Here is a 144,179-nt window from a genome sequence, read left to right on the forward strand (position 1 = left end):
ATATGTAATTTAGGGCTAAATTCTTGTTTATGCTACTCAGCTTCCAAAGTTATCCTGCCTACATGAGATTTTATAGCCAGTAAAACACATGAGTGAGTACACATGAAACAATAAATTTCATCTCCTGTTCCACATTTTTTTTCTTGTAATTAAGCTACACAGAACAATGCAGTTTGATCATTTTTAGTTTGGGACTGGCATTTATGTTTCATCTAGAGTTAATTCAGTCTAACTCAGAACAAAAGCAGCACAGACAAAGGAGAGCCAGATCTCACAAAGAAGTTAATAATTAATAACCACTTTGACGATATTTAACCCATCAGTAAAAATGCAAAAGTTTAAGCACTGTAAGTTTTACTGCAACAAATTGAGTCCCTCATATTTTCACCAGTACAGATGGTGCAGCAATCTTCTCAAGTGTAACACAGTAACTCAACAAGATATCTTACAACACTCCATCATCACCAAATTCATCATTTTTTTCAAAGGTATAATATGCAGTTTGGATTTTTATAGATCTAAGACAAATAGGTTTGCTTAATCCTGTCATCTGAGACAACTCAACTCTAATCAGACCAGGTTTGCTGTATCTTTCTCACACAGGGATACTCTCAAACCCCACAGCAGGCCTGTGGTAGAGTTGGAAAACTAACCTGTCAGCATAATACAAGTCTCTGCTTTACCATTGATAATGTAACTTGGTTCCAGATAATGTTTTCAGCACCAGTTCTGTTACTGTTATTGCTGCCTGCATGTTTCCCATGTGCCAGATCATGTTTCTCACATTTTTTAGTATTATCAGATCACACTGCAATGGAAACAGGTATTATCCACACACTCACATTTAAGTAACTCTGCAGTATATAAACCTCTTGCTTCAGTGAGTGCAGACAGAACCACAGAAACAGTAAAGCAGCAAAAGTACAGATCGAAATACCATTTGTGAAAGCATTTGATTTTGATACTGATGAACACCTCAACAATATTCTTAGATTGTTACATTAAGTATTAAAAAACTGGAGATTTGTTCAGTCCCCTTCTTAAAATTCACTTCTTCAGGACCCCCAATTAATTCATAAACTCCAGGTACTTTGGATCACTCAGTCTTACCCTCTGTTACTTAGTCACATACCAACCTATTGATGACATACAACTTTTATTTTAAAGCAGTTGCCAGGTGAAATATTTACGCTAGGAGCCAGGGCAGAGGAAAGAAGGCAGGAGGAGAAGGAATGAGCTTAAGCAACATTACCAGAAGATGTAAGGATCAGAAGCCTCGAAAGCACTTAAAAATACCTCCCAGCTCTGCAGTATCCAACGTTCATTTAAAAGTGTTAGTTTGAAGCAGTTCTGAAGGCAAAAAAAAAATGACTATGAACAAAGTATAATTAAAAGAGTATCTGCCCAAACTTGCCTGAAACAAAAGTTAAACAATGAATTGTGTTATTTTCATAGATGTTAAATCAAATGCCAAAGATGGTATTTGAAACATTAACAAGACATATCAAGAAAAGTTAGCAAAGCTTTACACAAGCATTTCCATCAGACCACACGACAGATGCTTCAATCCCATTTAACAGCAAGATAGGGATGAAAACACACTTTGTACCTCTTCCTCAAGGGGAGAAAGGGGTAGAAAAAACTAAGATTCTCATTTGGAGATGTTATTTCAACACTGACTTGAAGTTTTACAATGCATGTAATTCCAGATGAGCTAGATTAGCAAAACCATTATATTTAAATGGTCTGCCTTAACCTGGCTCACAGCTCTGTAGGCATCTGGTGCGTGGTCAAACCCAGCCCTCGGGGATGCATTTTGCTTGGAGCCCAAACTGTGGCCTGGCTGAAAGAACTCCAAAAGGTAAATAATGAGATAAAACAATCAGGTTGCACTTGGTCAAAATCTAGCCATGACATTTGCAGTTTGAAGGATATGAAACCAACACCTGGGGTAAGGATTGCTCTGCCATACTTGGATGTACAAAACATGGGAAAGATGAGAAACAAAATTAAGACAAAATTACAGCTGCAATAGAAGAACAGGAGGTTTGGCTCAGAAGATACCATTCTATATATTGCATAAACTTTTTCATGTTCCTACTTCCAACTTCTTAACAAACCTACAAGTTACAAATCTTTTCATCTCTTCAAACAGTTATGCAAAACTTATGGTATAATTAGCTATAGTTTTACAAGCAATCAAAGCTTTTTGTCTTGTAACTGGGGTGGAGCCGTGCCAATTCCCAAATGACGGCTACAATACTCTTACAGCTGCACTGACTAAAAAGAAGGGAAAAATCCCAACACCTATAGAGGACAGGAGAGGTAGTGAGGAAAGCAGAAAAGTTATAGTAAATTAAAAAGTTTTAATCTACTAAGTGCAATGCTTCATCTCGCTGTGCCTGGCAATTCATTTTTAGGGATAATATTTCCAGAAATTAAATGGGTATTCTTCTCTGAGTGACAAAAAGATGAAGACTTTATTATTTAAACAAGTCTTCAACTCTGTAGACAAAGAAACTTACCCCAGCACAGTTCTGTTCCTCAGTTCCACGGCTAAACTAAAAGGTGACAAGAGTGGCTGATCATTCGCTACCGATGCCGACAAGGAAAAACAAGATGTAAAAAAGTTATTTTGACTAAGGACAAACCCAGCACGTGCTTTCTACATTAAGCTACTACTTTAAACCTTATGCCAGAGTTTCCAGAGAACAGCCAAGTGCTGCAAACTTAATCAAAACAAGATGTTTCTGAGCAGTTGAGTATTGCAAGAGATCCTCCAGTGTTCAGCAGCAAGACCACCCAGAAATTTCTTTTAAGATGCAGCCTAACAGCTGGGAAACCAAGCTTCGGCAAGTTAAACCACTTCTTCTCCTGTGTAACATTATCCCTCCCCAGGACTGCTGCAGATAAATACACTCTCATTCACGAATACAGCTGTACACTTAAATTTTGCCTTTTCTGATCTCATTTAGAATCCCAGAGAAGTTTTGGCAAGCATGACTATTAGATACAATTAAAAGCTCAACTGTGATAGTTCTTGGTTAATTGCAAAGAGCACTGTGATTGTGAAGTGTACCTACATTTGTAGAGAGTTCAAGTATTTTTGCATATCTTAATAATGCTCCTTATTTGATAGTAGTTGAAAAGAAGAGATACTGGGGAAAAAAACTCTAGCAAGAATGGATCAAGACCTTTTTATAAATAACCAGAGAAAAATCACTTACAGTAATAGTTATATTTTATTTTTTCTTTTAGTTTCAATGTGCAGTATTTTCAGCATTTTTTTTTTTTAAACTTAAACATACATCTAAAATTATATGCTTTCCTTTTCCTTAGAGTACAATTTCTTTTCAGGTTGGGGCTCCAAGCTTTTGCTCATCATCGCCCTCAAACTAAACACCAGCACAGGGTGCATTACCTTATCCTTGTCAAGTTTATCCAACTTGCTGGTGTGTATACACGGACTGATGGGAATGATAAGCTCACACAAAATGCACATGACAAAAAGCAGCACATGCTTCACAAATGCTCTGCAGCATTTATACCCAGTTACTTGAATACAGCTGAAACTTGATATACAATAGAAGCTCTCCTGGGTATGACTGTGGGAGTCTCAAGATTTTTAATGAATATTTAGGTAGCATGCACAAAGAGTTCACCCAAAATCTTAGTATTAGGTAAAATTAACATAATGAATTACCCCAAAATTTTGCTACATTGCTTACTCTAGTTTTTACAGCAGCTTGTTTTCACTTTAGAATACTTAAACTACCTAAAAACTAGCAAAGTACTTTGCTCTCTTATAACTTTCATCAGCTGTATCCTTATAACCAAATTTGTTTTAAAAGAGCAAAGCACCTACCATTGTCACTTTGTTGATTTCTACCTTTAGTAGAAAGTTTAGTTGGGATTGTACATGGAAAAATTCTGATCTATGCAATGAATATACTCAATCAGTTCCCCATCTTCTCCCACCCTATCCCTTTCAACCACGGGGTAAGATCCCGAATTTAATTAAACTGCTTATTGCTATATTTATTGCTCATTATACCCTCAAATTTCTGTTATTTAGGAAGTATAAATGCTTAGCCCTGACAGCTCCACAAAATCTTAAGACAAACAAGGTCTGCTGCTCTTGGAGAACTGTCTTTGCAGTGTTTTTGACACAACCTCCTATATAGTTAACAGCCACCAAAAAAGAAGAATGGTGAGACAGAATGCTGTTAAGGCAAATCTACTAAATATCAACAAATTACTTTTAACCCAAAAGGTTCCACTTGTTCCCCCCTTCGTTTGATCTGAACCTGTTCACTCATTACTCAGTGCTTTCGGAATGCTGCTGGTGGTTAAGAAACAAGCAATGTCTTGGTGCTGAGAAGGCATTCCTACCAAAGTAAAAGTAACACACAATCATTTAATAGATGCTTTAGGCAAGAACTGACATCTGAGTATACACTTTAGAAAAGATTTAAATAAACTCACATTCAATTTCAACTGGAAAAGAACATAAATAGTAAAGAAAACTTTGAATCCTGCAAATAAAACTGGTTTACAATGGGTTGTAGTTTCCAAGTCCTCACTCTTGCACTCAGTGCAAGGGAGGGGGCACGCTGAAATGAAACACAAATCAAACTTTATTTAATGGGCCAGTGGGTAGCTGGCCCAAAAACTATTTATAACAAGTTGGCTGGTATATGGTGTTCTTAGAGGAGGGCCACGTTATTAATTTAGTAAAGCAAGTTCTTTGACAACTGAATTGTAAATGAGGTTTTAAACATTAATCGGTCTCAAGTATGCTCCCTGTCCTGCCATACCTCTCATCTCCTAAGGCTGCAAAAAAGCCAGTTTCACTGCAAAGCACATTAAAGATGCTGTTTGCTTTGTTTAGCCAGAATACCAAATGTATGTCTTAAGCCCAAACACACTTCCACTCTGCTATCAATGAAAAAATGAACAGCCTGATTTTTCAGAATTAGCTTTCTGTCTACAGCAAGTTAAAACCATTCTGTGAAATAAAATCTCGCATTAAGTCAATCTCAAGGGACAACCAATATATTTATTTCCTTTAAACCCAACATCGGTTTCTCTATGTGGCCACTGTCGTGCCCCCGTCACACACCTCTTGACACTAAGAGCAGAAAGGAGTGATTTTGAATATGATTTCACTCCAAAAGAAATGAGGGTGCAGCAAGCACATCTGGAGAGTGGACAGGGAAGTGTGCTGCAGTGAAATGTCAGAACTGAAGCACTACCAGAGTGTGTTTGCACACTAGGAAGACCCTTAAGCTACATTCCCTTCAGGTCACAGAGAATTGCCTATGAGGAGGTGCCCCTCTTTAGACACTTAGGACACATCACAGGAGGTGTATATACTAAGACAAATCTCCAAGAGAGGTTAAAACAGATGAAGTCATTACTACCAATGAATCTGTGTGAGGTTAGAACTGACTGCATCAGCTCTAGAGCTTGTCTTGAAACAGGTAATGCAAATATTTGCTCTAAGGCTGGCAATGGGCATTTGAGGAAAGGGAGCCTGCCACAACTAATGTTTTTCATCCAGCCATGCTGACTTCAATGTATTTCTTCAGTGGTCGGAAAGATTCTATGGCAAGTCCCAAACTGGTTTGGAAAGTTTCATAAAGGGTCTAGCTCCCTGATCCCAAGGTAAAGTAACCAGCTAGTCTGTGTTAACCATGAGGAGCTTAAAATTATGAAGAATTTAACAGTTTTGTAACACAACATATACTGTTATACGGTGAGATTATGACTAACTTGATGCTTAAAAAATATATTAAAATCTATTTTAAATTTTGGAAAATAGCTTACAAAAATATCTTCACTTAAACTATATATCATACAAAAACTGACTGGTGTGTGGGTTTACAGTACAAAACGATTACTGATGGTTACAAAAGGGAAGCGTGATCTATACTACCCCTTAATGAAAACACAGGGCATTATATCTCACTGCCTGGAATTAGACTTTTATCAGAATTAAGATAATTTCCAATATAACTCAAAAACTTTCAAACAGTATCTATTTTATTAAACCTTTTTCTGAAATCCTGTTCAGTTTCTTTAAAAATCACCACAGTGCTGTGGCCCAAGAAAGAAGAGTAACCCAACTAAGGGTGGAAATAATTGCTCTAGATAGTAAGATCTGTAGAGAGCTAAATACAGCAACATCTACAGTTGTTTCTACTGCCCACACTATCAATTTCCTCTACCAGTTTCTAAAAGGAAGTGACACCAGCGGACAATTCCTTTGTAATCAATTTATGGGCAGAAGCAACAATTTTTGGTCTAGATTGGAATTAGTTTAAATACATGGGTTTAATAAATACAAATATACACATCTGTATACATTAAATGTTGTCACATGTGTATAATTTCAACATATACATTATATACAGAAATACATACAGTACATGCTCCTCCTGACAACACTATCTCATTTTTCCAAGTGTCACCAAAAGGTGTGATAAGGAAATGAAGAGAGATTACATGTAGGATCTGACCGAGAACCAAGGTATCATTTCTCTACAATGAAAGAATGACAACAAATACAACTAAAGACAAATGCTGTGCTAGATTTCCTCATGTAAAGCTTAGGAATCAATGGCATTCCCTGGGTGGTGAGTAAAACCTAAATCTGGCCCTGTGTAGTGTCCTGAAATTCATGGATATTTGTACTGTTTGTGTCTAAAGCATTATGTATACAACAGGTAATAAAAGAGGTTGTGTAATTTAACACTTTAGCCAGTCCCCAAGTAGACCACAGCAGCCTTCTGATTCTTAACTGCCACCAAAAATTTGTTTACATGAGAGTGGTTTGAATCCAGGTGACTCCATGGTCTCAGTTAGGAAAGGTCAAACAGTTGTTGACTACTGGGGAGCTTGCACCATTTTGTCTCTTAAAATGCTGTGCAGCAAATAAGAGCAGTTTCTTAAGTATCTAAAGTTTGATCCAGAGTAACTAGTCCTCTTTTTTACCATTATGTCTCAAAATAAAAGAATTCAAAAGAAGCTATAGTAAAATGGATCACAAGAATGCCTCCTTAGTACAGTTTCTCAAGACAAATTAATCAACATATTCCAGTTTTAAAGCACTTTGAGAAAAAGTGAGATGCAAAACAAGATGTAATCTGTACATTAAGATGGATTTCCAAAAGGAACATGAATTCAAGCAAAGGGAAAAAAAATGAGGACAATACAGATGTCAAGACATTCAGTAGCATGGTTTCTGTTCATCTCCAATTACAGCACAGCTCATGCACGACACATCTTACAATTTTACATACTGTACATAATATAGAAATATTTAAGTTAAAATTTCTTTCACTGATATACCGTACTCAAATTTTAAATCCTGAGAATTAAAAAGAAAAATGTGTGGTTACGTATGTGCACTATATCTCCGATATCACCAACACATACACCACTGGATATCAGAAAGTCCAGAGAGAGAAATCACATGCTGGAGGTGCAAATCATAAAAGCCATTTTCTCTTTTCCTTGTTTGGGAGAGACATTAGGAAACAATTTCTATTCTGTACTACACAACAGTATATACAGGGACATAAAACTATGAAGTTGGCTAATGACTGCAGCAGTAACAGTCTGTCAGTGTCTTACCGGCTGCACCACAGAGGCTTCAGCTGAACACTGGAAGAAGAGGAATACCAGTTACCTTGCACGTGGTACTTGCTCGTATTTACAGCTACTATGTGTGTCTCAGGTTAGTCCCACACACCACTTGAAAAACACTGACATACTTCTTTCCACTCACAGGTGCCTGGTGTCAACAAGAACTACACTAGGCTTCTCAGGTGATTTCCAGTGCTGCAGAGCACGTGTCCGTGCTTGCTGGAAGTAAAACTGACAGGTCCATATTTATCACAAATGCAACCCCAGATATTTTCTTGATCTTGCATTCCCCATAATTCATATTCCAACACTAGTCATGCAGTTCCACTACATATCAGGGTGCTCAACATGCTGTGACCTTGTGCACATTTTGCAAACAACTCAGTAGGCGATGATATGGGGTTCCTGGGGATGCCACCACCTCAAACACCGACTGAAAGGCCCTCCGATCTAATTCTTCATCTATCTGATGTCGGTAGAAGTCTATGGCCACCAAACAGAAGATGTTAACATCCACTTGCTCTGATTTTCCCATTCTGCTGATAATATGTGGAAGACTGAAATATAAGTTAAGGTCATAATATGACAGAGGTTGCTCATCTTTTGGTGTGTAGCGGTTTTAAACACTGTTCTGCAATAACATGGTTTATTTTTGAGTTCACCAACAATGTTCAAGTGCAAAATACTGTCATCTAGCAATTCAACTGCTACTACATAAATCTAATTCCTTCATTAACATCGTGCGATTTCTAATCCCCAGAAATTCATTTCAATCTAGCAGTAGTTTTCTTTATCCATTGGAGCAAACAATGCAATCAGCCACTGCTGAGAGCCAAAGAGCACTGCTGAGATTGAGAGTCATTAGGAAGTTTCAAACATGACAAATGGCCACTTTTTCATCTGGTCACGAAACACAACAGTTATTTTTCTGTTTGTTTGAGAGGCTTGTTTGTTTTTAAATAAACCCAGCACTAATACCCCCTATGTATGCCTTTTGGCTGTTCCAATTTATTTTGGCCAATGCTTACTCTTACTGCAGTGCACAGCCAGGGGGACACTTGCAAAATACAGTTTGTATATAGAGGATAATTTTCTTGAGTTTGAGTTTGCTGACTTTTTTCCTTTTTTTAAAATACATTTTATCTTGCAGAATGAATACAAAGCAAAGCTTTTAAAGGTCACAGCAGTGTTATCTTGGTGAAGTTTTTAAAAAGTCCTTCAAAGTAAGGACTTTCCCAATCATCTTGCATAGTTACAAGGAACAGATCTTAAAGCAGCAGCTTCTCCTAATCTCTTTGGAAGTTCTTTTTTTCCCTTCATACCTGAGGTACAACAGCACAAAGCAATATACACCACTACTAATTGCAGTAAAACTGCCTTTTTTGTGTACTCATCTTTCAAGGCTAGCAATGTGCTTTACAGAATCACTATAATTACCTAGAAATGGCACACTTTCAGTCTTTTTAGGATACATTGCTGAAATCCATTGACTGGTGGAAGCACTGACAAAAAAACAGGAAAGACTCCACATTGCCATTGCCACGGGTGTTCTTTGCGTGAAGTTAGAGAGAGAGAGCATCACCCAGTCACGGACCATTGAGGACTGTCCAGTGCTATGCAGCGTCTGGAATACCTGCAAAATATTGTTTACAAGAATAAAGTCATGGGAAAAAGTTTAGTTTCTCTTTTAAAGGTTCTCTCCAGCTATAAAGCTCTGAGGTTCACAAACCAGATTCTTGGAGACAACTCTTGAGTCTGAAGAATTTGTGAACTCATGACACATGTGCCAAACTGAAGTAATCATAGAGAAGTGCAAGACTTGTCTGGTGCCTGTTTTTACAGATCAAATGTGGAGAACACATGCACTCTCCAGTGATGCATGAGTCCAGTAAGTGCTGAAGAGCAAAACACACAGAAGCCCAGCTGAGCCCACAGGGGTTTCACTGTTGGGTTCACAAGGTCAGATGACCTGGGATGGCTCCCTGAGATCGACAGTCTGATCAGAAATACTAATTTTCTCTTTATTTTCTCATTATCACTGACTGAACTGTATTGCTATGGGCTTTGGCTTCCAGATGAGATGGGGATTCTAGTCCTCCATGTTGTCTGGAAGACAAACCTCACAGACATACAGCTCCATCACTGCAACTGGTTTGTTAGATTTAATTAACAAAATTGGTATTTGCCTCTTAGACTGAATTGTTATTTGAAATCTTCTGAAACATTTAAGAAGAAAAATATATGTATCAATACTACCTTATAAACTACTGTTGCCATGAATTGTGGATATGGCTGTTGATTGGACAGAAATTCTCCAATAACTTTATTCATTACATCTTGTGGGGGAAAAAAATCATCAAGGAACTGTGGAAGGATCCGAGCCACTACTCTAGCTTCGAAAGGAAATCCCTTCCTGATCCTGAAAAATATTAAAAAAGAAAATATTTTATGATTGAATTCCAGTAAGTATCTCATTCCATTCCAGTTTAATTGGCAATAGAAAGAACATTTTACTTTCATCTGTACATAGGCAAGTTCTCAACACTGATGGATCCAAATCTTCATGTAATCTTAGTAACATACTCAAAGAGGTCTATCAAAGCTATCAAAGTTGTTACAGGTATGTCCTTCCCCCTCCACTCCCCACTTTTTTTTTTAAATAGTCACATTTTTTGAAGGTCTGGAATTGCATGAGAGGTGAGACTTAGCAATAGGAATGCTGAAAAATCCAAACAAGAACAAAAAAGGACAGGGAGATCACTACTCCTAGGTATCAGAGAAAAGACCATTTATAAGGAGAATACTAATTTCCACTCATAACATCTTTACATTTTTTATTCAAGGTCAGAATGACCAATACACCAAACAAGAAAAACAAGTTGTGCTGCTCTGGAAAGTGGGGAAAAGATATTCCAACTTACAGCCAATTTTGCTTAAATAACACTGATTGGAAAGTCTTTCTAATAAAGGCTGCATCTGTTGATATGTCAAGATTAAGTTACCATCATGTGATTCTTCCCTGCCAAAGTTAGTTTCTGCTTGTAGTATTCACATTTGTTTTGCTGCCTCTTCAGAGTAATATTTTCAAAGGCACTCAAGCACTGCTCTAGTTCTGTTCTCACAGAGTGCAGAAGTGAAACCCTCATCCAGTTTTTATGGAAAAACCACTGAACACTTGAAAAAATGTAAACCATTACCCACAAACTACTACACAAAATCTAACATGCTATACTCACTTAAGACAGCTTGAGATTGTCAGATCAAAACAGGGGTTTTGAAATGTTTCCTTTAATGAGTTCCATGTGAATACAGAAGTTTTACTGTACCCTTCCACTGCAATTACTTAACAGCCTTGGAAAGAGTAACCCCTGGGTGGGGGAAGGGGAAAAAAGTTTTAAACTCTCAGGTTGGTTTGAAAGATTATTTCCTGTAAACTGGATTTATATCCTTGATTATGTAGAAGACATCCTGAAAAGCTCTTGAGAGTTTGACCTGAAGGGAGCTGAAAATACATTTATGAAGTATTATGGTTTGTTCAACACACAGTATCAGTTAGGACATGTCTGTTTTTCATTTACATTCCTGTACATTTGTGCTGCCTTCAGCAATTCCATCAGTGTTACTGTGTATACTAGGAGGGTAACTGTTAAGCAATAGTAAGTAGAGAAACATCATTAATTAAATATGAGAACTGTCAAATAGAGAAGTGACCACACAGTGATGAACACAATCATTTCCCTCCCAGTGCCCCACTTACATCTTTTATCCTCTTACCTATCAAAAAGGACAGACACTCGTTCCATAGCTACGATCACAGATTCACTGTCAGGAGCACCAGGATTTGCATCTGTGATACGACTGGGGCTGATTTTTTCCTTTCCTAAACCAAAACAATTTGTTACAAGTTCACCATGAATGTTAAAATAAGACCCTTTTTACTCCTGGTAACAACAATAAACCAAAAAAAATTAGCACTGTTAGTAAGGCAGTCTCTCAGCACATGAAACAGTGAATACCTGTGTACATGCAAGTCAGCATTAATCCAAGGGCTGCCATTGCTCTGTGGGGGCTCTGCACATTCACTCTGTCAACGCTCAGTTTAACCAGTGATTCACTATCCAGCCTAGAAAGTTGCTCTGAAAGGAGGAGTCGTTCTAATCCTCTCAGGACACAATGATAAATAATGGATGGTGTTGATTCATCACTTCCAGACACCATGACTCCACACATCTGAAATAAAGCAAAAAGACAACTGCCTGGTTTTGAGGTGTATTTAGGTCATCTTCTAGCACCATACCACTGGAACTAGTATGGCTGGCATCAGGTATTAAGAAGAACTGATGAAGGTAAGCCCAAAAGCATACCTACACCACAGTAATCAAGTGTTAAAAGACTGCTAATTGGTGATCCCAGGTTACATGAAGACTTGTGACTGGAGGCATCACAACATACCTGGATAATTCCTGCAGAGAATTCAGGCCCTACATCAAGTGGGTAATTCTCAATCAAATAGAAAGCAGCTGCACACATTACCAAGATGTGCTGTTGGTTATGGATATTCACACAACTGTAAATAAGCAAAAAACACCAGTGGTCACATCAAAGTCGCCTAGGTCACAAACAGAGACACTATAAACAATTCCTAGAAACACAGTATTTTTGCACATTAAATTGATGCCATTTTTAAAATCCCAAAAAGTATCACCAAGATGTTGTAAGAGAACACAGCTTATCATGGAAATCCAGTGCAATGCAAGAAATTGTCAGGCCACATAATCAGAAGTTATCATTGCCTGACCTGTTTAGGAGAAATAAACTTCATTACTGATCCTGCAAGTCTTACTCCATGAGTGTGCCTTTTGACAGAAAAATGAGGTTTAAGGAACACAATTTACCAAAGAGACAAAAGCCTGAACTATGTTTTCTCACCCTCAAGTATCATTTTGCTCTGTAAATTAAATGCAAAATTGGATGATATTTTCAAAGAAAATACCAAAACCTGCTTGATACAATGGCCTGCTCTAAAATGTACTGACAACTGCAGACAGCCCCTTTCTTCACACAAACATGCAACAGTTTGGAGCCAGGGGGGAAAGGGGGAAAGAGTCTTACTGTGCTACTCCTCTCAAATTGGAGAGCAGATACTCGCTGATAATTGGAATGAGTTGCTTTGCTGTCTCATCAAGCAAGTCACACTCAAGGATATAAAGAATTCCATGCAGAGCTCCAATCCGACTTGGCATATGGGTGCTTCTTAGGGTTGATTCCAGCAGTCGACTTACTGGTTCAGCCACAGCTTTATCCTAATACATCCAACAAGAGTATTCATTAGAAGTCAACACTGGTTCAAAATACTGGCAAGTCCTGTCATTTGGCAATACTTGGAACAAATTAAAGAGCAAAAAATAGGGCATGAACCAGAGCCTGGCTGAAAACTACTTTGAATTGAATGTCACAAGACTAATGCAATCAGATAAGAGATGATTTGCAGATTAGCTAGTAAATTGATGTTACTTTGTGAGTTGTTTCTTGAACACTTCCAGGGATGGTGACTCCACCACTTGCATTCCAATGCTTGACAACCCTTTCAGTGAAGAAATTCTTCCTAACAGCCAAAGCCCAATTTAAACCTCTCCTAGCACAACTTGAGGCCAGTTCCTCTTGTCCTGTCACTAGCAGTCAGGGCAAAGAGGCCGACCCTCAACCTTGCTATAACCTTTCGGGAAGTTGTAGAGAGCAGTCAGGTCTCCCCTGAGCCTCCTTAGGCTCCATCTTTAGGGACATTGTTTAGTGATGGACTTGGCAGTGTTAGCAGTTAGACTCAATGATCTTAAGTGTCTTTTCCAACCTAAATGATTTTACAATTCTATGTTTAGTATTCAAACACCAAGCTGGTATCAGATACTTCACTCCCTGTTATTAAATTACAACAACTTACTGGCATATGCAAAATCTATTCTAAACTGTTAGTTTTGAAAAGTCTTTTTCTTACAATCTAAGTATTTAGTAGAAATTCTTTGCTTCACCTTGTCCCTGTATTCATGAATTATCTAAGATACAGGACACTTTTACAGTGTGTGCTCTCTTGTTGCTCTTTTTAAGTGGATTTTCTACATAACTGAGCACAGGACAAGTAACTCCTGATGGAATTAACTGGGTTTTTTTTACTCCTACTAAGCTGTTCTATTCAGCTGTTTGCTTGTAAGAAGGTGCTATTAGTTCACTGAGTGGGAAATTACAGCCTAGTCAGAATAAGTTGATCTGTAAAACTTTCTGTATGTTTGCCATCACTTTCACAGCCTTCCCTTGAGCAGTCGCTGCTACAATAGCTACTGGAAGCCCTATTCCAAAAGTCTTTCAAAACTTCTCTTATCACTATTACCCAGATAGCTTTGTATTAGTCTCAGAGTTTCTAGAAATGCTAACTTCTTCCAAAAGAATTTGTAATTATTTTCCTAAATAATTCCACTCTGAATTGTCCATTGGAAAATACCTCTGGTCTACACATTTAAAATCAGAATGGTGCAATGTAGGGAAGAGTGAGGGAAAGAAAAGGGATATCTGACTATCTGGCTACATATTCACTAAATGCAGTGTCCCAGCCTCCCATGAGATTACAGCCATTCATCTGCAATACAAATCTAGCAAAAGCTGTTCCACAAGTCCTCAGTTCTGGCCTGAAATGTGACAAATGAGGAGTCCAGGGCAAAGGCAACACTGAACTAAGTGAGACAAACCAAAAAGCACATTAAATTATGCTCAAACCTCAAAAAAATCTCAAGCCAAACCCCCTTTCAGTTTGCAATCTCTGAAAGCCCAGAATAATTATCCTATTACCTCTTACAGCCATGCAGATCAGCTAAGGGGTATTCTTACAGACAAACCACTCTTACCAAGTACACAGACTTTGCAGCAGAAGCTAAGGATGAATTACTCAGACACTCAGGAATTTGCAATAAACTTTCATGAGAATTTCTTACCATTCCCAGAACAGCAGCAGCTTTACAGGTAGCTGGTATCAAATATTGTACAAGAATCTCATCTTCTGATGGATGCACCTTTCTCAACTCTGTCAATGTTGTATACATCATCTCAAACTGATTCCTTTCTGTAAACAAGTCTGATACTGCCAGAAGCTGTACAGAAATTAAAACAGAATATAAAAAAGCTCATTAGCAGACAGCCAAAAATTGACTCTCCCTTCTGTTATAATTGCAAGCAAAAGATTCCTCAATTTATCTATTAAATGTGTAAATATTTATCTAAGTGTCTGAAATAACTATCAACTGTTGTTGTCCAGAATTAATTCCACCATTCATTTTGGACAACAATTACCTCCAAAATCTCCCTTTTTTCCAAAAGGTTTACAAAATCAAATCCGCTAAGTAATTCTGACAAATAAACAAACATTGCCATTTACAATGTACTAAACCACTCCAAAACACTCAATGCATACTTTTTTTGCAAGGATAGTTTCATTTTAAGTCTTTTATAATAGTGAATAATGGCTATCGACACATTACACACCTATGTTCTTTAGTTTTGCTTCTACACTTCAACAGTCAATTTAATTCTCTAATACACTATTGTTTCATCTTCATTTTCTTACAAAGGATTAGGATAACAAAATCTTGTTTTAGCAAACAGTCAAGTAAAATACTGATTATCATTAAGTAATAATAAAGTATTTGTAATGTAGCAGCAGAACATGAAATCCAGGTGCTTATAGAGCTTAAATCAGCATAATGTTGTAGTTGCTCAAATTATATTTCTGTACAGCCCATACAATAGCACTGCAGGAAAATTCAGTGTGTTCCTTATATTAAAAGATGCTGTATGAAAGCTGCTTAGCTCCAAATACTTGGTAACATATACTCAATTATGACTCTGAATAATAATTTGGACTTACTGATCGAACCACTTCACTGATCAAAATAACTGGTGTTCTCTTGCTAGGGTTTGATGGCAATATCCACTGACTGTACAGTTCAAGCAAGAACTGAGAGCAAGAATGTATATCTACACCAGCCCTGTGTTTCCTGCAAGGCACAATAAACAAGTGTTAAAATGGCTATTCTTAGGTCCTGCTAAAATACTTGATTTGAAATAATACAGTTATTTACCAGCACCCAATTTATAAAGCCAGCTTATTGAACTCAACATGAAGAGATAAAAGATTATTAATAAGTCAAAGGAAAGAAAAGACACGAAAAAAATAAGATACCTGGTGTTTATAGGAGAGGTTGGTGGAGAGGAAGGAGCAGGTACGTCATTCTCATCTTCTTCATCCTCACCCCACTCTTCTTCTCTCAGTGGAGTGATATTATTTCCCAACCATATGGAGTGTATAGAGACCTTGCAACATAAACAAGAGAAAAACAAATAACAAAGAAGCACATTTAACACCCCCACAGTCAGACTAGAAAAATCTTAAAGCCTGACACTTTTCCTTTCAATGACAGGCAACACACAGTATTCTGGCTGAGAAGAGACACCCAGTTATGATCTACCTACCCTGTGTCACTCAGAGCTCTTAGTTTCTATTTGACATTAAACAATCCCTCAACTAATTTTTCACAAACTGGCAGAAATATAATAAAAGTCAAGTTCAAAGTTGAGCTTTTAACAAACCTGTCCCAGTTTATAATCCATATCTCCTATTTCTCGTTCAGTATTGATCTGCAGTAAGAGTTTTTCATGGCTGATAAGAGCACCTACAACAAAACACAAGATGAATTCTTTTAGAAGTGCATAACAAAGTAGATGTGAAAATGGCTTCATTTTCTACAAACTGGATTTCAAATAAATTTTCCTAAGAGTATCTTTTCCACTTCTTAAATGTAAAAGAAATTCACTCATCCCTTCCCCTCCCCACACAAGAACTTACCTGTAGTAGCAGGAGAAAGTGATGGAACAGGGTCCCAAGCTTGGTATAAGTGATGAGTAGCAATATTATCTCTCTTGGATACCATTGCTTGGATTTCCTGTTCGACAATTCCCCTGATAACACTTAGCTTCCTCCCAAACCTGAAAGGCCAATAGAAATCAATTGAAGCAGATTTTTCCTTTAACATTTTTGTGCAAGTCTGACTGGCTTACTCTGCAATGTTATGTGCCTGTGCTTTTTTCCATTATCAGGGATGCTAAAACTGAAAAGTGTTGAGAAATACATTCTGCACACTGTTTGCTAGATTTTAATAAGAAATTATCTTTTTCAGATGGTCTTTTAACTCAGCAGGTTCATGATGCTCAGTCCATGTAACTTCTTTGTAAACAGATCCATCTATATATATTCTTGCTTAGAAAATAGAGTATACATATTTTTGCCGCAGCTTGACTAAGCAATTGTAATTATGTGTTAATCACAAATTGTATGCATTTGAAAACAAGTAAAAAACATACCTTGTGTCCAGAGCTTTTAAAGCTTTGTTGCGGGGCTGCTGTTCCAAACAACTAACTGCTGGATTGCCTGCAACAGGTATTGTCATTGCACTCAGCACCAGGGAGGTTATGGCTTGTACTGCAAGAACATTAATTTGGGTCCTCTCTGTATCTTCCTGTAAAATGAACTCACTGTGATTTGAATTGTACAAAAAAACCCCAAAACAACCAACCAACCAAAAAACCCGAAAGCCCTGAATATCAGTTTGTCACCTTTCACTAAATTACCATTAATCAGCCCGACATCTAGTCTTCTTCCCGTCCAGAAATCTATCTGACAGAAACAGTGCACACAAAGCACTGACTGCAGCAGTAACACATCCTTCCATCTCATCAGCCACTCTGCATGCATTCTGTCTTATCCCAACAGCATCGAAACCTCAAGATGTCCATTTTGGAACTTTTCAAGTGTTTAGCTTCTTTCTTTGCAGCTACCCATTAGTTACTTGGTGAAACAAAGCATCAGACTACAAAAGAGACTGTAAAATGGTAACAAATGTTCAACTTAGAAAATCCCTACAACAACCTCCTTTCAGGTAGTTGTGGAGAGCATTAAGGTTCCCCTTCAGCCTCCTCCCAACTAAACACTCCCAGCTCCCTCAGCTGCTCTTCATAAGACATGTGCTCTAGACCTTTCACCAGCTTTGTTGCCCTTCTTTGGACATGAATATTTTGGTATAGAAATTGGTATATAAATACATAAACACATATATTTTGGTACATAAATTGGACATGAATTTTGCTATAAATTCCTTCAGCTCTGATCCCTAAATGCCCTCCACTGAATTTTGAAGGCTTTCCTGAGTTAGAAGCCCAAATATATAATATACAGTCTACAACTGGGAGTGAGACACATCTCCAGGTCAGTTAATTTCTAGTCAAGAATCTTAGAAAAAAAATCTTACCAAAGCAATTCCCCTTGACGCTTGATTATTAGATAGCACAGGTAATTGCAGTAATACATATTAGTCACAGTTAACTAGTATATTTCCTTAAGGCACAGTTCTCTCACACATTGTCTCTCTCAAAGTTTTTAGAGATCCTTTTGTGCCTAAAGCCAAACATCTAATCAAGCAAACTTTGAACTGTGTTGAATGATGTACTAATATAGAGTCAAAACAGCTTTTTTTCCAAACTCTTTACATGCTTGCAGAAGCTTTAAGCCATAAGATGGATGTGTCTGAACTCACAGGGAAATGAAGGGAAGGAAATACAAAACAGAAAAAATGTCTTCGTTTCAGTCGCTTCTTTTCTGCTCTACAGTTTTATTAGTAGAAACATTGTTCTTAGTTTAAGTAAAATTTAATTTAAAAAACTCAGTGAATGACATTACCTCTTGCTGGTTCTCCTCTTGATCCATTACAATAGGCTGAGTTACGAGCACACCAAGCAAAGTAGCCCAAGTCTCTTCAAACTGAGTACGGCTGATCCATCCTATGGAAACACCCAGAGACAGCCATTTATGTCAGTACAAATGTAAGCATGAAACAGCATTAAAAAAATGGGACATCATTTCCATAGATTTAGTTTCATACCATTTCCTACTGGATTTGGCATTTTTGTAATGGGACAGGCTCCCCAGGGAAGTGGTGAAAGCACCAAGCCTGACAGAGTTCAAGAAGCTTTTGGACAATGCTCTCAGGCACATGGTGGGATTCCTGGGGATGGTCCTGTGCAGGGATAACAGTTGGACTCGATGATCCTTGTGGGTCTCTTCCAACTCAGCATATTCTGTGATTCTGTGTAATCACTAGAGCTGAGATTTAAACTGTTCTACTTTTGAAAGCGATGAAGTCCTTAGAAGGGAGTTCTGCACGTTACGATTACTATTTAAAAGGTCCTGTTCAGTAATAGACACCTGTTCAGCTTATAGACATTTAAATATTACTTTGATTGTCCAATTGTCAAAGCAGTGAGATATATCAGGTTTTCACAATACAAAAAATAATCCAGAAACTTGGCCAATTCTCACAGAAAGTAAAGTCAAGGAGAAACCCATAACAATCCAAGGAATCTTCATGCCCCAAAAGTAAAATGACCAAGTTGCCTAGAAATAGTCCATTAAAATTAAAGCACTTTTTAAAGTTTTCCCAATCAGATTTTTACCTATAAAAGACTGCAGAGGGTTCCTGAATAATACTTTGCAGTTTATAGCAATGATATCTATACACAATCAAAAATGAGAATGGTATCTTAGACATTACAGTGATCAAAGTGCTACACCACAAATCAGTAAAATATTAACCCATAGATTGGGGGGAGGGATGAATAGATGGACCCAAAAACCACAAAGACTTTCTGTAAGCATATGGAAAATTTGATGCATAATCCTTGACAGTCCCATCTGTTGACAAAGACATGAACTTTTAAGCCATACCGCTCTCGTTCAGCAAATCTTAACATATCCAGAAGCTTTAAAGTGACATCATCTCATTTTAAATGTTGAGAGTTTGGCACTAAATTCTATTTATATACTAAACTCTATATTAATAGAAAAAAGTGGGGGGAAGCAAAATATTCTCGAACATATGGACAAGTGTATGCTCCAGAAAACAAGTGGCCATTCTGCAAGAGCACCTTGAAATTATCTCCCGAAGTTGGACTCGTTTTTGGCTTTATTTCTATAATTTATTCTCTGCATTGAACAAAATATAAGAATTACTGCAGCACAATTACTAAATTGCTCTGAAATATAGTATCTGTCTCCCACATAAGCAACAAAAGTAAGCAAACAGTACTAGATACAGTTATTCAGTAACTTCACAATACAGGTAAATGCCCAATAAGAACCAAATGTATTAATTTTTAATTTTGTACATACCAAGTGTATTAATGCGATAGATGAACTCCTTAAAGATTTCTTTTTCTTGAAGAAATTCTACTGGGATTTCAGGAAAAACTGTGCCAAAGTCACCTGCAGGCTTTGGTGACCAGCCTAATTTCCACACCTAAAGAAATATAATAAAAGTTTAATTATACAAACCAGATATAGTATTTACATGACAGCTCTAAATATATAAGTACCATTCAAAAGCAACAAGATATCAGTAAATAAAGTAATTCTCCAAATACAAAAATACTTTGAGAAAGTTTGAACATCTAATACAGCTCTTATGTATTTTACACTGCATTTCTAATTTTAGGGGGTTTTTCAGCATATTTGTCACAGTTAATTAACTACTCAGTCTTATCATCTAAGCTGGGACATAAAATTAATAAGTTCCTGTCACATATTTCAGTTTAGAATTTAGATGCCAGGTGACTCTTAGATTGTGCAGATATGCTGAAAGGGAATTCAGGGAAAATAGCTCACATACTACCGACACCTGAGAAAGCACAGAGTGCCCACAAGAGTGGGCAAAAAATTCTCAGTCAAGAAAAATATCTTTTGACATCTCTTCAAAAACAGAGAAAGGCCTGAGAAATGGCCTTGCACATATCAGGAAACTCCCTTTTGCTCTACTTAATAAGCATGTTTCCAGTAATGGTTTTGAAGATTACTAAAACAAAGTCATTTCACAGTAGTAACAATACATGGAGGTAATCACAAGATGTTCTCAAATCCACATTTTACGTAAGCCAAAAGACCCAAGATGACTTAGGAAAGAATGGTAATACCAATCCAAAAGTATTTGCATGCAATACAGGGTATAGTACCACACACAAATACCTGAATCAGTTCAGACACCTCAGCACCATTGTATCATTGTGGTGCTTAGCAAGACAGAAAATGTTGTGTGTTAAAAAAGGTACTAGTGTAGATTTTGCACTTCTTCCAGGTTAAGCAATACCACCAAGCAGTATGAAATATAAGCCCTAACAAAGCATCCAGTTCTTGCTCTTTCTTTCTTAAACTACCAGCTAGATAATTTTTCACCTAAGGAGCATCTACACTCCCTGCTAATCAAATCTGTGAATCTAACGTGAACTCTTATTTGATATCTTTACAACGTTGCAACTCAGTGTTCAAAAAGGCAAACGGGTTGATCAAACTAACTTAAGGCTGAAGTCCTACTGATGCAGAACTTGAGATGCAGCACCCATGTCTGGTTTTCAAAAAGTTTTTCAATAACTTTGAAAGTCCTGAAAACAAAGCATCATAAACATACCAAGGGAGGTACTCTTGTGTAACTGTTCACTAGAGGCAGCCTTGCTAAACTGATGATGATGTTCTTGAGGACAGGAGTAAGAAAGGCAGGGATACTGCTGTTTCTTTTGTGCCCCAGTGACAAGACAGTCTGCAAGCATTCCACCATCTCAGCTATCATTTCACACGCTGCAGTAATGTGCTTGGTTTCTTTGTAGGGAGAGAAAGAAATTCAGTTTTATGAATCTATTCAAAAGACATGATTTTTTTAAAAAGATAGAAAAACAAAAGAATTCTTAATAAAAGAGTATGCCATCTAAAAAGAACAAAACCACAACTATGACACATAAAAAGAAATATTCTAGGACATTTCAGCTAGTTGATGAGTAGTCCTACAACCCTCCCTGCAATGGCCTGCATTGTTTGCCAGTCTCAGAGCTGGAGATCACCAGTACCTGAGATTTGTCAGAAGAGCAGCTCCCCTGCCAACCCCAACAAGAATAGGCCACACTGAATAGAGTACTGATGTGAATTTAAAGTGACCAAATAAATCTGTTTTATGAGAAAACAGACTCATAGCTGGCTCTATGCTAAACCTGAGCAACAGATAATTTCTGTAGATGGAAGTGATATCTTACTATACCAGCACAGCTGGATATGGAGGACACTGCTGTCCACACGCAGAGTAGACCTGACCTTCACCTCAACATAGTTGCTCCCATGCTGTACAAGGGCAGATAATTAATCTGCCATTCTTCAGAAGAAATATTAACAATTCTACCTCTCCCACACAAAATTTTAAAATCCCACAACACTTTGAAAACCTCAGTCTGTAGTATGCTGCACAGCTAACAATCCCCCAAAGGAAACAGCTGCATTAATGTTTACCTCCCAAGGAAAAGCAACTGTACCTGTCAAAAATACGTCAACCTATATTTAATAGACATTTACCAAATACAAATAAAGTCTCAGATGAACTCGCATTGTTAAAAATAATAGTAATGGAAAGGGTACCTTCAAATATTTCTTCAGTGAACGTTTAAGGTAAAGTGGAATTCACCATTTACTTACTTGGTACATTTGAATCAACTTCACCATCACTTAAAGGTTTTGAAGTATTCTTCTTTCTTTCAGGACTAAGAAGTTGATTACCAGGTTCCACAGCAACTGAATTTGAGAAAAATATTTGAAAGATACAGCTATTGCATACTTCATATTTAATTTTTCTAATCAACACCACATAGTAATCAAATGTTTAACATATCCAAGGCATCTGCCATGTTCAAAAGTAAACACAAAACTTTAAATGAGAAATTAAAGTAGTAAAAAATAAATTTGTCAAACAAATAATTAATAAGGACTCAAAGGAAATATTCCAGATCCTCACCCAGCATTTGATAGCAATGACTGATAATTTATTAACAAAAATTTCTCCTAGCTGTTCAAACTGCACTCACCTGCTTCTATGATAAATCTAATGCAATTAATTAAGGAGCAAGCATATGTTGCATGAGCTGCAGAAGCCAGCAAATTCCAGAGACTAGGCTGCTGTAGTGTCAGACAGCAACAATCCAGACCAGCTTGAAGATCTACACTTAATGGAATCTGGTCATGCATTAAATGCCAGGATAGTGCCTGTGTAAAAATAGAAGTTTCCCATTAATAGCAAATTCTCACAACAGAACAACTTCTAACCAAAGGTAATTTTTTGTTAACTCAGCAAAATGTAAAGTTTTATTAGCAAATAGTACGGATTTTTTTCCTGAGAGAAGAGTACAAGAAAATTATGACCATTATATAGTGTTTATTCAGTGTCCCAAATATCAGTGCAGAGCCCATTCTCCCAAATGCCAAGGTCATTCCATCAACCTCTCCTTGTAAAAAGCTGCTCTTGTCCCATAAGCCAAATGTGATTTACTAGCACAGGTCAAAGACCAATGAAGAAATTTCTACAATTAAGACAAAAAAATCACCCACATCAAAAGTTACTCAGTGGTTATCAGTTTAAGACAAAGTTATTCCCTCTCCCAACATTTCATCACATCTTCAGTTATGCTGTAGTTTCTTACCTCTATTGACATCACTACAAATTTCAGGATATCATCCTCTTTGTCAGGAGGAACACGGAGACCAACTGGTAGTTTTGAGAGTAACAACAAATACTGAGCCAGTGCACGACAAAGTGTCATCATAGACTGATACATCACCTCATCTCCTATAAAACAAGACTGGATGAAATCTAGCAGTTTGAATTTTTTCCCTTCAATAAATGCTTTTCAGAATTATTTCATAAGCACTTTTATGCAGATATCTTGGTATTTTTAAATAGCAAGTTCATGTATTGACAACACATCAGTAAAGTATCTTTGCTGTGGAGAGAATAAACTTTAAAAGACCATTATTTCTATTACCAAAGATATCACTTAGTTTTTTCCAGTAGGCTGATGGCTCAGGTGGCAATAGTGGTTGAAAAACCTGGTGGTTGGCAGGAAGGTTTTGTACAGCAGAAGACACATGATCCAGAGTTACCCTCCGAGCTGTTTCAAAGAGGCTACTCTTCTGGTCCCTTGAGATTTCATTCATGCCAAGGCTTAAACAAGGTGCTAACAAGCTTAGGTTGAATTCCTGAAATCAAAGAGTAAATAAAAAGAAATTGCTGGCATACTAATATGGTGGTAAATTGATGGTTTAGCAATTAACTAACTTACTATTATGACCTCTGCTCTATTGTGGTGTAACAACACCACAGTTAAGCCCACATGGGTTCCACATTTAAATTCCAATCAGAACCATACTGGAAAAGAAAATGCTTATTCCAGATTTTCAGGACAATGTGTGAAAAAAGCTTAAGGACAGCATATACACAAGGAATCTTCAAGTAATAAGCTTTCAAACCAACAAGTCAAACATCTTTTTAAGAACAGTTTCCCCACTATTATTTCTGCATACCAGCAGCAAATGTAACATAGAGAATTTGAAAAAAATATGTTCTTAGAAAAAAAAGCAACAGATACAAGCTGTCCTTTATGCCAGATTCAGTATCTGTGGCCTGTTACTGGCACACTGCAAGTCATCTAGCATAGATTTTGAAAAGGTTACAGAAAAACAGATGGACTGCATGGCAAAACAAGAAGATTATGTAAAATGGCAACACAGGATTATTGTGATTGCAATACGTAAAGGAACCTTTGTTTCCACTCTATACATCCAACTTGTACTACTAGAAAGATACTATTAGCAATATTGCTAGACACAGATATCTACTGTGTTACACAAATGTCTACTATTTTAGCTTCCAAAATTAATTACAAGTATTATACAAATTTGAAGTATTTACATTTAAGAATGTAACCACTTAAGAATGTAATCTATTAATACTATCAATATGAACACTGGAACTAATTACATCCTCTTCATCTGACAAAGAAATTACCTTGCTGGTCATGAAGGAGTTCAGGTCAGGCTGAGGAATCCTATTTACCAGCTCTGCACCTTCCAGCAGTGCTGAGTCAGATCTGATGCAACACTGTGACCTCACTAGTGACACATACCAGTCCTTTAATAATTAAAAAAGGAAATTTATTACACATTTGTTTTCAGAAAATAAGACAGTTCATGGAGGCAAGAGGAGAACTGCTCATTGGCACTGAATGTCTGTTTAGGCTACAGTAGGCTAAATTAATGTAAAAAAACCTCAGTGAAAAAAGCAAAGGAAAACAAACAACTGTTGAATGGAAATGGAACATCTCAAACTAGACCAATAGGTGTTCACTGATAAGTTGTCTATTTCCATAAAGTAGGGAAAGGAAATGAGGAAAAATGAATCTTTATATATAGTCCAGGTGTATGTATTAAGATCCTAAAGCTGGGGAGACTATCTAGAAAGAAGCATGGAATACTCAGTAGTCACACAAACATAACAGTAATGGCAAAAACCCAATACTATAACCAAAGAAGAAAAGTCTTCAGATTCAAATAAACCCACAGATGAAGATAACATCTATCTTTTAACAATCCCTGGAATAAATTAAGACCTTGCATGACTGCAAATTTACTCCATTACTAGTTTTCTTTATCATAACTGGACAACCTAAAATTGCTGATATTAATTAGAACACATCTAAGCCTGTCAGAGTTCAAGAAGCATCTGGACAACGCTCTTAGTCATATGATTTAGTTTTAGGTATTCCTGGGAGAAGTAGGGAGTTTGACTCATTGATCCTCATGAGTCCCTTCCAACTTCAGATATTCTGTGATTCTATGAACTATGTAGAGGTTGTGGAGGAAGCACACAAAAACTACTTCCTTTGCGCAGATTTTCAGTGATGGTGGAATTAGATTTTTTGGTTAATATGAAGACAGAAGTCTATGGGGCATTTTCTCCTGCTGTCCAATAGCTCTCAATCTCTCCCCTAAGCCAATGGGTTCCTCGAGTGGTTATCAGACTCGTCCAAACTGTCAGCTAATCAAATAATTTTTTCCAACTCAGCTACATATGTTTCCTATCACCATGTATCACTGTAGAACATGGAGGAATGAAAAGGAGAAATTATCTGTGCCATGGGACAAACTAGAAAAAAGGAAGGCACGGGCCTCAAAGATTTGCTCTTAGCCCCCCACCCCTCTTGGAAATACAGACAGAAACGAAAGACAGAAACAGCTAAATATTTGAGACGGTTCTCTGAAATTAATTTAAAGCTGAGAAGGGAAAAGTAATGGACAAGTAATGATTAATTTTCAAGAGCCAACCAACAACTTTCAGCAAATGAATAAAACTAATCACCGTAGTAAACACATAAAACCCCCCAGATTATTTATCTGTCTCTACTAAATCTTTCCGTTAAAGTCAGGCAAAGAAACCAAATTTGGTAAATTTTTCACAGCACTGTCAATATAACAAACATCTATGCAAGTGCTAATTATCCACCCTAAGTTCAACAGTCAGCCAACACGTATGAAATTAATCACTGATCTATATTTGAGATACACTGACAATCCTGAGAGCATTAACTGCACAGTAAAAATAAGATGTATTTATATATTTTGCAATTTTAGTGACTCTTCTAAACATCATCTTACTTTGTCTAGAATTACATTCTCTAAAGCTGGTTGGTCTTCTCCATCTAATGGGTGTGAGGTAACCAGAGGTGAAGGACTAGTTGTGTCTGGTGCTACCATAAGACGAAACCTATCCAAGAGCGAGTAAAGTCTTTGGTGTCTGAAAGCAGAAGAACACATCAGCAGAGAGCTAACTCAGTTTTGTAAATAATTTAAAAACACAAAGACATCCAGTGAATCAATTCCAATCCCAGGAGACAAAAGCAGTAGGGTCTTAAGTTTTTGATGGATATATGCAGTCATAGGATGCAAAACTGCAAGTTTCTCCAGATATCAGTGGCCAACACAAATTAACTCAGCACCACCGACAGTAAACATTTAAATTTAATTTAGTTTTAGAATTCGTACAATACTTAAGTGTGAAATACAAGCTGTTCAGTTTCTTTATGTAGTAAATCTTTTTAATGAGTAAGAAGAATCAAAGTTAGTGTACAGATTATTTGTTTGCAGGCAAATACATTCTAAAAGATACTAATGAAGAATCCACTAAAACTATACTTTTTTTTCCAAATATATTAAGAATTCCAGTTTTTGGATTTATGTCAGTGTCAGGGATTTTTTTTTTGGGGGGGTAAGGGTTCTTTTGTTTGGTTGGTTTGGTTTTTTTTTTAATTCCACTACTGCTATCAAGAACTTGTACAAACTAATTTTTTGGGGGTTTTTATAAAAATTCAAATGTGATGTTACCTATGAAGGCATGTTACTATTGATCTACTGCAGTCTTGGGTTTTAGGTTCTTTCTCCCTACTTATTTCTCATTTCAGTCAACAGACATTAACTTCAAAGATCAATGACAACAAGAGTAGTAAATTAAGATCTTTCCAATATCAAATAAAGTTTTTTCAAAAACTAAATAATTTGCTCCTTTTTCTAAAAGCAGTCTGGGGAAAAACAAAACCAAACCAAACCAACAAAAGCCAATCCCACCTAGCTTGGACTCACAATATTCTGCAAAAGTTTGAAAAAAATAAAGTTGGTTTTACTAATACAGATTTTTGTCAAGAAATTACTTTGAGATTGCTACTTCTCAAAAGTTAAATACTGGGTGGGATGCAGGACAGAGAATTTGATGATATCACGCCTTTAGCTTGCTGCAATTCTTAAGTTTATTGCAAATTCAACACAGCAAACACAACTGCCCCTGTGCCAGAATATGCCAACATCTTATGAGAGGCTTTACTCCTATTTTACCTCCAAAAAAGACCCACTATCTGATCTTTAAAAAAAACCCCAAATGTAGGAAAACAGAGTTAACACTATTAGTACTAAAACATTATTTAGTTTGACACTTTAACACATACTGGTATTATTGGTATTATTTACCTTGTTGCTAATCCACTGTTTTGAAGGTACTCCTGAATTCTATCAAGTTCTTCAACTGGTAACTGAGCAATGCTGTTCTATAGGAAAGAGTGACAAGAATTTGACAGAAATATGTAAAATCCCCACAGATACTTTTAACAGATTAAGAAAGTTATAGGCAGATAAAGTCAAATGTAAACATTCATGTATCCATATATTAAATTTAAAAATTCCTTTCCAGTGAAATCACTTTGACATCATATTTTGATTTACTTTAAATCATCACATTTGATTATATTGCTGGCACTGCCCAATGTTGCTTAGAAGAATGGATTTCTCTTTACCTGCAAAGTTGCAGCCAGAAGCATTTCCACCCGCCGACAAGCCAGAGTGTCGACCATGCGGGCGAGCACCCGGAACGGGGTGCACAGGAGCTTATCCACATACAGGGTCAGGACAGCCCCAGACTGGCTGAGATGTATTCCCTCCAAGCACTGCAAAGTCTTCTTCAGAGTTGTGGGCTAGGTGTTGAAACAAAACAAAACACAAAAACAGAAAAAAAAAAAAAAAAAAAAGGCAATCAATCGGAACACAAAGATCTTAAAGTGAAAGGCATTTACAAAAAACTAGAGCAGACAACTAGCTGATCATTATTATTATCTACATGTTAATAGGTTTGAGTTACTGGTTATTTAATTAATATGAACACTAAGTTATTTGATGTGTAACTGTAAAAGTGCAGTCTCACAAAGAAAAGTAGGGAGCAAAACTTTTAGGGAAAAAAGCTAGAGACTTCAGTGAAATTGCAAAAAGCTTTGAAAATGGTGAGAAGCTTCAACTCTTGCTGGAAGAAGGCAGGAATGTGAGAATAGTCAAGACAAGAGATGCACAGGAATCCAGAGAAGCATTAGGGATTTCTTGAGCACGTGTTCAGTCATAAAAACAGCGACAGCTACACATGATCAAAAGGGGTTGCAAAGAATTTTTAAAATTTCTTTTATTTTTTAAAATATGAGCACCAATTCAGCACTAATAATTTAAAGGAAAAAAACAGTCTGACTCATGAAGCCAATCTTGTTTTAGAGCAGGTTGCAAATATCAGACATTTTTATTTTACTGTCTTTTCTGATATTCACAACACATCTCACAGAATGACTACACCTTCCATTCAAACTTATTTATTTTAGTTAATTTGACTGATTCTCAGATACTGAAGCCCAGATTAATCCTATGTAACTTGAAAGTGTTTTACTCACATGCCTAAAGCACTAATACATTTGCACTAGATACGCAGAGACAATGGGAAGAGATAGGAAACATCACTGAGGCTACTCAGGCTGTAGGTGGCATCTTCCACAATTAACTCTAGAGAAAGTCCAGCGAATTACATTTCCCACCTAGTGAGCTCCCAAGATTAAGAGGGATGCATACAACCTTTTATATCCCTATAAAACATCATTCACTCCTTTTAATTTGAAACCAAAATAATCAAGAGAAATCATACCCTGAATTTCTTGGTGATTTTCCCTCACCAAGAATCTACAATTTTTTGGGACAGATCAATGGGGCAAGGTAGGAGCTTGCAAATCATTTTCATATTCTCAGAGCCTATGAAGACAGACTGATTCATACTCTTGCCTCTATAGTTTGTTATTTATATTACCAAGGTACTGAAATACTGAAATCAGAGGCGAAAGTTACAGCTTTCATTTACTCTTCAGGTATTGATTATGTGGGGTAATAGCCAGAAAGGAAGAAAAGTAACTTAACCATCTCCACTTGAATTCATAGATTGGATGGACTGGAACACATCTGACACTGATGCTGCTAATATAAGGTTTGCTGTTTGCATTTTAAACAAGTGACTTTAAAAATAAAATTAGGAGTCAATAAGTGACCCAGAAATGTCAGACTTCACGTACTTACCAGTTAAATTATACTGAAATGTAAGCAACTTTATTCTTTACAAAAAGTCTATCTAGATAAACTTACAGCTGCAAGATTCTCACACCGTGACTGAATGGCCTGGATGAAGAGACCACTGGCTGCTGAATTCCTGTGAACAGCACTAATAAAGTCTTGTACTGGAGGCTCATGGGACAGATTAATCAAGTCTTGAACATGATTCACAATAAGCCAGGTCAGATGTTCTGAATCATGTAGATTTTGACACTAAAGGGGAAAAAATTAAAATTTGATTCCAGTAACACCAATGTTAAAACTTAATTACTAAATATGACACAACATGAAGTTTCTCATATATAATTCTGACAGCTACTTCAAAATAATGACATAAAGTGTCTATATTTTAATATCACCATCATTATTTTTACATGACAAATTTTCCAAATGCTTTTGATCTTGTTGCAAATTTAGATATTTATAATGAACGTGCAAATTATTTTTTTAAAAACACTAAAAACCCAGGTTAGAAACAAGTAAATTGAGAAGGTCAATTCAAAGATTTTGCTTTTAATGTAATGTTGTTTGAAATAAACATGCAAGCACAGAGTTGTCTTGTAAAATGTAATTTTCACTTAGGCTTCTTCTTAAAGATTTTTTATTACTACTGGCCTTTAATACAAGATGAATAATTCCTGGAAAACAAAGCCAAAGAAATCTGTCAATAATTAATGTCAAACCTAAAGAGGCTGTATGTGTATTGACAAGCAGTGCAATGCAACATGAAAAGATCTGTAGAGTTAACCAGGCGATGCTGAGAGGCTGTCCCACCCCAGCAAAGAGGTTTGGGAGGATTTTACCTTGGACTACCTCTAATCTGACTCTGGTGACTGAATGTCCATTAATAGTTGAAGTGCTTGTTACACACAGCTTTTGGTTAATTGAATCTGAAAGGAATGCAGTTTGCTTGCCTCAAAACCGCTCTGCAATGCAAACCAGAGTGCAATACTAGATATGACCAGAGGATTCACCTCAAAGGTTCCCAATGAAATAAAATGCTAATATTGAGGCAGTGAGAGGCCAAAGCCACAGGAACTGCTGTCATTAGAGAAACAAAATGGAAGTTAAATGTTAAAGTAAAACCTCTCCTCTTAAGGTGTAGAGACAAAAATCCCTTGTCTCCTGGACATTATGCACTGCTACTGGTGTTGGGAAACCTAAAACTACTGAGTGTGCTCCAAGCACTTGACAAGTAAGGGATATGATACCCAGCAGATAATTCTATTACCCACCAGGTATCCCTTACAAGCCAAGAGAATTCTCAGTTCAGAATAGCAAAAAAATGCCAAATGAAGTCATATCTAATCTTACAGAAGCACCATCCGAAAATAAAATTATTCATTTCACAAGTCTTCATTTTTCACTTGTGAGCCAGACAGGTTCAGTTAACACACACCAATAATAAATGACTGCCAGCATCATAACCCAAAACTGTAGTTATAAAAGTCATAATTCAAAACTTACAACGTAGTCACAAAAAAGAATGAGTGCTCCTCTTCTCACTATCTCCCGGTTGCACATGCCCCGTTTAGATTCCAAATCTGTTTCACCACTGTCTCCAGATATATGAGGGCTAAGCAATTTAGTAGTAGAAAGACTGTGTCGCCTGCAGGAAGTACATTATATTTTGTTACTATTTTCTTGCTATATTTTCTTGGTACAGCTACTGAAACATTAACAACCAAATTGCTTGGAATGCCCTACCAATGCCCTTACATAACATATATTTCCCTATGAACTTCATTCAAACATTATTCTGCTTTGAAGTAGACACTTCCCATCAGATCTTTATTTTTTAACAACTGCAGTATTGCTTATTACTTTTTCAGACAGTCTAAAGAATTAAATGGGTTATTTAAAAGAGAAACATGGGCTATTGCATCTCTGGGAGGATAACAGAACCTACTGTATTTTCTTCTCAAGCCAAACCAGTGCTCTTGAGCACTCAGTGTAGTGTCAGACTGGAATGATGCACAACCCAGAAAAATAGAGACAACAGCGGTAAATCAAACCCATGTCAGAACAGACAACGCAATACATGTAAAGTAAATGCAGAACTACATTTCAGAATCCAAGCAGCACTATTCAATGGGCTGATAGGCTTAGCAGAAAGAAGCTAGATTGCTTTAATAAGATTTTAGCAAACATAATCATATGAAACACATGGCTACTACTAGGGAACAAAAACCAAATCTTACTTTGGGGTTTGATGCACTTCTGACCACCAGTTGTAGTTGGTATAATTGACAAGAAGCAGGATTTGACACCAGAGGAGAACTAAAGAAGGATGTGTGGGAATCATGGACTGAACAAGGTCACTCAAACTTTCAAGGGTGTAGAAACTACCATCAGATCCATCTCCTGTAAAAAGTCTGGTGGCTGCAGCTGTGATTCTTCTAAACATCCCTAAAAACAACAACAAAAGCACGTTAAGAGTAACTATGCTTTAGTCTGAATTCTGAAGTCTCAAAATTATTCAGGGTAGAATTCCTGCAAGAAAGGTATATTCTAAGTGGTTTTATAAATTTAAGGCAAGTGATGGAGTTTGCCCAAGGGCAGTGTGTAAACCAGAAATGATCAGGTCTCAGACTCAATAAATAATGTTTTAGATAGGTTTGATTATAATTCTAATTCATCTGATACATGAAAACTTTATTAAATTTAAAATTTTCAATGCGGGACCAGGACTTTCTTGTTTGTTTGTTTATAAATTAAAACACAGATGTTCTAATTAAGAGCCATGATGGAACTACTATTCTGCATGTTAAGGAAGAAGGCTTACAAGTATCTTAGTTCAGAGGATGGCTTTCCAAATACATTTAATTGAAACTAAACTTATACCCTTCCATCCAATTTCTAAAGTGCAAAAAGTGTTTCTGCCATTACCCTGCATACTGAACATTCAGCACAAAATCAAAATTTTGCTTTCTGACTTGTTCATTCTGTGTTCATATGCCAAAACAAAGGGTGGGAAAACAAGAAATATGAAAAGGGGGGGAAAACAAGGAAAGCTGTCTAAAGGTATAGAACTTCTTGAGTTTCTATGAGAAGATAAGACCAGGGTAAAAAAAAAAAGGTTCCTTCAGTGTAAGTTAGAAACCAAGAGCTAACCAGAATAACGAAGGAAATCTGCAGAGTTACTTGCTTGCTTTGCCAGATATACAGAAGAATGAAGCTGTAAATTCCACATCCATGTGGACCAGTTTAAGCTGCCCCCAGGGCTGATAAATACACAATGTAAACAGCAAAGAATGGGAAAAGTAACTGAGTCTTAAAACTCTGGTTCCACTTACTAGCAAAGCAGTGCTAGCACCATTCCAGCTTCCTGCACTGGCAGGAACTGCACCATCTAGTGACTTCCCACAGTCGTGAAAGCCACTGCATGCTCATCTTTTCACTTGGTCTATGCCTTTTATTTCTACTGAAAATGTTCACTTATAATCTAGTAGCTCCTACATAGGAGTCAGCAACACTCATAATTTGAAAACACTGTAACAGGTGAGAAGACAAAATTTCTAAGTAGAACAGTTGTTAAAAACAGAATACAGTCTGTGTTTCCAGACACAAGGTGTTATAAGCTACACCTCTAGTTAGGAGCATATAACTTCAAGAGAAAAAAGGTATGGAGGATTTAACTGAACAAAAGAAAAGTATTACAAAACCAGGCACTTAGTTAATCCTAAACCTAAACAAAAATGTTATGACATGAAAACACAGCCCAGGTGTCAGAACAATGTTTCTTCTACTCTGTTACGCCGCACAAATACTAGTAGTAATATTATACCCTAAGTTATTTGTAGTTTTACATTAAATTATTTCTAGAGATCGTGCAATACACATATCCCAGTGTTCTGCATGAGTATTTTAATATTTAATTTTCCATGAAAATTTCTACATAATTCCTGGAAAGACTCCCAGTGCAGCCTGGAAGCCTGTCACTGCAGCAGAACTAGGTGCTTTCCCTTTCCATTATCCCCAGCTGCCACTGTGGAAGAACCTATTTCCCCAGTTTCAATTGCCAGCTTGATTTTCTGATTTCATTGCTCCCGGCTTGACAGCAATTAATCACATACTCCAAAATGCTTTGGCATAAGTTATTTGTTATAATATTTTTTCTGGTGTTTCTCCTAAACAGAAATAGTATAAACAATTATTACTCTAACAGACACACGGGAAGAGAGCTGTCAACTCACTATACCCTGGGTTCTGTGCCCCAAAGCAACCTTCAAAGATCAAGGAAGGCTCTGGTAACTGTCACCAAATTTTGTGGCTCTTCATGCACAGTCCTGGAGTCTTACACCAAGAACTTTGGTTTAGAGGACTCCATTTCTTAAGCCAAAGCTCTCTGCTGACAAGTCAAAACATCATCCACCATAGCTGAACAAACTCTCAAAATGTAATTCAATTGGTTTCCCTCTCACTTTTCTACCTGTTAGTGTCACTGAAGACTCAGAGGAGTGAAGCTACTGAAAGTTAAACCACAGCGATGCAGAAGCTTTGAGCTAAGATAGAGAACTAATCAAAGACCCAGAACAAATCCATCTGCACTTGATTTGTTTTAACTCTACACCTACAATGCTTATATTTGCAAGAGGCAGCTTGCAGGAATGATAGGAACAGAACTAAGATTTTTTTCTCAAAAAAGGACTTAAACTGAACTCTGTAGGAAGAGCTTGAAAAGAAAAAAAGATCTGAGATGGTTGAGATACAATGGAGCACTGAATCGACTTAAATGTCTAACAACAGTATTCTGCATGCAGTTTTTTGTTATTCACTAAGTAGTAAAGTACTTTAACTCCCATTTTGTTGACTGAGGCAATGGAATGCAGAGTTCCTTGTTCCGTATCTGCAAGGAGGTCTATGAAGAACCAGGGATTTGTGCCAAGACCTTTTAAATTGGAGACAACTACAGTTAATCCAAGGTTGGATTTCAGCTGCAAGCTGAAAATCAGTACTCAAAAAGGGCAGTCATAGTAAAGTAAGAATAAAAGAAGAAAGGGAAGATAGTGCCACTACTAGGAAAATAAGACTAAGGAATCAATCTAAGGACTAAGGAATTACGAAGGGCCAGATTACTGGGTATCGAGCAGAAGATACCTAAAGCAGAATTTCCAAAACTGGAAATTTGACCAGTTAGCTGGAACAGTGCTACCTTTCCTATTTTTCTGGGGATTTGTTTGTTTTATATGTTTTTATTAATTATGACCAAAAAAAAGGGAAGCTACCTTGTCATGAGTCTGAACCAGTGGTCTGTAACTCAGTAAGTTTAAGCGTGGACAGACCTACCAACCTCCAAACTGAGAAAAACCATGAGAAATATGGCCAGAAATTTGGAACCCTTTGCACTTTTTTGGATTGGAAGATTTTAGACTGTGAAAAAGGAGAGATGATAAGTCACTACGTAGATTTTGTTCCACAAAGGAGAAATGTGAAAAATGCGCCCTGCATACACAAGAACAGAAGTTTGGGAAGTTCTTTATATGGAGTAAAATATAACATCTTCAGCACCTACATACTCCTTCTCGGTAGTTCAATGCATTCAATAGTTGTCTTAGAACTGAAAAACCACTCTGCCACTGCATGATACAACACAATGTTTCAAGTATTACCTGATTTGAAGATATGTATTAAGCACATAAGCAGTGTGCCCAGCTCCTGGCAGTAGAAAGTATGTTGTTGCTCATTCATGTCCACCTTTAATTGTTTGTTAACAATATCTTCCAGTAGAATGCCAACCAGTTGTAATAAGAATCTTGAAAAAAAAACCACATACACAATCAACAGGAAAACTATCAATGCAACATCTTTCAGAACAAGGTGAGGTTTGCCTACGTAACTTAGTCAGGTTTAAAAAGTAAAATATGAAGCCCTTGACCATTCATCCTAAAGAGCATACTAAACAAAACACTACAGAACAGGTTGACCTAAAACAAACATGATGTTATATGATCATAAGCAGTTCAATAATGACATACTGGATATCTAGATTATCTACTCCATCAGTTGAAGTTATGATAAGATTCATACACCATCCCACCTCACTTGCCAAGCTTATATTCAAAATGTTATGGTGTCTTTATAGTGATTTGCCTTGAGCTAAAAACAAACTGTGACAGTTACCACAGCTCAGCTGAGCAGAGGTAATTGAGCAAGTCACAGTAATTCAGCTGTTTACAGCCTCATCTATCCACACTCTACTACACAGGTTCTGTATCAAACCTCAAGATGGGGCAATGGGTGGTGTCAAAATAAGCAACGAAAAAGAGCATTCAAGGAAAGCCATCCTTGCTGTTGGCCATAACCATTACCCACATCACTGTTGTTGGGCATAAGGTCACAGTATGGGTGCCCAGAAGCCCCTTTTCCCTCTACTCATCACCCTCACAGTGAGCTCAATAATAAGAAACAGCATTTTATTCCTATCTGAAGTTCCATACTTGCGTAAAAAGTCCTTATTTTCTTAAACAAATATCTATTTCAAATGTTTCCCACCACATTGAAATACAATGCCTTAATGACAAACATTTTGTAAGGTAATACCACTGCCCTCTCTCCATGTTTCTTTTGCCTGAAGTTCATCACTCTCTGAGGACATCAACATGAGAAGCTAACTAGACAAAGCCAGCTCTTGAAAAATAGGAAATAAACAGCAGGACTAACTCAATAGATTTGAATCCCACAGCTGCCAAGATTCCAGTACAGTACCTGGGCTTCTGCTTAAGGAAATGACTTGTCTTTTAGTCACCACACAGAAAGGAAGGGAAGGGTTAAGCAGTTAAGTTTTTGGATCTGATTTTAATAAGTCCAGGATTCACCCATTTTAACAGCTCCATTAGGTCAATCCCTTGGCTTGAGAAGAGGTACCAGAACAGTCTAAAGTCTCTGCTCAACAAACTCCTACATCCCTGTCCATCTCAGTATTGCTTCCTCCACACACACTTGTCCCATACCAACTTATTAAGAGACTTTATTCCTATCAGAAACAGTTCTATACATGTAAAATAATGCACAATGTATTTGTGATTTCTCAGAAACCAACATCTTTCCCCTAAGTTATTCAAAAGACAACATACCTAGAAAATGTCTCTTCAGGCAGATATTTTGCCTGTTTACCCTCAGTGTGATCCTCTGGCGTGGATATATTTTCTCCACATCTCAGTCTGTTAATTGCTTGACATGAAATCAAATAAGGTGAGAAGGAAAGCTCTTGTATACGGGATAGAACGATGTCTTCTGTTGACTGTGAAATCAGAACTCTAAGGATAGCTAAAATTCCAGAAATCCAGAGCTGGACAGTGCTCACTGATGCCTAACACAAACATAAAAAAAACAGAACACTGAACACTTTTGAGGTTAAACAACACAACATAGGAATGTATTAAAAAAAAAACCCAAAAACCAGACCCTTCTCAGAACGGAACAAGCAGGAAATAACTTTTAAGTTCAGATCTTCCAAAATGCTATTCTTGTGGTAACTGTCAAGCTTATATTCACTCTGTTAAACAATCTCTCAACTATAAAAACGGTACTAATACTTGCATAAGAAAAATGTGATTTATCTATCAAATTGAATTCTAGACTATTGTAACAGTACCTTTTTCTCTATTCCTTATCCTCAAAATACAATATGAAGGCAAGTAATCCATCAGCAGAACATTCCTGTATAAAGCACTTGGTAAATCATATTAGTTCTAACTAATTCATTCCCAAAATCTGTTGCAGGTACTTTAACACTACATAGCAAATTATTAAAGAGAAACACATGTTCTTTTGTTTTGCATGAAAGCCACCAGATTCTTTCTTCTCTGGAAACAATTGCTTACCATTGTTTTAGGAGTAACAAACATACTCCTTAAAAGCATGTCCACAGGGCGAAGGGATGAAGGAGCCAAAATTTCAAACAGAGTGTTCAGTACTCCCAGAGCATCATGAGAGTCTATATGCATCTGTAAAAGAAAAACACAAAACTAATTTCTAACTATCCACTAATGGTAACTCCAACATAAAATTACCATTTCATGTTTTAAACATTTCTATGACAACTTGTGTGCTTTACAGTACAAAATTCAGAGCAACCAAAAGCCATAAAGGTAAATTAAAGTTTCATTGCAGGCCTTTCTACACCTGAATTTTGATAACATGGACAAAAACCTATTATATGAAATCCAATATACATACCACATATATTTTTTTGGAGAAATAGGCCTTATTCAGAGAATGAGACCAGAGGACTGAGTTGTTACAAAATTTAAAATTTTTCTCCTCCTTGCACATTCTACCAAGTTTTTTTATAGAGAGCAATGCTGGTCATGAATAAACTTAAGCAGGTAACTACAAGGAAAAAAACCTCCTAATCATCAGAAAAGTGCACAGCTCCAGTGGTATTAAAGCAACAGAGGCAGGACAGCTTATTTGAACAGTTTTTTAGATAAATTCTAAAACAACCAACTACAAAAAGCAAAGGACTGAACTATAAATCTAGATGCCCCAATCCTGCTTAAATAATTTGACAGTTGATCACGTGCACAGTCATACAAAACAACATAAATTTCAATTTGCCAACATTTTAGCTTTGCTCAAAACCTGCTCTCTGATCCTGCCCACTCTCCCCAGCCACGAGATCTCCTCCTCGGACTGGGGAACTGCCATCATGGAGCAAAGAACATTTAGGGCACAATTCACTAGTTCTACTTTTTATCCTTGAAGTAAGTGTTTATAATTCCAGAAAAGCTGTATCAAAGACAAGTCCTCTATTGCTTAGGGAGCAGCACTGAATTTTTTTTTTCTAAAAGGAGTCTTCTTTACTTCTCAGATATGAAGCACCCACTCTCCTGCCCCAGTATGCAAGTCCAGTAGGAGAAACATGCACGCTGGAGGGAGTCCAGCTGCACAGATGGTTACTGGCTTGGAGCACCTGTCACACAAGTGGTAGCTGAGATTATTCACTCTGGAGGAGGCTCAGGGTGATCATCAACGTGCACAAGTATCTGACCAGAGGAAGCAGAAGGAGACGACAAGCACAGAAGCAAGAGCCAGAATCTTTTCAGTGGTATCCAGTACCAGGATGAAAGGCAATAAGTACAAGTTGAAATACAAGAAATTCCATCTAAAGACACTTTTATTTATAAAGGGGAAGTTAGGCAAAAGAAAAAAAAAAAAAGCCCAAAAAGCCAATCGTGTCCTGGGCTGCATCCAAAGCAGCATGGGCAGTAGGTTGAGGGAAGTGATTCTGTCCCTCTACTCTGCTCTGGTGCTGCATCCAGCTCCAGGGTCTTCAGCAGAAGGACATTGACCTGCTGGTGCAAGCCCAGAGGAGGACCATGAAGATGCTCAGAGGGTTGAGCACCTCTACTACAGAGACAGGTTGAGAGATGGGGTTGTTCAGCCTAGAGAGAAGGCTCTGGGGAAACCTTAGAGCACCTTCCAGTACCTGAAGGGGGCCTGCAAGGGAGCTGGAGAGGGACTTTTTACAAGAGCAGGTAGTGATACAAAAAGAGGAAATGGCTTTACACTGAAAGAGGGTGGATTTACATCGGATATTGGGAAGAAATTCTTCACTGGGAGGGTGGTGAGGCACTGGAACAGGTTGCTCAGAGAAGCTGTGGCTGCCCCGTCCCTTGAAGTGTTCAAGGACAGGTTGGACAGGGCTTTGAGTATTCTGGTCTGCAATTAGACCCACTGTAGCTATGAAAAAAAAGTAATTTTGACATTCGGACAATCTTCAGGCCATTTAATAGGTGTTCTGATATAACCATGTATCTAAGAGAAATCGAATGAGCCTCCTCTGGAGACAGTCCCAATCATAGTGCACATACTTCATGCACTTAAATATGAACTTCATCACTTCAGAAACTTAGTTTACCTTGCAGTAATTGTTTTTTCCGGATATGGTAACCACAGTTTCAAGAAAATTTGTCTTCATATTAAAAAAAAATGAATTCAAATACCCAAAGCCATTATTGATACATATATTACCGCAATTATTTTAGATGTTTATAGATTTAAAACAATCATATAACCACCTGTTGCTTTGCAAGCATTGGGAGAATAATGTCAGCTATTTGCCGGGACAATCTCTTCCACTTGTCTTCATTTTCTTTATGACACTGTTGCAATACTAAGATGAACATTTCTAGTACCTGAGGAAAAGACCAAAAGAATGTAAGTAAACGCCAATACTAACAAGCAACATTCAAGTAATACTACAGTGGGAAAAATATTCATTAACATTTATAAAAGCCCATTTTCAGGATAAAAGCCTGTTCTTAGTTACAATTTTTTTGCTGTTGACGGTGATTTTTAAAGAATTTTCCAGTTACTTTTATAAACTACAAAAAAATTGCTTTCTTTATCCTTTCTAAATGGTATTTGGCAAAAGAATACACAAACAACTAAGAAAAGGATCAGAAATCTAAATGCTGCACCACTAATTCAACAGAAAGGGAAGGAAGGAAGAGAGCAATTTTCCAAATGTATACTCTGTCTTTAGCTCCAATAAAGTTTACATTTGGTCAAGGAAACAGAACAAACACTTTCATGGAGCTTGTTCACCTGAGATTTGTTACTTCCATATAAAAGTTTACAAGAGAGAACATAATGGGGCACACCAAGCAAGGATCACTTCTTGTGCTGAATGAGTTACAGGTTTGAAGGTTATAGAGACTATGCTTTGAAAGACAGACAGGTCAAAGACACAGCAAGCAACAGTGTTAATATATTGACTGGGAAGTGGGACAGAAAAAACTGGTTCAGAAAACAAGATAGAACACTTGTCAAAGAAATTCAAGTAATTCAGATTAGGCAGAGAGAGATTCCCAGGTGACTTTCTTCCCAAAAAACTTTCACGTGAGAGAGCAGACAGAAGTGATTCTGGCCCGAATGTCTTGAACTCTGAAGCTCCAAGGGTGGAGTTAAAGGCTGCAGCTTTTGGAACCTCCCAGATTGACAGAGACACCACTGCAGAGCATCCCAGCCACAGCCAGGGAACAACAGAATAGCCCAGGGTTAGTTTATATATATGGCACCAGCAGAACAAGGCAGAATAAGAGCTACAAATGGGATGGTGTGGGAAGAGCAGTGCAGGGGTGGTCTTTAATAGGTTAAGTGTGTCAGAAGGAGATCTGCCAGCAATTGCAGTACCTTATGTAACACAAAATTATTCACTATTTCACATCATGTGTCTACAGAGTGTCATTTCATATAGTTATATTAGTCATTTTATGATTATAAAACTACAAATTCAAAAGAAAATGTGGATACACAAAATTATCCCAATCTGAACACGCAGTTCTAACAAATTATTTTGACAAGATGTACTGACTTTTTTCCAACTATTCTCAGAAAATACAGTGCTTACATTAGCATACACTAGAATTGCATTTTGAAAGGATGAAAGGAACATTAAGTTTGTTAAGCACCTGAATAAGCAATAAGATCCCATGTTGATCATGTCACTTCTCTTAAAATTACTTTTATGTTTTTCTTTTAAACAAAGTGTATTGAAGAAAGTCATTGTTATACTCCTACAAAGCAGAAACATGTTTTCCAAATCCATGAGGTCTGGGTCAAAGTAGTAAGTGATAACAAATACCTAATTACCAGTTTCATTACCTTGTTCAAATAAGTCTTATTCAAGATAGTGCTATTGTACAGTAAAATCATCCTTATGTAGAATCTTTCCTAATTTTAAACTTGTCTTCTCTTCCATTTTACCCCCATTCTTTTAAGTTTCTTCTCTTCCACTAACCTTCTATGTAATCTGTCAGCAACACAACCAAGATCATGATCCTAAATGGAGCATTTCAGTGCTTAGTTATCTAGATTTGACTACAAAATTCTACAGACATGTTATTTTACTTGAAATACTGATTTGTAATGCAGAACCTTTCCCCTACCCTCAAAGATCTTTGCATGCTCACTCTATGGGGAAAGCTATCACACAGAGTCCAGCTACTCAATTTTTATATAGAAAATTGTTGATATTCCCTGAAGCATTTTTAGCAGTCACAGCAATGCTACCCTTTTATAGACCATAAACAAGGATGCTTTGTCCTCCTCTCCTACCTGATGGTACTGGATAAGTCTCAGCAGCATTGATACCACCACCTCCTTCTGCGTCTCCAGCTCTTTCCCAGCATCAGCTTTATTTGTTCCTCTTAACACAAAGAGATCATGAACAATGGGTTGCAGAGCTGGTATTGCTGAAATGAGATGTTTTTGTTTTAGTGTGAGAAAAGTCACTCTTAAACAGTGATTTCTTGATCTAATAGTTCAGTTACTAAAAGTAAGCTTGGCTTTAGTTTATTAAAGGTTCTACCCATACCCAAAAAAACTCCACAAACCCCAAATTTGTCATGCATAATGATGGTTATCTTTTCACTTCTAGTAGAAAATTTACATTTTGGACACATTTGCCCATTCTCATAGGGCTAAAAAAAGATATTTTTATAAAGTATTTCTCAGCAGAATCACTGGAAAGTATGAAAGAGATGTTTATTTACAGGCTGAAAGAAAAAGGGAAGTGGACTAAAAATTAAATCAAAGCCTTGAATGTACTGCTATGTTGTCAACTCATTACCTAATAAAGTTTCAAATAAAAGCTTTGTTGCAATTATGTACGATGTAAAATGTGGGGCAGCAGTGTTAGTATGGTTTAATAAACTTCCTGAAGGAATTAAGTGAGATTATTTGATGTCTTAATTTTAAAACCTAGTGTCTTCTGGAACAGTCAGTATGATTATAGTTTTCTATAGCTCAGTAGCCAACATTGGTTTTATTGCTGAATTTTTGCTATTACTAGTGTTGGTGCCTTTTTTCTTTTTTTATTTACTAAAATTTTTTTTTAGAATTACCATGTGTAACAGCTTTCCTTCCACTGGCCATGATACCATCACACAGCTGAATGATCTTGGGAATTCCAATTATTTGTTTGGAATGATACCGCTCATAAGACAGCAACACCAGGAAAAAGAAGATATTAGGAATAATTGCTTCAGACTCCCTGAAAACGAAACAAAAATTTAAAGTGTCAAGTTTGAATTGCACAGCTTTCTTCAGTAAAACTCAATCTTTCTACAGTCAGGTTTTTTTAAACAATGTATTGTTCTGCTTTCATATAGTATTTCTATATTTTCTGTGCCCTGTTCTGTACGATGGATTTTTTCCCAAGGGGTTTTCTTTCAAGCTTTGACCATTACAGTTACTGATATTATAACATACTATCTAATGCACATGAGACATCAGCGTATTTCTGTAGGAGATCCACAGAGCAGGAAGTCAACTTATCTCTTCATACAAACTCAAGTGTGAGAAAAAACAGAAATAACAGACAACAAAAATTTCACTGCCTTGCTTATGATCAATTAGGTCCTATACAAAGTGTACCAGGTGATCAGAATACACAGGGATTCACTCTGAATCCACAGTAGTAAGAAGTAGCTCTCCCTTAAGCAATTGAATCTAGCAAAGAAATGCTAATTCCTGAAAGTATAGCTCTGGTGGGGGGTCCCAAAGAATGGCTTTACAATACCAAAATGGAGAAACAGAACAGCACAGTTTCACATTGTATTCCAACGTGTTACTTCCTGACTTGTTCAATCACATGGAACCTAAAACATCTGAAAGGGTTACCACTGAAGCCAGAGAAAAAACAAGCATATTACTCAGAAGGGAACTCTCCCTTTTTCATAAGGCAGAAATAACCAGGAAAACTATCACTATTTGCTTCAGAATGAGACAATTGTAAACCCACACTGTTCAAAGGATCATTGCAAATGTCGTACCTGAACTGTCCTACTTCGATGTATTCAAACTGCTTTAGCACAAATCCAATAAACACCTAAAGAAAGAATAAACCGTGCATCAGAACAGACACATTAATTCCCATTTGACACCATTTTGACAGTTACAGATGGGCACTGAAAATCATTTACACTTATAGTTCATTCTAAAATGTTATGAAATGTTCCCTCTACAATCCTGTTGATGTTACAGCTTATTACAGTTTGCATGAACTTAGCCCATGTTTTACCCATGTCTGTATATTTCTCTTTCACTCATGTAACACAGTATTTGAGGCATTACAGTCAAGAAGTTAAGAACCAGCCAAAAATCTAGCTCTAAACCAAGATAAAATCCAAAGTATATATAAATTAAAAACAATTATCTTGCATGAACTTACAGAAAAGTTAGGTATTGAAAGTCACACTAGTTTATAAACCCAAAAATACTGTAATAAATAAAACACTTGTAAACAATCCATTTTATGTTACAAATTTACTGCTTACATGGGCAACTATACAGACTACTGTATTTGCCACTAGCTCCCCTCTACTGCCATTAACATCAAGCAATAGTTGTCAACCATGATGCTCCTTATCTGTCATAAGGAAGTCCATATTCTCAGTATGGAAAGAAGGTATTTCCATATGTAAGTGAAGTTTTATTTAAACAACAGTGACAGTACTGCCCATATCATTTTATTCCTAAAGTCAGTCTGATGAACAGTTCTTAAATAGTTGTTGCAGAACTCAGAAATTAAATTATAAACCCCAGAAATCTGAAGCTCTTTGTGGCTTGAGGTGAAATTGAGTCTCTCCCTCCTTTAAGTCTTTGCTTTTACCTACAGTGCAATAGATGGATTATTGGAAGTATTTTTGCTGCAAATGTTACCTAAGCCTGCTGGTGAGATCCCTGTATGACAAATGTGCAAATGTGGTGAGGTACCAACCTGATCTGAATCCAGCAGACAGTAGTTAACCCGCAGCTGAACCAGTTGAGCAAGCAAGTCTAGAACTTGTCTCTGCAGCTGTACCGACGTTGTTGTTGTGTATTGTTTCAATGCTTTTATGACAAGGGGTTCAAATAAACGAATGTGATTGTGAATAGCATTCTGTAATAGAGAGATTTTAAAGTAATCTAACATCTGAACAGGTCTTTGATTCAAAACCAAATTAGTTTTAAAAGGAGGAAAAATGTTTTAAATCTAAGGTACAGCTCTTTCAGGAGGACACAGATACAAGTACCTTATCAGCACGATGCTTTGCTGCACTGGAAATGCTAGTTTTCAGCTGTGTAGAAACTTTCTGCAGCACATCAAACCACCTGTTAAAAAAAAAAAAAAACAAACCCACACAACACATTTAAAAAACCAAAACAAAACATGCTGTTCTTAACTGCACATTGTTTAGCCAATGCCAACTTTTCTTAATCTACTTAACTGCTCCAAGAACTTTAGGGACAACCTACAGTACACTTTGATCAGATCACATATATTTGAGGACAACAAATACACACTAGAGAAAGAATTTCTGGTCTTTGCTTAGTCATCCTTCTGCCTTTCCTTTAGGCTACTATTTGCTGTAATTAGCAAACTAATTAAATACTTTCAAATACAAGCATTTAAAACCCTTATGCTTTTAAAAAACTTCAGTGATACTCATGTTAATGATTTAGCTTTGCTTTGGAAAACATGTTAACAATAACTGGATTCAGGATGTCCCAACCAAGACAAATTACTCTCCTTAAGTCTGTAATTTCAAGTTACATAGCATCCCTGAGATACTCAAATTTATGAAAAACACTAACAAGAGCCTCTAGTTCAAGTTAACATTATATCATAAGGGAAGGAAGTTACCCTGAAGCATCGTGCTCCTGCTCAGCCTGAACCATGTTCCTTAGACTAGCATCAGCAAGGGCCTGTGTAAAATGTGTGTATGGTGCCATGAAGCAATAATGATAGAGACCAGGTCTCAAATTGGAAGAACCTAAGCGTTGAGCTTTGCCTTGAGCTTTGTTGGGGTTTGAAGACAAGCCATCGTACTGAGAAGCCAGATTTGTCCCAAACAATGTTTTCAATAACTGGAGAAGAAAATTGGAAGAAAAAAAAGAAAAGTTAACATTTCAAGAAAAAAAGCCCCTTGACTCCTCATCCTCTCAAAGGACTTTAGAGGAAAGGTCAAAATGCAACCTGTGGATCATGTAGTTAAAATACATGAAGACAGAAAAAAGCTAATAAAAAGAAACAATCCATATCTCACCAAAAAAGATATGATTATTTTGCAGTTGAAGCTATTCCCATGTGGCAACTCAAAATAGTCTACTGAAGATTGCCTCTAACCAAAATTAAGCTTTGATGACTTGAACCTAAATGTTTAACTGAAGCCTGCAAGAAAGCCATCAGTAAAGCAGTTCTTTGCCTTCCAGGTTTTTTTGATTCATGTAACTGGCTGAAGAACACTTTCTGTAAGATAGGAAAGAAGCCTGTTTTCTGATTATTAGCTAAAATAGTTCTTTGAATTGGAAGCAGTTCAAGAAGAAACTATATTATTGAGATGGTATCAAGTTACACAACAAGTAATGAAAATGAAAGAAAACATGCTCTGTTTGCTCCACCTGGGCCAAGGTTTCCTCACACCACTTCCCTTAAAAGAATGGCCAGTCTTAGTATCCAACTGATACCCACAGGACATCAGGATTAATCTTCAAGAAACGCAAAAATTACCTCCTTACCTGCTGTACACAAACTGTTGCCATTGTTGGTTCTCTGTTGAAACATGATTTTAGATATCCCAAAATTTCTTCTACACACTAAAAAAATCAGAAAAACAAATGCACCTAATTGCATTTTTCTTCATTATATAAAGCATTACAATGATTACCTGATCTGGACCACAGATCAGGTTTTTGTACTTAGTAAAACTACACTAATTTGAACGGAAATCACAGAAGTATGTAAAGAAATAAAAATGCAATATTTGTCTCCTAATTTTAAAATACCACTATGCCTAACACCACAGTTAAGGAGAAAAAAAATAACAAGACACAGGAGATGAAGGAGGACAGTATGCCCTCTGACATTTTGTATATTTAAACATATAAATACAGTAAAAATGACTGAAGGCAAACCATTTTTGCTGGAAAGAAACCCCCCCCTTGAAATTTAGACACTAAAAAAATTACTCTGGTTTTCAACAGCAATTTAACCTGGAAAATATGCTGCAGCACTTTACCCAACATTGTAGCAGTACAACACTTCTAGGACTACTGTCTTTTTCAAGAGTACCAATTTTGAAGTCAGTGATATCTACTTTCTCCCAGTAAGGACCACAGATACAGGACAAGTTAACTATAAAAGAAAAAACAAATAAATGTTATACCTTTCCAATGTCTTGAAGGGTAGCAAGTTCCAAGATTTGAGACAGAACATCTAAGGCAGACCGTAAGAAACATCCAAACTTCTCATTACTGTTCTGGAGATCCAATGTAACCTGTTCCCAGAAAGCAAAACCACACTTTTTCTTAACAATTACTTGACAAGGAGACACAAATCACAGGAAGAAGTGGGTATTGACACAAAATGATCTTTTGCCTAGAATTTCAGTGTAGTTCAACCAACACCACTGACAGCTTAGACTGCCTTATGAATTGCCGGAAGGGCAGGACTCCATTTTGACTAAGAAAAAGAAAGGGATCTTCCAGCTTGAGGCAGTTAGATCATCTGGGAAGGCCTAGGATGTTGACAAGCAACAGAGAAGGGATCACAGAATATTGAGTTGGAAGGGACCCACAAGGATCATCGAGTCCAACTCTTAAATGAATGGCCCATACAGGGATTGAACCACAACCCTGATGTTATGAGCACCAGGCTCTAACCAGCTGAGCTCATCTCAGGGTCATAATGCATTTCTCAGAAACACAGTAGGTGTAATAAGAACACAGTCCTTGAAGTGTACACATCAGACTACCAAGCCTCTAGGGAATGCATCTTCTACTGCCTGAACTAATGAGGAAAAGTTTATTCAATACTGGAATAAACTGAGGGGAGAATTGACATGGAGATCCATTTGGCACTGCCAAGCCAGCAAATCGTTTGGTACCAGCATTAGTGACAGCAGAGAAACAAGCAGTAGCGTGACAATGCCTGTAACAGGTTTTTGCTTCATCAGTTTTTGGTTTTATTGGTGGTATTTGTGGTCTTTCTTTAAATTCTTTTGTGTGTGTAGAAATTGTTCACACAGGCAAACAAGTGAGTTGACAGAAGCAGAGACATGTTTAAAAGAAACAAAGTGATTATCCAGCATTACAATTCAACCAATCCATATCATGCAGTACCTTATAATTAGCATGGGTTGCTTTCAAGACATCGTATAACTTCAGGTAAGATGGAAGATGATAAAAGCTTCCTACTGAAGATGATTTACTTGTTGGAACAGGCCCAGTAGTATCAGTTTGCCTAGGAGCTTGGAAGTATATAATAGATTAGCACACTATACCTTTTCCAGGTTGCTCATGACACATACACTCAACGTAATTAACCACATCTGCATTATTAGACAGCAAGAATTTTTCAATCTGCATGCATATTCCAAACTGCAAAAACATACAACTAGAAAATGAACCAGTATTCCAACAAACCAGCCCATTGAGGTGAGAGAAATCAACCCAGAGGGCTTACTACTGAAGTGCACGTACAATTTACAAAATAGAACTAATATGTGTTTCCTTCATTCATTACTAAGAAAAGTTTTCAAGATTCAAAATCTTGTTTCCAAAAGCAATGTGAGCCACTCCTGCCAAAAGCTGCAAAGCAACTTTCAAATTTCTTCTAAGTAACATATGAGCAAAAATGACTCGTTTTAGTCAATAGCTGAGTACATCCAGAAAAAGTGAGGAAAAGGATTCAGCAGTACTTTGCTTCTGAAAAGTGCAGGTAATTTTCAAAAAACTCAAAACAGCGAAGAAGCCTCCACCCACAGCTGCCTTTCTACCAATGCATTACTGAAAAGGACTTCTAACAGCAAGTCTGCCATCCTTTTGGCAGAAAATGAGTTACTCAGGTTTATTTCTTCTCTCTGAGCTTTGACCACACTTGGGTGGAGCTGACAGATGGTCAGGCTCACAGGATTGAATGTGCCTACCTGGACTGGCTTCACCACCCTTTTTAGGGCTCATTGGCACAGATGCCTGTTCCACAGACTCCCTCTCTTTCCCCTTTCTCCGAATTGGACTAAGAGAAGGTGGGTTTGTAAGAGAAGGTAATGCTGCCTAGAATTAAAAGAAACTTTATTAGTTTTGTAAGCACAAGTAGCCTTTCTTCTTCTTCTACACAAACATAAGCATATTTATCTTTTGTTTAAACTCCCCTTTATTTGACTGTCTGTTAAATTAAAAAGTCTCAACTCTCAGATTCAGGACACGAATTTCCATTGTGAAAAGGAAGTAGTTTCATATGTTTCCTATTTTACTCCTCAACCTCAATATAAGCGAATGAGATGGAACTGGAGCTCAATAACTAACGTTTCTTTTGATTCCAGACAAAGGAGTGTCAAAACAATATTCACACATTTAAAATATGAAGAAATTACTAATCTCAATAATACTGTCTTACAGTCTTTAAATCAGTCTTCACATGTGTATGCCTCAAAAAACCCCAAAACAAAACCCCAAACATGGAAGTACCTCATATGAGCTGTTTCAGAAACCAAAATATTTTACAGGATCTTCAGAAGAGTTATTTTTAGCCCCAAAAGGAGCTCAGTGCATTACAACCATCCAGCCAACCCAAAAGTCACCATGTTTCCCAGAGCATGCAATCCAATACTCCACCTACTACATATACTCCTAATTGAACTAATGTTTCAGGTGAAGTCACCAGGAATAAAAGGTTCAAAAATTAAGTTCCTATTATAAACACTGCACAACTAAAGAAGAACCTGCTCTGTGGAAGAATGATATGCATGTTTTTTTCATCTTACTTGCTTTACTACCCCTAGTGGAGTCATTACCAAGGAATTAGATAGTTTCCTGTATCAAGACTAAAATGTGAAGAGGTCTATAGCACAACAGTATTTAAGTCGCACAGCTGTACTTATTTATTTTTAATATATACCTTTACTGCTGGGCCAGGAGCAACATCATCCATTACATGTGCACAAATATTAATGACCTTCAGCAGATGAGAAAAGAGCTGTTCTACTAAAGTGACAAGAGTTCGATCTGCCAGAGCCGGCCAGGGTTCCTCCTGTTTTGCAGCACCTTGGTTTGAATCTTCTTCAGCACTCCAGGGATTCTTCAAGCACTTGGGAGCACTTGCTGTAATTAGAATTATATTATTTGAAGAAATAGAAGATAAAACTTGGAAGTAAGCATCAGAAAATTTTAAAGGCATATATGGTTATCACCCCTGCAAGACAGAAATTCAAGCCCAGGAGTTGCTGCATAGTTCTAAACAGCAACAAAATGCTAGTTCTTCGTACCCAGCCTGTACCAGGCATACTAAGCACATGGCCTTTGGCAAGGAGATGAAATCTGCAACAAAGAGGCAGCACCTTTTCAAACCTCCTGCGTACAAGTTCTTTCTTTATTTCTTCTGCTTAATCTTGCAAGTATTTCGTTGCATACAATCAGAATAGAGTGAGATATCGGCCTTCTAATATTAATGGTAAAAATATTAGGACAATCCTACTCTTCCTGTCCTGCCTTACCTGCAAGCAAGTTTCCAGTCAAAATCAAAGCATCCTGATGTGCTGAGAGGTCCAGTGGGAACCACGCTGATGAAAGGAGAGACAGGACCAAGCCAGCCATACCAATGGTGCAGCCCTTCTGAGCTTCATCTGAAGAACTTGGCTGGGAAACACTGGAAGTTTAATTTTGGAATGTCATAACTTTTTTCCCCTCTTTTAGTAAATTTAAAGTCTTAAAAACTAACAGTTCAAGTAGATGGCTAAACTAAAGAAATGAAATCAGTACTACAGATATACACATTTAACACTCAAGCATGACTTTTAACACCAATTTGCAGCAGAGACCTGACAATACTCCGTTTTTTTGAATAGTCTTTTTTTTGAATAGCAAACATCAAATCTACTAGTGACATCTACTGATAAACTGAAGAATTCTGTATTTATTTGCTAACCACTACAGTCCTGAAGCATCTCCAATTAAGTCTTGCACATATGCAAGGTAGGGATGTTAGAAGACATTAGCTATACTACTGCAATGTGCAAGATAGTGCTTTAAAGTGACAAGAATTTAATTAAACAGTTGTAATCCATCAAATCCTTCAGATTTATGAGTGGACTCTACCTGGGATTGTAATTTGCTGCATTCTGTATTTTCCTGGACAATAACTATAAAATCAGATTTTCCCACAGAACTCAAGTTTCAAAAAGAGCAAGCAGAGATCACCAAAAGATGTTTGGCAGAATACTATGTGAATAACATACATAAGGAATCTGTCAGGGTATTCTTTAATTTAAAAAAAAAAGTCTTCTAAGGTAGTCACTCTGGTCTAATACAACTACAGCTATTTGAGAAAATAAAATTTACACTAAGTGTAGCTATTATTTTGACAAAGCCACAGAGGTAATTACAGTGCCTTCCTTCCTTTTTTTTTTTTAAAGTATTTTCCTAGGCAGCTGTGGTTTACCTTACATACAGTTAGAAACCCATAACTTAATCCATGTTGAGCTGTACAGAGTTGGAATGCAGCAGTTCCAATAGCTTCTTAATCAAAAGAACAACAATACTTAAGACAGAAAGGAATTTTGGCAAAATTCTCATGTTACTATCCATGCTATTGTATTCTTATTATCCAGAATGATAAATGTCCGTATCATTTCACAAAATAAAATTACAATCCAAATTAGCAGGAACATGGGCCAAAAATTTGTAAAGAAGGAATAAGGGGAAAGGGTAAATACTGATCTGATGAATATTAGATGCATTAGGTTCATCTTAAAAATAGCATTTTTAAGCTGAGTAGAGTACAAGACATATTGCTGCATATTGTACATTGATTTTATATTCCAGCCAAGTACTGCTCACATCCTGAATTACTTCATTTGTTAAAACTGGTCCTATAGCTCAAGACATCTTTTACACTGCATAAAGAGAGAACACCTCACTTATGGCCAGCAAGGGAAGCAAGGGCCTACTGGCAAGAAAATCAGCTGAGGAAGGGTTGGTTTTTTGTTTTGGGGTTTTATTTCATTTTTAAAATAAGACAAAATTTTGCAATAGAGTAGAATAAGAGTAGAGACTCAATGACAGCAATGAAGACAATTAACACAAATTACGTTAAATCTATTTAAAACTAAACAGCTCCACATGTGCACATCTCCAGTAGGTACTTTTACAGCTCATGTGGCACAGCACACTAATAATCAGAGGCAAAATCAAAGCTTTAGGCTGACACCTGTACAGTTACAATCTGAAGAAACTCTTCAGAATGTAAGCACTGTGGGGCTATAATATACTACCTACATATAACACTTAAGTATTATAGACATCTGATTTGATGTTCCCATCCAGTGTGCCACATGAGAACAATTTAAATGCATCTGACACTATTATAGAAGCAATGATGAACCAGCTTCCTTGACCCACCAGTTTTCAACATGAAATCAAGATGAAAATGATAATGTTCTGATTTTAAAGAGATATCACAAGACACAGTATCCCAAAGATAAATATGCTTTCAAAAGCATGGAAAATTTTCTCCTGTTATTTACTTTGATAGGTGCTGATCATATGTATCTTTCTATTTCAGAAGTTGCAGCCAATCCCTGTGACAAACACGGTGGTTCCAGGGATGACAAAGTGCTGACACTTAATATCTTGACAACCTGAGGTTATAATCTTCTGTATTCTGTATAAAGTTCTTAAACAACTGCTAAGGTAAGCCTAACAGCATACACCTAAACCAGGACTTCCAGTGCCTAAATAAGTATACTTCCCTTTTGCAAACATGACTTTCAGAAGCTTGATTAACAAATGAGGGAACATACCCACAATGCCATCCCACACTCCAGGTGCAGACTGGAAATGTTGTGGAGAGAAGACACAAAGCTTCACAGCAGCCAAACTGAAAAGTTAACACCAAGAACTGAGTTAGTTTCACCACTGGAAGAGTTAGCAACAGGGTATTTAAAGAGTGAGAATTAAATCTATTACTATTGCCATTATCACAGTACAAAAGCTGTAGATACAAATATAGCCAAAAAATAATAAAAATTAAAACAAGCATGCAAAACAGAAAAGAAACAGTCAGTTGCCATAGCAAGTAAACTCAAAGGAACTCATCTATAGGAAAACTCACACATAAGAAAACTCACTGTAAGTGCTCTTGTAGTGGATATTGTCAATGCATGTGAAATTGCTGCAATAACCCTTGAAAGGTTGTTTTCCATAGTGACATCTGTTGGACTTGGCATCATATTGTAACCTCTATATGTTCTGAAATAAAAATATTTATACCACTAAAATATGTACTCAAAAAAACCAAACGTCCCAATAAAAAATTATCATAGTTTAAATTACTATTTTGTATTTCACAGACTGTTTATAAAATACAAAATCTGAGAACACTCTAAATGCCATCTTATACCGTAATATTTTTGTTTCTGTATTCATAAATGCAATTTATTTATAAATAAAATCCTTTTGTAAGCAGACAGAAGCAGTAGATCAACTTTCAATACCCAACTAGACACTTGAGAAATCACCACCAATTTAACATTAGTCTTTGCTTTTGCTCAAATCCATCTCACATTTTTCCATGCTTACAGACTTTGGATTATTGCTGTTGAAAAAACCCTATTTTCTATATGGAATAATATCGTGTCCACAAAGTTCTATTGCTTCCATTCTACAGTATATATATCTTAAGTGACATGATCAAGATCATATAGTAAAAAGGTACATAATTAAAAACTTGTATGACAAACTGAGAGAAGCAAAGAGCTCCTATAAACACATAAAACTCACACTGTCTATAAGACAAAATATCTAAACAGTAAAAGTATAGCTGGCAGCAAAAATGCAGCAACAAGATCACACTATCAAAATTAGAATTTATTTTTAAATTATAAAAGGAGTACAGACTTCTGCAACCACAATCATTAAACAGTATGCGAAGAGTTATAAATCCAGGTCAACATATCTGAACAATAATGTATAGATACAACTAGCTTGAAAAACTGCACTTAACTGTGCAATTTAATGGACAAGTAGGGTGACTTCAGGATGGACAGAAGAAACGATCTCAAAACAATTACTCCCTACAATCAATGTGTCAGCACATCACTAGTAACTCACACATGAGTTTGTTCTTTAATGTGTGTCTGTGGAGCTTAAAACTACCACAGGTGCTCCTACAGGCTAGAAAAAGCCCATGGATTTGCAGGCTTTAACTACGATTCTAGGCGTTACAAATTGAAATTTGGGGGTACGTTGCTTTTAAAGCAAGACCAGACACAACATACCTGGTGATAGTGTTCACTGCAAGACCAGACATAACATACCTGGTGATAGTGCTCACTGCAAAGTGAGACGGGGGCTGTGTTTCATGCATTAGAAGTTTCAGGTAGACGCTGCTCTGGTCTCGTGCTACTGCCACAACTGGATCAGCCTGTCCTTGATCACAGTTATAAAACAGCTTTGGAACAAGCCTTAATGATAATTGTCAAAAAGAAACAGTATTATGGAGATATTATTTAATATACAGTTTAAAGTACATTTAATACACAGTTCAGAAAGCTGCATGCAATAATTACAAATATCAAGTTGTAAATAAAAGCTGTTTCAAAACTGATTAAACTGAATTCATCTTTATACAATTGCACTTCATTATAATCAAGGAGCTCAAGTAAGGACAAAGGAATTGTTCCAAACCTATACAAACTACAACAAACACTTTACCAGAGTACTCCTCTCTTAGTGCTCCCATCTCCCCAGCTATTTTCTCCATTAACATCTGCATCAACCAAACACTAACTTCTACCTGAAAAGGACAATTTTCCACCATCTGATTTCTATGCAGCAAAACCTAAACATACAGTAAAATCCAGTCTTCTTGAACAATGACCTTTTCAACTTATCTAACAGTGAAAAACTACTGTAATTTCACAGACAGTACTTCCAATGACTGCCCACGCTGGATGTTTCAAGGGGCTTCTGCAAGCTTGTAGCAGCTTTCTTGGGCAATTAAGTCTTTTCCACCGCTTAACATACCTGCTGTCACTAATTCAGCATGAAGATACAAGAAAACTCCAACTTGTTACCAGTCAGTTAACAAAATAACTCTGCTTCAAAATCAAGTCCCTCAATAAAAGCAACAAACTATGATGCAACAGTTCCAAGATTTCTCTGCTGAGATGTTTCGGCAATACAATATTTTTTTCTGACCTTTTAAAGTCAGAACTTTAAAAGGTTTTGTTGTCCTTTATTTCTTATTAGGAATGGACAGCAATTAATAGACTGAAAAAACTAGGAAAGAGACTCCTCAGATAGATATCTATATCTAAAACACACCAGGAATTCAGTATTACGTGCTCCCAACTTCTTTAAGTATAAAACTTAAGTCTTTCAATTCTAATAAATAAATTACCAACTAATCCTTACTGTTTGGTGCATTTATGTGTATAGCAACTGTAATCATAGTAGGTTCCAGCAAACAGCTGCTTTTTAAACAAAATTTGCTACTGCACTATAATCAGTGAGCACAAAAGTTTTAGGATACGCTGCTTGTGACTGTGTGTAAATTACAATGGTTGGGAGTTTGGACAACTCTGTAAAACCAAACATTTCAAGTCCATCAGCTACTGTCAGGATACTGAATAAACCACTTCAGCATGCAGAAAAACATCTTGAAGTCAAATTGAAACAGAAAGTGACCCTCAGAATGTAATAGTTAAATGTAATTGTAATGATAATGGAAAGCAAATTACAATTGCCTCATGAGCCAAAATGACGCATATTTCAGGAACCATAAAGATGGATGTGTCTCCCATCTCTCCTTTAAACAAATATATATATGTATGTAAGCATGTATGTATGTATATATATATATATATAAAAACCACCTAAGGAATTATTTTCATTACAGGTATATATTAGTAAGCAAATATCTTTCCTAACAACTTTTTTTTTCTATAAATAAAAACATCATATATACCTCATTAATGAAGCTGCAGCCACATGTCTCACTCTTGGATCTTCATCTCCAAGCAGACATATTACAACATTATCAAGTACTCTCTCCTGAAGTTTTAATAGCTAAAAAATAAGTTGACACACTAAAGTTAATTGAACATTTTCATCATTTGACCACATTGCTAAAAGAGAATTAACAAGTGAGATTTCATCTGTCATAGAAGTTTGTAAGACTTGTAAGATCTCTACCTTAACATTGCCAAGCACAGTACCTAACTACATAAACGCCAAATTTTTTTAAGTTAAAAAAAACAAACCACAAAACATCCCCCCCCAGAGAACACTAAGACACTTCAATCTCCATAGTGAAGTATACTCCCAATTGTAACAAGTTTTGGAACACATGTCTATTTACACAAAACAAACTTACAACAACTATCAGTGTTGACAGAATTTAAAAAAAAAGTGAAGACATTGCACTGGTACCTTAATCCAGAAATACAATATAGTGATTGAATAATTTACTTACACCAGTATAATGATGAGTACCTCTGTGCAAGCTCTCAGTTCTTCCTTCCAAGAAGCTGACTAGCCTATGATAAAATAGAATTTAGAGTACATTAGTTAACATTACATATTATTTCTCCATTTAAAGCTCTGAGGGTTCTTTTTGTTTATTTTTAAGAATACCCCCGCAGGGAGAATATAAGTAGTAAACACTTTTTGCTACCTAAAAGGTAAGCTATGTGCTAAACTACTCTCTGGCGAGTATAACTAAAGAAAAGTAATCCTTCTGTAAAAAAAAACATTATTTACACATTGTGATTTCATTTTTTCCCATGCATAGAATAATCAGACTATTTTGAAAACATGGTCACACATCCCAAAAACATGACTACTCAGAAAGAGTCCGATTTTGTACAACTAAGGATAACTTGAAGAATTTTCATATAAACATCTTTTTCTTTCAGCTTGGAAGAACCCGTAGAGAATGAGGGAATGCAAAAAAAGGAAATCAAGTCACCTTCATTTCAGTGTAACAGAAACTGAGGAACTGAAGAGAGCTGAAAATGGAGAACAAGTCAGAGACTTGCTCTTTAAAAACACACACACCTGGCCATGAAATCCAAATTAGTTTCCAGATGATATGGTCCCCCTCTGATCACACATTTATAGAAGACTTGATACAATAGACCAATGAACCAGAAACAACCTACACAGTGTTAGTAGGATTGGGCTTCGTTGAGAAGCCAACAGTAACCTGACAAAGGAATTCATACATTCCATATACGACTGACTGGTCTGAACTAGTTTTATGAAACCAATTAATGCACCAGAAGAAACTGCTCCATTATGGTTCCAGTTCCCCATACATCTCCACACTTCAGCTACTACACCCATGGAAAAATATAAACACTTACCGAAAATCTACCTCTGCAAGTGTTTCCAGAAGTTCCGTCCTTACTAACCAATACGAGCTGTTCTTCAGGGTAAGGAGGTCAACAATCAATTGTAAACCTAGTTCACTGTAACTGCTACTACATAAGCTCATGATGCAATGCTGAAAAGAAAACACAACTTTCAGTTACATTACAGAAGAGGTTCTCGGAATAGAAGTATGAAAGTGATCAAAAAAACCCCTGTTTCATTTAGAATACTAAAAAGAGCTAGGAGAAAGTACCAGAGCCAGGTACTTGCAAGGCCAGACTACTAGTCCATGTGAACTGCTAAAACCTGAAATTAAACCCTGGAGAGCAATGCAAGCCTCACAAATCAGAGGACAATCCCCCAAAGAGTAAGGTCTAAAACTCATTGGGCTTAAACATCACAATCACTATATTCTCATCTGTTTAAAAACAGTCTCCTAATTTCCACAGGGTATTTTTAGACAGCTGGTTCTGATTTCCAAAGTTTTTGCAAAAGTCATACCTCTTCATTTTAATGTCTGTTAAACTATAGGCACAATGTGTGACCTTTGGAAAAAGTTACAGAACACCACACTTCTATGTTTTATTTAACTACACAAAATGTACATTCTTGTTTGAGGATCAACAACCCAAAAGACTTAGAACATTTCTGCCAAAAGGTATAAAGTCAAGATACATTATATGTTGAAATAAAGAGCCAAAGTTGACTAATGTAAGTTGCCTGAACTCAACAATTTTGGTGAAGTCTTCTAAAAAGCCATAATCCTAAGTGTAATCACCCATGCAACCACCACACACAAACATGAAGATTGCTGAACAGAAGGTTAAAAAGTTGCATTTAACTAACTGAATTTCCTTCCCTCGGCTGTATCACAAACCCCTCCTCCTTGCATATAAAATCATACTTTCCATACACAAACTATCTACATTTTACTAAAAGCTATGCTTTACCTCACTGGCCTTTAAGTTGCAATACAGTCAAGTCAGCCTGTGCCTCTCCTTGACGAATTAATTCCCCTGGACCTAGTAATGTATCATATCTCTGTGATCTGTGGTGGTGTAAATAAATTACTATTGCTTACCCTCACAGCTGTACAAGCCAGTTTGCACGTAACAGAGGACTCATCTTTCAAAGTTTTCTGTAACAGAGGTATGCAGTCTACCAAGGAAAAGAGATTTCCTAACAAAACAACAAAAAAAAAAGAATTTAGAGCAATGAAACACTGCAATGCTGCATTAAGAGAAAAAAAGACACCCTTAAAATAAATTGTTACCTGTTGAGCTTCTGACATTTATTAGCCATTTTTCCACATCAAAGCGGGATTTGATTAGAATGGAGTTGACAATTGTTCCACACAGAATGGCAGTAGCTCCTCTAATCTGGGGATCTCCATGGTCAATGTAGTTCAGAATATCCGATACATACTGCTCCTCTAAGAAAGTAAGTTACAACTACTTTATTTTAAAAATACTAGTATTGGACTTAACTGATCCCTAGAAATGTTTTAGTGGAGGTCTCAAGTATTAGATAACCAATGTCAGCATATTCAAAATACATCCATCTTAGTTCAACCTTTCTGAGAGCTCATGCATTCAATTTACAGATCATTCACATTGTTCAGATCAATGATCATATATATAAAAACACTACTGATTTATTTCAATCATACATAAAATGCTCTGCAGAAATCTGAGAAGCATTTTGGTCAATATACTAAACCTGCTGCACACTCCAGGTCCCTGCTGATCATTTGTAAAAGTTACCTAGTGGCTTAGAAACCATCTATAAGATGGACTGAAATAAATTAGAAGAAACCATCTGTAAATCAAACAAAGCACTTCTGTATAGCAATTGTACTGAACTTCAACTTGTCAGAAGCCCATCCACTGAAACTTTAACTATAAAAAAAGTACCTCACCACATATGTCACTAACACAGACAGCACATTCATTCCAATTCATGCAATGTTTGTTCACAAATACTAAACTGGGTTCGGAGTTTTCAGCAGAGATGCTGCCTGACTTACTTGAAAACCCAAACACACTATCAAAATGAAATATGTGAACTGCAACATACCATACTCTTCTCCCATTGCTTCCAGGGGTGTTTTATACAGTTTGCTGAAGAAAGACTCAGGGTGAAGGGCAACAGCTGCTCCAACACAACTCACTGCCAGGGCTTTTACACTCACCCTTACATCTCTGTCAGGAACTAAAGCTGTGGAGAAGAAATTTCAAAAAAAATAAAAGGAGGGTATTTAAAAGCTTCCTGAATTGTTTTTAGTTAAATTAATAACACTGTGTAAAATAAACAGCTTAGCCTGGACAAAAATATGAAGGCAGGGCCAACAGTTCCAGTTTATCAGAGGCAGCAGTGATATATGGCTGCTTTCTTTTTCTCTCAAATACTCTGTATTAGGAATATATTTGAAATTTTCATATACAGTTGTAACATACCTCTAACTCACTTCCTTCCAAAAACACTACATTATCAGAACACATGAGCAAGTAACAGTTTAGAAAAGGGAAAAAGAACAAACATCTTAGATCAGTCATATATAATGACAGGAAAGTCACCCTCATCCTTGGAGGTATCTAAAAAACATGTAGATGTGGTGCTTAGGGACTATCACAGAAAAACCCCACCCCAAAAAATTTCCAATAAAGGGAGAAACAAGACAGAGCAAACTGATCACATTTCCAACATTGTACATTGAGAGATACAATGAACCAAGGAACCTTGAAGACAAACTTACCTCCTTTCTCCCCAGTAAGTAGGAAAGAAGCTGACAGCAGTCTGACACAGTGCACTAAAGGAGCAGAGTCTCCATCCGTGTAGTGCCCTATGTCTCCCTTTACCCTGGAGGGCTATTGAAGGCAAAGCACAATTTTTTATTACAGAAAAATTAATCTTCAATTTAAATAAAATATTAAGCACAACAAGATTTAGAAACACTGCACATCCTCAAATGTATATGGGTTGCAATACAAAATGTGTTTAATATATGTTCCAAAAGAAGGCCTTAAAATATAATGCTTTGGAGAAGTTTATATCCTGTATCAGAACCGGTTCAATTTTACTACAGATTATTCTACAGATTTTTCTGAACTACCTAGATTTGCTGTTTGCATGTGAAGAGCCTGATAAACCACTTTTTGTCACCAAACTATGATCTTTGGAAACTTCACATGAAAAGCAATTAATTGCAAAGTTGTTTCAAAGAAGGCTGACCACCTTCTGTAGTTTAACATTTAGAATTTCACAGCAGTCCAAGCTGACCTAACTCCACCTGTCACAAATGAAACTCCTTTTGCCCCAGCTCAGAACCAAGTCCAAAGGTAAAGTGAAAAAAATGTGAAGAGGAAACCTGTGGTTAGAATGGCACAAGGCTCAAAGACTAAGACATACTTCTGAGGAGATAACAAAGTTATCTACACAGCTAGAAACCAGCACAAAGGTATTTGAGTAATAAAGTATCAGCGTAGCCTACTAATGCACAGGCAGACAAAAAGGGTTCTCAGCAGTGTATGCTCTGCTATGGCTTTGCTGGTGATTGCATTAAAGATATTGACACTTGTGTATTCACCATATGTTAAATGGAATTCAGGTTATAACTTGGATTCACTAAATAACCTTAGTTACTTTGACCTATAATGAAGTACATCACATATACAGGCTACCCCCATACACCACTAATCTACTTTCGTAACTGTAATTTTTAATTATTTTTTTTTAACTTAGTTGTTCTAAACTTTAAAACTGACCACTGTGACTATTTCTCACCTTGTTTTCATGATCACCAGCTTCTGCTGCATCTTCTTTTGATGTAAATCTGTCTACACTGCTATCAGAAGGCTGTCTGCTATGGCTCATGGTTTTCAACAGGTGAGGCTGCTGAAGAGCTTTAAAAAAAGGCAATTCATGGAATACCATTTCAGATGCAAACTAAAAGCACTTTAATTAAACTTAATTATACAAACATGAAAAATAAATTAGCAGTGATCAAAACAAGTGATTCATTACAAGTGTTGAAATGTAAAATACAGAATGTATTTCAATCTAGTTATTTGGTTTTTATATCCATTACGTGAGTCTTCACTCCCTTGGAAGTGCAGATGCACCTGTACATCTGTCTTAATGGTGTCACCAGTCTGCCCCACCCCCATATTTATCAACATACCAAGAGAAGAATTCCTGAAAGACTCTGATGAATCATCCTGGAGAATATTTGCAGCTTCATCTTCCTCATCCTGTAGCTGCCCAATCTGCATTCCAGAATACTGTCCTTCAGCACCCTCTAAAACCTACACAAATGCAAAGACAGGACTTTAAATAACTTAGCTTAACACACAGTATTAAATCTCAAACATGCAGTGCTAGTAATCTAGAAATAATTTGAAAGCAAATATAAGCCTGATAAGTATTAGTGTAAAGCTGTGTGCAAGCCCCAAAGCACCTCCCTCCTCCTCCAGCCTTGGGGCTGTTGGAAGCCACAGTTCATGTGACAGTCTCCTGGCTGAACCATGAACTTGGCTGGTAACAGTGAGAAAGTGGAACACCTGGTGCATTGCTCCCCTGCAGCTCTCCTTGCTCCCTCACCCCAAACATCTCTATCTCAGCAGCTACAAATCACAACCAACCCCTTTACTGCCACAAACTGAACTTGTCCCTTGCTGTCAAACGCTCCTATAATCTCACTTGTCCTGGATATGTGAAGTCAAACTGTTTAGAACAAAAAAGGACAAATAAGTTTAAATGTATTTTAACTATTCTAAACTAGAGACTACTTAAATGGACACTCCTGGAAAAGTTTGACCCTTGGTACCAAGGCATTATATAGGTTGTAGGTATATGGAATGATAACCATAAAAATTAATAACTATAAAATTAATAATAATGATAAAATACAGTACAATTACAAAAAAAAACCAAAAACATTTGACTAAGTCTATCAGAAGGGAAGATACTTCAGTTACTCCCTGACTTCATAAGCACTTAGAAATTGTTCATTAAAAAGCTTGAGACTGGGTACAACTCCTGTCAATTACGAAAAAATAATTTTACTTGTAATTACTGCTTGCAAACAGTATGCAAACTGACATAGTCTGACAAAGGATTTGCAAGAAATGTATCTTGCCAATAAACAGACCTTGTCAATAAATGTTTACTCACTTTGGCCTCTGCATCGCCTTAATTTAATTCAGAAAGCAATTATCATCACTCCTTTGGTTCTTGAATCCTCAGATGTGCAGAAGTATTTGCTTATCATAATTACAAATTTACTATTCTTTTGTAGTGGTAAGAGATTATTACTCTTCCGAAGTTACTTTCAGAAAACTTAAGCCAAAAGTTTGACAGTGTTTGAAAAAAGCTTACGAAATTCAAGTTTTCCCCCTTTTTGCATTTTCTGCTCTGGCTCCCAGTAATTGTATTGTTGCTGTTTTTATTACAACCTCAAAATATACTTGCCCAAGAGAGACAAATGTCTTAAAATAGCTATACTGTATGCACGTTTCAGGTGTTTATTAGATATGTAACTGTTATATTAGTAAATCATGCAGTATTGGTCCATTATAGGAGAAATCCTTAAGATGGAATAAAAAGGAAAAAAGATGAGTTGTGTTGCCAACTGAAAAAGCACAGGCAGAAGGCAGTGTGAAGCAGTAGGTTCCAAAAATATTCTTTTATCATTCCAAATAGACTGTTCACCCTTTAACACTTCCATTAATCCTCCTGCACCAAAACAATTATTAATATATATATATATACACAAAATGAATGATATGCTACTAAGAGAATATATTTATGTCCAGACTTTGATACAGCCATTCTTTCAGTGAATCTGTTAATGCCTTCACACAACCTGCCCAGTGAGCACACTGATTACAGCTTTCTAGTTTTTATTATTGCTGAAGTGAAAGTGTTAAAAGGAGGTCAAGCTCTCCAATAGAGGTGTGAGCTGCTGACCTTTCCACTGTTACTAGCTGAGGATTGAAAAGTAGAAGACGAGTAAGGAGACGAATCCAAGTCTTGGCCCTCCACAGAAGAGCTCTGAGACATGTCGGGCCCCTCAGTAGAAGGAGATCCCCCCTCTGCCCGTTGCACACTTACAATTTCAGAACTGTCCGAAGGGGTTACAGCAGAGTCTGGACCTTCTGTAGTAGTCTGAGAGCTATCACTAATTGGTGAGGAAGCCTGTGTACCATCATTCAAATCCATAGTGGCATCTGACTGGACAGCACTGATTTGGCTGGAGCTTCGACTCAGCACTTCATCTTCTTCCCCTTCAGTAGCTGTACTTGTTAAATCACAGCTTGCCAGGTCTACAGAGTCTGACTGCAGCGTGTGCTGAGAACGTGGCTGCTCAGTAATGATATCATGTCCTGTAGGGTCAGCAGCTGAACTCCCCACTGACCCCGCTGTCGACACACCTGAAGAAGAAGCCAGTTCACTGGTTATCTCACCCTTCACAGAGGCTGCAAAACACAGACATTAATGAGTCAATCAAGTGTTTAAACTCTTGATATGGACACCACACACTAAGTCACATATTAAACTAGGCTAAGGAAAACATGCAACTAAACAGCTAAACTACAGGTAGGGAAACAAGCATCTGTAAGATGCCACTCCATCTATACCAGTGACTGAATATTGACAGTCTCTCCATCAAAAAAAAATGCAGTCAACTTCATTAGGTAAGTATGTTTTATACTCAGCAGTATTTACAGTTTCAGTTTTGTGAGCATGTCTGTTGAGTGCCCATCCACTTCCTTATCACCATAACACATCATTTATATATATATTTCACATAGAGCAGTAAAAGAATGTATTTGTTAACTGCACTGCTAAAGAGAAAGGCAGGTACCTGTAAATGATGCAGTGCTGACATCAGATCGGGTTTCAGAGTCATCATCCAAACCTTCTTCTTCACCAAGAAGTATTTTACCTGAGAAGTGATATAGGAAAAAAATTTAGTTTTCCAAAATTATAGTCAGTTTGAAATGCTGAAGAGTTGCAGACATTTAGATGTGAAATCTATTTTTTAAAAAGTTTGTTCAAATAATTTTTCATAGCCATGACAGGTAATAGATGGAAAAAATAAAGGAATGAAGAAAGTGAACATCCAGTCCCTCACTATCTGATCAGGAAAGAAACAGCAGTGACAAGGAAACAGATCAGTTTTATCTAACAGTGTAACCATTCAGAAAACTATCTACAACCTTATTAATTCTAGTTTGTTTTTGTGGACTATATTTAAGATCCAACTAATTTCATCAAGTATGTCATATTATTAAGGACTGGATACCTGGCATCTGGATGTCTGCCCTCAACTCAGATGGACATAAAAGCACCACAAGCAATAGAACAAATAACCTCTTCCTCCTTAAGGCTAAGAAAATTATCAAAGACTGCTTGCAGTTTGGGGTTTGGAACTCCAATTATAACAGAATGGAAAATGCCTAGGGGGAAGAGCAGTGCAGACCAAAAGCACAAGACAACATAAGTGGGACAGGGTGATGAACCATGGACAACAGCCATTAAGAACCAAGGATTACTAAGGCAAAAAATCTTCAGAGAGGCTTCTGCCATAAGAAACTTGAGAACCACTTATAACATGATCACCACAGAGTTCTCTTGCTCACAGAGCATTATCTATTTAAATTACAGGCAGTGGAAAGAGAAAGATACCTGCAGATGCACAACTGTCTGGAAGCCAACCAAGGACACAACTGCACTGAAAAGTCTGTCAATGGGACAGGACATAGAGTGCAGAGGGAGCTGCTGAGCCCATCCTTCTGGATGTTGTAAGTCACTCACTGAGACAAGGGGACTCACAATAAATGCTCTGAGATAGGACTGGTTTGCCATTTTGAATATACTGCACTGGTAGTCTAAGATTCGCCATGCAAGATACTGATGTTTGGATAACTTTAGGTGAATTCTTTTGCACCTCATTCAAATTATCAGGAGGCAAAAAAAGTATTAACAGGCTTTTGAATGAATTTCTCTTTCACAACTGCTTTCATACATAGCAGTACCACTGTAGAATTATCTTCCTCCAAAATGAATGGTTTATGCTACTCAAACCTGTAAGTAAGGCAGAAAAGTAACATAGCATTTCCATACACATTGTCTGTAAAATAATGGTAATTGAGAACTACATACTCCTATGACAGAATGAGTAAAATTACGCTAAGAGTTCCCAACAAAAACTATGAAATATAATATATTCTTCTCTATTATTTCTCACATTTACATCCATTTCACTGAAACAAACCAGGATATTCTTCTGCTTTCCACAGCTGACCACCTCTAAAAGTAAGTGAAAGAGGAAGGACACTGAAAAACAGTCATTAGGCACATTAGGTTTTGTATGTTTAACTGAGTATATAACACAAGCAGCAGCATACTTTTCCACTATTTGATTAAAAAAAAAAATAGAAATCAGTCCTAAGTTGCAGAACATAGGCTTTCATTTCAAAAGGAGTTTTCAGCCTTTTTTGCAAATAATCTTCTGAAGCTGAAACATAAACAAACCAATAGAGGGCAGCTGCTCAGAAGTGAAGTTGGTCTGACACAGTAAGATTGCAAAGATGTGGAACACACAGATTTCTATAGATCAGCCTCACTTTACACCCCTACACATAAAGGAGTATTACAGCTTGAGAAGTCTCACTCATTGACTACTACTCTATATGACAGTAGACTGTAAAATGACTTCAAGGAGGAACTGGGTATAGGCTTGGATTTTCCCTCCATTCTACAGTGGAGAGCAGCAGAAAACGAAAGATTCACAATTCAAAATTAAATCTGAACAAAGCACAAAATCATTAAGAGATTTCTTCAAATTTGTTTATGCCACTGCTTCAGACCACAAAATCTTCATACCATAATCTTCAGAAAGGATAAAAGCTGATGACTCACACGTTTTCCCACTGAGTGAAGCAAAGATTAGTGTTTTAACAAGTACTTAAACTGAATTTACACTGTTATTAAAACTTCAAAGTTACACAGAACACTACTAACAAGTCAAAGTATCAAAATGATGATTTACCATTTTTCATTTACAAATGTTATGTGGTGTTATTCTGATTTGTTACACTGTGTCTCACCTTTGGATGCTGCAGCAATATCTACTTTCAGAACACCCATTCTTTCAGCCTCTCATTTCTAAACTACCATTACCTTCATAGGCATTATTTTGTTCAGCTTTGGCCACTATTTCACATCTAGGTATATTCTTACAGCATACAGGTAAGGTACTTCAAGCATTATGACATTCCTTGCCCACTGAGATGGAAGGACATACTTGGAAAAAGTATAAGCTATAATGGTCCTTCAAGTTCATATAATCTGATTTTGTCTTAAACTATTTTTGCTCGAAGTTTTTCTTTTCAGCATTGCACATCTCTCTGCTTACCAACGCTTGCAGTGACTGCACTACACTCACACACATATTTTCAATGCAGTAGCAACATTTTGCTCATCTAATGCAGGTGTCACTCAGCTGTATCTAGACTGGTTCTGTCATAGTAATATGACTGGTTTTAATCAAAGTGTGAGCATATAACTAAATATGAAGTACTGTCATGCACAAACTGGGAAAAGAATACTTCAGAGCAAATTGTATTCTTTAAAATTCTGCTAAATGAATTACCTATTGAAGAAAAAAAATTAAAATATACACAGCAAGACAAAAGATGTATAGAATTAATCATCAAGAACAAGAAATTAAAAAGCATGCAAACATACACATGCATTAGTGAATTACAGAGGAAAAAAGAAAGCAAGCCTAACAAAACCAGGAAGGTTAAGTATTTTGTGAGTTACATTAAAGATTAAATATTACCATCAAAAAGAAGCATGCCCTGTTCAGAGAGTTTATTTTTTCCATGTGCTCTTTAGAAGTGAAAACTACACCAATAATCATCACCATAACTTCGATGGTGAACTACAGCAAAAATAAAATTATACTGCTTTAAATAATTTTAGAATATCTTGATTGCAATATCAGAAATTGCATCAGTATTCTTTTCATATTTACAGTGATTAAGCTCAGCTGATAACAAAGGTAGTTGTGAATGAAGACCCAAGTTCAGCAAGACAATGAAGTGAGGAGGGGGAAGAAAAAAAACAACAACCCTCAAAAAATCAGGAAGGAATGCAATTAAAGATTTGTTTTTGAAAATAATCACCTTTATGCTTTCTTGCAAGAACAGGGCTGCATGAAGACCCCCCTCCAGCTGCAAATCACAGAAAGTAACACATCAGGGCAAAGACAGAGCTGCTGAAATCATGAAGGAATTCTAATAGCCACAAATGGGAAGGAAAAAAAAAAACAAACAAAAACCAAAACCCAAAGCCAGGAAGAAATGGCAATTTTTTTGCTTTTGAAGTCCAAGGTTTTTTGACCATTTGCCATCAAATTACTTTGAATTTTCTATGCCACTTGAGCAAAGTTTGCTTTTAAAAACATGTTCTAAATTTCCCTGCTATGATTGCTTCCAGCTAATAATTTACCTTTCAGTAGCAGCAGTGTTGAATGATCTGTTAGTTCAATACAGAAGTCCCTACAGAAATCCAATCAGAGACTGATTCTTTTGAAACAAGTAAGTAGCAGTTAAGAGAATTTTAAGAACATGCACTTCACAGACAAGAAAGCTGATAGCTGATTTTAATAGTTATTAATAAACTTAAGTTATGCTTTCATTTCATGCTGGTTTTGGTATTTGACAAGGAGCTCTCAGTTAATATAAATTCTGATTAGGTCAGCTTCAATGAATCGCAGTTGTCACATGACTGGTAAGAACAACACTAATTTTGTGGATGAAAAAAATCTGTCACCATATTTAACTTGTTTTGTGTAACAAAAAAAAATCAACACAAATTAAAGAAACCTCTGAAGTTTGTTATTACTCAATGAACTCAGTTTAAGGAAGGAGGGAAAAAATACTTACTGTACCTCAGGAAAAAAGAAAGCCATGCATAACTTCATACATTTCATTTTATCCTTCATGCTTTTGGCTAACACTGAGAACTAGAGTTGATGATGCATGTTCATCTCCTTTTACTCAAATTACCAAAAATATAGCTTACCTATAAGTTCCACTATGCTCCCACTGCGGCTCCTGCTGGCAGGCTCATCTTTGGATACACTGACCTGAGCAATGCCCCCTGAGGTGGTCAGAGCATGGAGGAGTTCAGGTGGGGGAGTTCTAAAGAGCTGCTGTAGTAATTCTAAAGCTCCAGTCACAACATTATGGTCCTGATGTTGGGTGTAATGCAGAGTCAATTCATAAACCTAAAATGCAACAAAGTACTGAAGTAAATTATGAAGACACAGCACACTACATGTCTTGTCAGCTACAACATTACATTTCAGTGGTGCCTTAAAAATAACTGATGTTTGCTATATCTGATCTTCACCATACTCTTCCAAGGAGAGAATGTCAATCAATTGTAGCCATTTAACTGGCTTTTTGGTAGAAGTCCATTGTTTCTTTTTACTGTTACAGAAGGAAGAATCGCATCAAAGAGCACCACAATAACCTCCTAGCTCCTTTGGGAGCAGCTAACAGGTACTGTTGATTCACTTTTCTGGGATTTCTCGTCATTACTTATCAATAACTCCAGTCACTGGATCAACTATCATTTACCAAGATGAACAGGAATTTGAGAAAAGCATTTAGAATGTTCAATATCAAACTAATGCTGGATCAAGATTCATTTATTTTCCTTCCAATTAGTACTCTTCAGATAAGGGTTACTATTCATATTTTACCTGTATAAGTTGTTCTGGTGAAGGTGAAATCTCTGTTTCTTTCCTTGTTACGCCAAAACTGCCTTTCAAGCTGGTATCTTTTACTTGTTGTTGCAATAAAGGTATGAGATACCTCAGTGTAAGTAAAACACCCAGAATTAAAAGAGTAGGACGATCTTCTTCTACAGGAACCAACAAGCCTGAGGATAGAAATGAAGTAGACAATCACTTACTGACAGTGTTTAGTTTCGACACAAATGTTATCTCATGCAGTCCATATAATGGCTTCTTTAAATAAAAAACTCAAAACAACCAAAAGCTAGCAGCAAATTAAGAATGCTTTCTAAACATAGAAACATTTGAAAATACATCATTAATATTCCTGACAATTAGTTAAAGCAACATGGAAGAATGATCAGAGGATCTCGTATCACCTTCTCTGTTCCCTACCTCTTTTTACTCCATAAAAACACAACAAATTTTCTGGTTTTTTATACCTGAGGCTTTCACCAAGTGATTCAGACTCTCTTCCTCCTCTCACCTGCCTCCTATATTCACTTGGCAGTTTATGGCCAAATGTAATTCCGTCACATACATGCACTACCATCCTAATGAGAGACATTTACACTTTGCCCCTTCCAACAAGTATTGGGAAGCTTGTTCCATATATCTACCTCCTAATCACAGCCAACTCCAAAACATATTAAGAACAAATATAAGTTATGTAAGAAAACATAAAACAGGGAGGGGGGAAAAAAAATCAGAATCAATTCACGGAGTTCCTATTAGTTCTTCTGTCTGAATTCTGTACCATTGCCAGGACATCATCACACATCACCTTTAAGGGAGGAAAGTCACAATGTGGCATTTGAATTTTTCTCATGTTTTTGAAAGCAGCAAGGCTGACACGATAATGCCTTTTGTATCTGTTGGTCTTCCTTACCTCTCCTTTTGCAATATAGTCTACATACTAAAGAACCCTTTCTCAGTAACAGAACTGAGGCATGTTTCTTCTGAAATCCAGAGAAACTTCTCAACATGAGTTGCAAAGCAACCCAAAGACCATGCAAATTTCCCAGCTGAAGAAATATGGAAGCAATATCTGATGGAAAGTTGTGTGCTTTTAAATAGAAAAAAAAATTCCGTTTCTCGTCTAAGTTAGACCAGAATCTACATGGTGGTATTTCTAAAAAAGGTTACAGGGTATGTGCTCATGGTCCAGAACACAGCAGTCATATCCTTCACCTCAGACCTGCTGAACTAATAACTAACAACCAAGGTGATAAACCATGCAAGTCTTCAGATTCCTGACCCTGAGCATGCTCTCCCAGAATCCCAAGCTCTCCTCATTTTCCAACAAGCTATTTGCTTCCTGAACTTTAGCTTCTTCTTTTCAACGTTACTGACTAGCATTGCAACAGACAGAGAGATACAAGCAGCTTTAGAAATATCTTCATCTAACTTAAAGAAAATAGAGAAAGCATTAGCAGTGTCACTGGCAGTCTAAGTATCCTTGCTTTAACGGAAAACCTTCCACATATGGAAAGTGCCTTACATGGAAAAAGATGCCACGTTACTTACACATAAAGCAAATAATTTCCCCCCCCCGAATCTTACCTAAAAGTACATTCAATAACCAGGCATAAAAATACTGTGTTCTCCGGGAATGCTGACAGATGCTTACTGCTGATCCTGCTGCTGTTCGACGGATAGTAGGGGAACTGGATTTAAGATTAGCTATGAAAGCCTTCAGTAAAACCTAAAAACAAAGATACCTTACTTAACTTTTTATGAAGAAAAAAAAGAAGACAGAAGTGAATTAAGAAGTCCACAAAAGTATTTTTCATTTTTTATAAGCATTACTTCATGCACAACAACCAAGGGCAACTTCTGCCTTAATTCAGACAGGCAGCTGGAACATCGCTTGCTGTAACATCTGTCTGCTAATGCTGACAGCTGACTATGCTTTGGGATATAACAGGAAGCACTAATAGGGCAAAGAAAAGTACCTTAATCTCATTGTCGTTTGCAAAATTGCCGAATGCTGCCATGATTTTTGGTATTGCCGCAGCCAGAGTCTCCTGGACCGATTCTTCGGGTCTCTTACTTATCCGTGTCAGACAGGGCAAAAGGTTCACTAGGTATGGCCTAAGAACAGCAAAGGAGAAAAACTAATCTGAGATCAGAACAATGGTACCCATCTAGCTATTTTTAATTCATACTCAAATTCTGTGGTATTATTAAATCATACAAAAATATACCTGTTAGCTATATAGAATGTAGGAAAAAAGGAAAATAAGTCTTCTAAATACAAGAATACAACTTAAAAACCACAAGTCATTGTCTTCATAAGTTTTCCCCCCTCTTCCCCACATTCATGTATAGCACAGAACTAAAACTCCACTAAAAGCTAACCAAATAAAGCTACTCCAGAGAGAATAAGGTGGTAGAAACTCCTCCAACCTCCTAATTACCCATTTAAAACTTCAGAACAGTAACGTTTTGTTAACATCTGTATTTCTTTAAAAGTTCTTTGGAAAGTTCATTACTAGGGATGTATTACCTGCACTTTTGAGGCCGAACTAGATGGGCAAGCTCAGCAAATCTCCAGAGTGCAGCACGCAGACTTCTGGAAGCACCATTCTAGACAGAGAATGTAATTGTTACATTTAATCAAGCAAAACCATTTCCTAAAAAACCCTGCCTATAATATACAATATACAGTATGTATACTAGAGAATATATTTTACTTAAACAGATAAAAATGTAAGGTGTCTGGAAGCCATAAATTTTCCTTAGCCAAAAAGAAGTCAGCTCCATGACTACCTTCTTTTTTTTCTAGCTGGTATTAGGAATTTTCTGAGTGACCCAAAAATGAATAATAAGCAACACCATGAAAGAGAAGGAAATGTCTGAGATCTCTACTCTGCTGAAATCTGCTTAAAATACCACAGAGAAAGGCATCAATCAACAAAGAAACACTGATGATATGAGAGTCTAAAAATCACTGGAACACTTGTAGAGATACAAATGCAGCAGAAAATTGACAGCAGTGAAGATATGCAAATAAATAACATTCAGCTTCTGAGCACACCAAAGGAAATAAATCAACATACTGATCTGTATCACTTCACAATGGCTTGACTGCTTAAGTTTAGTATCTATTTGCCTGTCAACGCGCTTGCAACAAACGTGGGCAGAGCCCTTCCCAAACCTTCGTTTGCGAAGCCCAGCCATGATGATGATGATGATGATAATGATTTGTCTGTATTGACACCTTCAGTTGTGCACCTGACTTGAGCCAGAATGCCCTTACATTAGTGTCTAAGGATATAGTACAGCTCCTTAGCACTGCTGGAAATAAAGAAAACTATGGAAGTCTAGGAGAAAGTGTCTATCTAATGTAGTTGAAACCCAGCCAAAGTGCTTCTCAAATCAAGTCCCTCTGAAGACAGAGCTGAGATGTTTAAAAACTGTCATTTCTTTCTTTCTTTCTTTCACTCGTGTATCAAAGGCTTGCGGTCTTTTTAGCATGACGAGAAAAAAATACTTGCATCTGAATTACAAAATGCACATTTTTCAGGTTCACAACCAAACAACAGATTCTGGCATGGCTCCTAAAGTGATCCAACTGATGCACAAAAAAACTTTAGTCTGCTGGGTGCTCCTGTTACCTCTCTCACACCTCTGTCATGAATCTGAGAGCACCTTTCAAGAAACACATGCCACCTGAACAACAAAATATTTCCTCCTGCAGCTGGTCACAATGTGCTAAAATTTCAGAGCAATTTATATGTTGGCTGTTTTCTGTTAATTAGATATATGTCCATTTCCATACCCTCAAAAATATTGCATGACATTAAGGCACAACAATACAGTAAGATATTCCTACAGGGCCTACAAGTAGTCCAAATCTGCTGGAGGATAGCTATGCACATTGCTTCTGTGACTTATTTTCTAGAGTTCTAGCATTCCTCTCCAAAAATAACAAAAAGCAATATTATTAGTGTGTGACAAATAACACCCATATTTTCTCTTTATACAAGCCTGATTCTATGTTTATAGTTGCAAGGGATATGATTTCAGTAATATTGTCCTGAACGCAGCATTTCTCTTTTGTAGTCACAGACTTCTAAAAGGCTATTACTGAATTTCTTTCTGTGACCATAATTAAATTGTGACTTTTGGTGCCAACAGAGATGCTTCAGTATTTTTTCTACGCCTCTGTAAGAAGCTGTAAGTACACATCACATATTCATAAAGTAGCTGTAGCAGGTCTTCAAGTCTTGATCAAATGATTCCTCCAAGAGGTTGTGTCAATTAAGAATGTCACTGTACTCCATCTACTTTTCTCCACCCTTTTGCTTCAAGTTGTTCTTTCCAGCTCAGTTAGTGGAGCAAACATCATGAACATGCCTTATTCCTTTGGGTTGGGAGTCACTAAGGTTAACTCAGACTGCTGTTCGCACCAAATGCTCACACATTTTCTGCCAGATAAGCTTTCAGGAGTGGTTAAATCTGAAAAACGGGGCCAACAGTGAAGAATTCAGTAGAAAAATACATTGAACAGTCACAAATCCTTCCAAAATGAAGCTTTGACCTTGATCTTAAAAGGCAAACCATTCATTTACATTAATGCTACATTCCAATATACCAAAACAGGTAATGAATACCATATTTCAGAAGGACATGAAAGAAACTCACCTTTTTAATTTCTTTATATAGTTCTAACTGTAACCTGGGAAGATTGGAATCCATCAAAGCCTGCAACAAAATGCATCGAGAACACACTGTATCAAAGGGGAGGCAGTTTACAGGAACGACATCACACTTGCAATAGAACAGCTTCAAAAAAGGCACAGAACTGTCTCATGGTCCCTATATTTGATGTATAACTAGGAAAGCGATAAACACTGAGGAGGGACACCTTTATCCTTCACACAAATGCAAACAAACTCCACAAACTCTATTTGTAGCTAATATTGACTGCTTTATCCACTCTACCTACAAAAGGCCATATGGGATCAGACTCAAGCAGAGCCAACCCATCGTGCTTTCCAGCAATTGCCAGGAACAGATACTCAGGAATAGAACATTAAAACACAAGAATAGTATTCACCAAGCAGCAAGAGGCATCCCCTGCTATACACCCACACTGCCAAGCAGCCTACTACTATTTCTCAAACTGAAGCTGTATTTGTACCATTACCTTTAACAGCCCCTTGAAAATCCCCTCTTTCATCAATCAGCCTATTTTTTGCAGCCACTTAGTACCACAAGGTGTTCTGGACACCACAAGTGTCCCTTCCCAAGATCTGCTCAAGCACACAGCAACAGCGTACACCTTGTAGTTTGAACCTGCACTCTGGCTAAGAACCCATGTATGTGAAACAAAAGTAAGCACTGAGAAGTAGTAATTTTCTGTTCACCTCAACTCTGCCGTTCTCTTTCTTTGAAGTATCAGAGAATACAAAAAATACGAAAACAGTTCTGCTATATATGATCTCTTCATGCAGAATAATTTGTATACATTTGGTTACCCTTTCCCTTCCAGTTTTCTCTCCAGTGTGTACTACTATTTCTGAACGTTTCCACCACCCCTTCCTGAGACGAGAGCTCCATGCAATGTGAAAGTGCCTGCATTGTGGCTTCATACAGTGCCTTAACGTTTAATATTTAATTCTTTATTCCCCGCTCAATAATTTATTAATTTCTAATTTTCTAACTGCCTTCCTGGCCACCAATCATTAAACTCACATCTTCATGGCATTACTCAGGGTGACTACAAAATCTTATGATACACACTGAGCTGCAGGCCACAATTGCTTAAGCAGGGTTAGTGAAGTGCCTGTGGCTCCTCCAGACCACAACTTCCCCCAGCCTAAAACTGTATGTCCCAAAACTCCATTCACACCAATTATACCAGTCAATTGTATAACTGGCCTAGAAAAATCCTACCTGGGTTGTATCTTTATATTAACATAAGCACCCCACTGTAGACTGCAGGTGCCTAAATGACAGCAGGTAGGACTTACTTGATAAAATTTAGTTTTTTATGAGATGTTCCCTGCCCCTGTATATAAGGATATCAAGCAACATAAGAGGGCACCAATTACTATTTGGATTCAAGGCTAAGTTGTCCTTAAAACACACCCAACTAGAGCAACTCTTGTTGCTGGTGTAAAACTATAATTTTAGCAGGCTAGAATTTAAAATGTCATCAGAAAAAATTGTAAGCACACTCACTCTAAATAACTACAATAATAAAACCCAGTTACTGGGACCAACTGTACTCCAATCTGTGTGAAGAGTCCCACCAGTATCATTAGCACAGAGAATACTACAACACTGTGCATCAGCTTCAGAAACAAGACAGCTTGACCTTATCCACAGAAAACTGGTAAACTCACAACTTGGTATTTTTTCTTTTAAAGGTATCACCAAGGTATCACCAAGGTATCACCAAGGTATCACCAAGGTATCACCAAGGTATCACCAAGGTATCACCAAGGTATCACCAAGGTATCACCAAGGTATCACCAAGGTATCACCAAGGTATCACCAAGGTATCACCAAGGTATCACCAAGGTATCACCAAGGTATCACCAAGGTATCACCAAGGTTGTTTAAATTTTGAGCCATGTATGTTGTCTTTGAGGTTCTGACAGATAAGTGTAGTGATACTTAAAGATGACCTACAGAGTCCTTGTCTAAAGTTACGTGGTCAGCCTTGTCTAACACAGAAGTGTTAGTTTTTCAGTTAGACTAACAAGCATAAACTCCAGACACACAGTTACACAAGTAATGCTTACATCTATATTCTGCAATTTCAAAGAGAAAATACAAAACATCTACCTAGCAAAAGAATTAGTCTCTAAAAATGCCTGAGGTACTAAAGAAAGCTGAACTTGGTCTAAAATGCAAGCTCAGGGGTCCAACACCTCTGTTCCACTCATCACAAGCATCACTGCAACTTGCACAACCAAAAATAAAACTGCACATCTTTTTGTCTCTGTATTTATACACAAGAGTGTCTGCCTAAAGACTAAGTTGCTCACACACAGCATGAAACATAGAAACAGGATACAAGCTACAACCAGCTTCCATAACAGTCTGATACATCCATGTGGTTGGAATATCACACTGTTACCATTTCAGAGCTGTGACCAACTGGCAAGTCTAAGGACTGATAGAAGACTGACATTTAAAATCACTTTAATCTTTAAAACAAAACCAACTACCATACAAGCATTTGGAAAAAAAAATAACGTTTTTCAAGTTACCTTCAACCATGCCAGAAAGCAACAATATTAAATAGATTAGGGAATTTATGAGGTAAGTTTTACATCAAGCATATGTAAGAGTTTCACAGAAAGTAGGAAGTAAGTTTGCATGTTTGCAGTTTCAGAGCATCTTTGAAAGCAAATTAAGTTAAATAATAGTGTATGCATTTTACAGAATGCTCTCCCACAAATGGAAAAACATTTAAATCAAAGTGAAAAGAGCAAAGTGTCACAGGGCAAAACAAAGAAGGAAGGCACCTGCACTTCCTCATTCCCTATCATTATGGAATACACTACATAATGAGTAAGCTTTCTTCACACAACTTTCAGCCACAAGCTCAATCCCCAAAACTTAATTCCTTCAGATATCAAATAAACAGAACTTAACTGAGGAAATCCATAAAGAAATCAGGATGCTTAGTTTGCTTGCTTCTATGCACCCCTTCATGCTAAAGAAAATTATTATTTGCGCATTTCTAAAGCGTTTGCATCAACTAAGTTAATTCTGCAGGTACCTAAGGTTGACTTAAAGTTCAATTATTTCCAGGGAGAAAAAAAGCGCAAGCGAAGGCAAACCTGTTCTGAAAGCAGCAGCTCCAAGGATTTACTCAAAAGGTTCATTTTAAGATATTTTGAATCACAATTTAGACCTTGCCTGACCTCCTATGAATGCCCATCTGCTGTTCTCCAACAAGCCCTTCACTCTGGATCACAGTAGGGGAATAAACAATCTCCAGAACACCATATTTATCCTAAGTACTGCCTCAAATCTCCTCCTAGAAGTCTCAGCAAAGCACACTACCTGAATTGGGGCATACTACTAGCCCAGAATGAAAAGGCACTACAGCTTTCAAGCAGCTTTTAAATAATATTTTTACCTTTCCTCATGCTAAGTATCTTTATGTTTACAGAGCAATAACAGAGTATTTCTCCCACACAAGATGATTAGATGATTTTAGAAAAGCCAACATTCTTGTTTTGGTTGACTTGAAGAGAACTATTGTTGTTAATGAGCAACTCTACAAAAGACTAGATTGGAACAATGAATGACAGAAGACAAGTTAAATATGTTGATCTGGGCATTAGAAGCTCTCCTAAGAGCACCTACAGAATTTAGTAAAGAAGCTTACTTAGCCTCTTACATTATGAGGTATTATTGAAATAAGAAAAGCAACTGCAAGAACATTAGTGTGAACTCATACAGGACACTGCATCCAGAAAAGGCAAAATGTGGTTCTTACTTTAATAACTTTATTAAGGCATTCATCAGCAACCATCCGGACGTCAGATTCTGCATCCTCACTGCACAGGAGAAAGAGTTCCATAGCAATGCCCAGCAGCTTCTGAAATTCTGGAGAATTTCTAAATAAACAAACATTAGAAAATTACAATGTGCACTCTGAAAAGGAAACACTAATGGTGTTTTTGAAGGAGTTTTATAATCCAACTACACATATATTATACACACTTACACAGGAGGAGAAGACATACAGTGTATTAAAACACTTCATTAGAAGCTGGGAGATCATTTCCCTGTTCTTTCCTACATAACCTGGCCAAGTATTTGACCTCTGTGCCTAAGTTTCTCTGTCTGCAGTAGAAGGATAATGCCTACTCTACCAACAGTTAAAACAAAAGTACTTCTTCAACTTCTTGGGATGGTTAAAAGCACAAAATCATGCCATTTCAATTTTAAACAGAAGTTCAGCACTTAAAACCAGCAATTATCAGGAATCCTCCAAATAGGTAATACTACAAAGTTGCTATTCATCCTAATGCAATAAATTAAAGACATTGTCTTTAATTACCTTAAAGACTGAGCAATGATGTTTTCACATATTGTTAGACAATGGTTCACTCGATCTTTCTTGGTAGCTGAAAGTTCTTTCTTTCTAAAGGAAGAAAATAATGACAATGAGTCTGAAACAAGAGTTCAAAAGTGACCATTGAAACATTCTTGCTGGAGCAGGGTCTAATGATTATACACGAAAAAGATGCACTTTCTGGTCATTAGACAAACAGCTGTATACCAACCACCTGTAACCCCAAGAACTCATATGCCAACTGCTGCTGAGAGCAGGTAGGACACAAGCAAAGGGAAGGACACAAGCTTAGAAAGACAATAAACCATTTAACAGGGAATATCATATTAATTCTATAATTTTCACTGGGAAAACATTCGGGAAAGAAAAATGAAGAAGAGTAAATGGAAAGGAAAGAAAAAGTGGAGCAGACCTAGAACAAAGTGAAAATAAAAGAAACTGATAGAATGAAAAAGGTTGGGGAAAAGAAGCCATGAGAACAAAAAATACCACTTTTAAAAAGACCTTCCTCATACATAATATCATCTTAGACTTTTTTGTCTGCCAAGGTCTTGAACTTGAGTTCTCTTAAATGGACCATATTGTATCTGAACTGCAAAAGATGACAAAGCAATCCAATCATAGACTACATTCCTCCAAATGGTAATTACAAAAATAGCAAAGCTCAAGGCACAGTCTCTGCCCATCGAGAATAATGTCCCTACAGTAACACTTGGTATAGCCCAGAGTGTACAAGAAAGAGAATAAAATGCACAAAATCAAAGGATGTGCATCCACAAATAATGCAGAGCACAATATGAAAAGCTTCTACTTCACAAAATCTGTTTAACATTCACTTCAGCATGACATAAGCTCTTGAAATAGCAGCTCTTCCCTGCTCCACCCCCAACAAAGGAACTGAGAACAGAGAGCGAGACAGACTCTCAACCATGACTGGGAAATTTTATTTCAGCGTGCAGTATCTCCTACTCCCAACTTTACTGACACAGAATCACTTCTAGGAAAGCAGATGTTACTTTTAAATAATTAAGCAGTAGCAACACTAGAGCAAAACCACACACCCAAAGGTACTTTTCTGAGTCTGTTTCACAATAAGGAGTTACCAGCACTTACATTCACAGAGAATCTTCCTTTTTGTTTTTCAAGTGAAAACTGATCACCTGTATTTTTAGTATATAATTTTCCATCTTAGCAAAAAATAGCAAAACTCATCAAACAGCAAAACAGTGTCTCTGAACTAGAAGCTGGAAAAACATGTGAACAGCCTTAAGTTGCATTAATATCATTACCACAACATTAAGGACCAAAAGCAAGTAGCCAATGAGCACAGTAAATTAAGCTAACTCAAAATACAGTGTTTGACAATTTATTTTATTTTAAGAATTACACTGTAATATTTAAAAGCTTTAGCTCAAATAATAGTACGGTTTTGGAAAAAGTCATTCTTTGCCAGCATCCCTGTCCTTTTTCTTCCATCAGGCTGGAAGTGGGGAGTTGAAAAGTGTTACATTATTCCCAAGATTTCAGTTTTTCCCACAAAGATCATCTCATCCCAGAAATACCTTCCATTTCTAGAAGTTTAAGGAATAGCTCTGAACAAGGCCATTTTTCCATTATGGTTTGGCAGCACTTTATTTAGGCAAGCTACAGCATTCCTCAAAGGGGATCCCTTCTTGGGCTTGTGCTCTTAAGCTACTGGCAGAACATGAGCAGACAACTTGAATTTGACCAAGATACACAGTGTCTTTCTCTCCCTCTTGAAAAAGCACCAGAGTCTTCAGCAGCATTTCAGATCATCTCTAACAACACATCAAATACCCCCCGAGATGCCCATCTGATTTCACAGCGTCAGCACCACTGATGTGAACAGCCACCTCGGAAAATAAATCATTTCACCTTTCAGGATCATTTTGCCCAGCATTGCCCACATCTCTTATGAGCACCATTTTCAGCACACATTCAACCCAAAAATAGAACAGGCACATCTGAACTTGCACATAAACTCAGTATTCCAGATACAAAACACATTAAAGATACTGCTGAATGAGACTGTTTTCAGAATAAAGTTCTTTATTATCTACACATAATATAGCCCTGAGCAAGGCAGGCTCTGCTGTTCAATACTGCTCAGACTAATAGAGATCAATCTCTCGGGCAGATATCTGTAAACAGAGAGCTCAACTAACATTTAATCTACCACTGAAAATTCTGCTGAAACAACTAACTTAAAAAAGGCCTGGCTAGAGAAAATTTAAATTCTAAAGAAATTATTTAAGGAAATGAAAAGTGGAAGGAAAGCCACAATGTACATCACGTGTATGCACACATTTTCTGTGCCTACAGAGGGAGAAGGGTAACAGAACAGGATCTAGAGAGAACATATGATTTTTTTTATTTAAAAAACAAAAATAAAGCTCTATTCAGAAGTATCATGAAGTCCGGAGGCAAACTGCTGATGAGCATACCCAGGGGGGCAACAACAGCATCACACATTTGATGAATCAATCACACATATCTAATGAATAACAGAAGGCAGGAGATACTGGAAGTAGCAGTTATCTACAGGAAAGCTTCATCTCACATGCAGAGGAGTTTAATCTCCTGCCTACTTCTACAGACCATCTCTAGCCAGGAAGATTAATGAACAACGTAAGAAAACCATCAAGCCTGGATAATTTTCCCCTCTGAGTCCTGGTGAGCTGACTACAAAGAGATGCAGCTCAACAATGCTAATTTTTATTAGACCTTGAAATTAAGGATATGTTACCAGTAGAGAAGTTCTAAAGCTGAACCAGCAATAAGAAAAAGGGTCAAACCAAACGGCTTGACATTAATCTTAAAAAAAATAACAGGAAACTAAAAGCTACTCTATTAATAACAAACAGAAGTATGAGGGGGTCAAGAAACAAACTAAGTTCAAATATGGAAGACAACTGAAACAATGTGTATTAACACAGGCAATGATGGGTAGTCAAGTTAACCAGAACTGGTCTACCAGACACTTTAGAAATGCTAATTCCAAAAACACCACCTAGGAACCACCACTGTCAGGCAGGGTAATATGTATTATCCACACTGTTCACATGGTCTTCCAATGAAGCAAAAATTCATGATAGGCATCCATATAGCACTAATCAAGCCAATCTGTGACCACAGCTCCAGGCAAATATAAAAAAACCAGAAAAACTGGTGAGTACAGAAAAAAGGATATTGTTGGAGGGCATTTGGGCTTTTGCAGCACCTTTTGCTATATCAGTAATGGTTAGAATCAAGTGTTTAAAAAAAAAAACAAATTAAAAAAATTACAATAATTGTCTATTAGAACAAGTTGACAAGAGAAAAGGTGAGGAATCTACCTTTGGATTAACCAAATAAAAGCTAAATACCTCTCCAGAAGAAACACTAATAAGTCATTCTCTCAGCTGATAAGAAGTAAAAATTAATAAAATGTAAAATATAGGATGTGTGATGACCTGTCTGCTTTTTAGTTTCAGTGAGTAAACTCTGAATTTTTACATCATACTAATAAAATTCTAAGTTAGTGGGAGCTTTGTAATACAAAACACAACACCCAATTTAAAACAAAATCAAAGAGTCTGAAAAAGATAAACATGGATAAGGAAGAAAATCAGATGCCTCAGCAGAAGTGCACAGAAGCAATATGACAGAGAGCTCAAGTTAAGTTTCAGTAGAAGGGAAAAAAAAACCCCACAAGAGATAAGAGAAGGGACCAAACACTGACATCTGACTGCAATGCATAACATAAGCATAACACATGATTATTGCTGATTAAAATCTCTCAAAACAGAAAAAGCTCTGGCCTTCTTGGTAAAAGTTTGGATTTGATTAATATTTTAATAAAAAAGTAAAGACAGGATATCAATAATACCAAAAGTTCTGGAGTCATTGTCTTATAGCAAAGTGAAGAAAAACATGGATACATATTGTGCAAACAATAAATTCTTCCCTACCCCGATCTCTCTGATCTTAAAACATTTCACAGCAGGAGGCAGCCCTCAGTAGGACACAGGATCCAGACAGAACTACAAAATATTTAAGTGCTATTTACACAGAACCATAAGGAAGATAAACACAGAGACAATTTTCCTTTCCAGTCCATTACAAACAAGAAAAAATAAATGCAGACAGTGTTGTGAATTACACCCAAGACGTCACCTGCCATTTCACTACAAGTTTGGGAAGCTTCAGCAAAGGCTGTTACAATGGCCTTTCACTGGCTTTTATAAGGCTCAGTGCTGTCACTAAATTTGTACTGCTCCTGGGGGCATGCAATCCCATCAGCTTCCTGAAAACACAGCCTATTTTTAAACACAAAGCAAAGTCAACAAGGACAACTACAACACTAATTTTTTAATGTTCAGAGTAGAATATGCCTAAATTTAGACCACCCAAACCAAGCATGATATTCCTCAGCAAGCATCACAAAGAATTTTCAGGATTTTCTCTTGAAATACCACAACCTGTCTCATCAGTAACTTTCTAGACAGACTTTTTGAACTGCATATAGGAAAGACTAGAAATAGATGGTCATCCATCCCCCATGTCACCCAAAGTACTAATATAAAAAATGCACAACAGTAATTTATCTAGAAACAATCAGCTCATGAAGATGAGCTTTTTCACCTATTATGCACCAAGTGTGACGATGCATTGAGATTGTTTGAGACAACACTCTCCAAACAGAAACAGTCCCAACAGTGATAATTTAGTTGGCAACTGTTCCAGAGTGTGCTGTGGGAGCAGGTGGCCCAGAGCCCGGAGCCGCTGCTTCGCTTCCTCTGCCAGCACCGTGTGAAACCACCAATTTAGGAGTTACCTGCTCCCCAACCCTTCTGCTTCCCCCATCTCCCCAATAGCTGGAGAAGAAGTAACAGTGTGACTCATGTCTTTATCCTGTAAAAACCTGGGTCTTTGCACCTGCTCAATAAAAGCTATTTTAGAGGACGCAAATGAAAGGGGCAGCACTTTGGTACTGAACAGCTCCTTGTCCTCCAATAATGCCTCCTGATGGGACACCAGAGCATCTCATAGATATAATGCATTTGTCCCTTATGCTTAAGAAAGCAAAAGGGTATCAGGAATATTTAAGCTAATCCCTCTCAGGTCTCTGCACAGCAAGTCACAGCACAAGACTTTAAAAGAAGTTTATCACAAACAGACATATCCACAGCAACTCCTTTCAAACCTTTCAGAGCTCAGACTTAACTCCATTCAACTTTTGAATTCATAAATGTTAATGCTTGTTTTTAACTCCAACATGAACTTTCAGGGCACTGTTCTGACAAGATCGAAGAAAATCAACCAAGTGACAATTGACACTCTTAAAGATATGAAAGTGAACTACAGAATGGAAGAAATTTCTCTTGCTCTGCCCTGAATCCTTATTTCAAGAAACCTGTATAATCAACTGGAGAGAGCTCAGTGAAAAGACACTCACGCAGAAAGAATCAAGCATTGAAAAACAAGGTTTACGAGGGAGGATTTCGAGAGTTACCAGAAAACAAAAGGTTGAAAGGAGTGCTTTAAGTTACGCTTAAGGGGTTTTGCCTTTTTTTGCAGCAGTGTATCAGCCGAAAATAAGGTTCTCTTTCCTAGACCCAGCCTGTGAAACCCACACAGCAGCGCTGTATCCCCCGTTCATCACCCGCACCGCTGCATTTTCAAACGTGCTCCCCCTGAAAGTTACTCCGCACTTAAACTCCAGCAGAGTCGGCGGCAGTAGCAGCAGCACCCGGACAGGTCTGCGGAGCCGCCTCCTGCCCAGGACGGGGCAGCGCCGGGGCCGAGCGGAGGTGGCGGGGCGGCCGCCCGGGCCCGGGCGGGGCGAGGGACGCGTGCGAGGACCCCCCAGACCCGGGCATGGGGCACTCACGGTCTCTGCAGCGGCTCCTCGGGCAGGGCAGCCGGGCCCTGCTGCTGCTGGAAGGAGCGCAGGGACTCGAACGCCTTCGTCAGCTTCTCCATGGTGGCCATGTCCGCTTCGCCCGCGCCGCCGGCACCGGCCCGCGCTCAGACCCGCCCTCTCGAGGGCGCCCCAGCGGGCCCGAGCGCTGTCTCACCGCCGCTGCCGCCGCCCCTGCCCCGCTGCCGCCGCAGTGCCGGCGCTGCGCGGGCCCGGGCCCGTCACAGCCGCGATGAATGGGGCGGGCGCTGCCCGGGGCCGCGGCCGCCTCCCGTCCGCCCCGCCGCCATCTTGGACCCGTCCCGGCGGCCCCCGCGTCGCCGCCGCCCCGCCCCCACCGGGCCGCCCCGCCCACCCCGGCCCGGCGTCACGCGCGAGCACGCGGCAAAGGGGCGGAGAAACAGGGAGAGTGACAGCCGCTCTGTCCAATCAGAGAGCGGACCCCGCCCCTCCCAGCGCGCCGGAGCCGGCGGGAGGCGCCGGGTCCCAGAGGCCGCCCGGCGCTGCTCCGCGGCGCCCCCTGGTGGCGGAAAGCGACCGTGACCCGCGGCCCGTGAGGGGCCGGACACCCGCACCTTCCTCAGGGGTACTCCTCGCACTCGTACAGCACACGCTAAACACACAGGATACAAGAGACAGTATACAACATTTAAATAAGTGATTAGATTACTAAGCACTTAAAAATAAAATCAACAGTATTGTGAACTTTCCAATTATAACCACTGATTTTAAAACATCCACTCGCTGAATACAGATTGTAAATGTCAGCTGATGAGACCCCGTAATTCAACTTATATCTCAAACACATGAAACTGGGTGCCAGCAATGGAAATGGAGAACAGCTCTTGGAACTATTAAGAAAATAAATTTCTAGTAATTCCACTTGGTTATTGGTAGCACATATGAACAAAAGAAGCAAAGCTCATGTCTCTGAATATTCAGGCCAACAGAAGTCATCACAGATCACATTCCTGCCAAATATTCAGTAACTCAGCGCTCTGCCAGTTAACTTTATTAGCATGTTAATAAAACACAAACCATTTGAAACATTTCTCTGCAGCAAACCTATCCACAGTACTGAAAGCAATTCAACTTAGAGCAAACCCCTATTTCATTATAAACGTGTAACAAAATGTGAGCTTCTAAGATAAAAAAAAAATTATATTTTTCTCCGATAAAGCCTGCAGAAAGGTTTCTCTGGAACATGTGGATGATCATGAATTTTTCATTTAGCAAATGATACACGATAGAAGGTGACAGCAGAGCTGGAATGCTGCACACACTGTGTTAATTGCATGTGTCACTCCACACTTTCAAATAAACTTAAGCACATTAAGAAGAGCATAAGCTCTTATAAAAGATTAAACAAGCCACCAACCAAGTCGGTCCTTGCAAGCCTGCCCTGAAGCTTTAGATCAAATGTGTGCCAGTCCCCTATGGGCTGCTGACTCACTGGCAGGAGCGCCGTGGCACTGCCTGCCCACAAGCACATCCCTCTTTGTTCTTCTTGTCCTTCCGAACCGGATCGGCAGTGGGAGCCCTCTGGCTCATCAAGCAAGAGTTGAGACAACTGTAAGACAACTCGGGGGCATCAGGTTTTTCTTTAGTGAGTACCTTTATCAAAAGTACCCAATCTAAATTTACTGCCCTGTGGTTTTGCATGTATCGTGTCACTGATCCTGCCCCACAAACAGCCGCACTGGCAAAAACAAAGTCATGTAAAACAGGCAAGGGGCAAGAAAAAGCAGGCAGGGTTAGAAATGGGCATTTTTGTAATGTTACCATTACCTCAAAGAAAAACAAAGTCACAATTCCAATGCATTAACAGTGCACACTTTAAAGATTATATGAAATTTAGTGGATGACAATGAAATAATCTCAGCCTCTTGGAGAAAAAAAAAAGGAACGTGCTCTTACCTTGTCTATAAGGTTACGTCTGAATCTAATGTTTTTAAGAACAGGTTGGACAAGCATGTCAGGAATATTTTTCACTGTCTTGAAGTCACACTTTGGCCGGTATTTCTGCATTTCTGTGAACGATTCACCAGGTAATTGGCACTACTCAAATAATCCAACAGACTTCACAAGACTGCTGGCCCACGTGGTTTGACATACGCACAGATAATCTGCAACATTTCATAGCACAGTTGTATTGTTGTTAAAGTAATTAATTTGAAGCTGTTTTGTAGAGCATTTCAGCACTTAGTCCTTTAATTCATGTCATAAAATTACAGTAAATGTGTTGATGAAAAACAGCCTGTCCCAGTAATTTTTTCTGCAAACAGAAATTTATGCAGAAATCCAGATTCAGACCATGAGATAAAGTATCAGCTGAGCCAATATAATAAAGCTAGGGCACTTTTTCCTGGATTGGACTATCTTACATTTGTAAAAAAACTTACAGTATGCAATACATATTTTTTGCTTCAAGAAATTGTAAATTTCTTTTTCAAATTACAATTTTTCTTTTTATTCTATCTCAGATACCATGACAGACATGGTAAATAAATCACATTAGACAGTAATAGATGTGGTTGAGATATGCGGCAGTGTTTTGCTTTTATTTCAGGAATTACAATGTTAGAACATCCAGGAAAACAGCTCACACAAGAACAGTCAGTGGTTTGGAGATGCTGGAAATAACACATCACATTTAACAGTCAGCTTCCTATGCCTTGAAAGAATTCTGGTGGTTTGGACACATCTGGAACATGACAAAAAAGTTACCTACATCTCATGTGCAAAACTCAAGTTACACCATAAGAACAATTATTTATGTACAATAAAAAAGAATTGTACATTCAGCAGAAGAGACATCATAAGCACCAAAATAAGCCAGGCAGGTAATTCAAATCAAAGTAAACATGAATTCTGTTTAAAGATGCTTTCCAATCATTCAAAGTATTTTCTGAAAATCTATACTAAAATGAAGGTGGTAATTCCAATGTTAAATTAATGTAATACTAAATTGTAAACCATAGAAAAATATTCCTTCTGTTGACTTATTTTAGTAACTTGTAAATAAGTATTCTCTTAACAAATGGCAATGAAAAATTTCTTGTATTTCTTGTTCACTGTTGTTTGAAAAATAATTGGAGTGCATTCTAAAAATGGATTGCTACTGTATTTAATAGCTTCTATCATTGATTTATAAATTAAACAATTTCATTCTGAGATGGAGGCAATTCTCTTTCATAACCCTTCAAAACTACTGTTTTAAGACTGATTTGGGAAAAAAAAAAAGACAACATCTATTAAAGGCTAAGATTTGTCAATAATGCTGTTGTCACAGAAATACCAGGTTTTTTCCTATTTAATATTATTTTTAAATTCTCGTTTTTTCAGCTGAGACTGTTTTGTTGTTGTTATAATCCAGAAACATAACACTATCTCTATAATGAACACTACGCCTCAGGGGGGCCAAGGGGAGGAAGCTGACAATTTTTTTAGTAGGAAAAAAACCAACCCTGAGGCATGAAGATTCTATTCTGTTGGTCACAACATTCAAAAGCATTAAGTAAACCAATAAGATACTGGTACATTGTTTCACAGTTTCTGAATTTTGAGCTAAATAGAGATTCATGAGGTACACGCAAGCAGACATTGAGACTTATGTACACAAATGCTTGGAAAACAAGCCACAGAAAAGGAGGGTTGATCTCACGCAAATAACTCCATGGAATTCCATAGATCTTTCCAAAGCTTGCACCAGCTGGGCTACTGGATTGTCTCACTGCTATTAAAGCCTTCTAACATATAGATCTAGAATCTCAATGAAGTCATACCAAATAACAAGAATTTCCTTGGCTTTCCCCCTTCTCCCCCCACAACACTTTATTGGGAATAAAAGGCTACATAAATCAGTCAACACAACCTCCTGCCTTCCCCTTCTTTGTCTCAGTTGTGTCCTAAAAAAATCAAGATGTAAGTTCATGTTAAATTTATCACACCACAGTATCTTGCTTTCAGGTGTTCTCCCTTCTCCTTACCCCTTCCCCACTTTCAAAAGGCATCTCCAAGCTCCCAATACTCCAGTAAAGACATTTAACCCATGTTAGTCACCTTAAACACCAAAACATCTTCATCTCCACGTACCGTATAAGGAGAGTTATGTTGATCCTTCCAGCTTCCTGTCTTTTCTAATTCTTTAGGGGATTCACATTAGATAATATCTAGTCATTATTATGTGCTTGTATTTCTAGCTAAAGGGGACAAATTTTTAGCAGAAAAATGCCATTTTGAGCCTACTGGGGAAAAACCGACCAACCAAGAAAACCCAAACCTCAAAAGGAATGGAATTTAGGTCTGAATCCGGCAAACGTAGTCCACTCAAAACCAAAAGTATTATTGAGAATTGATGAAAAAACTTGTGAAATTAAACAAAATAAAACTTCATAAAAACAAACAAATCCTCCGCTTTTTTACAAGGAGTTCCTTGTCCAAAGAAGCAGACATGTAAATAACCACTTTTTAGGAACAATTTCCCTTCTCTCTTCATCTAGTCTTTTTTTTTTATCGCAGAACCCTGGAGAATGTGTTGTCTCAACACTCCAAAATAGAGAAGTTGATTTGATTTTTTTTAAGTTAAGATTCCTCTCCATCCAATGAGGAAAGAAAATTCGAAATACATGATAAATAAACTTGCAGATATTTTTTTTTAATCTATTAAAGCCCATTCCTGTATTTTCTTCATAAAATTTACTCAGCTTGTGTCCATGGTATTCTTGCCCAAATTTCAAGTTGTTCTATGCAGATATTAAACCCACTCTGTCACCCCATTTGTCCAGTCTTAATACAGCCCCCTTTGCCTCAGAACAGCAAACCTAAGAGCTTAAAAAACTAATCCCCTTAATCAGGGAAATGATGACTTCTGCAACCAGGTAGGTATTTATAAAACACTTTTACTACTTCCCCATTTTTCCATTCCCATCTCTTTAGAGTCCTTGTATTACTGTGGTACAAAATTAAGAGGGTCAGGTCAGACCATGCCAGCTCATTGTCTCACACATAATGGTTCCAGCCAACACCCTCACTTCAGATATTTCTCTTTCTGTCAAGCCTCCCATCCCTTCACTATTACATCAGACCATCTTCCAGTAATTCATTCAAACTCTCTCTCCCTCTGCCAATTTCTCTTTGTACTTTCCACAAGTCATTTTGGTGTCCTGTGTGCTGCTGTAGACTGCAGGAAAAATGCACTAACAACACAGGAAAAGAGTCTCTCATTCCTTATTTCTGTGGCAATTTCAGATAGACACCAGCTGAGCCCCAGTAGGGTTCTGTAACACACTGGTTTTTCAACTTTTTTCAAATTCTAATCCATCAAAACATTTGTCTTTAGAGACCAAATACTGTGAATTAAAACCTGATGATGGGCTTGACAACCAAATGTATGTTGTGAGTTTCTCAGAAGCAACTTAAATTTCTTCCAGTGGGTCTGTGGATCACAAGCAGAGACCTTTTTGAGGTGGGGGGCTACTCAGTTGCTCTGTGTGTACAATACATGTGTGGTCTGGTTGGTGCCCCAGAGATTTGAAAGGAAAAAAAAAAAAGAATGTTCAGTGGAGACAAATCTTCAGAATACAGAACAAAATATGTAACTAAAGTCATGTCTCCAACTCCAAGAGCATTCCATTACATTTTAAGTCCCTAACTCAAATTTTGAAAACAGAAAAGGCTCTTAATGAAATGTGCTCTTTAAATTGCCTCTCACACAGAGATTACTAGTTTTACTGGAAACCAAATAAAAAGTCTGGCATGTGTGAGTCCAGAAGAATGGAAGTTTGACTAGCTTTCAGGTACCTTTTATCAGTTTTACTAATGAACATCAAGTAATCATAACAAACTTCAATACCAGCTCCACATTTGTGTTAAGCAATCATTAAAGGCAGGTTTTAATGTTTCTGTTTTAAAAGGTTATAAGAAAAAAATATTTACATAATTAAATTTGCTACTTTAAATTATCTTGCCCTTTCCTCAGTGGCAGTGATCGCTGACAACCCCACAACATTGCATATTACAACATAATAAGCAGAGAGGAGGTTAGTAAAAAGAGCCCATGTTTTGTTTTTTAACCCATTACAAAATTATAACATCCTAAAGAGAGTTAAAAACAATTTCATTTACAGAAAAAAATAAAAAGGTGTCCCCACAGGTATAAAGAAATCCTTTCAGTAAAGACAACACACTTTTCAAAATATAGTTACAAAATTTTGGCATAGGTTCATGCCAAGAAACTGTATGAAGAGGATGTGTAAGATGGGTAGAAAAAAGAAGAATGGGGCACTACAGTTTGTCACAGGATTAAGCTAAATGTTCAGAATTCTCTTTATACAGAAATACAGAAAGATATTCTACAGAGCCAGATAGTAAAGAGCAATTCCTAATAGCTGGCCACAGTGCACTGAATTCCTTTTTTTTTTCTTAGCAGTTGCTTGAGAGATACATTAGGTAATAGCACTGCCATGCTGCTGGATAGTACCAGAATTATGAAATTCATCAGTACAGCAATTTTAAAGTTAAGAAAACTGCTAATAAAGATCCTAATTAACAAAAAGAGTTTTACCAGGAACATACAAAGTCAAGTTACACTAATGCCATAGGTATTATCTCTGTGCTTTAAAATCCTTTTAGTATTCCTAGATTCATTCCACTGAGAAAAAATTAATCAAGATAAATCAAATACATACAGAAACACACTCACTCAAATGGCACTCATTGCTTTTTGTACAATTAAGCTTTAGTGAAAATATACATCTTAAAACAAATGAAGTACAAATGTACAAAAATCCTTGAACTCAGATAAAAAATATATATAATACAATTTGCTACAGAGATATAAAACATTTAACGTTTGCTCATCCTTTCTGATGAGAGTAAAATGATTTAAAGTCTGGAGGACTCCTGCTCATCATCACTGCAATCAGATTTAAAACAGACCTGCAAGAGAAGACAAACAGACAACTCAGCTGCAGAACCGACACAATTGTTTATTTATGTGTTTTATGGGCAACAGAAAGGCTGGAAGGGTGGCTCTTTCTCCAGCACACTTTATTCCATACTAACTAAATGCTTTAAGAAAAATCAAAGGAAGCCACAATCCAACCCCAAATCTCCAGTCATTAAAGTTTCATTTAACCTTAAGTTCTTTCCTCCTTTTAACTTCACAAGACAACTAACTGCAGTCTTATTACTTCAAAACCAACTGAAAACTCTCAAACCATATTCATTTTTTTAAGACTCTTTCTCAATACATAGAAACATATTTTGGGACAGTATGAATCCTGCTGATTTGGCTGGAAAAGACTACAGTAAGACACAAGCTTTATCTTTAGCTGAGATTATTAGTACACTCAACCATCCCTCCTATTCCATCTACTGTAAGTGGGAGAAAAGTGAATTTGAAAAGGTAAACTAAAAATGATGGTACTATTATACATTCCATTAGCATTGTATCATTTTAGGAAGGTGAATTGCCAGCTGAAGACAAAAAATTTCTTCATACAATTTTAATACATGGCCCTGCTGTGGCTACTTAACGATACACTCCAAGCTATTTTAAAATTCCATTTCTGCTTGAAAGCAAAAGTAATTTCTACCAAAGTGTTCACTACTGGAATATATTCATAGTTCTCAAGGTAATTCCACTCTAAGTGCAGGCACACTGAGCAAGCAGAATTGGGTATAACATCTTCAACTGCAAACCTTTTCAAATAGCCTTTTTCTTACATCCTATAGGCAAACACAATGCATTGTGTCTTTTAGGTGGTAAATACTGACTTCTCTGAATGTTTACTAAAGAGTAGAAGTCAGGTGTGTAAGAAAAGGCTGTGCATTATCAGCTATGTGAAGATACGTTGTTGTTTTGTGAAGATACATTGTTGTTTTGCTAAAGTCATTAAACTACTGCTGCTATTTTAACATTTGTTTCATGGTCCTTCTTCCCACTCATTCATTTTGAGGATATTTCTACTTATTTACTTTTTTATTGGATATATACTTATTTTTGCTAAGTTACTTATATATGGTTTTACAGAGGGTCTCAATTACCTCTGAAAACATCTCTCCAGAAGTTTTAATTAAAAACTGGCAAAATACATAAGGAGCAAGCCCCAAATTAACCTCTTTAGTAAAGAAAGATCTGTAGCACAGCTTTTAACAGCACCCACTACCTTTCTCCCAGGCAACTAAAGGAAGGTAGAACACTGATAGAGGAAAACCTCCTGGAGTTAGAGGGATTGCCACAGTTTCTGAAACGCAGTGGAGGGGAAACCATAACAAACCAGATTTCATTAGTTTCAGTACTCAGCAAACAACTTCGTTTTCCTATCATCAAGTAACATAAACAACCTGAATGGAAGTTAAGGTCTTGCTATTAATTTTCTTATGAAAGAAAAGAAATAACCTTACCTCTCCACTAAAGAGTCTGTGAAAGAAGCCTCTCTTTGGTTTAGGAGACCTCTCTCTGTCTGGTGACACAGTACCATCGGTTTCATACGCATTGATATCTTCAAAGCATCCCGTTTCAATCATCTTTGAAACATATGAAATATAAACAAAATGTCCACACAAGCCTTTCAAACAAGTTCCATGTATTATCTATTTACTCTGGCTGGGTACTCTTTAATTCATCAGCCAAACTACAGCACTCACAGAGCCCCACAAAGGAGGCACGAAGCCAACACGGGCTCTCCCTGTGCACTCAACAAACTGATGAGTAGCAGTGAGAGACTATCACACAGGGAAGTACTCAGGTGCTCTCTTGTTTTGGTTGCATTCTTGCCTTTCTTCTGCCTATGATGCAATAAGCAGAAGTTTTTAGAACCACAAACTGATTTTCCTTTCGTGCATTCTGCTCATGTCAGAGCAATCTAGCCTAACACATGTAATATCTCTATACCCTGAACTGAACTCAATTAATAAACATGACATGGGGAAAAAAAAAAATAGGTATAATGAAGATGGGTCTCTGGAGAGAAGAAAGGGATTTTGAAATAATCTTTGTCTGTATACATAGAAAATAAAAGAAATAAACCCAGAAAGGACAGCAGGTGAATGCCAAAATGTAACCAACAGGTAGGGTCAGAAGGGGGGGAGTGGCTAATGCCCACATCTAGTTGGCATTTGTCTGTGAATGCCACTGGTACACATCTGTCACAACAGCACGGAGCCAGATGAATACACCTTGTAGAAGGGAGAGAGGGCATAAAGAGGAATAGGAAGAAATGCACTCTGCTTTTAGTACAAACCATGACATTAATACAGTCATGGGAGAGCAAATGGAATTCTTAAAAGACCAAGTGCAAAGATTTGGGGGAAGGTTCAGTAACATGAATTAAAATAAAAAATAAGCACGAATGTACAGTGAAGTCTGCACAGTTATTCCTTGAAGAGAAGGAATTGCCATCACCAGAATTCCACAACTATTTCCAACTTTACCCCGCTATGCTGGGTCATTAAGCTGCAGTGCATTTTTTCATGACTAGATCATATTCTGAAGGTCAGAATTAAAACATAGCATAGGAAATATCTATTCCTCCAAGGTTCATTTCTTCTTAGTGAAGACTTTCTATGTCAAATGACACCTTTTCAAATCTCCTTCTTAATGTAACACAAAAAAGCAAAAGGAAAACAAAAGGGAATGTACTTTTTTCTCCAAATTGTTTGAGAAATTGCTCATCTTTTGTGTTCAAGCTTTAAATAAAACCAATCATACTGGGAAAGAAACTACGCCTCTAGAATTCAAGACAATACTAATTTCAACTAACACCTTATAATAGGGGGAAGGCAGTCGTAACAACAACTGTGATTTTAAAGATTTGTTACTGAGTGCTCTTGCTGAAATGGTAAAGAGGATTTGAACTGCATGAAGAGGTACTAAAATTCTAGTATTCTATGCAGAATACTCGAATAGTCATTCACTAGGCACATGAAAAAGCTCTAAGAGAAAAGTCTGACTCAACTGATATTCGGTTGTTTGTTTTGAAACCTTGGAAAAGGTGAGTCTGCAATTCTGTATTACTGTGTCACTTGAATCCCCTATTGATACACAGGCACTATATACAAAAAACTTGCACTGTGCCTATTTGCTTTTGAACACTTGGAATAGCATTCCATCTCTCTCCTGTGAACAGCAATACTGAATAACATGTGATAGAAGAACAAGGAAAAGGTGGTCCTGCTGAAGTTAAACACTGTTCTGAACACTGTATCTATGATGACTCGATGTCAGACTCTATTTATGAAAATTTACCACAGATCTCAGTTTTTAGCAAGCTGCTTATGTTTTGGGAAAAACTTTCTTTCTGAAGTCTTTAAGCAAGGAAGTCTAAAGCAGAAACTTCTTTACATCTTAGAGAGAAAATCAATACTAATTATATCCTTTATTAAATCCTCTATATTGCTGTACTAAGGAAAATAATCTTTTAAGAAATACACATTACCTCATTTTGCCAAGGGATGGAGACACAACCCGTAACAAACTTGGAATAGAAGTCATCATCTGTAGTATCCAGGTTCACTCCTTTTACTGTTGAGAACTGCTCTATGTCCAGGACATCTTTACAATATACAGCACGTGGCTGCAGTACAAGACAAGATTGATTCATTAAAGTTTTGGGGTTGGGTATTTTTTAGTTGTTTTTTGTTTCTCTATATGAGCAAAAAGGGAGTGAAATACCTGCAATTTTATATTTCACAGTGTTGATCACCAAATTACACTATGCTACAACACAGAAATATGAAAACTTAAAAGAATCTCATGACAAGGCACCTGAACAATTTCATCCATCCAGCAAGTAACAGAAAGGAAGTATCAAAACCTTCCCTGGATTTCTTATGGTTGTCATAGTTCACTCATCTTCTGTCACCCTCCTTTCAACTCCAGAGTATTTTCTTCAAACATATTTCTCATTTGTTCTGCATCTGAGCTATGGAAGTGGACTTTTAAGGACTAAGAAATCAGTTGCAAAGCTCCCTAGAGAAATGCCACTATTGTAAATAACTTTGTGATCTCAGATGAAACGATACAAAAAAATTAGCTCTTAATAGCTACAATGGCATTCTCCTGCCAATTTAACTAATTTTAAAGGTTTCTCTGGGATCATATCATTGCTGACATAGAATTATGACAGTTCTTGCCTTTTTAGATACTAATCAAATCTGTCTCACCTACTTACATCTGGCAAGAATGGAGGTTCTAACATGTTTGCTTCCAGCCTCTTGAAGTTAATGTTCCTGAAAATAGGATGTTGCTTTACAACAGCAGCTCCATCTTCAGTGCAACCCAGTCGTTCCCCTGGATTTTTAGCAAGTAACTGCAAAGACATGGGGGAAAAAAGCTGATACATGATATAATCCCACAATTAAAAAAATTCTACATACGATGTCTTTCAATAAGTTTATTTTGCTACTTGGCCTTTTATTAGATAAAATTTATCAAGTATCAAAACAAACTGGAAATCCAAATGACAACATTCTGGGAACAAATATATTTTCAGTAGAAAAAAGAATCCCTGAAAGCAGACCATTTGAAGATTATACCCAAAGTTATATGAGAATATTTTAATTGATGCTACGCTGAATAGATTTTACAGTACAGACGCTGCAGTAGACTTTTCTTTCAGGAAATACAGACTAACTTTTTTCCAATGGGCTTAAGTAATGCACATATCTTGCATAAACTAGTACAGAAAGCTTTCTGTATAAACTTAAGATCAGGCAAGACAAAAAAAGCTCTTGTTTTGTAGATACTCTTTTAGGTGAGCAAACTAGTGTACTACTCTGCCACTTCTTCCCATGCTGTATCCAAGCTGAGCTGTTGTACTCCATCTATAATTACATGTGGTGCTAACAGTACTGGACCATTTCAATCATGTGATAAAAAAAATCAATTTATGCAGCTTTCCCTTCTGAATGAAGACATTAAAACACTGTAGTTGATCTCTTTAAAAGGATTAGAAATTTAATTTTCAAACCTCTACATCTCTTCACCCACCATCCTGCAGATGGATTTTGCCTCCTCTGAGAACTTGTCTGAATATGTTTCCTGGTCTTCCTTTACTCTCCGGTCAATCTCATCCCGTTTGACCCTTTCCTTATGCTTCCTGAATGGAGACTGTCCTTCAATCATTTCATAAATCAAGCAGCCAAGACCCCACCAATCCGGACTGAATGTATACTTTTCATTTTTGAGCACTTCTGGAGCTACAAAACAAAACCAAACACACATCCATGACATTTCACTTTAAATTGACTAATAAAATATTGGAAAAACTCTCAGTTACCCTTCTGGTTCTGTGCAGAGATGTTTGTGTAGCTTCTCTGCACTTTGAAGAAATGTTAATTTCTACAGTAAGGACTCTGTATCCAAGAGAACTAAAATTCTTTAATGCTTTCCAGTATTGTTTACAAACTAAGAATAAGTTTTTCCAAAGCTTGGAAAGAAATGTATTGTCACAGTAATCCACCTGCTTACCTGTGACACTAAATCTCTTTGAATCTCAGAAAAAAATTAGGTGCTTTCTTGAAGTTCTACCTAAAGCTAGAATTTTCAGTTAAGTTTTCAAGTTTATCAGTAGGCTTAAAATTGACTACTAACATCTACCACTTTCTTCTTCTCATAACATGTCTAGTAAGTAATCCAGGCCAAATACACATTCTCTGGACAAGTCATTTTTATATTAACGGGAACAAATTTTCTGGTAAAATGTAACAAGCAAAGGATACTTTACATACCCATGTAGCCCACGGTCCCAACTCGACCTCTGACCGTTTCTCCTTCTGGAATCTGCACAGCTAATCCAAGATCTGAAATTCTGATATGCCCTATTTATGTTAAAATAAATTATAAATAGTCAGCAAATAATACAGGGTCATCACTGAAAAAAATTCTGTACAACACTTCATAAAAAAACCACCCCAAAATATCAAAAACATTCATATACTCAAGTAGAAAGGAGTGATTTTTTATTATTATTCAGCTCCTCCTTAAATATGTAAAGAAAAAGAGGCATAGATCTAACTGATTTCCTGAAGATCACACACAAAAAAATTTGCTGTCGAGCACTCTAATTCCTAGCTTTGGCATAGGCTGGTGCTCTAGGACAAACAGAAATAATGACTGCTCGTTTCAGATTCTGTATCTATGCATCAGACACTTGTATTTTTCCATTCTGTACTCCCACCACAAAAACTTAGCTGACTTCCTAATAAAGCTTCAAAATTTACTTAACTTACTCCAAATGTGGGAAGACTGTAGCCTGTACTGACACCCAGTTTTCCTCTCACAGAGTACTCTAATAATGCCAAGCATGAGTACTCAGAATTGCTATTCCCACTCCCACCCCAAAACAAAAGCAGCTGAGTCAATAACCTACTTAGAATTATTTATATGTACATGTCAGTTCAATAGTAGGATTTCCCCTTCTCATGAATCACTCCTAAGCAGATAACAGCTTCTACCTCACTTTATCAGCCAAACTTCTCAAGCTGATTACTGTCTCTATTAGTCACACATTTACACCAGTACCTACGATGTACAAATCACGTGGTGGAAGACTGATTTCTCATGACCAGCACTGCTCAGATGGGGAACCAGTCCAAGAAGGGCAATGGGAATAAATTCACCCCACCCACCCTCAAATTCCCATGGACAGATACCATTCTTTCTTGGACAGACTCAGGAACTGTTTCAACCACATTTAAGACACTTCAAGGTAAGACATTTTACTGTAAAAATGCACAAGGTACTTCCTTAATAAAAATATACAAGTTTAGACAGAAGAAAGGACAATTATATTTTCAATTTTAAGGGAAAATATTGCCAATCATCTATAGAAGAAAAAAAGTTCCATTGGGGAAAAAGAAAAAAACCCCACACATATTTACTACTGGTTATAACAGACAGGGATACTGTCATTTACAGAAATACCCAAATTTATGGAATGATTCAGGCTGGAAAGGACTTCAGAAGGTCTCTAGTACAACATTCTGAGCAAGCAGCCAGCCCAAAGCATGCAAGGCTTTTTAAATTCTTGTCTAGAGTGGACACTGCATCACCTCTCTGGGCAGCCTATTCCAATGCCCAAGTGTCTTTGTGCATACATGCTCTGGAATTCAAAAATCTCTATAGCATCAATATTAGTTAACAGCATATTAATTTCTGATTTACACAGGACAGATAATCAAGAGGTGGAGAGAGAGAGAGAGTAGAGAAAGTCAAGTGTCACTCTGTACACTGGTTGGAAATAACGCTCCGGAGCACCAAATGCTATTTTAAATACATTCAGATGCTCTTCTGTTCTCTGACATCTGATGAACCCCTTCTCAAGTGCATGATCTGAGCTCCTGAAGCGATTTTCTAATTAGTCTCCTCTGCTCCCTGGAACTGGATCAAAATATCCCTGGCAGAGAGAGAGCATTCTGATGCAGTCCTGCAAGGCTACATTTTTCCTCAAAGAAGCCGTCAGCTTTTGCAAGACACTACTGGAGAGAAAAATTAAAGAATGTATTTGATGTCTAGCAAAGCTTTAGGTCTTGGAAAGGGACTTCTCCCAAGCATCATCTTTCTTGAAATTTATCAGTCAGAACATGCTGACTTAAAAAAAAATATACTGTGTTAATGACTTCAAAAACGGTTTTTCCTTAACTTAAATGCTCAGCAGTTACAAGAACAAACTTGTAATATTCACCCACAGCTTAGGAGAGAATTGCTGCACATGTTCTACAGTCAATTCAAAAGATTCTGGTAATGACTTGCATACAAAGTCATTAAAGAAGATTAATTTGGCTTCTGAAAAACAAAAGACTACAAACATTTCTTCATATTGTTTGTACTTTCTTGATTCTTTCCAGCCACATAAGCACTAGTGACCATGAGAACTCTTTTAGTTGAAATCTTACAACAGAAATGCTTCAGATTTCTTTTCTTCTTATTGACTAAACATTCTGGTTTACTAAGTAAAGTTCTGGCTCCACATCTAACAAATTGTGTTTCCATAGTTGAAGAAAAGACAAACAAAACAAATCCATGTAAAAGTTTTAGCCATCTTAAATCAAGTGAAGGAAGGAGAAAGAGGAGCAAAAGGGAAAAAGTAGTCATTTTTTAACCCTTCAAACATCATCATCGTTGATCTCCAAAGTCCCAGTTTTTTCCCCCGTCTTCTAAAAAGCAAGGGAAGTTTTTTCATTGCTAATTAAAGTTAAGATTTAACAATTAGGTTCCTTTCATGATGAGGAAATCCCTTTGATTTCTGGCACAGTATTAATTAGAGGTGTAAACCTTTATTTCAAAATTAATTTTAATTTTTACGTACCACAGTCATCAAGAAGTATATTCTCAGGCTTCAAGTCTCTACAAATCAAACAACAGAAATGTGAATTAAACAAAGGCAAAATTATTCATCATCAAGTACCACAGAGGCAACGTAAGATTTCTTGGTTCTGATTGAAGCAACTTTTCCACCCACATACAAAAAAGAGTTGTGAAGTTGATGGCCTGTAATACAAATAGTTTAATCAGAGAACTCCAGATCCACTTTCCCCCAACTCTCTAATCCATTTACATTAACAAAAGCAATTTGTACTCCACGGATAAGAAACTTTCTCCACACAACTCTGAATCCTGATATGAAGGAACCACCAACTTATACCCAAATTTGTGCTCACAGGTGAAAGATATTTCTCCTCAGAATATCAGCAATACAACTCTCAAATTATAAAACACAGGTGTTTGCTGCAGTTTGATGCTGACCACTTGCTATATTCCACCTCAGGGTGTCAGAATATCAACCAAACTCATTCTCAAGACTAAGCACATCCATTCAAACTCCACTCCTTTAATTTGGATATGCAATTTCTAAAGGCTGGATGACTGCATCTAGCTAGGACTCTTTGCAATCAAATTTCTAGGAGTCTCTATCACTTTTCTGTAAACATCAAGTTTCAAAAGCAACATTTTTTAGCTATTAAATGCTAGTAAAACTCAGGAAATAGTAAAAGAGCAATTAATTCAGTATTGGAGTTCTGCATCTTCTTGTGCATTTGTACTTTCAGAACAGAAGAAGAAACTCAATAGGATGTTTGGATTCCCCCACACACAAGGAAAATTTGGGGAATCATTGAAGCTGAATCAGAAGCTGTTCAGAGGTTACTTATAGGATTTATCTTCTAGCAGATTCTATTGAGAATTTATATACATACATAGGCATGAAATATATGCATAAAATATATAATGCACATTATTAATTATAATAATGTAGATAATCAGTTATAATGTATACTGGTAATGTATACTATATATACATATTTGTCCATCAGAAAGTATATGACTGCAATGTAGTCTCTTAGATTTATTCCATCATAAATATCATAAAGCCAGAAATGGACAAGTAAAAACCAGTACTTGGCTAAAAAGTCAGTTATTATTGAAATAGATTATTGAAAACAATATGTACATATATGGGTATGCATATGACTGTGACAAGAACAGTTAATCTATACAAGCAGAAAAGACTGAATAATGTAAAAGAAGCAATTTTAGCAAGAATGACTCTAGAACTGACATTCTAAATGAGAGCAAATTGCACACACATACAACTTGTTCGCCAAGAAATCTATATACTTTTTTCCCTTTTGTTCTGAAATATGTGTATTCATGTTAAAGTTTCATTATCTTATTAGATTAACTGTACAAAGAAGTCAGAAAGATACTCTGTTTCTAATGCTTTTAAGTCTATTCAAACCTCATAATGTTAATAATGTGACGTTAGATACGATATTACAATATCAGAGAAATCAGGATAGATCAGAGTTTAAAAAACCCAAACGATTAAAAACTCCACATCAGTATCAAAAAAGCAGAAGAAAATTCAGCTCAAACTTTAGGTAGAAACACATCTACTTTAAAGCACAAAATATATGCTCAATTTAACTCAAGTAAACAAGTTTAAAGATTTCCATCTCCAAAACGGCCAATTAAAGCCCAACCTAAAACCTAATACTTAATAGCAACATCTTCTGCTTAATAGAAGCTTATTCTGGTCTGACATGATTTTAGTTAGTCCATAGTAAAACTCATTTCCAGCCAAAATTCCATCTCTTTAATGCTATTAGTTTCTTGACCTAGCAGCACAAAGTCAGCTTTTGGAAGCATTCAGCTACAAGTCCTAGTCCTGGGATGCCAGATTTGGGGTATCAGCCTTCTCCCTCTTCCCTTCCTACACCACAACAGAGGCTGAAATCTCACTTTCTGTTGGAATACACAGACACCCTGCACTGGATGACCAAGCTCAGAGTGAGAGGTGGCAATGTAATTCTATCAACAGAGGCAGCAGCTTTCCCTTATGAATCAGAGAAAGGCTGGACGACTGCAAAGCTCACAAAACTAAGAGGCTTATTAAAAAAGTTGAATAAAATTCTGTATTTCAATTTGGACTAGACAAGCACTAGTCTATTTATGCCATAGCTAACATCAGCCTTCCTACAGAGAAAATTTCTAGAGAGAAAGCCTTCCTGGATTTCACTGCACAGATACCTGCTCTGAGCAGGGGCACGAGGCAGGCAAGGAGCTGCTTGGGTTTATCCACTACAGCTTCAACAGGCCTTTGAGCCTGATCTTTACCTTCCAGGCAAATTCCGTGGCACTGTGGGTATGTACCTGGGTTTGTGAGGAAAATCTAGGTGTTCAAGCAACTTTTCTGATAAAACCACTACTGTCCTTTAGGAGATGGATAACTCCTGCAGGAAAACTCCAGCAATTAAGTCCCTTTTGGAAAGCAGGCACTTGTTCCTCACTCTGACTTATGTAAAACTGACTTAGCTCTAAGTATTACCAGACTTTAAATGTAGCAGACAGATGAATAGCTCCACTACTGCCTCTGTCTGTCTGTTTGCTTATTTTTCTAACGTCAGCACCATATGGGAAGTCACAGATAGTTTCACAAGCTTCCATTGAACAAGCAAACCAGCACAATTGCTGTCACAGGGCAGGGCCCTCCTTCCAGCTCTACATCTGTTCTTTTAATCCAGTGGGAACCCCACTAATAAAATGACTCAACTGAATCAAGGGTCCTACAGACAGTCCTAACACCACTACTGGAAATACATTAATAATTGGGAAAAAGACACAAGAAGTACACAGAAGAAAACTGGTGTCAATGGAAAATTAGGGTATGTTTTTCCACTGTCTGAGGTATTTTGCCACTGATGGCAGCAAATCCCAAATATAATACATTTATAATACATTTCAACATGACTGACCTACACTGAAACTGCCATTTCAGACGGACAGACACAAAAACCCATTCTCAGGAAAATGTTTTACCACAGTATGTTACAGAATTAAAGTCCACCTTAACAGGTTAAGCTATTTGTCTAAAAAGAGTTAAAAATCTTTTAAAGCTAGAAAACAAACACAGTAAGATATCTTGAGATATGGCAACAAGAAAAAGAACTATTTCTAATTTCAGAGGAACAGCAAAATAAGAAAAACTTTCCATCTCTATTTTCTTGTCCTGGAGAATGTAAAATACTTGTTACCATAATTTTGAAAAATAAATCATGTAATCAATGAAGATGTGCTTCATTATGTTCTCCCTTTCCACAACAACATTAAGACTGGAGGTTGCCACCATAACTTCTTTAGTGAGAATAAAATAATTATGACAAATTTTCCCAACCTTTTTGTTTTACTAAACATATCTAATCACTGTATTAAATGTATTTCCATTAAGATGCAAGATAGAGAATTTTGATTGTGTAACACATCACTGTAATTGGTGACATTCTGAAGACTCCCAGGTATTATGATTAAATTTAAGACCTTCTTTTTCCTCTGAGTTTATAAATTCTTCAGTTTCCAACACAAATACAGGTAACTGCCTCTCAGTTCTTCATTTTGGTATGAGCAGAAGATTAAAAATAATGCTTCTAATTAAGAGACAATTTTACTCAGAACTGGTTGTGAAACCACTTTTTTCCATGCTCACAAATTTAAGCTAATGTGATTTCTTAATTGGAAACTGATTATATAATAGCACCAAACAGGGCAGAGATCTAGCCATCAAGACTGCTCCAGAAGAAAGCATGACTACTTCAAGATCTGGAATCAAAGACAGAAAACACTAGGATTTGACATATGTGTTTGAAGGTCTTCTTGTAGGGAAATAGCTAAAAAGTTGGGCTTAAACAGGAGGGCTCTGGTTTGGGGGTTTTTGTTTTGTTTGGGGTTTTTTGTTGTTGTTGTTTCGTATTTTAAACAAACAGTTTTGTTTTCACTTGGGCAATGTGAAATGACCTACTTGTAGCTGATCAGATCTTTCATCTGTGCTTCCCTCCTACATCTATGCCAAAACACACCGTGTGACGCTGCATGATTGGCCAAATTCTCTAGGGAACCACATCCAACCACCAACAGAAGCCTGATTTACTCTGTGGCTCTGCTGCTTTCTGCTCTGTGTGTGTGTGTTGGTCTTCTGTACTGGGGAGGGAAAAGACTAAGACTCACTATATTAACTTAGACTTTAGATCTTCTTTGAAAGAATTGGTACTAGGTATTACAAAGTAGGAATATAAAGAAAGCACTCTTGGTCCACCATGAAGTTTGTTTTGCTTGTTCTGTAATATTGATGCATACCAGGGTTAAATGATGTATGTACAGAAAACAGCAGTAAGATCATACAATCTCAATTACAATGCAGAAAGCTTCTGATAGTTTAATTAATTCAAAACCAATAATGTTTTATTGGAGGAACCTGAAATAAAAACAGAAGAAGCTTTTCATATGGACTATGACTATCATTTTACCCTCATGGTCATAACATGCAATGCAGTCAGGGATTTCCATAGCCTTCTATGAACTACTTTGGATTGGGCAGGAGTACAATCCCATATTCCTAAAACTTCCTTAATTAAAAATTAATTTGCTTCATAAATCATAACTTATTTTCATTTTTCAAACAGACTTTGAATCAATTTTATAATATTTTAAAATGTATCAAGCATCCAGACCTAAATTAACAGTAAGAAGACAAATAAGATCAGTAATTCTGAAGGACATGCCATGAAAAGGACAAGAATTTTTTTTTGCTTCTTTTACTGTGAACTTGTTCTAGTGGAAAACAATACATTCAGTGCTGAACAGACATGGAAAGGTACCAGTGACTGCAGATAATACTCACCTGTAAACAATTCTCTCCCTCTGCAAATCCTCCAGGCCACAGCACAGTTCTGCAGCATAGAAAATAGCCCTTTCTTCATCAAAGCCAGGATTTCCCATGTTATATATGTGAAACTTCAGATCCCCTCCATTCATTATGGTTAATACTAAACACAGGGCATCTTTTGTTTCATACGTATAGGATAAACTAACCTAAAAATGGGGCAGGGCGAGAAGAGGACCATTAGTCATTCACAGACCTCAAAACAACTCATAGCTCTTCTTTTCCAATACAATCAGTATGTGAAAAATAACAAAACAGGCAAGCAGAAAATCACTCCTGCAGAGTACTTGAAGACACAAAGGAATAGAGACTAATTTGCCTGTGTAGACAAACCCTACACCACCAGACAAAAACTTATGAAAATCTGTTTAGACACCATAGAACTCCATCCAGAAAATAGTTATCGATGATGCCTCTCAGCTCCACATTACCTGTATTACTCTTTGTCCAGATAACATGCCCATTTACTTATTTTATCAGCACCTCAGGAATTTTGCATTGCCAAACCATCTTCCTGAACTTCTACGAGACTCAAAATTGCCCTACATTAAAGAAACTCAAGAAATTATTTAAGATCAAATGTGTAGTTTCTATCTCTAACCTTCCAAGTGACTGCATATTTCCCTGATTGAAAACTTGACAATAGTAAAGACTCAGTACAGCTCTTCATAGTCTTTCTTCTCCTTGTATTTGGAATGTGGTGCTGATAGGCAAGGAAGAATACCAGGATTTTTTTCAGGTTTTAAGTAAAAGTTTTTAAAGTGGATTTAAACTTTTAAAGTAAACTTGTGAATTCAAAAAACCCATCCCACTTTAACACAATATAATGTATTACAAAAATTAACATATGCTGTTGAAGTTACAAATTCATTTTCAATAGAAAAGGCTCAGCTCTCTGATGATTATCTGGCAGGATCTTCAAAATTATCTACAAAGAGCAATGGAATTGCTCTTTGTATTATCTACTAAGAGCAATGGAATTCAAACATATACTTAGCTTTCATTAGGTAAGCTAGCTGGGTTAAAATCAGTAGGATTTTTTTTTTTACTCAATAAATATATTTTTAAATGCAATACAAGTAAATAATGGCCCTAATTCAGTAATAGGTCCAAACTCTTCCTTTGGAAGCATAAATCAAATACTAATTAAGAAATAAATACAGAAATCAGCTACTTGGGACAAGGATTCCTATTTGGAGGTTTTCATTGATATGTCCAGCTATTAATGACTTTACTTGTGACACAGGCATGACAAATTATCTACCCCCTCCCAACCCAGTATTACTGCAGATCTGAGATCCAGATCTTTCCTGTTGCACCAAAAAAACCCCATTGAATAGCAAGTGGAAAATAACTCGTGCTCAATTCTATAAAGTTATCTCAATTTTGACTTTGATCAATTATTGATTTAGAGTATTTACATATGCTGAAAAAAATGTCACTCAAAAATAGAAGTTTCACTGTTATAGTAATTCATGGATCAATTCAGGTACTTTCTGGATTCAGTTTCAATCAATTCAAGGCCAAAAGCTTGGTGCAAAAATAACATTAGCATATTTATACAAAAGCATAATTTGCAATAGTTTAAAATATTAATGTATCTGGCCAGCAAGTTCTTAATTTTTCTTTTAGTTGGCAGTATTGTATGGGATTTTTTTTTAATACATAAAGCTTATTGGAAAATACATACATACATATTTTATACATATATATTTATAAATAACTTTCACTATCCTCTGAAACAGGTACTTCAAAATCCTCTCCGATCAGCAATACAAAATTTATCAGTAAATGGATTTAAAACCAAAGTAGAATGCATTTTAAATTAACATTTAGATGACAACATTTTGATTAAAAAGTAAACATTACCTAGGGTAAATTTTACTTGGTATATCTTTGCTCATTATAAGTTATTTCACTGCTTAGTAACTAGAGCTACTAAGAGACCATAATATACATAATAGCATCAGGTTAAAGTATTAAAACTAAGATTTTCATTCCATGGAAGTTCTATTAAAAAGTTAATTGCTTCAAATCCAAGACACCTCTTTAAGTCTTAGCACACAGCAAAGCAATATAACCTGAATCAATATACAATTAAAATGTCATGTTTATCTCAGACTATATAAGCAATAGAGTAACAAACGCTACAAAAATACCCAAGGATATAAAAACTCAACTATTAAACAGAGGACAAAGTTTCAGTGGCATCACCATGCTGAAATACACTTAATGTTCTGGCTGTGAGTGAGAAAAAAAGCAGGCAGACTAAAACCAATTCAATATTGGATAAAAAAAGTCCTCTGAACAGAACTACCCAAAATAACACATAAGACATACTTATTATTGTATCGAGATTTTTCTCAACAGTCACACAATCTCTAAATCAATTAAAAAATGAGTCTTGTGCCCATAAGCTCCTGGAAGAAACTGAATGAAGTAAATGAAGAGAGACACGTTTCCGAAAATAAGATCAGAAGTAGATACTTACTACAAACCTACTATTCACTTTTTCTAGAATTCTTTTTTCATTTAGAGCCATTGATTCTCCTTTCCTCTTCTTTATTCTCTTTTTTTCTAGCTTTTTACAAGCATACATTTTTCCTGTTGCCCGTACTTGACAGGCACACACCTGAAAAAGAAGGATAGTGTCAGAGATGCTAGGGATTTATTTAGAGTTTTTATTTTAAAGAATTTTTAAATAATTTCATTTTCTTTTCAAACTCTTTCATGCTCTCAGAAAATGATGGTCTGTAAGCATCAATACAGAGCTTTCACTCATGAAACAACTTTAAAGGGTCACAAACATTGTAACAGAATAGAAAAAGTGATCATACAGAGGGAAACCCATTTCCGTTGGGGTTGAATAATTCAGTAAAACTGTGGATCTTGTGTTAGTGAAACAACTGACTGGGATAACAGTGTGTGTATAGACAAGCAGGACAGAGGACAAATATCCACATCATAATCAAACAGGGGAAAGATTATGGTAATTTAGTAACCCTACTTCCCCTGCAATATAGGGTTCCAGTTAAAATACATAGGGGAGGAAAAACTTCCATTAACTATAAATAGAATTAATAAAATCCATAGATTTTATTTTAGGCTCATAAATATTCTATATAATTATTAAATACAAACTAAATTTTCACTGCCAAATGAAATTTCTAAATAGAAGCAACTGTTGTCAGTCAGTGGAAGTTTTCTCCAACTTTGTGCACAACCCACAATTCTGAAACTAACACATTAAAAGAAAACAGTTTGGATTGACAACAGTTTGCCAGGTGATGTGTCAAATGTAGATTGATGGAGACAAGACTTAAACAGCCTCTCCTCTGTATTAACCTTTCTTTTTTTCTTAAAAATTGCCTCACAGAAAGATACTTCTATACTCACCTCTCCAAATCCACCTTTGCCTAGGACTCGGTAATGCCTAAATGTGTGTTTGGTTACTGGTTGCCTGATGAACAGAAAGAAACAATTACTGCAACAGAAATTACAAACGTCAGTAATCCCCTCCCCATCCCGAGGGCTGTCTTGATGTTCTCCTTTCTGTTCTATGACATCTTTCTGAACAAATGTTGCCTTTGGCTCATGAAGACAGCACTGTAATAAGCTGAATTTCAAAGGAAAGGGGTGCTCTGTTTAGAAACGTGGGCTCCCTCATGTGGTCACCAGATATTCCCAACAGCAGGAAGAAGAGCTGGTCAGCTTGGCCCTTTGTGTTTACAGTTAGAGCCTTATGTGTTCTCATCACAGACAATTTCTCATGTCCTGCTGCTCCCTTAGCTGCAGTAGGCTGACATGCATTGCAATCACATCATGCTTACAGTGCAGCATTTAAAAGGTAAGCCATTTCTCATTTTACCTTGCTTTTTCAAAAAAGAAAGAGTTGTGGTATGCAAGAGCAGTTCAAGAGCTGAATTGTTAAGGTGTGGAAGAGGAACACGTAACTGGAGGCAGTAGAGCTGTTAACCATTCTATGCTAAAACTCTCCCAAATGTGTCAGAGCAGGGCTATTCCATGGTAGTGGGTTTTTCTGCATTCTGTTTTAAATGAGTATTCATTGTTAATGCAGGTTTTTTCTCAGGACAAGACAGGGAGGTTCATTTAGTAGAGAATTTGAAGAACTTTCCTAGTTCTCTTACTGGCTTCTGCTACCAATTCAGTAAAATAAAGACATTGGGTGATTGGAATTTACAACAAAAATAATGCTCAAGCACCTTAATGTTTGAATATGTGATCACATTACCCAACAGGGCTGAACTGGAATCAATTTGTAGCAATCTCAGCCTTCTGAAAGAGTCTAGACACTTACTTAGTATTGATTTAAAAGCCCAAACTAGATTCTAAAATAAATATAAATCTTACTATCTTGTAATTACTAGATTTGTCTCTGAACTGCCTTAAAAAACTGATTAGTTACCCAAGCATCCAGTGGGTTATAAAACTAGATTAATCTGCTTATTAACCACCAATTAGACAAGGTTTGAAACTAAAGGATGGGAGCATTCCCAAGCAATATTGGTATTCCATTGCACACCTGACAGCCAAACATATATCTACATGATAATGAATTTCCATTTACCCAATACAAATTTACCATTTAAACACTACCAGACAGATAGTTCCATTGGAGTACTGGTTCTCTTGCTGTCCCATCAACATCATCCTTTACATCTTGTCTTCCAGATCAAAATTTCTTAGACAGGCAGAGTCATTCATTAGAGCTTTACAGCATTTCTAGCATAATAAGCAGAATTTGTCTCAAAGCAAAACTAAATTATAATGCAAACATTATAAATAAACTTACTTTTCCAGCCATTTCCACTGTAAGAAACGGGAAAAATACACACTTTCTTGGTAAGCTTCAAAAGGTCTTTTGCTTAGGTATTCATGGACAATTCTAGCAGGAAAATAAAGAGAAAAATAAAACCCATCTTATTCTGAAAAAAAAACACGATACAGCAGGAGATGCTATCAATCTACCAACATATATTCAAACCCACCCAAATATCAGCCTCTTGGCAGCTATTTTACGCAAGAATGACCTTGCAAATACAATGTCTGAAAGTATTTAAAAGGTTTCACACATTCTTTGGACAGTGGTAAATGAAATTTTATTCTAGGATTCGAAATTGAAGTACTAAATGCCATATCCATACCTGAACACCAGGCACCTTATCATTCCCTTAAATGAAACACACCAAGATGGAGGTGGGGAGGAAAACAATTAATTCAAACTGTATAAAGGTATTTACCACAGAGAGGAAAGGGGATGACCTACATGAGATACTCTGCTTCAGGCATGTTTCACTAGGTCTTCTCACACATCCCTTTCAATCTTTTAATCTCAGGTTGTTATAAAGCATGCTTATTTTTGTTGTCAGGGAGATGACCCAAGCAGTGACAAAACATGAAGTAATCCTTCAGACATGATCAAGCATGCCTTGAAGAACCAGAAATATGAGAAACATAAAGGCTTCAAAAGACATGTAACACTCATAAACATGTACCATCTCTCCAAGAAAAGCCTCCCCTGCTACTACGGTGTGAAATCCCAGTCCACGACTTCAGAACAAACCCAAGTTGTATTCTTTACTGTTAACTATCAACAAGAGATCCTCTAGTCAGCCATCTCAGTGGAACATAACTGTTGGCCTCAGTTCAACCTGTTTTCAAGAACCTTAAACTGTGTAACACTGTTTTCAAAAACTTTTCAAGTTCCAGTTTACAACTTCACATTTCAGTGAGTACCCTCATCATGGAGAGAAGTCACTCAAAAGGTAAGAATATAATAAAGAAAAATACTATTTAACTTAACAGAATACCTGGTAGCAGACACCAGTGTGATTTTTATGCAAAAATAGCATTAAAGAAAAAGCTCAGCAAAAGTCAAACATCTAAATCACATATGAAGGAAACCCAGCTCTCTAATAAATCTGTTCCAAATTTCTTACCTATGCTCATTTCAGAGACCAAATACTTCTGGGTGTAACAACTTCATCTTTCATTTTTCTTAGAAACACACGAATTTCTCTTGTGATACTCAAACTTAGCACTAGGCATTTTTAACCTACCTAGTACAGTCCATAAAAAGATCCTTAGAAGGGTTCTTTTCCAGTCTTGCTTTACATTCATTTACTGTTTCCTGAGGTATTTCTGGCAAGTGTGCTGCAGACTTGACAAAATAAAAAAGAAAGAAAAGCAACAATTACAGTAATTTTCTAAATCAATAGAAAAAGTTTTGTATTCAACATGAAATTAAATCTTTAATACAGGAAAAGAAAAGGAATGGTTTGGCTAACGAGAAAAATCGTTAGCAAAAATATTTGAGCAAAGTTTTTATTTATTCCCTATTACAGAAAAATGTATTGAAAGCTATTCCAGCTATTTACTACTTCAGTATCTGGGGAAACAAACTTGGCAATAAGTCAAATTTCTTTTTCTTTCCATAAGTCTACCACCACAAAAACAAGTTATCTATTTCCCTTGGCAAGATGAAAAAAAGGAGAAAGAAACATAAACACAAGTTGGGAAACTATTTCAAACCAGACCAAAGAAATGTGGGGGGGGGAGGGGTGATTTGCAAAAAACTGCACGTGACTTATGGTACTACCAAAGAAATTCTCGGCAGAGATGTAGCAAATTTAGATTTTATCTGCTTTTGAGGCATCTCCAAGACCTTCTTTTGTATAAGATGACCAGAGAAGCAGAAGGAGCATCTATTCATAGAAAGGAAATGTCTAATTATATACCCACAGAAAAGCTTCAGCTGGATACCAAAAAAGAGACTCTTAATAAACGCAAAAAATCAGCTATTAATGATCACCATGGAAAATAAAAAACCAGAATGCTCCAGAAGAAAAGAGCATTTCACTTTACAAAAACCTGCAGCAATTCTGCAAATATACAGCAAAGCAACCAAAGTCTGAAAGAAACTCAAGAATTTCTCATCTTCAGATCACAAAATTCTGAGTTAATATGTTATTAATTTTTCTTTAGGTGTTAAATGGAGAATAAATGGTAGTCATAGTAGTCTTAAAAGCAGAGATCAGTCAAGTTTTCTGCTCAAGTTGATTGAGCAGAATTTTAGAGCACACCTCTCAGAAAGATAAAAATAGGACTAACGAAGTTTGAAAGTCAGTTGACTAAAAAACAATGCAAACATTTCAATCTATTTATCTGACATTTTTCAAAACGCTTGAGAAAATATTTTGGAATATAACATATTTACCCCATTAGTGAAGTACGTCTCTAAAACTTTGAGGCCACAGTCTATACGCTTTTCATCTGAAGATACCTCATATTCTGCCTAGGGGAATGGAATTGAAAATTAAATTCTGTTCAGAGCTATTTGGCACTTAAATCTTTTACATATGCTAGGTAAATTTTATCATCAATAACACAATACTCTTAATATAAAAGGAACTGAAGGCTCTCATTGTTTAAAATCTATTTAGATTTTTAGGCTATATAGTGAAACATATGAAGAACAGTCTTAAGGAAAAAGAAAAGCACATGGAATTTAACCTTTGGAAAACATACAAGACCTAACAATTAGTCTAAATGCAATTATAGAAACTGCATCCTAGAGGTTAAATTAGATCAATTATAATGAAATAGTATTTATGTAGTATTGTAGGACACAATGATCCAGACAGAAAACAATAAGAGTACAATTATCAGCTTTTTCTTCACTGTACTTGTTTTCCTTTGCGTCTTCTTAGCTATAGCCTTGGTAAAAACCACCTTTCTACAAGGTTATGTTAACTGGAAATAAGTGAGATCTAAACCAAACCCTACTTCATTCTTTGAAAAACTGAGTAGATACAAAATTTGTCAGTTTTTTACTTAGTAATGTCTGATACTGAGATGTAGAAAAACAGCCTTGTGCAATACAGTGCATTTTGCAGATAAACAACTGGCAGCTGAACAGAGGTAGCTACTTATGGGAAAAAAAAGCAACCAACAAACCATCACACAGTTACTAAAACTGAAAAACTCCAAGGACCACTTACTACTCATAGCTTTAAGGAATAATCTAGAAGGAAACATCAGAAGTTACAACTTTCAAAGACAACACAAAATCTGGGGAAAGATGAGTTAGAAAAGAGCAATCTCAAACAGCAACCTGTATTAGGTTCATAACCTGCGCCAACTCAATCAAAGCTAATTTCACATTTCAGAATGTAAATGCACGTAGCTAGGAACAAAGAATATATGGCAGACTTCCAGAATGGAGGACTGTATCATACAAAACAGTTGGGCATATTAGGACAACAACCATCAGGAACCTCACAGGAAGTTCCAAGTGATTGATCTAATCAGAAGTTATTTACCTTTATTAAGAAAACTAGAACACTGAAAAATGACACTTCAAGAACCAAACACACACACACACACACACACACTACTGGGAATAACAGAATCCCTGATCTCCAGTTCTGCAATTAATCACAACTAACCCACACTGACTCACTACTAAGTCATCAACATCTTTTTCTGCTGAGACATTATGGTATCGCCCACTTCAGCCCAGTACTCAAATCCACTAACAGTTGCAAGCCATTGTTTTTGCTACTTCCATTCCACTACAAAAAGCCTAATGGTAAGGAATTATGGAACTACCAAACAACCTGAGCAGGCCAGAAAAGTTCATCAACCAAAAGTTCAGCAGTGCACTTCGCACCTTTAACATTTTCAATTCTGCGAAAGAGGTCACTAATTCGATACAAATAGTCAGGCATAATGTTTTAAGAGGATACTGTAATTTAAAAGGAAGTTTGAGAGATGGCCTTTCCAATTAATCCTGTTACTCACAGAACTTAAGAGGGAAGTTTGAGCTGTCACCCATTCCTTTTCATACTTAAGCAACCCTGTCCCCAGCTAGTGAAATGAGTCACTAGACTGGATAACTGTAATTCCTCACTTTAATTTCTTTCACTTATATTCAATTATTTCACAACTCTTCTTTCTGTAAAGCCAAGCTGACTCCAGATTTTAAGGTCACACCTTCTCAAGAGTTGGAGCTTACCAGTCTTAGTAATCAGTACAGGTAGACAACATGGTATTTTACTACCTTGATTTTGGACTCCTGAAATAATCACACTGCTGAAATCACATTGCTTCATATAAGAGTCAGAAAGCCCTATTAATTAAGATGCAAGGCAGATATTGTATTTTGGGATGTACGTGTATCCAGTGATTCCCAAGCATAGTTCTTCACTGCGATTTTTCAGATGGAAGTTAAACAATACATTTTAAAAAAAGAAAAGTAAATTGTGAAACCATCCCTTATATCAAATTATTTTAGTTATGACAGTCTTCATTAATTCACAGAAGAAGTGCTGTAATCTACAGAACATTACAGGTTGTATATTTCAAAATAATTCAGTTTTTTCAGTTAGTGTAAAATGGTTATTTCTTAGAGACAATTCCACCTGAAAACTGACATCTGCAGAGCAAAGACACCTGCCTTACAGTCATGCCTAAGGTTTTTTCTCTTTTGTGCTGCCAAAGATTCTGCTACTCCTTAGCTAAGCTTTTAAGGATTAAAAATGCGCACAGAAGTTATAACCATTTGGGTACATCCACAGTTGTCCATGGTCTCCCCACTGTGCTCTGGCTTACATTCACTTTAGGATGTGAACTCCGCTCTTCTGGATTTCCATTTGATCCATTCTATGTCTCCAGCTGCCAAACTGATCTCTGGAATTTGGTGCTAGAACAGTTCCCAGGAGTCACAAAAATATGGTGAAACGCATCTGGGGAGGAAGCTTAATTCCATAAAGATTCATTGACAAATATAAAGCTATTTTACTGATTTGACACTCAAATTCCTTTTTAGCTGATCTAGTGACTCAGTTTATACTCCCACGAGGGGAAGATACAGTGAAGCGGGAGGCACGGCAATAATCCCATGGACTTCCTTACACCTTGCCTCTTTCAGAGCATTTTGCATTCGGATACTGTGGGATGCATGTCAGCTGCAGCACTACCCCATTTCTATATTCTTTAGTCATTTGTTACCCTGAATTAAGAACAAAAATGGGTGGAATAGAAAAAAAGCTTTTCTTTTGGCAGCAATCTCAGTTTAAGCCTATATCTCATTGCTCTTGGATTAACTATAAGGGACAAAGAATAAAAAGCCCTGAGCTACTATTCTCTCCTCTTAAGGGCTGTTGTGCGCCTGCCTAATTTTCTCATTACTTTTCCCCTCCCAAAGAGGGTTTTTTCTGAGGATTTTTACAAAAATGGTTGTGGGCACACTTCGTTCCTCCCCTGATTCTTCAGCATTAGATACCAAGATGCAAATGTATCAAGACTTTTTCCCTTGGTCTCTGAAAATCTCGTTTTTCTCCTTCCATAGATGGTTCCCTGAATTTCCATCTCCATTGTATTGTTTTTAATTAGCACATGCTGTCTAGCCTAGGGCTTCCATGCAAGTTGCAACATTTCCAAGCCTCTGTTTATAAGATTTTCAAGTCTGAGTATAGTCATAATCATCCTACAGACACTCTTTCAGGCTTAAGAAGTTAAACAGCATGTCTTCCTGAAATTCCTTCTCTCTTTCCCATCATGCCCATGTTTGTAGCTCTGACCATACCAAGATGGCAGAGATTTTATAGTAAATATTAAACACTTTCCTTAAAGTGATAGAGACAGTTTTTTGACACACATCAGAAGTTACAGCTTTACAGTTGGCACAGGGTAGATCACACTATATTCTCATGGACGTGGCATTAGGGAACAGACACGTGTAGAGAAAACTAATAAATTGTTGTGAGCTAACCCTAGGAGGCAGTTAAGCCCCACACAGCCTCTCACTCACTTCCCCCCACTGATAATCAGAAGAGCAGAAGTGAGAAATCCTGGGGCTTAAATCAAAGACAATTTGATAGAGCAAAGCTGCATGTACAAGCAAAGCAAAGTAAGACATAAACTAATTTCTTCCCACTGGCAGGGAGACATTTAGCCATTTCCAGGAAAGCAGGGCTTCATCATCATGCTAACAGCTAGCTGGCATGACAAACACCAAATTCTAACTTCCCCCCTTTCTCTTTCTTTCCCCAGCTTTTATTGCTGAGCACAGCACCACATGGTATGGGATATCCCTTGGGGTCAGCTGTCCTGGCTGTGTCCACTCCCAACTTCTTGTGCACCCCCAGCCCACTCACTTCTAGGGCAGCATGAGAAACACTGAAGGCTTTGATGTTGTGCAATTATTGTTCAGCAAGAACTAAAACATTATAGTTATCAACACTGTTTCGGTCAAAAATCCAAAACACAGCACAGCATGAGCTACACTGAAGACAATTAATCTACTCCAGCCAAAGACAGCACAAGAATCAAATGTTTACATACAATGTATAAGCAATTGCCTATTGGTAACCATCTTCAATTTCTCAGTGCTTACCACTGCATCCAGAAATTCGATGCATCTTTTCAAATCCGGTCTGGAATCACAGAACTGTCTGAAGAGAAGTCTTCCTATAGGCTGTTTGTCACAAAGCTGGCTATAGTCTCTTTCTGGGAAAGAAACAATAAGTAAATATCTTTATTTATTTTTATTTTTGTAATATCACTGTCCTTATTCCTATTTGAGGTCAGAACAACATCAGTGAAACGTGAAGATTTTACATTAACATATCTAGCAAAGATCCCATAAATACGCAATGATCCCAAAGAACAGAGAAACACTCTTCAGTCACATCTGTCTCTTGTAGACTATCACATTTACTAAAAACACACTGAATTATATGTTTGAGTTTCATTTAGGTTAGGGTGCAGAAAGCAACAATATTGTGAAATAGCAATACCAAAGCAAATGGGATTGTTTGGAAAGAGGGAATACAAGACAATAACAGAAAAGGTTAAAAAATTATTACAAGACATTAGGGAAAAGAGTGAAATATATAACCACATCATTCAATTTATAACATGAAGCCTTTTTCTAATTCATGGTTTTGTAAATCTATCCTTTAGGAACAGTTTCCTTTAACAAACAGGGAGCTGTGATACAGCTTTTATCTTCTCGTAAATTTATTTTCTCATAAATTCTCCATCATATTAAAAGTTCAATAGCTTTTTTTGCCAATTAGCACTGGGAAGCAAGACAGAATTCTTTCCATTGACACCACCAAACTGTTACCCTTCCCTCTCAAAAACAATCAACCAGACCATTTAATTCTACAGGACACTTACCAATTGAGGATCTAATACCTTCACAGTGACTAACAGGTGGCAACTTCAGCATCTCTTTCCATTTTTTACTACGCCCACTCCGTTTGCCTAGAAGAAAAATATGAGTAATGTAAAAAATGATACTATGTCAGAATAAAATTAAACATAACATTAGCAGCATAAAATTAGTTCCATTCTGCACAGATGTGTCAGACTACCTTTCATGCCTAGATAGAAATCCATCTGCAAGGATATCCAAACCAACAACAAACTTAATATGGAAGAACTTCTACATGAAAGACTAAAAAATGCACGAAGTCTTTTGCAAGACAAATATTTCCCATTTTGGCTGTGTATACAGAATATCTCTGCAGAGACAAGGCAAATACCTAGGTATTCTGAAAGTTACAAACAAAACTGAAACATCAAAGACAGAAACAAAAAAAATTTTGAGAATTATCTGTCAACCATGGTAAAGAATGGAAGACGTTAAAGTTGCGTAACAAAATACCAAGAACAAAGTTCTTGGATAATCAAGTTGTACATAAATATTCTCTTTCTTTTTCTAAGGGCAGTAAGAGAAGACCCCTCTAATAAATGAGAGGGCACAGCTCAAATACACATCATTTATTCTAGATGATAATAGAATACAGGGTATCAGGAAGAATTTACCTGCTATGGAATTCAGATATTTTCAATGCTTCAGATTTCACAGCATTAGTATTGAATGGATTTTTAAAAACCATTACAGTATTTTTCCTATTGTTTCTCAAAAAATATAGCTGTGCTACTTCTCTGTTACATTGGACTTTTAGCACATTACCTTGACGTGAAGAAGCCAATCTCATTTACAGAAGATACTTATCAAAAAAGCAGAGCTAGACACAGGAACATATATATATATATATACACATATATGTTTGCAAACACAAAACATTTCAGCAGAAGAGTAATTTTTTGCTGCAAAATATTTTAAAAGAAGGTTTTGCTAAGTGATACGGCCAGATGCATTTCCATGTGACAGAACAGCAGCAAATCTGCACAGAAACTTTCTAAGTGCACCAAAGCAGTACATACTGTTAACCACAATGGGAGAGAAAGGAAGGGAGGTACCCCATGTAACCCGAATAGAAACCAAGCTGCAGAGAGGACTCAACTCTTTCAGAATTAAATCATTAGGGAGAAAGGAACTAACACGTTCAGAATAATAAAATAAGTATTTTAAAAAAGCCCCCCTTCACTCAAACATCCAGCTTCTTGAGCAGTTTCACCATTTCAGTTAGAGCAGTCACAGCTTAGTGGACCTTAGCTCATACCAAATTTCCATGATCCTAGCTAACAGAAACACTGACATCTCACTGTGCTGCTGCAACAAAACATTCTCAACTGTAGTATCCCTAGAAGAGTAAACAAACAGGGAATAAAACACCTGTAAACACTGCCTTGCAGACATTATTGCAGACTTACTGCAGTAAGTATCAGACAACTAAAACTTACTCTCTAAAAAAAAAAACTTCTGTACTTCATTTCCTGATATCACTTTGCAGGTCACTCGCCTTCCAAAATGCTTTAGAATACAAACATATGGAATCTACTTCCCATCCCATGCTTCATGCAGTACCAGAATTAATAATGAAGTTGTAATTACCAGCATCATTAAAACAAACTCCAACTACCTGAACAAAATACTTTTGATTTTAAGAAGTTCAATATATGTGTGAAGAAAATCAAATCACACAAAGCAAAGAGCCTTTCCAAGAGAACTGAATACAAACAAAATCAAGGAATATTAACATAGACAGCCTGTACAAGGCTGAACTGTACACTGTATACTGTACACTGAATAACAAGGCCTGAGTGTAGATTATTATGTGATTATGAAAAGCAATGGTCAGAAGTGTTAATTTTAGCCATGTAACCAAAAAATACACAGAAGGTCCACAGAAGTTATATTTTTTCTGTTAGAAAGTGCCCAGAAAGACTAATCTGTGCATGACACTGTACAATCAGTACTGACCAAGAATGACAAATTGACCCAAATTCATACCACAGTGCTGTTTGGAAGAAGTAAAACTGAACTGTTATGTACACCAAGATACCATCTTCTGAAGCACAGTTAAAGAAAAACACCAAAACCACCTCAACCCCCCAAAAAAGAGAGGATCACTGGTGCATTATACTTCAAGTTCAACACAACAAAGTGCTGGACTTGTTTTCTTTTTGCCCCAAATATTTGGTCAGTCCCTTATGATGTGACCATTATGAACTTTATTTTACAAAAAGAGACTACACGCTAAAATGCAACTGCATTCATCATCCTATAGAAGTTGATAAAGACTACATATAATTTATTAATGACACAAAAGAAATGAGTGCTTAGGAATATCAACCACATCAACATGCTCTCTTTTCTCTGAACTGAATGTTTTTGTATTTACAGCAAAAGCACTGTAAAAGTCTGTAAGTCTCAGTAATGTAAAGAGCCATTTCTGGTAAAAGTTATGGCAGGAGGCCAATTTGTTTGTCATATTGCTCCCTAATTGCAAAATCCTTTTCCATTTCTGAAGCAGTTCAAAAGAAGAACCAAATCAAATTATAACAGTTGTGGTTTGAAAGTGTCTTAATATTGATTTCAGAGCTTCTATTCTGGATCTCATTCTAAAATACTTAAGATAAAATTCTTCCAGAAAGACCAACAGCTTACTTTCCAACAGAGCAGCAAAGCTATTAGGTTAATCTGCTTTATGGTTGACCTCTGTGGCTTAGATGAATTACCACTTTGCCTCTTTCAGATGTAATTGCTGGCTAGGAACAATGTCCAACTTGAAGCGACTCATCTTGTACAAAGAGAAGGGTGGATGCAGCAACACACCATTAGAGTGAGGAGAGCACAATTACATTTGCAGGAACACGAGAACCTTACCTTCTTCTCCTCCCCAAATTCTTAGAGTTACAGTTTCAACATCTGCCTCTTTACAGGTTTTCTCTTCTTAAAATGATACATACTAAATTCAGTTAGGTCATTGCACTATAATATGGTATGGGAAAGATGTTTAGATGTTTTAATTTCTCAACTTTTTTTTTTTAAACTTCAGAGAAATACTTGAAAAATGTATGTAAGGCAAAGTGATTGGCTTATTCATCAGTAAAACCACAACTAGTTGCAAAAAAAAAAAAAAGAAACTGCTGTGGTAAAACAAAGCAATCTATGTAGAGAAATAAGAATATATTTCAAGTCATCAGATGGACTTCCGACAGCCACGGTGATCTTTCTTACAGACAGGATTTGCAGACTGACTCTCATTTCACTGAGCACATTGTTCACTGAACATTACTAAGTCATTCTTCCTTGAGACAGAAAATTTGGATTCTGTCAAACAGAATGAAAATGGTGAGAAGCATAGTACTGTCTTTGGCTAATAAATGTACACAGACCATATGTGGTCACATTCAGTGGCTCTTTGGGGACCTCCCTGCCTCAGCTCTCCTGCCTGTGCAGGGCAAGCCCCGTGTGTGTGGCTGAGGAGCACAGAGCTCCACAGCACTGGGGTGCACGATTGCTACAACTTCATTCTTGCAAAACTGAATCCGCAAACCAGACTGTCAGATACCAGCTGAGAAATTCATACTAGACCACACCCAGATAAGCTCTGAAAGCATAAAACTGCAACAAGATGAAACCCTACAGCACGCCTTCAGCTGTATAAATCAAATCAATGGCTTCAATGAAAAAAAGCAAAACAATTGATACAGAAGCTCTACATGACCTACACTGAGATGTATGAAAATAACACAGGCACATACAGTGCCTTAAAATACGTCTTTCCCACAGCAGACACAGTTTTAGACACGTTTCTTAACAAGTTTAAAACTCACATGAATTCAAATCTTCTCCTACTTACACATTTTCCTTTGAACGACTCACAATAAGGATTAAAACCTTTCACTAAAAAAAAAAAATTCAAAACATTCCTGTTAAACTGTGGCCTTATGCTATACAGACATTTATAAACACTGTCCATTAAGTAATAAATTTTGATGGTAAAACCCTACTGGGAAAGATCCACCTTCAAGACACAAAATACCGGGGAACTATTACCTCAGGTCCTCAGATCAGACCATAACACTGGAGTAGCACTGAGCTCAGGCTGGAAGACAAGTTCACACACACCACCACTTGAAAGGTTGTTGTGCTTCCAGTTCTAGAGACAATTCATATGGTACTGCTTTGAGGGATCACTGCAACCTTCTCAACCTTCTCCATTCTGCAGGTCACGTGTGTTTTTCAACATCTCTGTTCCTTCAAAAACAAGCCTGGTCACAAACTTAAGAACTAGGTTAAATAGAGTGGCAACTCTTTTCTATGGAGATTTTTTTTTCCCCCCAGACATACAAGATACAATCTGGCTGGTTCTCAGCAAATTCACAAGACCACCTGGCTGAAAATCCAGGTTTCAGCACAAGGTAGGCACCGAACTCGTCAGCATTTCAAAGGCCAAGGCACTTTTGAACGCAAACAGAAGCAAAAATGCAAGCAGTACAATAAATAAACACATCAAAGACACCTACAGGTTACAGACTGTTATGGCCTTTATAAGATAATATTGCTCACACTCCTGGATTCAAGTGCACAGAGTTGGACTTCAGCAAGGTAATGCTGGAGTCCTTCCGCTTATCTGCCTGTCAGCGCAGGGACACTGGGAGCAGCTCAAGCCCAGCTCTCGATGTGAATATTTGTGCAGCTTGTTTATGTGCACAATCCCTTATTGTTCCCACAGCTATAACCACTCGAACAACTGGTTCTTCACATCGGCTCTCCACACAACTCCAGGGATCATGTGCACATGGAGGAATGCTGGTGCATACACATTGCCCAGCTCCTGCACTTCCAGCAATTAGGTACGGAATGGAAGTCTTGTAGCAACTTCAGTAAATGTAACTCAGATGAACCAGAACTTGTTAATCTAAGCTTGCAATCAAACAATGTAACATCTGTGTATACATTTCATTTTGAAGTGTCTATAACAAATTAATGAACAGGATTTACTAGAGGGAAAAAAAAACAGTAATAAAACTCTGGTTTCACAGACAACTCCTTGACAAACAAGGCTTTTTTTTATCGTGACAGGACATCAACACTGCAACAGATACTAAAGAAATAAAATTCCTTTAAGCAGATTGTGAAACCTCTACCATAATTGCCACATTTGACATAACCAAAGCAGCAGTGTGTATCAATAACTAGACCTCTCATATTGTGTTTATTTAGTAAATGTAATTATTTAAGATTCCAACATGCCCACATGCATTCTTCTTACAGCTCATTAAATAAAGGACAAAAAGGCAGACATTGTGCATAATTCTGTACAAACACAGGAAGACATGTTTCCTGCCACAATGAGTTTACAACAATTTAAAGCACAATTCAATAAGGGAGTGAAATAGAACATAGGAGGCAAACGAGGGAAGAACTGACAACAATTAAAAGCAACTACAAAAAGCCTCGGCACTCTCCTGTTAAAACTCATATTTACTGTTGGTGAATGGACTTTCTGGGTATGAGTGTGCCTTGGTTTCCCCCTTGTCCATACCCCTTAAATAATTAAAGATTTTAGTTCAGTTCAGTAGCCAAATTGCAGCAATCTGAGCAATCTCCTTAGAATTATCTTCCTAGTTACAAAAACACACATTATAGGATACCTTCCTTCTATCATCATCAACACTATACTGAATTATTACCCTATACTGCAAGCAAAAGTAGAATGTATTTCACCTGCAGAATTATTCCAATTGCTTCAAGCCTAGACAGATAAAACCCACTCTTTGAGTGGACTGCTTACTTTCTGTGAAGAGTGCTTCATAACACAATTATCAATGCTGAAACAAGTATCCTGCAGGATTCACTTAAGCCACACTGTGATCACACTCTCTTACTGAAGGGTTCCTGCTAAATCCATCCTTGGGCTGCACCTAGCAATTATCAAATCTGCAGGAGCTTACTGATCCATCTGACAACTAATTTTGGGAAGAAAACCCCAAACCCAAAACACTCAGCAACATAGAAAAAAAACCACCACAAAACCCCACACACCCCAGATTGGTTCATGGATCCAGCTGGAAACTACCTCACCCATTCTGCAACCACAGCCTAGAACCAACACGACCAAGAGCTGGAAGAAAATTTGCTTGAGGCATGACCTTAATTTAGCCAAAATCAATCAGGACACAGAGGATATTATATGCCTAACAGCAGACCCAATTTCCATTTACAAACTGCTCCTGCCACAGCAGTACAAATGAATTTTAAATGGATGCAAATGGACCAGGTATGTTTAAAATGTACTCTTGGCATGGATCCTCAACTGGAGTAAACTGCCACTGACTTCAAAGGTACTACATATCTACCCTTTGGGTGTATTTTTGGAGACTATTACTTTAGGCAATGAAAAAAGAAAGACTCCTAAGCAGTTTAAAACATACAGAGATTAATTTCTTTCCTTCAAAACATCACAGACTATGTGTGGGTTGCTGAAATGAATTTGGGGCTTACATATACTCAAAGGATTTACTGAGAGTGATAGAAATAACTACAAAAACCAGAAGATACAAACATAAAGAGAAAAGTGAATATAAAATACAAATATCTTTTGGTGAACTTTGAGGTTTTTTCAGAATAACTTTGTTTATATTTATTATTTTTCTCCATTTATGAGACAAATTCATCAGTGTCCTTCAAGAGATACTAATTTCAAAGATATTTCTGCTGGGAAAAAATGAATGTGTTAATTCCTCTGCTCTTGTACACAACTAGAAGTCCTATTGCTGTACACTATTCTTTTACACATAAAAATCCCTGTATGTGAAAATCTGAGTAAGGAGAACATGGAATTGCAAGCTTTCACACCAGCTACCTCAGTTCACACATCACTATCACTTAACACTTACCTGTTTCTGTATCTCAGTTCCTGCACCTCAGTGCTCATAAGATCAACTTTGAGTTTGCTTTATAATCTCTTGTTTTTCTACTGAGTCACTTGTGCTTGTTCCACCATAGGGTTCACCTTAAGAGGAAGTTTTCCCTTTTTCTTTCTCACATACAGGTTTCCCTCAAAAAGTAAGGTACACACAAGAGGAAGCACCTGGATTGGCACAGGCAGCCACTTATCCCAGGAAACTGGGATGGGGAATCCCAGAAGACTTTGCACTACAGTTTTCATCTGAAGGCAAATCCCTCCATGGGCAGGTTAGCTCTCAGCAGAAGCAGGTCAACTGGAAAAGTGGACAAGGAAAGAAAAACTCCCAGTATAGCTCCTGACTCCTAAATCTTTGATCCATGAAGTACCAAAGGGTACTTTGTGTCATCACAGTATTTTCTAGTAGCAGGGACATTCAAGCGTCCTGAATTCTGAGCCACCATTGACATCCATAAGAGCAAGTCACATTTACCAAGTCACATTTACAGAAGATAAGGAATCCTCCTGGCTTTCCTTCTTCACATAAAGAAGTGTTGTAGTTGCTACAGAGATATTATAAGTCTTTAACGGACAGAGGCTTCTATTAAAATAATCTGTTTTATTAAAAGGTGTAAACATCCTCTCATGGACAAAATTTAAAGTTTTGAGGCTGAGGGAAAGCTGGGGTTGGATATGGCATAAACAATGGGATTAGTAAACTCCCATAAAGACAAGTTATCATCATGTACATTGAATTAGAAATAATAATAAAAATATCAATTAAATAAATTAACAGTAAGACTTAGTGAGAAGGTAGAAGGTAGCACAGAAACAGAGAGCAATACCACTTTGTTTCTGTTCTGCAGGAGAAGAAAGCAGCAAAAGATGCATTCCAAGCACGCTAATTAGTTCCTTGCTCTCTAATGACATAGATTAAATTTACTTTCTACATATCAAATCAGGTTTAAACAGTAACATGAACCTGGATGTTCAAGGTGTGCTGATCCTGCACACCTACAAATGTAAACCCCAAATTATATTCACATCCCTAATACATTGACATCCAGAAGTATTAGAGTATCTAAAATAAGAGGAAAATTATGAGTACAAATCTGGGATCACGATTTTGACTGTCAGGTCTGGTTATATCCTCAGGTATGATTTGGTGTTATTTATGGGGGATTTCTGAATTCTCATTAAGCCTCTGCCATAGCCTCTCACCAGAACTGGACAGGTACACAACAGCTTTAATTCAGTTTCTATATTTGCAAAATGAAAATGACACATCTCTGGGGTTAAAAGACTTTGTAAGATGCATTCAAGGGTATGGTCTTTTACTGCTCTCATTTTCATCAGAAAAGAATCTCAGGTTAGACTGAGATTGACCAATGCAAGCCATAATTAAACCTCACTGGTTTCTTTCGACATGTCACTGCAAACTATAAAATAAGAGCACAGTAGTTTACATGTTATTTCATTTACAACTGAAATATTTATCCAGGTCAACACCCTCTCTTATCCACACTGAGAAAAATGATTAATGATGTGGCTCAAGCCTATACATGAAAACAAGTAAAGCTGCTATTTTATACTAGATTAGGATTTCACTGTCTTCCATGGGAAACAGTAATTCTGCACTTTTCCACACTATCCCACCTTTCCATACATGATACAGTGAGGTAACAGGAATGTGAAAGTCTGCTCTTCTGTCCCAGTTGTGAGGCCCTTTTAGCAAAGAATATATTTCAGTAAAATATCTATCTCACATACTAACTTTGCCAATTCCATTACCTTGCAGTCTACTGGCAGGTAAGAACAGAGCTGGGACAGGGACTTTACGGAATGGTCCTGACAGATGCAGTAAACCAGACACTCCCAGACCAGACAGATCATGCAACAGTCAGAAAATACTTTCATTTCAACAAGTGTTTTGAAAAATGTGACATAAGAAGTACCCCACGTACAGGAATTCAGACCTGAAAAGGTTAAAAACCTTATACCAATTGATCAATGGAGTTCTGGACTTTTAAAGCCAGAAATCACATTTTTTTGTGCATGCTTACAAAAAAGCCCAGGCCAAGTGAAGGTACAAAAGAGTAACAGTTTATTACCACTACTTTTATAAGTCTCACATCAGGTAGAACTGATCTTCTTCACATCAGCTGCTGTCAGACTTTCATTTAGTTCATTAAAATATCTTGTTTGGTCAGTTCTACCACTATAATTTATTTTAAACATAGTGAAAACTTAACTAAAGAGGCAACCTGACATTAAGCAGCCACTTAAAAGCCTTTCCAGATTACCACTCCACTCTCTGTGGTGAGGGTTTGGGCACAGTAAAGTTTTGAGCCAGATTCCACTTTCCCTTCATTTCTCAGATCACTTTAATGCAAATTCCAAATTCAGGCAGCACCACCACAGACATGTTACCGTCAGTGAAACCAGCCAAAACACGTTCTCTAGTTTGAGGTGGTCTCTTTAGCTAAGGTTGGGAAAAGGCCCAAAATTGTGATCACTGCTCTGGTTTTTAAACCCCACTTCAAAGTCAAAAAGCTGATTTTCCTCTCCTGCTGCTTAAGGCATATTTAACTGGATACACATATGGCGTAAGTGCCAAACCCATTTAGAGTTGGAGGAACTTGCAAAACATACAGAGGCAGATTCTGTTGTTCTTACTCACTTTGAACAGCTCCAGCTAACCTAATGGAACTTCTCTACCCAATTAAGAAAAGCAAGATCTAATCCAAAAAGAATATGCACATTTTATAGTTGAAAAACATACTCTGCACGAAGTACAGTGGTAATCTGGGGAGGCTTTAAAGTGGCCATTTAATGGACAGTTATATACGTGAAAAAGCAGCAGGACTATCTTATTTCAGAATTTTTTTTAAACAGGAACCACGTGTTATACTAAATTAATTATCCAAAATGTTTGTTAGTTGAGGGGAGGAATCTCCAACTCAGGGTTGGGGAGTTCTGGGGAGTCAAACTGTAAATACTAATCTAATGGAAAACAGCAAACTTTTGCATTAAGTTAATACAAAATATTCGATTGCAAAGTACCATTCACCAGCTCTGTTTTTCACAGGCAGGAATTTCAACAAGATGGAGTGCAAGGTTTTCCCAGAGAAATCTTATGTCACTTCGTCCTTTATACCCATGTGCACGTATATTTATAAACAAACCGAGAACTACAGACGAACGACCTTCTTAAAGCATCCGGTAAAAACACTATTTGAATCAAGGGGGAAGGAGGAAGGGGTGGTTGTTTTTTTTTTCAGAAGCAAAGCCACACGGCTGTAACTCCAAGCTGATCCCGCGGGAGGAGCGGGGCAGGTGCCTCGGGGCACTACCCGGGACTCACTGGGACGGTTCCCGCCGCCCCCCCCGAGGGGTCCCCGCCCAGCCCGGACCCCCTGCCCGCAGCCTCTCCTCTCTCCCACCCTCTCCTCCTCCATCACTTCCTCTCCCCCTCCCCGCGGGCCCCTTTCCCCCTCACCTCAGACCCTTTTCCTCCCCCGCCGTGCGCCCCCAGCCCGCCCCGCCTCACCCTCCCGCTTCTCCTCCCCGCGGCTCTCACCCTCCCGGGCTTTCAGCAGCACCGTGTTGGCCACGATGTTCTCGATCTCCATGGTCGGGGGCTCCTTCCCCTCAGGGCAGCCGGAGCGGGGGCCGCCCCTACAGCCTCCTTCGCCCTCTCCTCCAGCCCCGCCACCGCCGCGGCGCCAAGCCTCGGCTCATCCGGCCCCACAGGACCTCAGTGCCGCGCTCGCCTCTTCCCCATCACCCGCTGCTCGCCCCGGCACCGCGCTCTCCCTCCCCGAAGGCGGAGGCGGGGAGCGAGCAGCACCCGCCCGCCCCGGCCATGGCTCCTCCGCCCGCCCCAGGCTGCACCGCCCCGCGCTCTTGCGCCACCGCCCCCTCACAGCTGCCTGGGACTACAAATCCCAGCAGGCACAGCGCGGCGCACGCGGGAGAGACGTCGGTGCTGCCGCGCGGAGCCTTTTGGGATATGTAGTGCGCTAAGCCTTCCCCGGACTCGTCCCAAAGCGGGAGGGGAGAAGAGTGTCAATTATCGCGGTAGTTTGGCGGAGATCTCGCGAGAGGTGTGGGGCTACCGGTGTGCATGTGGTGCTCCTTGGCACTGCTGAGGGGAGAGCGGGGTCTGTGCCGCTTCTTCGTCTTCTCCTCCTGCCTCCCCTTCGCTCCTTCCTCCGCTCTGCGGCCCTCTGGCTCTCACGGAGAGTGGGGAGAGCTGTCCCGGAGGGCAGCTGTCAGGCTGAGGGGCAGTTCGGGGAGGTTTGCCCCCTCCCGGCGCCATTTTGCTCTCCCCGTTCGCCCCCCCAGCGCTGTCCCCGCGCTCTGAGGGGCTGAGCCGCTGCCTCCCCTCAGCCACGGGCAGCCAGAGCAGAGATGGGGAAGGCGGCGAAGAGGAAGAAAAAGATGTCAGGGCCCTCCACAGCCAAGGGCCCCGTGAAGTCGGCGATGGCCGTGGTCAAGAGTAACCCCTTCGAGGTGAAGGTTAACAGGCAGAAGTTTGACATCTTGGGGAGGAAAACCAAGAATGATGTGGGGCTGCCTGGTGTCTCACGGTCCAAGGCCATCAAGAAGGTAAGAGGACATCCAAAACAGGGAGAAGGGATAGCGTCCCTGGATGTGGGGAGATGATAAGGCTGGAGCCTTCTCAGGTGAGATAAGGGACCACCTTCGTCGTGCACAGGAATGTCTGGTCACCTCCGACTGCTCGGCAGATGATGGGGAGCTCTGGGAATGGCTCCCGCTAGTGCAACCCACAGGATTCAGGAGTACAAGTCTTCCTTATGGCTTGTGTGGGAATGATTCTCTTTTCAAGTTACCTAGATCCAGAATACAGTGGCATGTGCTGTCGACGAGCAAATATGGGACCAGAGTGCTGTCAGCGTTCATTGCGTTGGTGGGTTTTGGTGATCACAGGATGTTAAAACTTCTTGATAATGATGCTGATAATGATGCTTGATAATGGTGAAAGCTTGAGAGGGCTCTAAGGTCTGAATGCAGGGAGAAATGTGTGGATACAAAGAAGCTAGCATTGACCTGGAAACAAATGCGGGTAACCTTTTGTGAACTGATTAAATAGTCGTGTTGTAGAAGCATGCAGTGATCTGTCCTCTGCTCTCATAAGAATGATAGTACAACTTAACAAGACTAAATCTTTTATTCCACTTTTGTACCGTTCTAAAATTGTCTCTTTGTCTTTCTCTGCTTCCATCACCAGCTACCTGTCTAAAATCTGTAATGTGTAAGGGAGAGCATGTCCTACTATGCATCTGGGATTCCAGCAGCCTGCCTTATCCTTGGGTGAAACACTGGATTTTTCAATGATCTGTCCCTTCAAACAAACCAGCAAAGAAAACCTCTGTAGATTCAATTAAGGCTGAAAAAAGTATAATTTGAAAATGTGCCCCTGAGATTCTCTCTGACATGTTACATACATTCTGTTTTCAAACAGATTTAAAGCACTTACTGAAAGGACAAGTGCAGCAAAAGCAAATGGATAGTTTGTCATTTTGCATGTGAGAGGTGATGTATTCAGTGATTTTTTTAATCAGTAAGAGAGGTAATCAGATAATTGATAAACAAAAGTGCTTTTCAATATCTAAGTACATATTAAAGTACATACACAGTGTTTAAGCTGCATGATAATTATATTTTGTGCAGGAAGTAAATACAAGGTAGAACTGGCACAATAGGAGATGAAACCTGAGCTTTGGTGTCATCTGAAAGTTGTGAATGCTCAGTGAGGCTGCAGAGGCCTCATGTAGGAAACAGATCCTTTTCTTCAGTGCAGCACTTTGCCAGGTCCTGGCAATATGAATGGCAAGAGTAACTTTACCTAGGATTCATTTAATGTGTTTTCAATAAAAATGGATATTTTTTCAACCTAAACACAGCCAAGATTTTCTTTTTTAGAAACTATAGTATTTTCAGCATGACATTATAAATTAGCTTTCAGTCTTCCTTGCTATTTGTCAAGATTTTAGAAAACTTCATGAATGTTTTAGATCACATTTTAAGAATTGGAGGTTTTCTTTCATGGTAAAGTGAATCAGATGCTTGTCATGAATTAGATCACTGGCATTGAAAAATAAACCTGTCTCCTTACTTGTACCATAAGTAGAGTGCATTGTAACCAGGCATGGACCCACTTGGGGTTGTTATGTCTTAAATGAAAAGACCAAAAAAGGTTCAGCTGACTTCTTCTGGCTTTTTTGGTTTCTTTAATATAATATTCTTTGTTTCCTAAGCTTCAGACAAATCAGAATTCTTTAGCAGAAAGGCACATTTTTTATATGTGATCAAATAAAGGTGAGATACAGTGTAACATTTTATCTTCACATGGGCAGCTTATAAGAGAACTTAGTGACACTGAATATATTGCATGAGCTTCCCATCTTTTTTTCTCTTTAATTTTTCCTTCTCTTTCATTGTATTCTGATAAATTATTACTATATGATGGCAACATAAAGCTTGTTATTTTGACAGGATACCATGGAGCCTTTTTTGCCTTGACTTAGAAAGCAGTTACTCTCTTTGTTTTTTTTTAATTTTATCTCCTTTTGTCTTTTTCCCTCTAGCGCACCCACACATTGCTGAAAGAATATAAAGAAAGGGAAAAGTCAAATGTGTTTAAAGATAAACGTTTTGGTGAATATAACACCAATATAACTCCAGAGGAAAAGATGATCAGACGATTCACTTTGGAAAGACAGGTAAACTATAGGAGTTTAAAGAAAAGAAAGCAAAACAAAACCAAACACAAAACCACAAGGAACTCTTGACTTTTGAGAGCACCCTCTTAGCAGATGATTTTGCAGCACAGTGCTTTATTTTTGATTTTATATGTTTGGAACTTATGAAAAACTAATTTTTTTGTGGGAAGTTTTTTCATTAAATCTTTCTGGTTTTGTAAGACAACTTTTTGCAGGATAAATTTCTTTGAGCACTGACATTCAAGGAAGCCAGTTATAAGCAGATTCATTGATTATTCATTGATTATTTGGTTTTCTTGAACTGCTTTCACTACTGTGATGTGTGAATTGAATTAGGAAAAGGCAGCAACTGTCAAGTGTACTTTGAGATTCCAGTACAGCTGGAGAACAGCAGCCATTTCATTTGCTGAGTAGAAGAGCTCTGTAACTTGCTGTCATTCTGTAAAGTGAATTGTATGCACAGTACTCTCCTTTCTGCCTCATCATACTCAGCCTCCAGAATTGAGTAGTGTAACATCATACTCTGCTGGTAATTTGTATAGCTTTAAGGCTGTTTCATTAGACCTGAAATGTAGTAATTAGAAACTGATGTTACAGATATAGATAGAAGTTAAGCTGCTTTATGTTTCCTGAGTTAGTCCATTTCTACATTAGTATAAGAGAGACATGATACTCCCTCACTTAAGGTTTAATATATTTGTATGAAAGTATTGGTCTGGTAATGCTCTTATTCCAGTCTTGAGTTCCAGCAAAACACTGGAATAAGAACCTCCTCAAGTAGTACTAAAAATACAGGCTGTGTTAATTTGTTGTCTGGGAGCTAAAGATCTTTTGATATTTAGTGGGTGTTTTACTGTTCTTAGCAAAATTATGGAAAGAAGAATATCTATAATCTTAATGAAGATGAAGAATTGACTCACTATGGCCAATCTTTGGCAGAAATTGAGAAACTAAATGACATTGTCGATAGTGACAGTGACACAGAAGAAAGGGGAACACTGTCAGGTAAGATGTGCCAGCTGGTGTCCCACTGCTGGTTAAACGTACATCATTTGTTCAGTCCTGTCTCTCAGTGAGGAAGAATATTATGTACTTGGTGGGAATGTTTAAGCTAGATTTAATTACTTCTTAACCACACACAGACCAGCTCTCTAGATTTTAGCAGGTGTTAAGTTGGACATACCTACCTGGCAAGCTTCTTTACTCTGTGAGCTTCTCAGCATGAAGCTCACCTGTGTTTTGAGCTCTTGGGCCAGAGTCTGAAGTGTGAGTTTTCTGGCTGCTTTCTTGCACCTCTGAACCTAAATATTGGAAAAAAACATGTCCCTACTTCATACAAAATGTTTGTTAGTGTAAATTATGTGTCTAATATAATCTCTTTTGGTACAGCCATTCCGTAGGGATGGGAATAATGCTTGATTGATTCAATAGTTCTAATTGCTCCCGTTCTCCAAGAATAGGGAGATACTGCCCCAGCAGCAGCTCTCCTGCAGTCATGTATGGATTTGAAAAGGATTCACATTCTACTTTTTTTTTCCCAGCTGAATTAACTGCTGCTCACTTTGGAGGGGGTGGAGGCCTCCTTCGTAAAAAAGTATCAAGTGGGCAGGAAGATGAAGAGGAGGAAAAACCTAAATCTAGGAAAGAACTCATAGAAGAGATGATAGCCAAATCTAAACAAGAAAAGGTGAGTTTTTAGCCCTGAAGTACAAATGAACATGATTAAGAAGCTGTCATGATTCCTGTGTTTGCAGAATAGAATAGTAGTGACATAGAAAACAAAGGAGGAAGCTGTCTAGGAGAAGAGTCTGAGCTCCTTAAATAAAGTCTGTCTGACTCTGTAGGCATTTCAGGAGTAATAACTTGAGTATCTACCATTCTTTTGTATCCCCAAATCTCCCATTCTGTTGACACCTAATTTGGTTTCTGTATGCAGCTCTTGTATCATTCAACATAGCTCTATATTGCTGCTTCTACAAAGAATGTTTACACCTTATAAATGTTAAATGTCTGAAATTATTCATTTGCTAAAGACAGCATTTTGGTTTTGTGCTGTAAATGCTGTGTCATGTCCATCTGAACATAACTGCTGCATTTGGTTTTGTTTTGTTTTTCTAGCAAGAGAGGCAAACTCGGAGAGAAAGTACATTAGAACTTACAGAAAAACTTGACAATGACTGGAAGGAAATCCAAACCCTTATGGCCCGCAAACCCCCAAAGTCAGAGAGAAAGGACAAAGAAGTAGAAAAACCCAAGGTAAGGTTTAGTTATCAAGTCTGAAAGAGGCTGCAGGCTGAACAACACTACTGACTTCAGCTTATTTGTATGATAAATACGTTTTCTTGAGGAATTAAAATTGTTGAGAATGCTGACTTGGTTTGAATGCCTTCAGGGTGTTCTTTGGATAAAACAACTCATACTTGACAACAGACATTTCCTTGTTGTAAATTGGATTCTATCTACAAAAAGGGAGTGGAAATATTTTACTTTCGAATAGGTATCTTTTTCTATTATTTTTATTTTATACTAAGGGAAATAACTTTTTAAATCTAAGAATAGGTGTTGTGTTGAGGTTTTTTTCTTGTAGAAATTCTGTAGTATCTCACAGAACATTGTGAATTCTTGTTTATTGCTTTGCAGTAGAATTCAGTTTTTATAAGATCAGTTAATTAGTTCAATCTTACATTAAAATTGATCTCAAAGTATCTTCTATCTCAATAGAAGATACTGGATCAAAAGCTCATATTTTGGTATGTTGGGTTTTGTGTTTAAGATACTTCACAGCATGCTGAGACTCCCTGAATATCAGCATCCCTTTTTAAGTTCTTTACGCTAAATTTCTATGTAACTGAAATAGCAAAGGCTTAGCTCATGTCTGACAGTATAAAGTGAAATGCAAATTACTCTTTTATTAATTTATTCTATCTGTGTTTTGGTAATAAACAATATTTTAAAGTTTTTTCAAGTAATAAGTAAACCAGTTTTAATTTAAGATACTATATTTTAGTTTCTCAGTGGTGACTCCAGTAGGGGAGGGGGAAATTCCAGGAGAATTTCTGTTCAAGTGTTCATTCCATTCCATGTCTTAATACTGAGTTGAATGTTCTTGCAGCTTGCTTTGCAAGCAGTCTTTTCCTTTTATCTTGACAGTCTTATTTCTTAGCTGTTAGTCTGGCAGGGGGGTGGCTGCAAAGCAGAATAATGAAACTTGAGATAATAAACAATCACATAAATATTTCTTTAGCCTGATGAATACGATATGATTGTTCGAGAACTTGGATTTGAGATGAAAGCAAAGCCTTCAGAAAGGATGAAGACAGAAGAAGAATTGGCAAAAGAGGAGCAGGCACGGCTCCAGAAGCTCGAGGTAAACCATTTATGGCTAAGATTGTTTTGGGGCCTGCCTTTTGGGAGTGACTGCTTATATTGCTTGACCTTAGGTTGATAGTGGCTGTACTAAACTGCAATTTGTCCAGGGGGGTGAATTCAGGAAATTGTCTGTTTGTGTTTGTAATCTGATATTACAACAAAAAGCCCCATAGGCTTAGTATGTGACTATGGAGGTTTATGAAATGAGTCAGTTTTTCTTCAATAAAAATGTAATGTTACTTTGATTTGCCTTTAAATGTTTTAAGTTATTCAGAGTTGAGAGCTGCTTCTAAGTCAGTGGAGTATTGTGTTGCACAGCAGTTGAATTAATACACTGGCAAGTCTTTTATTGTTGTCTTCTGGTGTTACTACTGCCTTTCAGCAGTACCATCCAAATAGCCTTGCTTTGCAGAGGAATAGGATTCTTTTGGGAATTGTTGCATGCTACTTCTATTGCATGGAGCTGTAAGTCTTATGGAAAGATGAAATAATTTGCTAAATGGTTCTTTTTTGATTTGGTGTACTAGGGACACATGTAGGACCATAGGGAATTCAATACCTTCAGGTTACCTCAGAGCAGCCCAGTATCTAATAGCAGAACAGAGAGAATGATTTATTTTTTTTTTCTTTTCTGTTCTCAGTATCTTGTTTGATCCTCAGTCTGTATCTCAAAAATCTTAGGATATGGTTGTGTTTACTACAAACTTGTTACACATACAGGAATCAGACAAACACTGCAGAATCACAAAATGCTTTAGAAGCTTATATTTTCTAGTAGTGATGTCCCATAAGCAAAGCAGATACATTTTAAATTGAGGGAACACAATGCATCAGGTAAACTCAGTTTTAAAGTCTTCCAAATAAGCTAATCCAATTGACTGTGTGCTCCTATCAGATTGCACTCCCCACAAAATAATAAGTTATCATCAACTTTTTCCCGTAATTTCTCAAGTTGCTGGTTTGGTTTTTTTTCAGCAACTTTTTGAATAATCCCAGTGAACTGTTTTCTTTCTTTGATTTTCTTAGCTGTAGTAATTGAGGGATCTTCCATTTTGGTGTAGTTACTGGATTGATGTAGAAGGCTCACATCTTTGTGCAATATTTCTTGTTAAACGCAGGCAGATCGACTGCGTCGGATGCGTGGAACAGATGAACAGGCAGATAAGAAGAAACCCAGCCACGTGTCAGCTGATGATCTGGCCGATGGCTTTATCCTGGATAAAGATGACAGGCGGTTACTGTCTTACAAGGTAAAGTTTAACGTTTCTGATTGTTCAGAGTTCCATAAAGAAAATAGGAAAAGCAGTTTAGAAGTGAACTCTGTGGAGACATTTAGTCCAACCTCCTTCTCAGAGCAGGGTCCACAGTGAAATCACCAGTTTACTCAGAATCCAGTATGTTCTTGGAAAATCTCCAAGAATGGAGGCTGCACAGGAGTTGTGCCCTGACTGTCCTTACTGTGAAAAGATTTCTCTTTATATCCAGGCAGAACAAACCCAGGTCTACCTCTCCTCATAGGGCAGGTGCCCAGTGCCCTGGTGATCTTGATGACTTTCTGCTGAACTTGCTGCCCTTTATGGATATCTTTATTGTATTTCAAGGCCCAAAACTGGAGACTCTGTTCTCTGTAGCCTTACAACTGTCTAGTAGAGGGAAATAGTTGTTTCCCTCAGTCTACTGACTATATTCCTGCTATTGCAGTAGCCTTCTCCACTGCTGGCCTACTGGGTTGAGAGGAGGCTTTAACCCTTCTGTTCATTTTTTGAACTTCCACTGTATTTGGTAACAGCTTCCACCATATTTCAGCCTGGGGATGAGTGGGTTTCTGAAAGAACCCTTCCCCTGTGAAATAGTTTTGATTAAGGTGGCAGAGCAACATAACCTTAGAGCTGATGTGTGAGTCACCCTGACTGTGGTGCACATGTGTGTATATGCTGATCCTCTTACACACAAGTAGCAAGGGAACTGCTGTTGTCCTCAAAGGGGAGCATACAAATTATGGATATGAGTTTAAACTGATGATTAATAAAATCAGGATGGGAACAAATATTTATCTGATGTGGTATTTTAACACATAGAAGAATTTTTTAATCAAGAATGTTTCTGTAAGGGATGTTGAATTTTTTTTCATATCATCTGTTAGTAGTTTTTTCTTCTGTGTTGATTCTTTTAGTCTTCATATACTACTTCCTAGTCTTCCAGTTTCTTATAGCCCCTTGGACATACCTACTATTCTTATATCTGTATGTAGATATGTTTTCTCCTTTAAATCCCTTCTTGGCTGCCACTGCTGCTATTCACTGCTTGGTCTGTTCATGTGTATTTGAGATAGCTTTGCATAATGCTTCTGATGAGGTGCTGACACTTTATCAGTGTTTTAACTGGCTTGTTTGCTCTACTGGCAGGATGGAAAAATTAATATTGAAAATGAGGAGGAAGAAAAAGAGGAGGAGGAAGAAGACGAGGAAGGTGGGGAAGAAGAAAATGAGAATGAAGAAGAAAGTGAAGATGAATCTGCTAGTGATGATGAGGATGATGCTGCAGATAGCCACTCTGATCTTGACTCTGACCTTGAGAGTGAAGAAGAAGATGCAGGGAATAAAGAAGAGAAGAAACACAAGACAAATGAAAATGAATCACAGACTGTGGAGGAACTAGATCCAAAAAGGGAAGCTGCAAAATCAGAGCTGCCCTATACTTTTGCTGGTAAGCAAAGGACTGATCCAGAGATACCTGTTGTCTTCAAGGGGCTTATAAAAAGAAGTCTCTTTCTCTGCCCTGTAGGATCTACATTCATACATGAAGTTTTGCTTCGTGGTTGTCCTCTACTATTCCAAGAGTAGCCAGTAACTGCTGTTCTAAGTGATCAGGCCTAGTCAGTTTTGAGCAGTAGGAACTGGATCTGTTCCATCCCAGAGCTGTTTCTGCTCCTCTGAGCAGCCTTAGAATTGAAAGATAAACACAGGAGAGGAAAATAAAAATAGCCAGGCTCCTTTCTGAAGGCAACCAGAACATCCAATCCAAAGTGCTACTGTTCTGCCCCAGAGAAGCCAGAAAGTATTCTATGATTTGTACTTAAATGAGAAAAACTTACTTTCCCAAGTGTTTGGACTGACTTTTTTGTCAGAAGATGCTTGGAGAGGCAGGTTTATTAATTCCTGTGGTGTAACATCACAGTATTGTTAGAGACACTCAAAGTTTGACTAGTTTTGGGTCTGTGCCTAGCAGGAAGGAGGAGGCACATTTCAAGTAGTACACAAAACATTCATTAATATTAAATACATAATGGATCTAACTATTGTCCTGGTGTAGATTCTCTAATCTGTTGCAAGATTAAACAACCTTTCAAACAACTTCCTTAAATGCTTGTGTTTTTCCATCCAAAGGAGATGACTTATTACACAAAGCCTTTTAAATTGCATTCAGATTTTGCTTTAACCAGAAAACAGTCACATTAAAATAACTCAAAAGTTATTCTAATAAAAGTTATTAACTCAACCAGTTAGGTTGTTGACTTTTGCAAGAAACTAAATATATGCCAGGGTTTTATTTTCTGACTTCTGTTCATAGATATAATACTACATATATGCTGAGAGGTTATTACTGTTTAAATTTAAAACCTTTATAGGATCTTTTTTTTCTGAACAATAATATTTTCAAATTGGAAGTTTTGTTACACATTCACTTGAATTAAAGCTATAAAGTTTGAGATTTTTTTCAGGTCATTTTTTGTTTTTATTTTTTAGTTCCTGAGTCCTACGAGGCATTTAAGTCTTTATTGGCTGGAAGAACAATAGAACAACAGCTTATTATACTGGAGAGAATTCAGAAATGCAATCATCCAAGCCTTGCAGTGGGAAACAAAGCCAAGTTGGAAGTATGGGGGGTTTGTTTTGTTTTATTTAAAATTAACTTTGAATTGCAGAGTGAATTTTAATAAGTGTTCAGGAAGCAATATAGAACATACATGTTTCTATGTTGTGAATAGGAGTAGAATCAACAAACTGTTCTTCATTTTCTAAGTCTGTATTACTGTTCTTTTGTGCTGTGTAAGAATATGTACAATGAATAAAAAACCCTAATAATTTTAACATTATGCTTCTTGCAGAAATTGTTCGGCTTCCTTTTGGAATATATTGGAGAGTTGGCAACTCTGGATTTACCAGAGCTCAGGACAATTGACAAACTGATCCTGTAAGTATTAAATCCTATGGATTTTTGCCCTTTTATGATTTAGAGAGAAAAGCTACCTAGAGTAAAGCATAGATATTGTTTCTTTCAAATACTCTGTAAGGCTTGTTGGCAGCTGGTAATTCTCCACCTTTATAAGGTTAACTTTTTTCATATGTTGCTTGACCTGTTAGTTATACCCAGATATTTTCGAAACCTCAGAATGTATTTTTTGATCTGCAAAATGCTTGTCATGGGTAGTGGATAAATAATACCATATATGCATGAAACTCCTGTATATTAAGTTATTTAGACTACTGGTAAAGGGTTTTAAGATTTGCAATGACAATGTGCAGTTTCCCTTGCAATCTCTGATTTTTTTCCATGGATTTTCATTCTGTGAATTCACTCAGGGAACTAGATGAAAATGGAATTAAGGAGTGTTACAGTAAGCTCACAGGAAAGTTCCAACTAAACACTTGGCAGGAAGTTGTCGATTTGGCACTGTTATCTTCAAATACCTGACAGGGAGTTAGTCTGTGACAAGAGAGCCAAGTTTGCCTCAGAGGTATAGGCAAAGGATAAGAGTCAATGGACATGGGCTGCCACAAGGGAAATTGCAATTAGATTTAAGGAAAAAAAAAATGTTCACAGCAAAGGTACTGAATGTTAAAATGAGTTTCCCAGAGAAGCTGTGAAGATACACAAAACTCAACAAAGCTGTGAGCAACCTGACCCATCTTCGAAGTTGGCTGTGATTCGAGCAGGGGTTGCATCCGATGATCTCCAGAAGTCTCTTCCAAGCATAATTAACTTGTGATTCCTATCTTGATTTTTGCAGGATAGACAGCTTTCTTTCAAGGAGTTATTTTATGTAGTTCTCAGCATTTTTATTCCATGCTAAAGTCAGTGAGTTTTTAAAAATCAGTTATGTGCAGTGTTAGCGTTCATTGCTCAGCAAGAGCACTGACCCAGTGATATTGTCCCACATGCTGGGGCTTTGTACAAAAGGGTAAATACATTTTGGTTGTGTTCTAGAACTGGGATTTATTAATGTCACTACAGACATATTTAACTGAAAATACTGAAAGAACTCTGACAAAACAGATGCAGATTGCAGACTACATATCCCTGTAGGCACCAGCCATAGGCCAGGAGCTGACCTAACGTACTTTGGGGTTTTTTGTCTTGTTTTCAGTACTAATTTTGCTAAGCACATTGCTGCCTTACATGTTGCTTAATATTGCCTAAGAGTGTTTTGAATAGTGGGCTGTTTAGTAGTATAAGCCAACATACCTCAGTGTAGTAAAATCTAAAGGTAGGAGATTCAGAAGGATGTGTTATAACCATAGCAAAGATTTGGAAGTATATTTTAAAGTTTTTCATTATTTTTTATTTAAGATTTAGAACAACTCAAACCAACAACTCAAAGATTATCTCACAAAGCCCAATGAAAAATATATATCTCTTTAACTAAGGTGTTACAATAATAATTATCTGCATATCAGGTGGCTGTTTCTAAAAAATAATGATTCGTCTCGGGGAATTTGTTATTGCTATAATAAAGTGCTTAAAAATCAGGTTTTTATTGACATCATATTAATATCAATGGTGTAACTTGATTATGACTTACATTTCTTGTTAATAGGCCATTGTACAATCTTTGCCAGATGTTTCCTGAGGCAGCCAGTGACTGTGTTAAGTTTATCCTTCGAGACGCTGCTCATGATATGGAAGAAGTGATTGAAGTCAAAGGCCGTGCAACACTCCCTGGTTTAGACACGGTAACAAACCCATATTGTCAGGATAATCTCTTTCCATTAGTACAGAAGTTCCAATAAATGCAGGATGATATTAAATTTTATTTTGAATTTCAAAATATGTAGTGAATTATTAGCATCTGCGACTTCTTAGGTTTCTCAATATTTTAAATTGCTTTTCTGGAGATAAGGTGTAACAAAAATCCCCACAACAACAAGAAATACTCACCCCTGAGAAACAAACAACCCACACACATTCTTCAGAACAGAAGTGTGAAGCAGTGATATTAATAAGGGGGAAATATCTTAAAGTTGCCATTCCAGTTTCATAGCAGAACATTGTTTTTTTTTTCCTGATGAAACTTAAATGGGTAGTTAGGAAGAAGTGATTTTATCAGTTACGTCCTGATTTCTCTAGTTGTTGTAAGTGCAGATGTTTAAAAAAAGTGCTCCATGGAAGTGCAGTATCTCCTAGGTTAAAAAAACCAAAACCAAAGCAAAAAAAAACCCAAACAAAAAACCTCACCAAGAAACTATTATTATAGGTATAAAAACACAACATTTCTTAGTACTTTACATATGATAATGTCCAAATTAGTGACTTGGAAAGAATTGGTCTTTCCTCCTTATATTAGTAATATCCCAATTTCATTGGCCATGCTAAATATGAACAGATCCCTTTTGCAATGCCTAGGTAAATGGCTCTTAGGGAATTCAAGAATGGGGCATATGGAAACTGAGTGGTTTTTAGTTGTAGCAAAAACTTCAAAGACAAACTGTAAGTCTAATTCGAAGGGAGCTACTTTTCTGTCTCTCAGCTTGATGAATTGCTGCTGCTTAATGGAATAATTAGACTCTTGAACTAAACTGAAGGATTTGCTTAGAAGGCTTGGTTCTTACAGCTTGGAAGATGTTTATATTGAGCTCTTTTGAAGAGTCTTTATTCAGGATGTTTTGGATTTTGCAGGAAATGTATTGTAGAGAGCTTTTAACTTCTATTTTTAATTTGTCACTGTCACCCTTATGACACCAGTCACACTTCTGGCTTTCATTCCCTTCACTGGACCTTTCCAGGTTGCAAGCCATTGTTATCTTTTAGGATGAAATTATATCACTTCCTATTCTGAAAGCATTTGTTTGAATGAATGTTCCACAGAGCTGTCATAGTTGACCTTTCGTGTGCCTACTGCGAAGCTGAAATTTGGAATGTGACATATAGTAAACAAAACAGTTCAGGAGAGTATTTGTTTACAGCAGAAGCTTCACAGAGAGAAACAGAGCTAAAACAATAAAACTTTACTTGCTTCTAGGTTACTATGTAAATATCCACTTAGATAATTATCAGAATTACCTCCAAACTGATGTTTAACTTCCTGATGGTCTTGACAGGTCACTTGTAGCTCTTTATTTAGCAAGTCTCCTTCAGCAGAAGTGTACCTAATCACTGTTCAGTTCTTTTGGCTGCAACTGTTATTTGTTGGTGTGTGGCAGTGCCTGAGGATCCTGGTCACTTCACTGTCTGTGGCGAGGACATGTTGAAAGGTGTCACAGGTCCTGTGTGGCCACTTGCTCCTGTTTTTGTGGTGTGAGAGTATGTGATTGTGGTGGGCTGGAGGGGGTCAGATGTTCTTGTGGTGTAAATGGGGTTGGGAGGCACAGTTCCTTCTCAGTTGTTCTTTCAGCTGCCTCACTCAATGAATGCAGTGTTGGACCTATAATAGATATCCCGTAACAGATAACCCCTTTTGTTTCAATAAATAGGTCACATATCATATCAAATTTCTCAAAATTATGTATATTGTAGTATTTATGATTACTACCTGGCAGTTACTCATTCAAAGTTACATATGTGTAAAGGCAAGATCCTGGGATTAATGTCTTAACTGTATTTTGCCTTATTTATGTGCCATCAGCTTATTTATTTGAAAATTACATCTCTGCTGTTTCCAACTTCTGACTTCTGGCATCCAGTTGTAACACCTGCTTTTATCTACATGAGTCAGCTCCTTACTAAGGTATGTCTGTGATGCTGTATCTCAGTCTATAACTTCATTTTCTTATTTCTTCCCAGGACTCCAACTATATATATATTAGCATAATGTATATAGTGGCAATGTACTGAAAAGGCAGCTTTGTGTTTGGTATAGTCACAGGTAGTAATTGGAAGAAAAAAGGAAAGGGAAAATACCCTTGCAAAGTACAGTCCATCTCACAAAACCATGCCTACTCATTTTTTCAAGCTGTCACACAAGTATCCCTCCTATGGTGAATTACATAGGACTAATAGAACAGACTGAATGAAATCTGAAGTCATTAGTGGTTTCTCTTTCATATTGTTACATTTGTTCATGCTTGAGAAAAATTATTTACTTTTAAATTGGCAATATTGATTTTCCTCGAAAGTGTACCTAATGCAGTGCATTGAGCTAAAATATGTCCTTATTTTTCTATCCTAATATCCTGTTTATATGTTTCTTGAGCTAATTGTTCGATTGCTGCCAAGTTGCTCTGAGCCTTCTGTTTCCTTGGTTCATTTCTAAAGAACGTATTGTTTGTGGTTTTAGCACCTTCTAGTGGCTAAACCAGTGCTGACAAACATCTTAGTTCTGCATATAGTCTTGAGTGAGGGCAAGGGAAAGCCAGTATGGTTTTCATCTAAGATCAGAGAGAGTAATTTTACAGATTTCAAATGTTTACAACATAGTTAATACTTCATTTTTTTGGGGAGATCCTGTAGTTGTGATATGTAGACTTTTAATTAGGAATATTTTCTGCTTTTATTTCTTTTAGTGTCGCATTACAACATTGCAAGATGTTATTAAAGGGTTATTTATATGCTGTTTGTTCCTGGAATATGTATCTCTCTCCAGAAGATTTGTACCAGAACTCATCAATTTCCTTCTTGGAGTACTTCACATATCTCTACCCAAAAAACAGGCCCAGGGTGAGTTTGTTTAGAGTAAATGAGTATTTATTTTAGAGTAAACCTTAGGATTAGGGTTTATCTTTTAAATTCCAATACAAATATTTCACACTGATTTCATTGTTTTTGAACAAAAGGCCAAAATCATCTGCTAGTTTAGCCAAACACAACCTTGATTCTTGGGCATCTTGTGAACTAGATCCTCTAGTGTTGTTGGCAGGAAGGAAAGAACTGAAGTTATTAAAGGAAATGAAGTCATGTTGGCCACAGTGCAGTATTTTTGCAAGACTGTCATTCTAAATATTGTGTGATTGGACTGTACTTGGAAATTTACAGTTCCTAATGGATTCCTGATGAGTACCCTGCAACTTCACAGTGAGGCAGCAACTAATGCTGCAGACATCCTCCCTCTTCAACCAACAGCCCTGTCACCAAGATAAGTGAGAGAAGTATATCACAAAGTTATTTATTTGACATGATTTTGTTGTAGTGTAACAGAGGGCAGCTATCCCCACAAGCAGGATTAGTAACAGAAGTGTGTAAACTTAGCAACTTGCACAGACAGCAGAGAGAATAAAATGATCTTTTCAATGTGATCCATATGGTAGCAAATTTTTTATATTTGCCAGTCTTTCTCTTTGACTTTTTATTTTGGATTAGTTTGTCTTTAAAGTTATTCTGGTTCTGGGGCTTCTTTGTCGACAAGTTCAATGACAGTAATTCAGTTATGAGGAACTTTGTCAGAGCATAGTAGCTAATTCCTGTGTTAGTATCTCTGGCACTGTGAGTGTCACAGCACATGGGAAGAGAAGCATGATATTACCAACTGAAAAAATTCAATTATTTGGCAAACTCACATGATATCTGGGATTTAATGGACTACACACTATCTATTAATATGCTCATCACTCTTGATAATAAAGAGTCTGTTCTCTAGGTAGTTTCAACAGTGTGGTGAGGAAGGTTCAGCTTCTGTCAGTATTCCAGTACATCTACAGTAGTAGTGGTAGTCTTTGCAGCTCCATTCTTTTCCTTTCAGGATTTTTATGCCTTTCCATGCTGGCTTTTTTTTTTTTTTTTTTGCTTTTTAATTCTTGAGCTACTCATGATCCTGTTTCTCAACAAGCTTAGCACTGCAGTTTCACCTTTATTTTCTTGTATGGCTGTACCCTACAGACTTTTCCCCAGCTGCTTCTCCCAACCTAGCAGTTTCTTCTGAAGTGTGAGCCAAGGTTACACAGCTGGGCTACATCAGAGCTAAGCCCTGGATTCTCAGAACACCAACAGCTGAACTCTTAGAAGGAGGTGGGAAGAGGTTATGGAGTGGGTGGGTTATGTAGTACTTTAAGTATTTTCTCCTTTGTGTACTCTTTTAGGAATACTTGATCCACAAAGGTTTTTGGTACAGTTTAAATAGAGGATTCTGCAAAATCAGATAAGAAACTTGAAAAATATTTAGTCGTAATTGATGATCAATTATTACTTTTAAAAAATACTTCTTTATATCTCTGTAATTTATTTTGCATTTCTGCTAGCAGTGAGGAAAAGCTCAGTACAAGAAACATTAGAGGCACAGTGTTGTCTTTGAGAATTTTCCAGTCAATGTTGATGTTTTGAAGTTCCTAAAGTATCCAATCACGTTTTTAAATATTCATGGTGGAAGTATTGCTGATAATTATGATGGTTCAGCTATCACCACAGAGTGTTTTAGAATGAGCTGACATGTACTTCTCTGGAATGTTGATACACTGTCACACCAAAAAAAATTCTCGGGCTTCAATTTTAACAGTAAGTAGAGTCAGCAGATTAGAACTCCTGCTGTTTTAATTTTACAAGCTTGATCCATGAATTTGTCACATGAAAAAATATATGTAATACAGTTTCATAAAAGGTTGATTGTGTGATTTAGACTAAAAAAACCTCAATTATTACCTGAAAGAAGAAAAGCTGGAGGTGGAGGGAGCGGGAAGGAGTTGTCATTGTTGATAGCCTTAGCTAATGGAATTGCTAATGAGATCTGCCATCCTCTCATGAGTAAAGCAGATAATAAAACTTACATATCTTGGTTCCTGATCCTGCGTAAGTCTGTATGGGTCGTAATCTCTCACAACTTCGGGTCTCCAACCTTAAGAACCTTCAT

The 144,179-nt window shown here is 37.3% G+C and overlaps 3 protein-coding genes across 9 annotated transcripts in view; 1 reads left to right on the forward strand and 2 right to left on the reverse strand.

Moving 5' to 3' along the window:
- Window positions 1-3,223: 3,223 nt before the first annotated feature.
- HTT (huntingtin) lies at window positions 3,224-83,983 on the reverse strand. 5 transcript variants are annotated; one of them, XM_064653360.1, is made up of 67 exons: window positions 83,681-83,983; window positions 77,773-77,856; window positions 77,206-77,326; window positions 73,386-73,445; window positions 71,245-71,324; window positions 70,691-70,829; window positions 70,299-70,440; window positions 68,703-68,881; window positions 68,018-68,222; window positions 67,117-67,164; window positions 63,786-63,866; window positions 62,888-63,396; window positions 61,101-61,224; window positions 60,704-60,822; window positions 59,676-59,787; window positions 58,997-59,137; window positions 58,194-58,352; window positions 58,002-58,099; window positions 56,914-57,053; window positions 56,022-56,085; window positions 55,515-55,615; window positions 53,863-54,009; window positions 52,675-52,795; window positions 52,348-52,424; window positions 50,044-50,195; window positions 49,449-49,651; window positions 48,478-48,604; window positions 47,672-47,799; window positions 46,717-46,827; window positions 46,070-46,147; window positions 45,195-45,418; window positions 44,584-44,662; window positions 44,289-44,450; window positions 43,342-43,397; window positions 42,412-42,560; window positions 41,624-41,760; window positions 39,583-39,699; window positions 37,384-37,506; window positions 36,634-36,869; window positions 35,170-35,312; window positions 31,759-31,966; window positions 31,025-31,166; window positions 29,591-29,770; window positions 27,943-28,119; window positions 27,620-27,696; window positions 26,258-26,396; window positions 24,612-24,734; window positions 23,590-23,803; window positions 23,248-23,393; window positions 22,636-22,813; window positions 22,250-22,345; window positions 21,201-21,388; window positions 19,913-20,039; window positions 18,425-18,525; window positions 17,053-17,207; window positions 16,538-16,677; window positions 16,282-16,364; window positions 15,875-16,005; window positions 15,560-15,689; window positions 14,631-14,786; window positions 12,763-12,953; window positions 12,103-12,217; window positions 11,667-11,880; window positions 11,425-11,530; window positions 9,907-10,069; window positions 9,123-9,283; window positions 3,224-8,207 (listed from the first exon to the last, which is right to left on the reverse strand). In XM_064653360.1, the coding sequence occupies exons 1-67, from the start codon at window positions 83,779-83,781 to the stop codon at window positions 7,994-7,996; spliced, it is 9,432 nt and encodes a 3,143-aa protein (XP_064509430.1). In that variant the 5' UTR covers window positions 83,782-83,983; the 3' UTR covers window positions 3,224-7,993. The 5 variants fall into 5 exon arrangements, with proteins under 5 accessions (XP_064509430.1, XP_064509432.1, XP_064509431.1 ...); XM_064653362.1 differs by having other exon boundaries at window positions 63,032-63,351; window positions 83,681-83,982; XM_064653361.1 differs by having other exon boundaries at window positions 63,032-63,396; window positions 83,681-83,982.
- Window positions 83,984-90,431: 6,448 nt separating this feature from the next.
- GRK4 (G protein-coupled receptor kinase 4) lies at window positions 90,432-126,930 on the reverse strand. Of its 3 annotated transcripts, none has more exons than XR_010430264.1 (16): window positions 126,649-126,930; window positions 116,137-116,223; window positions 115,349-115,461; window positions 111,167-111,244; window positions 110,010-110,110; window positions 108,743-108,835; window positions 107,326-107,389; window positions 106,421-106,561; window positions 103,888-104,078; window positions 99,025-99,062; window positions 96,446-96,535; window positions 95,706-95,914; window positions 94,880-95,025; window positions 94,153-94,290; window positions 92,120-92,242; window positions 90,432-90,649 (listed from the first exon to the last, which is right to left on the reverse strand). XR_010430264.1 is itself a non-coding variant. In XM_064653357.1 (16 exons), exons 1-16 carry the CDS (start codon window positions 126,698-126,700, stop codon window positions 90,596-90,598), a joined length of 1,710 nt encoding a protein of 569 aa, XP_064509427.1. In that variant the 5' UTR covers window positions 126,701-126,930; the 3' UTR covers window positions 90,432-90,595. The 3 variants fall into 3 exon arrangements, 2 of the variants coding, with proteins under 2 accessions (XP_064509427.1, XP_064509428.1); XM_064653357.1 differs by having other exon boundaries at window positions 94,888-95,025; XM_064653358.1 differs by lacking the exons at window positions 111,167-111,244; window positions 115,349-115,461; window positions 116,137-116,223; window positions 126,649-126,930 and adding an exon at window positions 110,549-110,644 and having other exon boundaries at window positions 94,888-95,025.
- A 248-nt stretch (window positions 126,931-127,178) lies between these two features.
- The window catches only part of NOP14 (NOP14 nucleolar protein), a 23,131-nt gene continuing 6,130 nt past the window's right edge, over window positions 127,179-144,179 (forward strand). Inside the window, exons 1-13 of the mRNA XM_064653356.1 lie at window positions 127,179-127,679; window positions 129,683-129,817; window positions 130,681-130,822; window positions 131,359-131,504; window positions 131,936-132,073; window positions 133,062-133,184; window positions 134,305-134,436; window positions 135,592-135,892; window positions 136,933-137,063; window positions 137,295-137,380; window positions 139,005-139,140; window positions 141,030-141,131; window positions 141,907-142,060. Of these exons, the coding sequence (XP_064509426.1) occupies window positions 127,482-127,679; window positions 129,683-129,817; window positions 130,681-130,822; window positions 131,359-131,504; window positions 131,936-132,073; window positions 133,062-133,184; window positions 134,305-134,436; window positions 135,592-135,892; window positions 136,933-137,063; window positions 137,295-137,380; window positions 139,005-139,140; window positions 141,030-141,131; window positions 141,907-142,060 (1,924 nt within the window). The 5' untranslated portion in view covers window positions 127,179-127,481. The remainder of the gene's footprint in view (window positions 127,680-129,682; window positions 129,818-130,680; window positions 130,823-131,358; window positions 131,505-131,935; window positions 132,074-133,061; window positions 133,185-134,304; window positions 134,437-135,591; window positions 135,893-136,932; window positions 137,064-137,294; window positions 137,381-139,004; window positions 139,141-141,029; window positions 141,132-141,906; window positions 142,061-144,179) is intronic.

This window comes from Pseudopipra pipra, chromosome 4 (assembly GCF_036250125.1).
Source record: "Pseudopipra pipra isolate bDixPip1 chromosome 4, bDixPip1.hap1, whole genome shotgun sequence".
In the NCBI taxonomy this organism is placed as follows: Eukaryota; Metazoa; Chordata; class Aves; order Passeriformes; family Pipridae; genus Pseudopipra; species Pseudopipra pipra.

Coding starts and splice junctions, on each gene's coding strand:
- HTT (XM_064653360.1), bottom strand. CDS start 83,781: ATGGCCACCATGGAGAAGCTGACGAAGGCGTTCGAGTCCCTGCGCTCC. Junction 70,441..70,690: donor CAAACGACAATGAGATTAAG/GTACTTTTCTTT, acceptor CTTTGTTTTTAG/GTTTTACTGAAGGCTTTCAT. Junction 15,690..15,874: donor ACCTCTCCTATAAACACCAG/GTATCTTATTTT, acceptor TGTGCCTTGCAG/GAAACACAGGGCTGGTGTAG.
- GRK4 (XM_064653357.1), bottom strand. CDS start 126,700: ATGGAGATCGAGAACATCGTGGCCAACACGGTGCTGCTGAAAGCCCGG. Junction 95,915..96,445: donor TGGGACCGTGGGCTACATGG/GTATGTAAAGTA, acceptor TTTGTTTTGTAG/CTCCAGAAGTGCTCAAAAAT. Junction 92,243..94,152: donor CCATCCCTTGGCAAAATGAG/GTAATGTGTATT, acceptor TATGTTTCAAAG/ATGATTGAAACGGGATGCTT.